We start from the raw sequence: 135,398 nt of genomic DNA, 5'->3' as shown, positions 1-135,398 counted from the left end.
CAAATTTGGGATATCATGGAACAATTCACGAGGGAGTTGTTATTCTGACTCAAAAGTCAGGATCTACTCTCTCCTGGCTCATAGGACATTCTCAGATCTACAGAGATTCAAAGCCTTCACAATCCTGGCCCCTTCTCTAGATCCCAAATGCCTGCAAGGGAGGACAGGTCCCTCTTCAATGGCCTCCCGTGCTCTGTCACCCTGTGGGGGTTGAGGGCTTTGGAGAGTTGGCGGGAGGTGGATGGTGGTCGGACACAGCCTTGGGTCATGTGGGATTTATCATACCCTCCCATACGCCCCTGAAGACCTCATCTAATCTCACCGCTGTCTTCAGCAGGTCATACCTGAGCAATGGCAGGAAACACTTAGAGGCTTAGAGGCCTCGTTTCTTGGGAGAACAACAGGGAGCTTATTAAGAGCTCGCTGTCTCTCAAAGATAAAATGAGAAGGAAAGAGTTAATCTTCTCATTGGAGAGAAGAAGATGGAAACACCCGTCTGTGTCCATCAACAGATGGACAGGCAGACACCATATGATCTGTACCTACAGTGGAGTACTAGTCCGCCATGTAAAGCAATTAAATCTTCATCTGTACACCCAGGGAAAATATCTAGAGAGAATTGCTAATGAAATCACTGCCCAACCACATCAGAGAAGGAATCATAAACATAAAAATATCATTTATTGGCCGGGCGCGGTGGCTCACGCCTGTAATCCTAGCACTTTGGGAGGCCGAGGCGGGCGGATTGCTCAAGGCAAGGAGTTCGAAACCAGCCTGAGCAAGACCCCGTCTCTACCAAAAATAGAAAGAAATTAATTGACCAACTAAAAATATATATACAAAAAATTGGCCGGGCATGGTGGCGCATGCCTGTAGTCCCAGCTACTTGGGGAGGCTGAGGCAGGAGGATCGCTTGAGCCCAGGAGATTGAGGTTGCTGTGAGCGAGGCTGACGCCATGGCACTCACTCTAGCCTGGGCAACAAAGTGAGACTCTGTCTCAAAAAAAAAAAATATATATATATATATATCATTTATTAAGCACTGACTACATGCTTTACATTATGCATATATGAACCTAATTGTGAAGTTAACCCTAAAAGATAAAGAAATTGAGCCTTAAATATTAACACTTTCCCTAAAACCCCACAACCAGTGCATGCAGGAGAGGAGGTTCCAGAACATGTGCTGTTTTCACCGTGTCCCTGTAGTTCCCCCTGAAAAAATATCTTCCCGAGACAGGCCTCTGATAGAAGGAAAGTGACCTAAAGTCTTGGGGTCACAGAATTCTGGTGGTTGGAAAAAGCCAAGTGCAAATGACATCAAGGCAAGTCCTCCTTCCCTCGTGCTTTTGTGAATATCAAGCTTTATTTGCATACTGAACATACTCTATTTAACTTGCATCCTGGCTCCAAAGCTGGGAATGTTCTGAATTACTTTTACCTCCTCAGGTTTTTCCAACCCCACCTCCCTTCAAACACCCTCAGGATGCCGCCATACCAAAGACCCTGTAGATATTAATATGTCCCTCTCCGCTTACTGTCACTGCTGAGTGGAGACAGCTATGTTTTTCAAGCTAGAGGGACCCAGGTTGAAATTTGGCTTCCCTGCACAGCACCTGTGCAATCCGAAGCAATTCACTTCACTTTGCAAACTAAGATTCCATTCCTAACCTGTAAAAGTGGACCTAATTTTCTCCAGCAGTTTTTGTTTGTTTGTTTGTTTATTTTTAAGGATCCAGGTGGTATATCACAAGGGCCGAATACATCCTGTGGTGTTATATGCAACAATTTTAGGTGGAAGGAAGAATTACTAACGCATTGAATCACAGCATAAGTAAGTTATTGCCTTTTATTATCTTCTATAGTGCTTTTGATTATATCAAGAAGAAAGTCTACCTGAAGCTAGTGTCTGAGATATCCCAATTGTGACATCGTGACTAATTGCCTTGATAGCAAAGAAATAGTCGGTTTCAGGCTCGGAGCCTCAACTAGCAGCAGTACCTAGTTAGAATCCTCTAACACTGTTTCCATTTCATTAGATTTGCTTTATAGTTACCTTCTGTTTGACACTGGATTTTTCCTTATGGTACTGCTGTAGAGTTTCTACCCTCAAGACTTTTACTTAAGCAAAAAGGTTGAGTTGATACTGAGAAAAACATTAAGCTGATGAAGTTAGCTGGTAGAGGCATTCAGCAAAAGTCAAGAAATTGAAATGAGAAGAGTAGAAGCCTTCAAAACACTCAGTAAGCCAAAGTTGATGTTATTATTTCTCTTGCTGCCCCCAGTGCAAGCAGCTCAGGATTTCCTACCGTCCCATGGGCAGCTCTGTGAGACTTACTGAAACAGAGGAAGGGCAGTAGCTTAGGGATCATAGTGGCTCTTCAGCCGGTCCAGGGGTCCTTCCTGGGTCATGCAGTCCACGGAAGGGAGAAAAGCTGGCGTTGTCACCGCCGCTGCCCAGCCCCAGGGTGTGGGCAGTAACCGCTGGGCTCTGGTCTTTCAGTTCACTCCTCCCACATCCACACTCAGGAAACCTGATTGCGACAGGTTCCTCAGAAAAGGTCTACAAGAGCTTAATCCACAGGAAATCCTGCCCTGTCTCAGTCAGATCTCAGGCCTCAGGCAGGTGACCCACCAAATGCTTCAGACTTTGGCCTGAAGGGTTCACGCCGAGGTGATGAAAACGCTTCAGTCTTGAGAATACTGGAAATTCCTGGGCAAACATTACAGTTACTAGACATTGGCCAAAGAGTTCTTGCAGTCAGGATTCCATGGCTAAGTAAGACGCACGGATCCCAGATGACTTTGCACCCACAATCTACATCAAGGAGCATAGGACATAAAGAGTAAACTTGTTTTTGCTACTGGTTTGGGTTGCTTTTTTGTTCTTTTTAACTTAAATATATTCACTTGAAATTTTACTTGAAAAGCTAATTTGAAATTATTTTTTTAAATTATGTAAATGTATCTAGTGATTCACCAAGGATACCACTCAACCCAGCTTCCTTTTTGCTTTTAAAATTTTTCCCTTGACAAGGTTAAAGTGTATTTTTTCCACTTTTCCTTGAAGTTGACTACCTTCTTGCCTCAATAGAAAATCCTCAGCTTAAATGTCATATCTTTTCTTGTTAAGGGAGGCAGACAATGGAACAACTCAAATCTATGCACTAATTTATAGATACTGATACTAAAAACTCCAAAATATTTATTTTTGACTGTTTCATAGATATTTTAATGTAGAATCATTCAGTTTGCATGAAACAAAAGAAAGAAATGTGTTTACTATAAATACAGGCTTAAGAAAACTATTGCTTGGAATCATGTCATTTCAGAGAAAAAAATTCCCTGAGTATTTTATAATTTACAAATAGCATATATTAGATCAGACCACAATGGGTTTTCTGTGCTGAAATCAAAGTACCTTCCTATTTAAGTAGAGAAGATCTTACAGGGAAGTGAGAGTGGGGACTTAAATTATAAACTTAAATGATTTTCTGTGAACCTTAGTAAAAACATCAGAATCTTAATGGTAAGTGAATGCATACGCATTCATAGACTGAGCCAAAACTTGTAAAACTTCCACAAAAGTGGAGTTTTCTAATAAATCCTTTTTTTAAATTTCAAAATATTAAGGGATACAAATGTTTTGTGTTACCTGGATTGCTTTTATAATGCTTCAGTCAGGGCTAAAAGTGTACCCATCACCCAGATAGTGTTCATAGTACCCATTAGGTAGGTTTTTTCCACTCCCCTCTTCTTCCCTCTCCCCTGCTTGACTTCCACTGAGTTTTACCTTCCTTAGTGCACATGTGTGCTCATCAATTAATTCCAATTTAATAGTGAGTACATGTGGTGTTTGATTTTCCAGTCTTGAGATACTTCACTTAGAATGGTCTCCAGTTCCACCCAAATTGTTGCAAAGGCATTAATTCATGTTTTTTATGGCTGAGTAGTATTCAATGGTATGATATACTACATTTTATTAATCCAGTCATGAATTAATGGGCACTTGGGTTGATTCCACATCTTTGCAATTGTGAATTATAATGCAACAAACATCCGAGTGCAAGTGTCTTTTTATAAAATGGCCTTTTTCCTTTGGGTGAATAACCCAGTAGTGGGATTGCTGGATCGAATAGTAGGTCTACTTTTAGTTCTTTGAGGAATCTCCATACTGTTTTCCATAGAGGTTATACTAATTTGCAGTGCCATCAACATTCTATCAATGTTCTTTCCTCTCTGCATCCACACCAGCATCTATTGTTTTTGGACTTTTAAATAAAAGCCATTCTAACAGCTGTAAGGTGATATCTCACTGTGGTTTTAATTTGCATTACCCTGATGATTAGTGACATTGAGCATTTTTTCATATGTTTTTCATATGTTCATTGGCAGAGTTTTCTAAGTAAATTCTTTTTTTTTTTTTTTTTTTTGAGACAGAGTCTCGCTTTGTTGCCCAGGCTAGAGTGAGTGCCGTGGCGTCAGCCTAGCTCACAGCAACCTCAAACTCCTGGGCTCGAGTGATCCTTCTGCCTCAGCCTCCCGAGTAGCTGGGACTACAGGCATGCGCCACCATGCCCGGCTAATTTTTTCTATATATATCAGTTGGCCAATTAATTTCTTTCTATTTATAGTAGAGACGGGGTCTCGCTCTTGCTCAGGCTGGTTTCGAACTCCTGACCTTGAGCAATCCGCCCGCCTCGGCCTCCCAAGAGCTAGGATTACAGGCGTGAGCCACAGCGCCCAGCCTCTAAGTAAATTCTTAATAAACACAATGACAAATAAAACTGGAAAGTAAATACTTAACAGATATTAGCATAAAAGCAAGCAATTTTTTCGAACTTTAAAAATCCCCCTCTCAGTAGCTTTTCACATATAAAACATGGCACATGGCATGAAAATGACTTTCACCTTATTAAAGAACAACAAAAAAAGTTGAATACACTACTGACAGGAAAAACCATTGGGCACCAGGACGTGGCTGCTTGCCCCCTCCCCGCTGCTCCGCATCTTGGGCCAGCGCTGCTCGCGTGATCCTGATTGGGTACTTTTTGAATCCTTCTGTTGCTGATTGGATGTTAAAGCTTGTTGCTGATTGGATGTTAGATCTTGTTGCTGATTGGACGCTTTTTGAGTCCTACCAAGGGTATAAAAGCAGGAGGAGCACAAGGAAGGGGGTCAGAAGTCAGAAGTTGGTTGCGTCTGCTGGAAGAGTAAAGACTGTTCTCCGACTCTCTGTGCCACCCGGTTCTTTCCCGGTCAAGAGCTGTAATACTAGCTGTAATGCTAGCTGTAGCACTTGCCTTAACACTTGCTGTAACACTACCACTTGACTCAAAAGAATTTAAGATTCAAAGAATTCAAAGATGTCCTTTTTTAAAAGAACCCAAAATGACAATACTGACAAATCTACAGTGTATTGCAAGAAAAGAATGTAATATAGCAATCATATATAGCACTAAAGTAAGGCTATACTTCTCAGCAAAAAAGGATCCTGAGACGCCAAGAATGAGCTGCAATTTCCTTCCCTCCCCGAGTGCTGTGTGGGTGTGCTTTCTCTTACAATCAGGAATGGGTCAACATGTGCCCAAAACCACTCAGACCCAGGAAGTGCAAAACGGATCTTGCGCTGGGGTTTCTCATACTGTGAGGGTCACCTGGGCTTTTTCTTGCTACATTACCAGCCCCAAGAGCAGAGCCCTCTGGGGGTCTCACAAGACCAAGTGCAAAATTTCCCTCTTCCTGTTAGCAATAAACAATGCTGAAAAGCTGGTACACCCCTCCCAGAGTGCCTGGGACTCATGATTACAAAGTAACTATTAATCAATACGTTTTATTCTGTGACCTGGGGTCAGTCTCATGTGGGTACCCTTGTATGTCAGCAAAGTAGATCAGACCAATTCCTGCTGGAATGAACCCTCACAGCACAGTCCTTGAATAACTGTGCCAAAGTCTTTGGGATTTGCAGTGATTTGTGAGACCATGGTCTGTATCTAAAACCTTTTAGTCTCCTAGAAATTTTGCATGTAAATCATAAGCTCTTAGCCAGTGGGTCTCAAAAATGAGATTATTAGAAAGCCCAAACCTGCACACTTCTATTTCTTTTCCCTCTACATCAGCTTTCTGAGTCACCATCACTGGTGAAAAAAGTACATGGAACTCCCTGGATACATCTTAGAAACAATATGTTGAGTAAATGAAACAAGACACAGGCGGGTGGGGTAGCTCATGCCAGTAATCCTAGCAATCTGGGAGGCTGAGGAGGGAGGATTGTCTGAGCTCAGGAGTTCGAGACCAGCCGGAGCAAGAGTGGGACCCTGTTTCTACTAAAAATAGAAAGAAATTAGCTGGACAACTGAAAATATATAGAAAAAAAATTAGCCGGGCATGGTGGCGCATGCCTGTAGTCCCAGCTACTCAGGAGGCTGAGGCAGGAGGATCTCTTGAGCCCAGGAGTTTGAGGTTGCTGTGAGCTAGGCTGACACCATGGCACTCTAGCCCGGACAACAGAGTGAGACTCTGTCTCAAAAAAAAACCAAGACACAAAGGGTACATGTGGTATAATTACATTCATATAAAGTTCAAGAACAGGCAAAACTCATACACAGTAAAAATCAGAAAACAGGGTTATCTAGGAGGAAGTGGAAATTGACTGGAGAAGGTCACAAGGGAACTTTCTGGAATGTTGGAAATATTCTATATTTTTATCTGGATGGTGGTTATACTAAGGGAGTTACATAGATGATAGATAGATAGATAGATAGATAGATAGATAGATAGATAGATAGATAGATAGATAGAGACATTATAAATGGATACCATACATAGATGATGATGGATAGATGATAGATAATAAGTAGATAAATGGATGGGTGGATGGGTGATGGGTAGATAGATGAGAAAGACAGAGAACATTGCTGAGTTGTGCACTTAAGATTTGTGCATTTCACTCTATATAAATGATACCTCTCATTTAAACCTTAAAAAAATAAGTTTTTGAAAGAAGGAAACAAGATCTCTTCATTGGAGATCTGAGGAAAGGAGCCCCTCTTGCCTTGCCCCCAGTTTCCCGTCCCGTTCCCTTGTCGGAAGCTCCTCCTTCCCAGGGCCTGGGTCTCCTGACTGTGTACACACAGGTTTCCGGAGGCTGCTTTGTCTGGCTGGAAGAGTTCTCACGTAGGGCCCTGGTGTCCAGCCAGTAAGTCACTCCGTGAGCTTCTTCAGCTCTTGGGGCCTGGGGTCTTTCATCTTGGGGAAAAGCAAGGAGACAGCCATCAAGCCCGGGGAGGAGTGTTTGATTGTGACGACTTAACAATCATAATAACGTGGCAGACAGCTGCCCCCACCTGCTGTTCAAGTCCTTGTGCGGTCACCTCCGCTGAGTGCCAGCTGGACCTAGTGACTGTCTTCTAAGGAACAGCACACAGCACAAGCGATGGGCTGTCATGCCCGAGACTGGGTGACAAAGCCTGTGACGCGCGTCTTGCTCACACTCCTCTACTTTCCTCTCGCTCACTCACTCCGATGGCGCCAGCAGCTGTGTTGTGGGCTGTGCCGTGGGGGGGGGGGCATGTGGCAAAGGACTGGCCCACACCTGAGTCACGGCTTAGTCGCCTAAGTCACACCCCGACTTGGGACCCACAGACACTTTGAGATAATAAATGTCATTGCTTTTAAGCAACTTTTGGGATCATTTGTTACACTGTGATGGATAATTCACACAAACAACTAACAGAGTGACTGTTCACACGAAATGTCTAGAATAGGCACATCCAGAGAGACAGAGACTCGTGGTTGCTGGGGTGGGCGGTAAATGGGGAATGACTGTGTAAAGGGTGTGGGGCTTCCTTTGGGGTTGATGAAAATGTTCTGGAACTAGATAATGGTGATCTTGGCACAACATAGTGAATGTACTAAACGTCACTGAATTGTACACATTAAAATAATGAATTTTATGTTATGTGAATCTCACCACAATTAAAAAAAATAGAACTACCAAAAAATGAGTATTGATACTAATAACTACTACCAATGATTTATGCAGGACCTACTGTGTGGTACATTGTGGTAGGCGCTTTTCAGAAGGCTCTTACCATATTTCCACAATAGCACCAAGAAGTACAGATGGACACCCATTGTACGGATGAAGAAGTTGAGGCTCAAGGTGACAAGGTCACTTGCATGAAGTCATACAGAATAGTTGTAATAATAATACCCTCAAGGTACTGAATGTGTATGCCATGCCTGGAATCCTCCTGACCATTTTGTGACTGTTGACTCATTAAGCCAACCCTTTAATCCACTAATCCTTCCCCATATGGAGTAGAAGGTGGTGCTCTGCCCATGTTACAGTTGGAGAAATGTCCTTAGAAAGGAGAAGTCATGGGTTGAAAGTCTCCCTGCCAGAAAAGGCAGAGAAGAGTTCACACCAGATCCTCCCAAAACGTAGAAGTACAGTTGGGTGGATGAAAGCAGAGACCCAAACATTGGCAGAGCTACAGGGGAAGTGACAGAGCCTGGGATGAGGGAAGGCTCTTGCCAACTCGGGCACTCACCGAGGCGGGTGAACAACTCTTCGTGGCTGCCAGTGCATCTGGAGCAGGGATCTTCTACTATGGCCCGTGGGCCACATGTGGCCCGCCAAGGACATTTATCCGGCCCGGCGGGTGTTCTTGCCACAGCTGCCTGTCCTGCTTAGCAGAGACTCATCCCGGGCCCACAGTGCGCATGTGTGGAATGTGCCCACACTCTCCAACGGCCCCCCAACGGTCTGAGGGACAGTGAACTGGCCCCCTGTTTAAAAAGTTTGAGGACCCCTGATCTGGAGGAAGATGATGTGTCATCCCTAGGCTCCAGGGATAAGGTCTACACCTACACATGCCATGCACACACACTCCTATACACATGCATACTCACACCTACGCATGCACATACACACTCATATGTGTATGCCCATGCACACATGCACGGTCACATATACACACATGCATACCTTCATATGAACACACATGTATACTCACAATACATGCATATTCATACACATGTGCACATACATAGTTATGCATATACACGCACACATGCATGGTCACACACATTCATACATGTGCACGCACACATACAAGCATGCACATATATAAACATGTACACATGCATGCATGTGCTGTAGGTGCATGTTCACACGTACACACATACCAACACAACACACATGCATGCTTACAAATACACACACATATTCACATGCACACATACACACAAACAGCATAGATGTATGTGCACACATACATGCAAAATACGCTCAAACACACACTTACCATGCACACACAAACACATATGCGTATGTACCCCCACCACTGTCTTTCCAGCTGATTACCTGTCACCACTTTGTCGGGTTCCTTGGAAGTGTGGGGGCTGAGTGAGAGAAACAGAGTGAAGCATGGGATATAAAGGAAATTAGGGAAAGAAATCAAGATCACTGTGGGTGGGTGGGGGAATGTGAGACAAAGTCATAGCACAAGTCTCTGAGAACCGAAGTCGCTTCACCTACTCCCAGCATGGACACCTGTCCCGGGTCTGCATGCAGTTTGGACGCTCAGGGGAGTCTTGAGAGCCGAGGAGGAGGAGGTGGCTGGGGGCATTGTGGTCCATGAGGAAAGACTCCAGGGAGAGAACACTGAGCGACAAGGAAATGATGGGGAAGAGTTAAGTATTGGCTGATGGGATTCTCTGAGTAGCTCCTACCTTTTAGTCATCTCATCAGCTGCCCCTGGGGATAAAAAAAGGACAAAGAGAAAAGATTAGCCCCACCACACCGGGTGTATTTGAAGATGAGAAAGGCTGAGAGGAGGAAGATTAAGGTGCAGATGACAGTGAGGGTGACCCCTGGTGTGAGGAGGAAAAAGCGAGAGGGACATTTGGTTTCCTGAAACATGTTCTGATGCCCAAACGTGTCTCCCACTGAGTTCCTGCTACGTGCTGGAGATCTCGTTACGTCTGGCTCGTGCTTACAAGTTTCCTGCATGAGAGATCTAATGATACCCATTTTACAGATAAGGAAGCTGAGACTCAAAGGGTTGAAGTAAGATTTCCAAAGTCACCCAATTCATGAGTAAGTAGAGCTGTGACTTTAACCCTAACCAACCTCTAAAGACCTGGCTTTTAACCACGGTCTTCAGGCATCACAAAAACATAGACCAACGTCCTCAAGAACTTTGCACCTCTCTGTTTCACTAGGAAGGCTCATCTCAGGTTTGAATGACTGTAGACCCTGAGAAGTTCTATTCTCTTACCTAGCATCTCTCCTTCTGTCTGAAGAGACTTTGTTCCTTTGGTTTTATGTAGAAGATAGAATTCTTGAGTAAAAAAAAAAATCAAGTTGCAGAATAACAATCACAATCTTATTCTATATTATGCCATTGATGTATACTTTTTAAAACTCTACATACTGTTTAAAAAGGCATACCTATATAGGAAAAGTATAAAAACATGCACAAAAATGGTAACACTAGAAGTTTCTACAGGGAAGAGACAAAATAATAGGAATAGTGTTGGAAGACAAAAGGACTTTCATTTCATCTTTTTTTGTGTGTGAAAAGAAAACAACTTGGAGAGAATTGGACTAAATGTGAACAATGTAATTTTGGCTGGTAGGTGCATGACTCTCTGTTATCTTATTATTTCTATTTTAGGACATTGTTCAAATTTCTCAAAAGAAAGAAAATTCTTGTCAATTTCTTTACTGGTCTGTAGAAGGAAAGTTTTCTGAGTTTTAGTTCTATCTAGCAAGGAGAATGAAATGAAATGGGATACAGAGAAAAAAGACAAGAGACTCCAAAAATGTCTGCTCTCATTTCAAGGATCCCAAGACTCAGGTGTGGGCTGGTGTGATGGTTAGTTTTATGTCAACTTGGTGAGGCTATGGTATACAGCTTCTGTAATGAAACTCCAGTCCAGGTATTGCTGTGAAGGTATTTTTTAGACACAATTTTTAGACATGATTAAGATTTAAATCAGCTAGGCATGGTGGCTCATGCCTGTAATCCTAGCACTCTGGGAGGCTGAGGCAGGAGGATTACTTGAGCTCAGGAGTTTGAGACCAACTGGAGCAAAAGCAAGACCCCATCTCTTCTAAAAATAGAAAGAAATGAGCTGAACAACTAAAAATAGAAAAAATTAGCCAAGCATGGTGGTGCATGCCTGTAGTCCCGGCTACGCAGGAGGCTGTGGCAGAAGAATCGTTCGAGCCCAGGAGTTGGAGGTTGCTGTGAGCTAGGCTGATGCCACGGCACTCTAGCCCGGGCAATACAGTGAGACTCTGCCTCAAAAATAAATAAATAAATAAATAAATAAATAAATAAATAAATAAATAAATAAATAAATAGATAAATAAACCCAGCAATGGTTGGCTGAGTCTCACCGCCCCTTCTCCTTCTCTCGTCTGCTTTTAAGAACCGTTGAGATGGCATGGGGCCCACCCAAGTCATCAGGATAATATCTCTATTTAATGGTCAACTGATTAGCAACCTTAGCTCCATCTGTAAACTTAACCCCCCACACACACACACCATGTAAGGGACTTCTGATACTGTGATACAGTGAGAAATACATATTTGGTCTCCCTTCTTGCTCTAGTCCAGAGCTCTGGAAACCCTTGGACTCCCCCAAGTGGTAAGTGCCTTTGCATGCTAATGAGATGGCTGGGGGCTGGGGGGTCCCGACAGCCGGGATGGGGGCTGGTTGCTGGGGGAACCAACGGTGTGAGCTTTCAGCCCCGCCCCCAGCCTCCAGAGAGGGGAGGGGCTGGAGAGTGAGTCGAACACCACTGGCCAGCGATTAGATCATGGCTTCATGGTGAAGCCTCCATAAAAACCTAAAGGGATGGGGTTCGGTGAACACACGGAGGTGTGGGGAGGGCACGGAAGCTCCTGCTTCTTCCCCAAACCCTGACTTATGTGTCTCTTCTATCTGGCTGTCCCTGAGTTGTGTTCTTGTAAAATAAATCAGTTTTCTAGTAAGGAAACCATTTTCCTGAGTTACGTGAGCCATTCTAGTAAATTATTGAATTGAAAGAGGAGGCCTTGGAACCCCCTATTTATAACCGGCCAGTCACAAGCACAGGTGAACAACCTGGATTTGTGGCTGCCATCTAAAGTGAGGGGGACAGAGGCAGATAGTGTCAGAATTTTGGGACACCCAGCCAGGGTTGGACAGTTGGTCAGTGTCAGAAGTTTCGCGCAACAGTATAGAGAAAACATTTTTTTCTTTATAGGAACATTTCCACAGCTCCTGAAGATTGGGATGTGGACATCCTAATGGTGCTAAGTGTGCCCAGGGTGACTTCTGAACGTGTCAACTCCACAGAGAATGAGGACGCCCACCCTGGCCCCACTGTCGTGGCTCCTGGAGTGTGAGACACACCAGCGATGACAAAAACCATTTGGCTGGGGGAAAAAAAAACTTAGAACTTATTGACACCTATGATTCCTGGTGCTGTTAGGTTCATAAGATATCTAGAGTCACCGGAGTTTATTTTTAATTTTTAAAATCAACTTTATTGGGGTATAATTTACATATGATAAAAGGCACCCATGTTATATGTTTTGTCATGAGTTTTGACAAAAGTATATATACATGCTACCACCCACACAACCAAGAAATAGAATATTTCCATTACATCAAAAAATGCCCTTCTGTTATTCTTTAGTTAACAATCCCCTCCCATTCCATAAGAAACTAATGTTCTTCTGATATTATCAACAAACTTTGCCTTTTCTAGAATTCCATATAAATGGAATCATACTGTATATACTCTTTTGTGCATAGGTTTTCGTAAAGAATAATGATTTTAAGAGTTATTCATGGTGCTGTCAATAACATATCAATTTATTTATTATTATTTTAGTAACAGTCTAAATGCATATGGCACAGTTTATACACCCACCACTCATCTCTTAATGAAAATTTGGGATTGTTTTACCAATTTGGGCTATTACACATAATGCTACTTATACATAACCATTCATATATAAGTCGTTGTGGGACATAGTCTTTTTTATTATTATTATTTTATTGCCCAGGGTAGAGTGCTGTGGCATCAGCCTAGCTCACAGCAACCTCAAACTCCTGGGCTCAAGAGATCCTCTTGCCTCAGCTTCCCGAGGAGCTGGGACTACAGGCATGCGCCACCATGCCCGGCTAATTTTTTTTTTTTAGTTGGCCAATTAATTTCTTTCTATTTATAGTAGAGACAGGGTCTCGCTGTCTTGCCCTGGCTGGTCTCAAACTCCTGACCTTGAGTGATCCTCCAGCCTTGGCCTCCCAGAGTGCTAGGATTACAGGTGTGAGCCACCACGCCTGGCCTGCAGCAGGAGTTTTAAAAATGTTTGTGGAGTAAAGGAATGACCTCAGCTGAAGGATGTCTTATTAGCCAGCTTTGATGAACCCAAAGCAGTAAGCGGTTAGCTGCTTGGGGTGCCTGGGAGGGTGAGAGGGCTCCCCAGAGCCGGTGGTAGGACCCTGCAGGATGAGTAGGAGCTGGGGAAGGGCCGCAGATATAACCGCATGCGCATTCGCATCTGCGGGGGGTGGGGGGGGGTGGGGGGGGTGGGGGGGGTGGAGTGGCATGGAGACCAGGCCAGGTTAAGTTATGGGAAGAGAAGCGGCCCCTAGTCCCGGCGCTGGCCTAGCTCCTTTCTACCCGGCCTGTGCCGCCCTGTGAGACGCAGTCTTGCGTGGAAGATTCTCTTGGGAAAATATTTAAAAATAGAATCTTAGGTTCATAATGTAAGCATATTTTTAATGTTAGAAAAACTGCCAAGCTGGGTGCAGTGGCTCACGCCTGTAATCCTAGCCCCTTGGGAGGTCGAGGCCAGAGGACCACCTGAGATCGGGAGTTCGAGACCAGCCTGAACAATAGCAAAACCCCCATCTCTACAAAAAAAGGAAAAATGAGCCGGGCATGGTGGCGCATGCCTGTAGTCCCAGCTACTCGGGAGGCTGAGGCAGGAGGATCGCTGGAGCCCAGGAGTTTGATGTAGTAGTGAGCTATGATGACCCCACTGCACTGTAGCCCAGGCTACAGGGCGAGACAAGAAAGAAAGAAAGAAAAAGAAAGAAAGAAAGAAAGAAAGAAAGAAAGAAAGAAAGAAAGAAAGAAAGAAAGAAAGAAAGAAAGAAAGAAAGAAAGAAAGAAAGAAAGAAAGAAAGAAAGAAAGAAAGAAAAGAAAGACTACCAAGCTCTCTCAAAGTAACCCCGCATTTACATCCCACCTGTGATTCATGACAATTCCAGGTGACCCACACCTTCAGCGGCAATCGGTCCTGTCACAGAGACCAGCCTTGTTGCCTGATACATTCTCAGTGCTTAGAAGAGTGCCTCGATTTTGTCAAATGATCAATAAATTCTCTCTCTCTCTCTCTCTTTTTTTTGAAACAGGGTCTCACCCAGGCTTGACCTCAAAAATCTAAAATCGGTATTACTTGACAAAGTAAAGCAGATGTTCCCATGTTTTCCATCTGGTAGTTTTACTTAAAAATCTAGATCAAACAGACCCTAAGCAAATACATCCCTGGACATCAGTGTAGGCATTCTAGCTCAATTAGCTTGTAACAGTGGTTCTCCACTGGCGATGATCTGACCCACCAATGGGACATTGGGCAAAATACGGAGACTTTTTTTTTTGAGGCAGAGTCTCACTCTGTTGCCAGGGCTAGAGTGCTGTGGGCCTAGCTCACAGCAACCTCAAACTTCTGGGCTCATGTGATCCTCCTGCCTCAGCCTCCCAAGTAGCTGGGACTACAGGCATGCGCCACCATGCCCGGCTAATTATATATATATATATATATATATATATATATATATATATATATATATATATAATTAGTTGTCCATGCAATTTCTTTCTATTTTTAGTAGAGACAGGGTCTCCCTCTTGCTCAGGCTGGTCTCAAACTCCTGAGCTCAAACAATCCTCCTGGCTCAGCCTCCCAGAGCGCTAGGATTACAGGTGTGAGCCAGGGTGTCTGGCCAGAGACTTTTTTATTATTGTCACAATTAGGTGGAATCCTTCCCACATCTGGTGGGTAGGGTACTACTAAGCATTCTCCAATGCACAGGACAATCCTCCACAACAAAGAATTCTGCAGTGTACAACGTGAGCACTGTCGAGCTTGGAAAGCCCTAGCTTGTGAGACAGGAATAGCGTGAGGTCATTAGTGTGCGGATAAATGACCAGCCCTTCCTGCAAGTGACGGACGGTCTCTGCCAGAAGCTTTCTTGGTCTCCCCTGAAATCATGATCAGGTCTCCTATGATCACGCTGGTGGCTAAGAGATTCGGCAGGAGGGGAGGTTACCCCTGCTCCTCACGCGGTGGCTACACTCGCACGCATGGGTGCTGTTTCCTCTCTACCCACGTGATTACGCAGCGTTTGTGTCTCAGTCGGTAATGAGGAGCCACACTGTCTTTGAGCTTCCCACCCCTAGCCCCTCAAGGCCACCTCACCTTACTGTCTGAGGAGATGAGACATGTTTCAGGGTATCGAAAACAGAAACCAGTTGAACCCAAAGTGGATCCACAGGGTCTGGAAAAGGGGCAAATGCAATTTCAGTAGGACGTGAAGGAAAACCTAAACCTTCTCCGAGGCAGTGCCTCAAAGGAGGCAGAACCTCAAATGGCAAACATAAAGGACAGGCTCGAGGGTTACAGCCCCAGCCCCCAGCCCCTCGGGCAGGCGGGACTGGAGGCCCCAGCTGAGCCACCAGCTTCTCGTGGACCCCGCTGGCCGGACAAGTAGGGTGTCCGAGCTGGGCCTTGGAGCCCGTCCCCAGCTGAGTTGTGTCCCCCACAAAAAAGATACGTTGGAGCTCTAACTCCGGCGCCTCAGAGTGTGACCTTAGAGAGGTAATCAAGTTAAAACAAGGTCGTTAGGGAGGAACCTAATCCAATATAACTGGTGTCCTTATCAAAAAGAGGGACTGGGACAGAGGGAGACACAGGAGGAAAACCCACGAGAAGGGTGCAGTGACGCCGCCACGAGCCGGGACGGAGGTGGGAGCAGACCCCTCCCCCGCACCGGCAGAGGACACTGGCCCTGGACACTGTGGGCTCACGCTTGCAGCTTCCAGAGGTGTGACAGCATAAATTCCTGTCGTTTGACAGGCTTTGTCACAGCAGCCCAGCAAACCACGCCAGACCCAGAGAAAGACAGGAGAGAGACGCAGGAGCCAGCTGGATGCCTTTAAATATTGGTACTGCGGCGTCCCCACCTCCAGACGTTGCCCAGTGCCCCTGCAGGACACTGTCACCCCCGGCTGAGAAGCGCTGGTTCTCAGAAGTCTGGCCAGCCAGAGAGGAGGGAAGTGAAGCCGACGTGGTGACTCAGTGAGCAGCAGCGCATCCTCCGGCTGTATCAGGGACCCCAGCTCTCCCGTCCCGTCTCACCTCTGCATCTCACTCACAAGATATGAGTCCGCAGAGAACCGCTGCGTCACAGACTTTCTGAGATGGAAAGATCGACGTGCCCCTGAGGTGGGTGAGTTTCTGGAGGAATTTCCAGACCTTTATCGAGATAACAATAATAATAATAATAATATACAGCTATATAGCACTTACCATATGCCAAGCCCTGACTGCTGACTTTTTCAGCAAACACGTATGTAACATCCACTGTGTGCCAGGCACTGCACCAATCCCCTGGTCAATGTTAGCCTGCTTAATCTGCGCCCCAGCCCGGTGAAGCAGGTAGTCTTACTACCCCGATACTAGAAATAGAAATAAAAACAACAGACACAGAAAGCAACTTGCTCATATAGCCAGGATCCCTTAAGTGCATTACAAAATTCACTAATTTAAATCCTAGCACTCTGGGAGCCCGAGGCAGGAGGATTGCTTGAGGTCAGGAGTTCGTGACCAGCCCCAGCAAGAGGGAGACCCCGTCTCTACTAAAAAAAAAATAGAAAAATTAGTCAGGCGTGGTGGTGCACACCTATAGTCCCAGCTACTTGGGAGGCTGAGGCAGGAGGATCACTTGAGCTCAGGAGTTTGTGGTTACAATGAGCTGTGATGATGCCATTGCACTCTACCCGTGGCAATGGAGTGAGACTGTCTCAAAAACAATTAATAATAATAATACCTAATATAATCCTCACATCAGCTCCACGATAGACACAAGTATTATCCCCCATTTTACAGATGAGGAAATTGGCTGTAAGCAGTAGAGCAGGGGTTCAGGTCACACGGGCTGCCTCCAAGCTCCTGAGCTCTTTACTGCGACACTACGTTGCCTCTTGGGACAGAAAAGACACTGCGATTAAAAGACTTGCTCCTTCTTGATTGGGCATAATAAAAAAGAGGCAACATTAAATCCGTGTAATTTCTCATCTTAGTGGTAACCCTAAAAATTGAGCCTTAAAGTGGCTCACTGTCTGCAGGTAGAATCAGCACCATGTTAGAATTTACTAGTACATTCTCAATGTTTCCAGAAAAAAAAATAAATAAACAGTCCCGACTTACAATAGTTAGACTTTATGATGGTGCAAAAGCAGTATGCATTCAGTAAAAACTGCACTTCTAGTACCCACACAACCATTCTGTTTTTCACTTTCAGTACAGCATAGAAAAAAATATTCATGAGATATTCAATACTTTATTATACAACAGGCTTTGTGTTAGATTATTTTACCCAACTTTAGTCTAAAGTGAGTGTTCTGTGCACGTTTAAGGTAGGCAAAGCTAAGCTATGATGTTTGGTAGGTTAGGTGTGTAGTAATTCATTTTCAACTAAATGATATTTTCAACTTACTATGGGGTTATTGGGATGTGACCTCATGGTAAGCCAAGAAGCATCTGTATTGCTTTTTATTTTTTGAGACAGAGTCTCACTCTGTTGCCCAGGCTAGAGTGCTGTGGCATCAGCCTAGCTCACAGCAACTTCAATCTCCTGGGCTCAAGGGATTCTTCTGCCTCACCCTCCCAAATAGCTGGGACTACAGGCGTGCACCACCACGCCTGACTAATTTAATTTTTTTAGTAGAGAAGGGGGTCTCACTCTTGCTCAGGCTGGCCTTGAACTCCTGAGTTCAAACGATCTTCCCACCTCAGCCTCCCAGAGTGCTGGGATTACAGGCATGAGCCACCGCGCCCAGCCTATATTGCATTATTTCCCACTATGTACTGATAATTATCTTCTGTTTTTGATGAAAGATACCAGTCTTCCATTTATAGAAGTGTTTTACAGATCTGCCTTTAAAATATAGAAAAATAACAAAAACCTGGGTCAATTTTGAGAGAAATATATCATGTGAGAGAGAACATGGGTGTCACATACATATGGCAAAAAGTTATTGGAAAATTCAAGAATGACTGAATTTTGGAAATCAGATAGGGGAAAATGTGTGTAAAACACCCTACACATTCTTCACACATAATACGTATTCAGGAGATGGAAGTTTCTAATATTTTCTCATTCATCCAAGCTGTTACCTACCCCACAGCCCTCACCAGTTCCAGCTCCCTGCATGGCCTGGCTAACCCCACCACAATGGCCCTGCCCTCCTCCAAGACTTACCAAAGCACAACAGGGGCAGGAATTGGGACATCATGGTGGCCCCTGTAAGGCCCTCCCAAGGACGTTGCTTCAGTGTGCAGGTTTGTGTTCCGTCAGAATGTCCTCTTGACTCAGGGACATGCAATAACAGCTTTGCTCCAGTTTTCTGATTCTCTAAGCTTACCCACAGTTTGGTAGTCGCAGTCAGGAGATGACAACTATGGCAACGCTCTCTCAAGCCACCTCCCACGGGCTTAACTCACAGAGTCCTCCTACAGCACACGGAGAATGCAGACCACCCACTTGGAAGGCATGTCGGTGAATCAGAACGAAGGGTGTGAGAAATTGCTGGTCCAACAAATCCAGTAACGACTGTCCCCATGTGCCAGGAACAGGATGTAGCTGCGTGCGGGCCGATCTCGAATATCTACTATGGATGTCCTCGCAGCTGCCTCTCCTGGCCAACAGGACACGAGCACAGTGATGTGTGAAACGTCTGAGTCCTGCCAGGACAGAGCTGGTAACACATGATGAGAAACTTCAGGACATCAACTACTCGGGAGGCTGAGGCAGGAGGATCGCTGGAGCCCAGGAGTGTGAGTGTGAGGTTGCTGTGAGCTAGGCTGACGCCACGGCACTCTAACCCGCAGAACAGAGTGAGACTCTGTCTCCAAAAAAGAAAAGAAAAGAAAAGAAAATCCTCAAAGAGACAAGAGTATTGCATCCTTTAAAAAGAAGGATAAAAAAGGTCAACATCAACAAAGGTCATCTAGAAAACAACCTCACAGCCAACGTCATACTCAGTGCTGGAAGTCTGAATACTTTTCTCCTAAGACCAGTAACAAGACAAGTGCCATGATCTGAATGTTTATGTCTCCTCCCTGCCAAATTCGTACGCTGAAACCCAACCCCCAAGGTGATGGTATTAGGAGGCCGGCCTTTGGGAAGTGATTAGGGCATGCAGTCGGCTCTCATGGCCCGGATTAGTGCCCTTGTACAAGAGGCCCAGAGAGCTGCCTCGCCCCTCCCACCACGTGAAGGTGCAGTGAGAAAGCGCGTCTATGAAGCAGGAAGCCGGCCCTCACCAGACAGAGAACCTGCCGGTGCCTTGATCTTGGACTCCCCAGCCTCCAGAACCATGAGAACTAAATTTCTGTTGTTTACACGCTCTCTGGTTTATGACATTTTTTTTCTATATATATTAGTTGTCCAATTAATTTCTTTCTATTTATAGTAGAGATGGGGTCTCGCTCTTGCTCAGAGCTGGTTTCGAACTCTTGACCTCGAGCAATCCTCCCGCCTCGGCCTCCCAGAGTGCTAGGATTACAGGCGTGAGCCACCGCGCCCGGCCTACGACATTTTGTTATAGCAGCCTGCTCGGACTAAGGCAATAAGGGTGCCTGCTTCCGCCACTTCTACATTCCAATACAGTACAGAAAGTTCAAGCCAGAGCATGTAGGCAAGGAAGAGAAAGAAAAGGCATCCATTGGAGAGGAAGAAGTAAATTATCTCTGTTTGCTGATGACATGGTCATATATGTAGAAAACCCTAAAGATTTCGTTTAAAAAAGGGATTAAAAGGTTTCTAAGAGATCTAGAATTATATATTATAATAGTAGTTATAAAAGTAATAGGCTGGACGTGGTGGCTCACGCCTGTAATCCTAGCACTCTGGGAGGCCAAGGCAGGCGGCTTGCTCGAGGTCAGGAGTTCGATACCAGCCTGAGCGAGACCCTGCCTCTACTAAAAATAGAAAGAAATTAATTGACCAACTAAAAATATATATACAAAAAATTAGCCGGGCTTGGTGGGGCATGCCTGTAGTCCCAGCTACTCGGGAGGCTGAGGCAGGAGGATCGCTTGAGCCCAGGAGATTGAGGTTGCTGTGAGCTAGGCTGACGCCATGGCACTCACTCTAGCCTGGGCAACAAAGCGAGACTCTGTCTCAAAAAAAAAAAAAGTAATAGTTAACTTTTACTGAGTGATTTCTCTCATGAACTTATTTTTCAGTCTCAAAATATTTAAGTACATATATCTATCTTTACCAGATAAAATCCACTTTTTCAAATAATAAAAGCACCATTGCAGTATCACATCAGGAAAATTAACAGTGCCTCCTTGACACCAGCTAATATCCAGGTCAGGAGCCACATTGTCCTGATTGTCTCAAAAATGTTCTTTTTTCTTTTTTTTTGAGACAGGATCTCACTCTGTTGCCCAGGCTAGAGTGAGTGCCGTGGCATCAACCTAGCTCACAGCAACCTCAAACTCCTGGGCTCAAGCGATCCTCCTGCCTCAGCCTCCCGAGTAGCAGGGACTACAGACATGCACCACCATGTCTGGCTAACTTTTCTCTTTTTTGTGGAGACTAGGCCTTGCTCTTGCTCATGCTGGTCTCCAACTCCTGACCTCAGGGATCCTCCTACCTCTGCATCCCAGAGTGCTGGGATTACAGGTGTGAGCCACCACACTGAACTAAGATTTCTATTTTTCATAGAGACGAGGTTTTGTTCTTGCTTAGGCTAGTCTCAAACTCCTGAACTCAAGCAATCCCCCTGCCTTCCAGAGTACTAGGATTACAGGCATAAACCACCACCCTCAGCCAAAAATCTCCTCTTTATCAATTTTTATTTTTATGGTGATCCAAATAAAGTCTACAAACTGCATCTCATAAATATGCTAATTGAAATAAGACAAAATTCTCAATCTCTTTGTTAAAATAAGAGATCAAGCAAGTCATACATTTTATTTTTGTTGTTGTTTTGGAGATTTTATTTCAAAGTATTAAGGGGCATAGGTTTTAATTTTTTTTTTCCATCATTCATTTGGAAGAAGAGCTAAGTGCCCCCAAGGCTCTTTTCGTCCTGATAGAGCTTACTTGTCTTATTGTTTTAGGAACACGGGAAAATCAACTAGGCAACAAGTTACCAAGGACTAAAAACAATTATAATTACAGATGTTTCTTTGCAAATTATTTTCACAAGATGTAGCAATGATTTTTAAAGGCCTGAGACGCTTACAAGACCCTGTTGTTCCAATAGCAGTTCTGTTATAGATTTATTTCAACAGAGGGGAGAACAATTTAGTAACAGTCATGAATATTCATGTAATTCTCCATATTGTACCAGAAAACAAGATTGATATTCTTGGGAATCTTCTCAAGTCAACACTTTATCAAATCAGTTTCCTTAATTTAGTTTTATGACTCAGAAAAAAACCTTTCTCCTTATGTACTTCAGGAAAAAGAGGACGTCTTGTATATTTCTCCTTGGCATCCCTTTTGCTAACTCCGAAGATGTGCATTTTAAAACTAGGCTCTGGAATTTCATAAGTCAAACAGTAAAAGCCTGTTAAAGTTCCATTTCGCTGGTAGAAATGGAGGAACGACTACTAAACAGGATTTGATTTAGTAACAATGAACCAGAGGTGGTTGCCATTAAGCTTACCCATTGTATGTATGAGGAGACTGAGGCCTACTGTATAATTATGCTTTTTTTTTTTTTTTTTTTGAGACAGTCTCACTTTGTTGCCCAGGCTAGAGTGCCATGGCATCAGCCTAGCTCACAGCAACCTCAAACTCCTGGGCTCAAGCGATCCTCCTGCCTCAGCCTCCCAAGTAGCTGGGACTACAGGCATGCGCCACCATGCCCAGCTTACTTTTTCTCTATATATTAGTTGGCCAATTAATTTGTTTCTATTTATAGTAGAGACAGGGTCTCGCTCTTGCTCATGCTGGTTTCGAACTCTTGACCTTGAGCAATCCGCCCGCCTCGGCCTCCCAGAGTGCTAGGATTATAGGCGTGAGCCACCACGCCTGGCCTAATTATGCTTTATAATTACATATTGTAGTTCTTTTTTAATTTCAGCATATTAATTGGGTACAAATGTTTAGGTTACATATATTGCCTTTGCCCCGCCAGAGTCAGAACGTATTGTATTTCATAAAAGATGAGAAACCTCTGGCTCAGGTGCACTGACCACTGGCACACCAGGCCAGCCTGTGTATACATGCTCCCAGCTTACATACGTAAGAATGGATCTGAAGACAGGACCCGTTATGCTTCCCAAATATCTGATGGGAAGCCCATTTCCTCAGACATGGCCCCCCACAACTGTGCATTGCCCAAGAGTGCTGCTGCCGGAAGGCAGGGCCCTCATTCCTGGGCACCACCAGGGCTCCCGCTGTGTCCTCACCTTCTGTCTGCCACGTGTGTGTCTCTGCTCTTTCTTTTAGCGGGCCCCAACCACCCACGTGTGCTAATCAGGGGTGTGTGTAGGGGTCATAGGAGATAATAATAAAGCCAACGAGTGCTTGGTTGCAATTCAGAGTTAGGAACATCCTCCAAATCACTTCTATTGTTATGGCAGTAAAAAGAGGCGTCTCAAATCTTCTTAATGTCAAGCTACACTGCGGTTTTGTTTAAATAGCTTTTGTTCAAGGCTAGCTCAGTAATATGCTTTTAGATAATTAGGGACTGGGTTTTGGATGACTTTGATAAATGACTGCTCATTTTGTTAGGTGTTTATCACACCTAGCCTCATGGCTATGTTACCAAAATATAAAGTCCTTATAGATGAAATAATATTATGTCTGGGATTTACTTTAAAATATCGCAGCAAAAAAAAATTAAAAATAGACAGGAGGGCATAGGAGTTATATATAGTTACCTGTAGATAATCTACATGATTATCTTAAAACTGTCCTTTTGCTGTTGAGAATAGCAATTTTTAGCTGGGCCCATTGCCACCAAGCAAAATACTATATTCCCCAACCTCACCTGCAGGTAGATGTAGCCGTAGCCTTTACCTAGGACAGTAAGATACCAGCATAAATACTGTGGACAGATTCCAAAAGTACCTTTTTTTTCTTTTTTAATGAGACAGAGTCTTGCTCTGTGGCCCTGACTATAGTGCCATGGCATCATCATAGCTCACAGCAACCTCAAACTCCTGGGCTCAAGCGATCCTCCTGCCTCAGCCTCCCAAGTAGCTGGGACTACAGGCACATGCCACCATGCCTGGCTAATATTTTCTATTTTTAGTTGTTTAGCTGATTTCTTTCTATTTATAGTAGAGATGGGGTCTTGCTTTTGCTCATGCTGGTCTCGAACTCCTGAGCTTAAACGATCCACCCACCTCAGCCTCCCAGAGTGCTAGGATTATAGGTGTGAGCCACCGTGCCCGGCCCTCATCCTATATTTTAAACACTTCTGGGAGATGCCCGTGCGCTGCAAAATTTGAGAGCCACTGGGTTGGAACACACAACTTCCTTCCCATCTCAGGCCCTGCAACATGCCATTTCCTGTTTCTGCAGTTTTTCTCCCATATTTGCCTGGCCGACTTTTACTGTTCCCTCCCTCAGAAACCAGCTTAAGAATCCTTTCTTCAGCAAACACTTCCCTGAATGTTCCCCAATACTTTAAAAGCACTTGCCACAGCTGCCATGAATTAATCAACGGTGTAATTGTGGGGTTTTTAAATGTCTTTTCCTCATATTCTTCACAACAACCAAAATCAAGGGTAACTGTTCTCTCAGAACTATTAATCCATTCTGTAACTGAAATGAAACAAGCCTCTCAAACTCTTGTTCAAGTAAGAAATCTAGCCGAGTTTTAGGCTTTTCATGTTTTTCCCCATCATAAATGTGGCAGAGAATCAACATGGTACTATGGTGTGAATATTTGTTTCCTCGAAAACTCATGTTGAAGTTTAATCCTCAATGTGACGGTATTGAGAGGTGGGGACTTGAAGAAGTGATTGAGTCATGAGAACTCTGCCCTCACGAATGGATTAATCCACAGATTGGTTACATGGGAGTGGGGCTGGTGACTTTATATTAATAATAAGAGGAAGAGGCCGGGCCTGGTGGCTCCCACCTGTAATCCTACCACTCTGGGAGGCCAAGGCGGGAGGATCACTTGAGCTCAAGAGTTTGAGACCAGACTAAGGAAGAGCGAGACCCGAACTCTACTAAACATAGAAAAATTAGCTGAGTGTTGGCGCATGCCTATAGCCCCAGCTACTCGGGAGGCTGAAGCAGGAGGATTGCTTGAGCCCAGGAGTTTGAGGTTGCTGTGAGCTAGGCTGACGCCCCAGCACCCGAGCCCGGGCAACAAGGGAGACTCTTTCTCAAAAAAAAGGAAAAAAAAGAGAAAAGAAGAGGAAGAGAGACCTGAGCCAACACGCTTAGCCCCCTCACCACGTGATGCCCTGTGCCACCTCTCTCTTCAGAGTCCCTACCAGTCGTGGCCTTCTCAGCATCCAAAACTGTAAGAAATAAATTCCTTTTTGTTAAATAAATCACCTAGTTTCAGGCATTCTGTTATAAATAACAGAAAATGGACTGAGACACATGCCAATGATCAGCCTCTGATTGAACAGAACTGACGTAACATTTATTCTGCTGGGGAATTCAGATATCAATGATAACATTGTTACCGGGGCAACAAAATACCAAGTGAAACCACCAATCAGCACCAAGGTTTCTCCTTGAAAATTATTATTGCAATTTTGGCAATAATTCCTAATGTCTTTGGACTCCTACAAGGTTATTTTGTGCAAATTATACTTCAAAGGACAGATTTATAGGACCAGAGAATGGAACGCACTGGCGACTATAATAAATATTCATACATCTCCATACTACACAAGACTGTAAAACACATTTATAGTCTTTCGAATGTTCTCAGTTTATCACCTTATCAAACACATTCTTGAATTAGGTTTATGGCACAGAATAATGTCTCTTTCTCCTCTCTCACCCTCTCTCGTTCCTTCCCTCCCTATAGCTGCAAAGAAGAGAAGACATCTTCTTAATCTCTTTCTTAAACTTAAATTTTGGTTAATTATCAAGACTTGAATTTTTAAGGCTAGACTCTGGAATTGTATTAGTCAGCCTTAAAAGCACAAAGCAGGCCTATAAACTTCAATTTTGCTGTTAGGAAGCAAGAAATGGATTAATAGGACGTTGGTTGATAACAGTGCAATAAGGACACATGGCTCTCGCACTCACACAAGGCAAAGCAAGGCCAGGGTTGACTGACTCAACCACGGAAGACAAAACGGGTCACTTTTAAATTCAGACAGGCTGTTACTTACACAGAGAGCGAAAAGAAGAATAAGGCAAAGGTGCCAGCTCCCTGTGAACCTTGCCCCACAGAAAGGACGACACTGAAAACAAAGCAGCCAAATAAATAGCTGCAGCGAGAGCCGTGGGAACCCCGTTTCGGAGGCACGGAGTCCAGACTGCAGCTAAGCAATTTTATATTCTGCAGCTCTAATCTGCTGGGGCAGGGCATGAAGCCTACCCGTTATCAGAACCCGGGAAGCCATGAGAACCTGTCATGGGAGATGAGGGAGTAATGGAAAAACAGTTTCTCCACCCACGATACTTCTGACACCAGCTGTATGGAGTTTCTTTCCCCCACACCGAGCAATTCCCCAGTTCTCTGCAGACGCTAACTGGGTATTCAAGGATTCAGTTCAATTGTGACACTAACTACCTGGAGTTAGTACAGACCCCATAAGTTATGGGTTCGGTCCCACCTGATGCCCTCACTTCAGGTGCCAGTTGCAAATAGTGGTTCCCAACATCCCTGCACTTCTATCTGGCTTAGCTACAAATTGGGAGTTCACACAACACTCTCCTCTTGTTGGATAAGTTGCTAGGACAGCTCACAAAACCCAGGGAAAAGGCTGGGCGAGGTGGCTCACACCTCTAATCCTAGCACTCTGGGAGGCCGAGGCATGCGGATCACTCAAGCTCAGGAGTTCAAAACCAGCCTGAGCAAGAGGGAAACCTTGTCTCTACTATAAATAGAAAGAAATTAATTGGCCAGCTAAAAATATATATAGAAAAAATTAGCCGGGCATGGTGGCACATGCCTGTAGTCCCAGCTACTCGGGAGGCTGAGGCAGGAGGATCGCTTGAGCTCAGGAGTTTGAGGTTGCTGTGAGCTAGGCTGACACCACGGCACTCACTCTAGCCTAGGCAACAAAGTGAGACTCCGTCTCAAAAAAAAAACAACAAAAAAAAACACCTATAACCTACAGTCCAACAATGCAGGGCTAATCACTAATCAACATTCTCTCTGTAAACCAATGAGATTTCCTGATGAACAACTTTTGTAATCACTCCCTCTCCTGATTTGTCCTTCCTATCTTTAAAAACTTGAACTTCTCTTTTGTTCTCTGGAGCACTCACCAAGGCAACTTGGAAGCGTGGCCCAGGCTGCAGTCCTCACCTTTGGCCCAAATAAACTCTCTATGTTAATTTTGTTATAGCTGCCTGGGCTGATGGAGACGGAGGCACCAAAAGATGATGACATTGACTCCCAGGAGGCGAGCTGGGTGGCTGAATAGGGAGGCTGCAGTGTAGACAGCTGAGGGAGCTCTCAGGCACCCAGACGGACGGACTGACGGAGCAGCCACCATTGCCAGATTGCCAGTCACTGGGCCCAGGGGATAAGAGCGCTGGCGGGGCGGGATGGGCGTGGCGCCTTATGATCATACCCTCCATCCTGGAAATGAGACTCATTGCTGCCCCCCCCCCCCCATTGCTCAGAAGAGACAACAAAGTCTAGCAAGGGAGGCAGGTCCCAACCACGTGCCTGCAGGGAGTTCTGGATTTCAGCGCTGATGGAGGAAAAAGCTATGACCACAAGGTGGCAGTAACACACAGAACGTTTTATCTGCATGTGGCTTTGACAGATTTGCATACAGGGGAAGTCCCTGGAGATGTGCACTCTCCAAAGGCAAAGGCTGGGAAGCTACTGCCCACAGGGCGAGGAGGGCAAGGGAACGGTGAGGGGCATCAGAGAGGGGCTTTCATACCAAGGCAATGTTCAGAGCACAGCAGAGGCTCTGGGTCAGAGAGCTCTGAAAGGCAGCAGATATGTAGAACCCTTTATAACCCCAGGGTTTGGCTTACCTGTGGCAGCAGATACTATGAAAAGCATACAGGCTCTGTCTAAAATCTCACTTATAAGAGCTATATTTAAAACAACTGGATGTATACAATTTTGAGTTTGGCCCTACAGGGTTTTGAGCTAACAGTCTCCACCTGCTACAAAGTACAGGACACAGGGTCAGATAGCCACCTTTGGCTCATTTCTATAATAGTGTCCCAAATGGGAGGATCAGGGGTCCTTGGCAAACGACAGAAATGACCGCCACGTCATCTAAGAAAAGGGCACGTTGATTTTAATGAGACTTGAGAACAGCAATGTTCACAATGTTTTATTTCTATATATTCCCCTAGAGAAAAAAAATAATTAAATAGTTGATTAAGGGAGACGTATGCCTACAAAAGGAATTTGATCTAAGGCTTTTCCAAAAAACCACTAATCGACTTGAATTTCCATGAGGGCCAGAACCATATCTGTTAAATTCTCCTCCAAATAATGCCCAGCACAGATCTTTTTTTTTTTTTTTTGAGACAGAGTCTCACTTTGTTGCCCAGGCTAGAGTGAGTGCCATGGCATCAGCCTAGCTCACAGCAACCTTAACCTCCTGGGCTCAAGCGATCCTCCTGCCTCAGCCTCCTAAGTGGCTGGAACTATAGGCATGCGCCACCATGCCTGGCTAATTTTTTTCTTTATATATTAGTTGGCCAATTAATTTCTTTCTATTTATAGCAGAGACGGGGTCTCGCTCTTGCTCAGGCTGGTTTCGAACTCCTGACCTCGAGCAATCCGCCCACCTCAGCCTCCCAGAGTGCTAGGATTACAGGCATGAGCCACCGCGCCCGGCCCCCAGCACAGATGTTGTTGTAGTTTACGAAGTTCGGCCTAGGTCAGCCCCTGGCTGACATGCCAGCCTTAGCTCTGCCACATGTTCTTTCATGCCCGTACTCTCTGTTTCGGCCACACTGACCCTCTCTTAGTCTCTCATAGTCACCTGCACAGGGTCCTTTCGCACGCTGCTCCCTCTGCCTGGAACGCCCCTCTCGCCCTCCTCATACCGATAACTCCTGCTCAACTTTCAGCTCTCACATCGCTTCCATGCGGGTGGGGTTTACGTCTGCTGTTCCTCCCAATTGTACCCCCGGCATCTAGCACAGTGCCCCCCACATGGTAGACATTGAATAAACATGTGACAAGAGGATGAATGAGAACTGGAGGGAAGCAGGGACAGGGACGAAGGCGGAAGTCCTAAGGGTAAAGATGCCTGGGTTTGTAGGATAAGAGAGGAGATTCAATTGAAGCTACTAATATTCATCTTTCTATTGCTGCCATAATACATTATCACAAACTAAGTGCCTAAAAACCACATAAATCTGGCCGGGTGCGGTGGCTCACGCCTGTAATCCTAGCACTCTGGGAGGCCGAGGCAGGCAGATCTCTCTAGCTCAGGAGTTTGAGACCAGCCTGGGCAAGAGCGAGATCCTGTCTCTACTAAAAATAGAAAGAAATTATCTGGACAACAAAAATATATAGAAAAAAAATTAGCCGGGCATGGTGGCACATGCCTGTAGTGCCAGCTACCCGGGAGGCTGAGGCAGGAGGATCACTTGAGCCCAGGAGATTGAGGTTGCTGTGAGCTAGGCTGATGCCATGGCACTCTAGCCTGGGCAACAAAGTCAGACTCTGTCTAAAAAAAACAAAAAACAAAAAACACACCACATAAATCTGTTATCCTTCAGTTCTGAAAGTCAAAATTCCAAAAGTCAAGGCTATGTTCCTTCTGGAGGCTCTGGCGGAGGATCTAATTCCTTGCCCTTTCCAGCCACTTGCACCTCTTGGCTGGGGGCTTGTACCAAGCTGACTTTGCCTCCACAGTCACATTGCTTACCCTAATTGTGACCCTCCACCTCCCTCTTATAAGGATTCTTGTGGTTACACTAGACCCACCTAAATCATCAAGGGTAGTCTTCCCATGATTCTTGACTTAATCACATCTTTGAAGTCCCTTTTGCTATATAAGGTACCATATTCACAGGTTCCAGAAATTAGGATATCACATGTTTGGGGAATCAGTATTCTGCCTACCATGGAAGGGTAAAACTACGGACCCTGCTTATGTAACCTTCACCGTGGAGAATTCATCCAGTAGGACCACTCGTGTGTCCCGAGACCTGGGTGCCAGGCCCCAGGATGTAGAGAGAAAACAACCTGATCTCTCATGGGAGGAGCCTGTGGTCTAGTCTGGGAGAGAAAGGACCCTAATGCAGTGTGATAAGAACTCCGATTAGGGTATGATAAGGCTTGCTTGACAGATGGGTTAGCCAAGAGTCTGCAGGGAAAACAGGATCTAAAAGGATCTAAGACCCGATGAACAGAGTTAACCAGGCAAGTTAACCTGTCTATACAGGTGTGATACCATGCAGAGATATTCCAGTCTCATGATGAATATCTTGGGAATTCTGAGCATTTATGGGTGACAAATAAAAGAAACTGCCACCATAAACTGCTTTGCGAATGTTAAATGGGATAATGTTCCCCCTTGTCTTCCCTTTAAAAGTGAAAGTTGGGCAGGGAACACGGTGGCTCACACCTGTAATCCCAGCACTCTGGGAGGCTGAGGCGGGAGGATCCCTTGAGATCAGGAGTTCAAGACCAGCCTGAGCAAGAGCAAGACTCCATCTCTTCCGAAAAATAGAAAACTTAGCTGGGCGTGGAGGCCGAGGTAGAAGGATCCCTTGAGCCCAGGAGTGTGAGATTGCAGTGAGCTATGATGACACCACTATACTCTAGCTGGGGTGACAGAGCGAGACCCTTTCTCAAAAAAACCCAGAAACCGAAAACCAAAACAAACAAATAAACCCCCAGCAGTTAAATTAATAAATTCAGGAGAAACTCTGCAGGTCAGCCAGGAGTTGGGGGGGAAGGAGGTAAAACAAGGAGAGAAAACAGTCTGCAAAGTGGAGGGGTTTGCGTTATTTTTACCACAACCGTGAGAGCAGCCAAGAGCACAGTGGCACGCAGAGCAAACGCAGTTATTATTAGGGTGGGGGCCGAAGCTCTACTGGGCACACTCCACTTGCCAGTTGCCCTGGCAACAGGCTCTGACTTTAGCCTAAGGATGGTTCAAGGAGGACAGCTTCATGCAAATAAAGCTGTAATTAGGGATGGAGCTCTATTTGGTCTGACTTTGGTCCACCTTTGGAGAAGAGCTGAGGGAGACTTTGGAAGAGGTTTGCTTGCTGACCAAGAGCAATGTTCATAATAGTTTGAACCACGAAGAGTTGCTTAAAAGTTGAGCTGGAGCACACACGATGGAAAAAAAAGCAAGAACTTCCTTCCAGCCCTGGGAATCTGGTAGGAATCAGTGTTACACGGTAGCCAACATTTATTGAGCATTTTCTATGGGCCAGCCTCCGTTTTAAACACCTTATGTATATTATCCACTTAATCTTACAACAATCCTATGAAGGAGACATTATCAGGGCGCCCATTTTACAGTCAAGGCAACCAAAGCTTGGGGAAGGTCGCTTTCCAAATGTTCCCGGGAGTGAGCGGCAGCGCTGGGATTAGAACCCAGGTCTTCGGCTTAGGAAGCTTAACCACGGACAGTGCCTTCCACTCAGCTGGGTGGCCCTGGGGAAGGCCCTGAAAGAAGCACAGGGCACAGCACAGGCTTGAAGGATGGCTAAGCTGAGCTTAGCCGGCAGGGCTGTGGGACTCCAGGAAGGGACACTCCAACGCGGGGATCCCGGCTTCTCTCCTCTTGCGGGTAGGTGTGCACATCCAGTTTCCCCGGCTCAGGGCCCAGCCCCGCCAGGGGCGCGCTTCTGGCTGCGCCAATCGAACGCGACCAGCGCACCCAGGGAGATGAGGACCAGGCCGGCCAGCCCCAGGCGAACGAGGTTCCCCCGGGTGTAGTCCGAGGAGCCAGAGTCTGCGGGGCGGAGAGGACAGAGAGAGGCCGTCAGCGTCCCGACCTGCAGTCGGAGCCCCGCCACGCGGGTTTCCACCCGCCCCTCCGCCCGGGGGTGGAGTTGGGAACCCGGGTCCCCAGTCTTAAAGTTGAGGGTGAGTTAATGAGGGCTTCAACTCCAGGGTCTGAGGGAGGAGGGACTGGGGGACCCCTGGATCTGAGGGAGGAGGGACTGGGGAACCCCTGGGTCTGAGGGAGGAGGGACTGGGGAACCCCTGGGTCTGAGGGAGGAGGGACTGGGGGACCCCTGGGTCTGAGGGAGGAGGGCTGGGGCTGCACCCCTGGGTCCGAGGGAGGAGGGGCTGGGGGACCCCTGGGTCCGAGGGAGGAGGGGCTGGGGACCCCTGGGTCCGAGGGAGGAGGGGCTGGGGACCCCTGGGTCCGAGGGAGGAGGGGCTGGGGACCCCTGGGTCTGAGGGAGGAGGGGCTGGGGACCCCTAGGTCGGAGGGAGGAGGGACTGGGGAACCCTGGGTCCGAGGGAGGAGGGGATGGGGACCCCTAGGTCGGAGGGAGGAGGGGCTGGGGACCCCTGGGTCTGAGGGAGGAGGGCTGGGGGACCCCTGGGTCCGAGGGAGGAGGGGCTGGGGGACCCCTGGGTCCGAGGGAGGAGGGCTGGGGGACCCCTGGGTCCGAGGGAGGAGGGGCTGGGGCGGGCCGCCGGGCCTCTCACCTTCCGAGCTGATGACCAGCGGCTCACTGCGCTGCGACAGCACGTAGGGGGCGGAGGGCGTGTGGTAGTAGCAGCTGTAGGTGCCCGGGGCGCGGGCGCCGGGCAGCGGGAAGTCGGCCCAGCGCTGCGCGGAGTCGCGGAACTGCAGCGGGGCCGCCACGCCCTCGCGGTACAGCGCGAAGCTCATGCCGCGCACGCGGCCGGCGCAGCGCAGGCTCACGTTGGCGCCGCGCGCCACCACCGGCCCGGGCAGCGCCACCAGCGACGGCCGCGGCAGCTGCTCTGCGGGGGGATGCGGGCCTGAGAGCGGGGCGCCGCGGGCGGGCGCGCCCGGTTCTCTCCCCTCCGCCTCTGCCCGTCACTCGGCACCTCTCCTTGCCCCTCCCCGTCCGCGTGCCGTCTCTGCCTGTGCCTCTCTGTGCCCCTCTCCCGCGTCGGCCCCGCACGCCTTCTCCGCGTCTCTCCCTCCACCCGCAGGTCTCTTTCCCTCCGCTCGGGGCCTCACTAACGTCTCTGCGTCTCTGTCTCCCCGTCCGTGTTTTCGCTCCCCCAGGTCCTCGTTGTGTTTCCGTGCCTCTCCCCGGGTTTCTCAGCGTAAGCGCTGGTGACATTTTGGAGAAGTCTTTGTCGCTCGGGGCCGCTGTCCCCTGCGCCGTAGGGTGTTGAACAGCACAGCCCGGCCCATCCACTAGATGCCAGTAGCACCCCCTCCCTCAGTTGTGACAGCCAAAAATGTCTCTATGTAATGACAGAGATCACCTGGGGGCACAACTACCCCTGGTGGAGAACTACCCGGTTCTTGGGAGCCTCTCCCTACCTCCACGTAGTTTTCCCCCCTCTGCGTCATTGTGCAAGCCTGCCTGTCTCTCTTCGTATCTCTCTCCCTGTATCTCTTCTCTCTTCGTGTGTCTGTGAATCTATCCATCTCTCTACCCAGCTCCGTCTCGCTTTCCCTGTGTCTTTCTGTCCCTTCTCCCCACCTGTCTGTCTCTGTGAATCTGTGTATCTTCAGCTCTGAAGACAGATTTCTCTGTCTCATTGCCTCTCTCTCTCTCCCTCCTCTTCGCTCCCTTATAACATCCCTGTGCTGGGGCTCCTCCCCCACCCCAGGAACTCACCTGTCACCAGCAGTTCCAGCTCATCACTGGGCTGGGACCAGACACCTGGCTTCCAGTCAGGCCTCCGGTAGCTGCAGCAGTAACTGCCTCCTTGGGCCAGAGTCACCTCCTCCAAGAAGAACTCCGCCAGCTCTGAGGACACATCCCTGAAGAGTAGGGGGCCTGTCTCTCCAGGCTTGAAGAGTGCAAACCTCCAGGCAACTTGAGGCGCTCGGCACCTCAAGGTCACATTGACCCCAGGGGTCACAACTGCAGCTGGCTGAACCCCTAGCCATGGCTTGGAGTAGGAAGCTGGGGGGACTGAATAAATGGGGCATCCTGAGTCCTCAGGCTGCCTGGGAGCCCCACAAAATGAAGGAGGAGTTGGGGAAGGAGGAAAATCACCTTGGGCAATTGCTGTCCCTTTTTTGGCCTGAGTTCCCTGTTTGTAAAAACCAGGAGGGACTGGACTACAACCAAGGCTTGTCAAAATTAGCATAAACTTCTGACCTTTACTCCACAGATTTTAAGCACGGTTTCAAAGGGTGGGACCCCAGAACTTTGTAATTTTAAAAAGCTTTCCAGAACGTTGGCAACATATTTAACATTTCAAGAGTTGCCAAAACTTGTTATCTATTGGGGGGAAAAATAATTCTGGAACCCTACCTCACACCATTCCCCCAAACAAATTCCAGATTAATTAAAGACCTACAAATGTTTTGTTTTTTAACTATAGGAAAAATATAGAAACTATAGGAAAATGTATTTATCTTGGGGTAGGGAAGGCTTCTTAAAATATAAAATGAAAAATTTTATGGAAGATTAATTAATTTGACCACTTCAAAATTTTTAAGTTGTGATGCTAAAGGACAAACAAATGAAACTAGGAAAAAATGACAGTACTGGCAGAAATTACTTATTCATAAATCACATAGATTAAGCATATAGAAAGAAATCCTAGAACCTACCCAAGGGAAAGTTGGGCAAAACATGAACAGGCAATTCATAAAAGAGGCAATTCACAATTCTCAAAGAAAAAGCTACTCAATCTTAGTAGTAATCATTTAAAAAAATAACTGAAGCAACACACTACCATATTTTTGTCTATTAGGTTATCAAAAATTAAAAGAATGGTCAGGTTGGTCTGAGTGCAGTGGTGTTTACAACTAATTGATCACAACCAGTTACAGATTCCTTTGTTCCTTCTCCACTCCCACTGAGTCACTTGACCAGCCTTAAAAAATAATAAAAAATTAAAAAATGGTTAATATTCAGTTTGAGTGAATATGTAGTGAAACAGGCAGTCAGAAGCACTTCAAGTTCATGTTTTGAGATGGCAATTTGCCAGTTTCTATCAAGATACACAAAGAACACGACCAAGGACCCAAGAATTCCACCACTTTCCCCTTGACAAATGCACATCCAAGTGCACAGGGAACTAGGACAGGAGTGCTCTTTGCAGCATAGACTGTGAGGGTGAAAACAACCTAAATGTACATAAAGAGGGGGATGGCCAAACAAACTAGAATCCGGCCATACAATGGCAAATGCTAGTCAGTAATTTAAAAAAATAGGTACAGCTAGCTATAGTGACATGGAAATATGTCCAGGAAAAATTGTAAAGTGAAAAACATCAGATGCAGAATGGTGTGAATCATGAAATATCAATTTTGCATTGGAAAGAAAAAAAAGCATATAAATACATATACATATGTGTGTGTGGAAAAAATTTTATAAGGATTCAGAAGATTATTTAAGAAAGATGGGGAAGGGGAAGAAGGAGGCTGTTATATATCCTTTGGTAATGACTGAATTTTTAAAACCATGAATATATATTAGTATATAGTAACTTTATCATTAAAAAAAACTAATTTAAAATAAATGGATAAGGCCAGTCACTGTGGCTCATGCCTGTAATCCCAGCATTTTGGCAGGCTGAGCCAGGAGGAGAGCTTGAGCTAGAACCTTGAGTTTGAGACCAGCCTGGGCAACATAGTGAGACTCCCATCTCTAAAAAAAAAAAAAAAAAATTTTTTTTAAATTAGCCAGGCGTGGTGGCACATGCCTGTAGTCCCAGCTACTCAGGAGGCTGAGGTGGGAGGATCACTTGAGCCAAGGAGTTTGAGGCTGCAGTGAAGTATGATCATGCCACTGCAATCTAGCCTGGGTGACAGTGAGACCCTGTCTCAAAAATTAAATAAAATAAATTGATAGCTAAGGTAGTAATGGCTCCTTGGATAATTCTTATTTGAAGTTGCAGAGGGAGAAGGTTTGAGAGAAAAGAAAGGTCTCAGCCATCAGAAAACCTAGGAAGAAACCCAGCACGATCCCAGGGTGGGGGACCCTACTTTTGTGGAAAGTGGATTCCAAACGGAGGAAGTTGGGAGCTAATTATAATTGCAGGAGATCCTATCTCTTGGTTTTTTTCCACCCTTAGTTCTTATCTCATAGATCCCATCTCTCAAGCCCTGCACTGTGCCAAGCTCTGAGGTGAGGGTTTTACACATGTGATTTTATTAAATCCTCACAACAGCCCATTTTACAGAGAAGGCAATGAAGTCTTAGCAAGCTGTGGTCTCTTCAGGGTCACATTATGAATTAGATAGAGAAACTGAGGTTCTAGCTTAGGTGTCTTTAGCTCCAAAGTTCACAGTCCTCACTACTCACCTATAGTAGTCACTAAAGGGACTGAGGAAGGAAGGGAGGGAGGGAGAAAAGGAGGAAGGAAAAAAATTAAAAAGAAGGGGAGAGAGGGAAAAAAGGAAGGAAGGGAAATAAGGAAATCTGGGGTGGGGTTTGGCACCAAAGTAAAAATCCGAGTAGTTGGAAATGGGGTGTCAGGGATGGTGGGGGATGTTACTCACCAGACGGAGTGATGTCTGCGTGACACAGAGGCCCTGTAGAAGGTTGAGGGCGTTCGTTCTTTTTAAAGCCCTTTGGCTACCAGTCCCATCTCATGGGAAACCCAGGAATCTGAGTCCCCATCTCCCTTTCCTCTGGGAAACAAGAATCCTACCCTTACTTCCTCCTGTCTCAGTAGCCCGAAATCCAGACTTTGTTCCCCACCTACTTAAGAAGCCAGAAGTCTGGACCCAGCCCCCTCTTGCCTCTACACCCAGGAGTTCAGGGCTCCATCTTTCCAGGGGACAATAACCCGAGCTTGCAGTTTCTCCTCCCTGATTCAGGAGGCTGAGCCCCGAGCCCTTCTCTTCCCACGAACTCAGGACTCCTAACTTCCATCCCCCTTTGACGTCAGATTCCAGAAGTCTACGCTTTTGGCTTCAAAATTCTGGCTTTTGCCCCCCTCCTGCCTCAAGAACCATAGAAACCTGTCCCCAACTCCTTCCTCTTCCAGAATCTGTTTTCTCTTGCTTTAGGACCCAGGGGTCTAGGTCCCAGTCCTGTCTCCTTATTTGAACCTAAAATTCCAACCTCTGGGCTAGTGCTGTCTGGTGCCCCTGCAGGGTGTCTGGGTCCCCTAAGCACCTCTCTCTGTACCCTCTAGCCCAGCCAGGGACCCAAGAAGGAAGGGACAGCTCACAGAGGCTCAGCAGCTGGAGGATCAGCACCAGGGCCATTGTGGGGAGATCTCCGCTGGAGCTGGACCTAGAGCAGGGCTCACCATGCCCTCTCCCCTCCCAGGAAATGAGGCAACATCAGAAATCTAGAGCCCTGTTATCGGAAGAAAGGAGCGAGGTGGGGCCCTGGGTGAGTGTGTCATAGTCCTATGGTGCTGTGGAAAAAGTTGGGGGTGGGGGCAGTCATAACCTGTGGTGCACAGTAATTCAACTTAAAAAAAAATTAGCACCTATTATATGCCAGCTCCCTGCTGCGTGATGCTGGTGGCACAGAGAGGACTCATGCCCCGTTACTGCCCTCAAACAGTTACCACTTTGACTGAAAGATCCAGACCAGGTCAGGTCAGATTGGTTTTTTAAAAAGGGGATCTGAGCTATAAGGGCGGTAACATAGGGCACTGTGACAGCCCACAGAAGTCTCCTCACCCATCTGGAATGAGAACTAGCGCTTCCACAACGAGCTAATGCTGACCTCAAATGATAGGTCATTCATTCACCTCTGGGCCTCAGTTTCTTTACGTGTAAAGTGGGATTTCATAAATAAACTATAAAATGGGGACTATTTTATTCTGCCTTAGGAGGGCCGCAGTAGGAGGGCTGGAATTTGCTCCTCCGGAGCAACTGGAGCAACTTCCAGGCTGAGAGAGAAAGGAGAACATGGGTAGATGTGCAAATCAGGCTCCCCGCAAACTGGGACCACCGCCTAATTTCTCGCCATTGCCTCGGACTTCGCTTCTGGGCCAGTGCGCACGCGCAGACTCCAACAGCGGTGGCCTAGCACGCAGGGACCACAGCTCCCAGAGTCCTCCGCGTCCTCCTTCCGTCTCTGCGCTTCTCCTCCAGGGCGCACGAGCGACCCGGGAAGCGGAGGCTCGCGCGCTAGGACCACAGTTCCCAGAGTCCTCCGCGTCCTTCTTCCGTCTCAGCACTTCTACTCCAGGGCGCACGCGCGAGCCGGGAAGCGGAGCTTTGCGCGCAGGGACCACAGCTCCCAGAGTCCTCCGCGTCCTCCTTTCATCTCTGCGCTTCTCCTCCAGGGCGCACGCGCGAGCCGGGAAGCGGAGCTTTGCGCGCAGGGACCACAGTTCCCAGAGTCCTCCGCGTCCTCCTTCCGTCTCTGCGCTTCTCCTCCAGGGCGCACGCGCGACCCGGGAAGCGGAGGCTCACGCGCTAGGACCACAGTTCCCAGAGTCCTCCGCGTCATTCTTCCGTCTCAGCACTTCTATTCCAGGGCGCACGCGCGAGCCAGGAAGCGGAGCTTTGCGCGCAGGGACCACAGTTCCCAGAGTCGTACGCGTCCTTGCTGCTGCCGCGGAGACCAAGATGACCTCAAGTAAGTGCTGGCGTCGCCGGCGCGCGGGGTGCGGGTAGTTCCGGGAACCCCCGGGCAGCCCCCGGGCTAAGGCGGAGTGGAGTACTCGTGGAGGCGGTGGGGTCTGTTCTGGAGGGGGACGCAGAAGTCTCGAGGGGGCTTCTGCAGGGCGAGGGTAGTACGAGAAGGTTAGAGGTCACTGCGGGCAGCCCTTGCACGGGTGAACCTCCCGCCCACCCTCCAGGAATCGCCGCCTTCCTCAAGAATGCTTGGGACAAGGAGCCGGTGCTGGTCGTGTCCTTCGCCGTCGCGGGCCTCGGTGCGTGAGTGTCTCAGGCGCGAATTTGCATTGTCCACCCCGTGCCCCACGAGGTCCCACCACCCCTCACCAACACTCCATCAGCCCCCACTCTCTCTCCGTCTTGTACCCCCCGAGCCTCGTCGCTGCTCTCAACGTTCTGGGCCTCCACCAGTGTGTCCGCACCCCCACGACGTCCCCTCGTCTACCCCCATCCCAAACATAATTTCTCCACCACCACCCACCCCCAGCCTTCCCCGCCCCATACACACCTACCCAAGACGCCCTTAATCCCTCTAAGGGAGAGGTTCTGAATCCTGGTTGTGCATCATAAACACTGAGCACTAAATAAGTAACGTCCACATTTTCTTCCCTGTCATCGTCCCGCACCCCCTAGATATTGAACTGAGTTGTTTGGGTTGGAGGTGGGGCTGGGGAATCTGTACCTTGTGAAAATCCCCCATGGTGCTAATGTGCCTCCTTGATTGAGAACCTTTGCTGTGGAACGTGCTGCTCAAATTTTAACGTGCATTGGAATCCCTTGCGATAAATGATAAAATGTAGGTTCTGATTCTGTAGGTCTGGGTGGGGCCTGGTATTCTGCCAGTACTGCCACTCTGCTGGCCATCCACTGGGTAAGGTTCTAGAACACTTGTCCAGTATGGCAGCCACACCTGGCTACTGAGCACTTGAAGTGGGACCAGTAGGAATTGAGGTAGTACAAGACACTGGATTTCAAAAACTTAATATGACAGAAAGTATGTAAACTATCAAGAATTTTTTGTTGCATATATGTCAAAATGATAATGTTTTGGATATACCAATTTAAATACTTGTTAAAATTAATGTGGCTACTAGAAAATATAAAATTACATATATGGCCCTTATCTTTTTATTGGACAGTGCTAGCCTAGAACATTCCTTTTATTTTATTTATTTATTTAATTTTTTTTGAGACAGAGTCTTGCTTTGTTGCCTGGGCTAGAGTGAGTGCCAGGGCATCAGCCTAGCTCACAGCAACCTCAAACTCCTGGGCTCAAGTGATCCTCCTGCCTCAGCCTCCTGAGTAGCTGGGACTACAGGCATGCGCCACCATGCCCGGCTAATTTTTTCTATATATATTAGTTGGCCAATTAATTTCTTTCTATTTATAGTAGAGACGGGGTCTCGCTCTTGCTCAGGCTCATTTCGAACTCCTGATCTCGAGCAATCCGCCTGCCTCAGCCTCCCAGAGTGCTGGGATTATAGGCGTGAGCCACCACTCCCGGCCAGAACATTCCTTTTATGCACCCTACCCAACCCCCCAGGACTGCCAGCTCCCAACCAAGAGGGACCATAAGGACTGTAACTCATCAAGTGACTGTTGTTTGTGCAGCTTTCTCTCCCCTAGTTTGAAAGTCTTTATTCTTCCGGAATATTCCCAAGACACTCCCCTGGGATGTTCCATGATGATCCTACATTCAGATGCATTCATTCCATGATTGGCATTTGCCCCCTCCTCTCTGCCTATTGGCCAGACGTATCTATATGCTGGGCTCCCGCCCCTTTCTCCACCTACCCCTCCAAAAAAGTTTTAAACGCTTCTACCTATAAATAGGGTTCCCCACAGAGCAAAGGATCCTCGTGGAGGTGCTGGCTCCTCTGCTCCCTCCCCTAATGCACCTGACCTCAGGTTCTGCCCTCCTCTCCCCCAACCCCAGCCACTTTCCCCTGGGCCTCAACCCTGTGTCTCTCCACAGCTGTAATTTTGCCCCCGATCAGCCCCTACATGAAGTACTCTATCATGATCAACAAGGCCACGCCCTACAACTACCCAGGTGAGTAGGGGCCAGGCAAGGCTGGCTGAGATAGGCCTGGATTCTGTGCTGGGGGAGGGGCAGTAATGGGCAGTTCTTTCCTAAGCAGGGATCAGAGATTCAGCGCTGGCATCTGGATCTTTTCCCTATCCAATTTTTTAAATTGAGATACAATTCACATACTATTCTGTTTTTGTGCTTACTCTCCCTCCCTGTCTCTAGGTCTCTCATCTTCCCTGCTTCTCTTTGCATTAGTGATTCTCTGACCTTTACTCTCTTTCTCTCTCATCTCTCCCTGGGGTCCTGTTTCCCTCTCTGTATATAAACTGACAGACCAGCTCTTTCCAGGGCCTTGGAGATCTGCTGGTCTCAGTGCCCACCCTCCTGTCCCACAGTGCCCGTCCGAGATGATGGGAACATGCCTGACGTGCCCAGCCACCCCCAGGACCCCCAGGGCCCAAGCTTGGAGTGGCTGAAGAACCTGTGAGCACCTCCACCTACGGAAGGAGGCTTTTCCTCCCCATGACCCCCAATAAAAATGTGAAAACCTGAGCTGTGTGTGATTAGAGGTGGGAACAGTAGACAGTACCAAGGTGAGTGCTGGGGGCAGTTTATTGGTGGGTCAGTCAAAGGGTGGGCTGGCTAGGGTGGGGTAGGGCAGCAGTTTATCTGGCCCCCGAGAAACCCAACTGGAATCCAGGGCCTCATCTGCTTCGAAGCCAAAATCTTCCTCGACCTTAATCTGGGGGAAATAAGAAATACGGTAAGTAACAAGATAAGGAATAGGCCTCGGAATCTAGAAATTGCTCATCAGCCTTGCCATTCTTGCTTTCCCAGGCCAGGCAACTTCCTCTGTGTACCTCAGAGGCGATCCCAGTATTCCCAAGTCCAAACGTTTTTTGACTTTCCCCTTGCTCACCGCCTTTTCCACGCCATTTTCTCCGATCCTCCTCTACTCCAGCCTTCTCCAGTTATGTTTCTCCCCTTGAGGTCTTCTTTCCCTTTCCAACTTTGCCTCCTTTTCTATCCAAGCCTTTGCCTGACTTTTTCCAACCCTTCTCCTTCCCTGCCCAACCCCAGGACTCCTCCGACCCTTCCTGCTTCACCTCCTTTCTCCAGCTCTCTCTCGCACGTCGGGCCCCTCATGGCACAGCAGCAAAACCCAGGAGAAACCTGGAGCCCTGACGCCGCCTCCGCCCTGGGCGCCCCTCTCCCACCTGCACTGGGGCCAGCTCTGGAGTCAGCGCAGCTCCTGCTCGGCGTCCGTCCCGTGGTGCTCGCCGCCTCTTACGCCCGCTGGGCCCCTCACCGGGGGCCGGGCTGCTGGGTTCTGGGGGTATGGGAGTCCTTCTGGGCGGGGACAGTCCCTCCTTCTCTGGAGGCTCATTCTCAGCATTGCCTGGGGTGGGGGCATCTGTGCCCTGGCTGCCCTCGTCCTGGTGGGTGGAGGGGGAGGCAGGTGACGGTCATGCCTTGGGTTCCTGGTTCCCCCAACCTGCATGGAAAGCCAGCACTCACCTCCAGCACGATGGTAAACTGGCTGGCCCGGTAATCATCCCCGTAGGAGTCCAGCACTCTCATGAGGAACCTGCTCAGAGAAATGGAATAAATTCTCTTCTTCTACCAGCTGGGGAAAAGGGACGGATGACAGAGCTTAGCTCTCACTCCACCTGAAGTCAAAGCTGTCCTCGACCCAGAAGGTTCAGAGCTGTGGAGTCAGTCTGAGAGGCCTGGAAACTGAGCATTTGACCAGCTAGTGGGACCTTGAGCAAGACAAAGTGAACTTTCTGAGCCTTAGTTTCCTGCTCAGTAAATAGACCACCTTGACTGGGCTGGGTGCTACTGTAGTGACATGTCACCTAGATCTGCAGTCCCCAACTCCTGGGCCATGGCCCAGTACTGGACCATGGTCTGTTAGGAACCAGGCTGCATAGCAGGAGGTGAGTGGTGGGCAAGTGAGTGAAGCTTCATCTGTATTTACAGCTGCTTCCCATCACTTGTGTCACTGCCTCCTGTCAGATCAGCAGCGGCATTACATGCTCATAGGAGCTGGAACCCTACTGTAGACTGCGCATGCGAGGGATCTAGGTTGCGGCTCCTTATGAGACTCTAATGCCTGATGATCTGAGGTGAGCTGAGCGGTGATGCTAGCGCTGGGGAGCAGCTGCAAATACAGATTATCATTAGTGCAGAAGTTTGACTGCAAATTATGATTTCTCTTAAGTACTTGACAGGATATTGGCACTTAGTAAGCACTCAAAAGTAAGTTATAATTTTTATTGATAACTAAAAGGTGAGCGCAGAACACTCCTACTGGTGACCTCACCTCTTACTGACACTGCCCTCTCCTCTCCCCCTCTTCCCTGCTTCTAGGTTCTTTTTTCATAAAGTTCTCATTGGTTGAATGCTTCCTCTGTCCCAGAGCCTGGGTGGAGCATTTTACAATCTCTCATGCCACAAATATCTATGGAGCACCTGCCCTGCACCAGACACTGTTCCAGGTGCTGAGGACCCATCAGGGGACAAAACAAGGGTTCCTGTGCTTATGGGACTCAGGGCTGCAGGGGAGACACAGTAAGCAAATCAAGAAAACATAATAGGTCAGAAAGCTGGAAGAAGGCAGAGGGCATCTGGTCTGGAACTTGAAAAGGATGGTGGGGGAGGCCTCACTGAGGGTGAGGGTGTGGCAGAAGGAAGGACACTCTGGCAGGATGCACGGCAATGCAGGTGCCCTGAGAGCAAGGAAGTGGGGTGATGGCCCCTCTGCTGTAGGGCCTTGTCAGCTGCTTACTCAGTCAAGTGGGCGGTACTACAGGGTTCTGAGCAGAGGAAGACTTGGTCTGTGCTACATTTTAGAAGGACTAGTCCCGAATTTCAGATACAACAGGTCTGGGGGCCTGAAAACTTGCATTTGTAGCAAGACCCCAGGTGGCACTGATGTTGCTGGTCCAGGACCCACACTCTGAGAACCATTGGGCTGGGCTCCAGGTACAGAGCTCAGAAAGCATAATTATCCTGACCAATCTGTACTGAATTATTGACACAAGTTTACCACGTGCGGATGTTTGTCAACTCTTTGATGTTTTAACCACAGAAGCCATGGATCCCTTCCATAAACTCTCCTTGATCCTGCTGTAAAATAAAATCTTGGCTAACAGTGCAAATAGGCAAAATAGCAGGGGATGGGGTCACCCAGGCTGTTTTAAGAGGAAACTTGGATAAGGGAGAGACAGGGAAACCAGAGAGAGAGCAGCAATCCAGGTAAGGCTGTGTTCTTTGGCCCAGGTTGGAGGCAGTGGAGGCATGAGAAGACGTGGGGCTCTGGGTATACTGTGAGTGTAGAGTTCCGGTGGATTCCATGTGGAATAGAGAGAAATAAGCAAAGGGTTCCAAGCAATTGCGGGAGGGGTGCATTCACTGATTCAGAGTACATTTGGGGGAAAGATCAGGGTTAGTTTTGGAAGCATAACAGATAACAAGAGTCAGTGTCCCCAGGCAGACGACAAAGGGAATAGAGAGTTCAGAGGAGAGCTGTGGATAGAATACAGAAGTCAGCTGCACTCAGGTGACCTTTAAAACCAGGGACCAGGAGGTTGACCAGCATGGTCCAGTTGAACTTGCGGTGAGGACAGAAGTGTTCCGTGTCTGCTGTCCCGGTTGGCAGCCACTGGCCACCTGTGGCTATTACTGAGCACTTGGCTGTGGCAAGAGTGACACACTGAGCTCTTTATTTCATTTATACTTTTTGGTGGCTACAGAAAACATAAAATGTGGCCAGTGTGACTCTAGGAACTGAATTTTTAGTTGCACTTTGTTTTAACTGATTTCAGTATCAACTGCCACCTGTAGCTAACAGCCCTTGTGTGACAAGAGCCACTTAGGAACTAAATGTTTAATTTCATTTTAGTGAATTAAAATTTAACGATTTAAATTTTTTAATTTCAATTAATTAAATTTAAATGAAAATTTCCACCTGAGGCTGGTGGCTACCATGCTGGGCAGTGTAGGTACAGATAGAAGAGGATCCAAGGCTGAGCCCTGGGGAGCTGCAGGTTTCAGGGTGGGGGAAAGGAGCATGAACTCGCAGAGGCGGCCAAGGAACAGCCCGGGATGCAGGGGAAACCCAGGCTGCTGGGTAAGCAGGACACCGAGAAAAGTGCTCCAAGGAAGAGGGCACATCCACTGGGTCAGATGCACCAAGGCAAGTGAGCTGGGGACTGAGATGAGATCTTCATCTCAGGGACTCAGGGGACTCAGCTTCGTGGAGCCCTTCATCATAAGGCCTGTTCCATTTGCTAGGGTGGGGACACAGCGAGTGGTGAGGTCGGCATCAAATCCAGCCAGGGCAGGCTGCAGGGCTCACCCCTTCTCATTGTGGTGACATGAGGCACATGGTAGGAAGCTCTGATCTAAGCTCACTATCTGTGAGTTACAGTTTAACTCTCCCAGCAGCCTTGTGATACTGGTGTTGCCCTTAGTTGATAGGTAACTGGCTCAGAGGGGACAGTGCTTGCTCAGTGTTGCACAGCAAAGAAAAGGTGCTTACAGGCTGGGTTTGGTGGCACATACCTGTAGTCCTAGCTACACAGGAGGCTGAGGCAGGAGGATCGCTTGAACCCAGGAGTTTGAGACCAGCCCCTAGTCCCAGGGGTCAGCTCTCTCTTCCGAGACCCAATTCCACTCCTCTTCCCTCTTTCCCTCAGACCCCACCCTCATCTCCAGCCTCTCCTCCTTGTGGCCTGTGAGGATCTGGCAGATGGTAAAGATAGGGCGAGATGGCAAGAGGTGGTGGGAACGTTTGGGAGCAGAGGCTCACAGGCCCAGAGTGGGTGTGGAAGAGGTTACCTCCGCTCCTGCTGAAGTCTCCGAGTTATCCTTTGCACTTGGTGGAGCCTGTTCAAGACCCGCTCATTCACCTGCAGGAAGGGGGAAGAAAACAGAAGTCAACTGGATGCCATTCACTCTCCATTCATTTAGTCAACAGATGGTTGACAGTACACCATCTATGTACTAGGCTCTGGGGAAACTGGCCAAGACCATCCCATGGCCTGAAGCCCTACTTCATCTCCTCCTTCCCAACTTCCCATCCCTTCCAGTCATGCTGGCCCCAAGCAGATGCCTGAACCTGAGCACCCTCGGTATGGGGCTTTCTGCATGCCGTCCTCTCTGCTTGAGCCACTCTGCCCTGGTGATTTGTACAGCTTGCTGCCCCACTTCCTAGAGTCTTAGCTGAACTATCACCCGCTCAGAGAATCCACCTGACCTCCTGTTAAGCTGCAATACCCCCTCCCCAATTCCAGAAGCCTACCCACCCATCCACTCTCCACAGCTTTATTTTGCCTTATAATGCTCATCTCATGAGATAGGATACATCCTGTTTGCTTATTTTGCTTATTGTCGCCTCCCCAGGCAGAGCATGAACTCCACAAGGACAGTGACTTGGGCCTGTATCCCCAGTGCCTTGACCAGAGCCTGGCACATAGCTCCTCAATGAGTATTTGAACAAATGATTTTGCACACTAATAAGTGCTTGGGGGACACCAAACAGACAGATATGCTAGAGATTAGGGGAGGAGGTGGCTTCTTTAGATAAAGCCCACAGAGAAGACCTATGATGATGAGAAGGGGACAAATGAGTGACAGCCAGGAGGAAAGCAAGCCATGCTAAGGGAACAGCCCCTGCAGTTTCTGAGGACCCCAGCCTAGACATGAGAAAGATGTGACTCAGCCAAATAGGGAGCCTAGGACAGTGGCTGAAGCCCATGATGCTCCTGGATCAGAAAGACCTGGGTGCAGATCTCAGCTGTGCCACTTCTCAGCTGTGTGCACTTGGGCAAATTACTTAACCTCTCTGAGCTTTGGGTTTCTGCATTTGCAAAATGTGGATAATCCATTCCTAAGGGGGTGGATTTGGAGCATAGGCTTAAATTGAGTCCCTTTGGGCCTGGGTGTCCACCTGTTAAACAGGGTTTGGAATACATCCCCAGGCTTTTGGCCTGCAGCCTCCCCCCTTCCAGAACACTCCAGCGCCACTGTTACAGGTTGAGTTGTGTCCCCCTAAAACATGTGTTGGAGTCCAAACCCCCAGTACCTTAGAGTGGGACCTTATTTGGAGCTAGGGTCTTTACAGAGGTAATCAAGTTAAAATGAGGTCACTGGGGTGGGCCCTGCTCCAATATGACTGATGCCCTTATAAGGGGAAATTGGGACAGACACACACACGGAGAATGCCAGGTGAAGAAGGCAGAGATCAGGGTGAAGATTTACATGCCAAATATGGCCAACATGCCACCAGAAGTCAGGGGACAGGCCTGGAGCACATCCTCTCTCGCAACTCTTAGAAGGAACCAATGCTGCCAACAGCCTTGATCTTGGACTTTCAGCCTCCAGAACTGTGAGACCATAGATTTCTGTTGTTGAGCCACCCAGTCTGTGATACTTTGTTTTGGCAGCCCTGGCACACTGATACAACAATCTCCAGAGAGTCTTTCAAGCATCCAGACCTGATCCATCCCCTGTTCGAAACCCTTCAAGGACTCCCCCTCACTCTCAAGGAAAACAAACAAACAAAAAAATTCAAACTTATTGCCCTGGTGTTCCTGGCCTGCCTGGGCCCTACCTACTGCTCCATCCCTGTTCTCACTAATACAAGCATTCAGCCCAGACAATCTGAGTCTAGGGCAGCAGCCATGGGGATGGGGGGGGGGGGAGGGGAGGAGAAGAAAGATTCAAAGGATATTCAAGAGGCAGAAAGGACTCGACTTGAAGAGTGACTCATGGCAGGGATATAGGAGGTTTGAAGAGCTTGGGCTGTGACCTGTGATCAGTGACGTGCATGAGAGGCACCTGTGAGACATCAGAGAGCTGATCTGGGTAGTCAGGGAAGCTCCAGAGGAGATGGCTCTCCAAGGGCCTGGCAAAGGGCCAGACACGTAATGGATGCTAAATAAATGAATAGTGAATAAATAAAAATGAAAGATTCATTTAGCTAGCCAAGGAGTGCTGGGCATGTGCACAGACTGAGATTGGGAGTGGGTGGTGATTTAGTGCACGGGACTCCAAAACGGGGGAATCCGAACTCACCTACCTGCTCGATCTCCCGGCAGCGTCGACCTAGTGCCTGGTACTTTCTGCGATTTAGTTCCCGCTGGCGCCTCCTCCGACCCCGGGCTGCCTCTTCCTCTTCATCTCGCTCCCGGAGCCCTGAGCTGCCCAAACCACCGGACACAAACTCCACTTCTGTCTCTAGCTCACTCTCCAGGATGTGACCACCAAAAAGGGGAGGCAGCGCCAACTCTGAGCCCGGCGGCGCTGAGAACTCGTCAAAGCCCACAGCTGCCATGGTCCTGAGAGGGAGAAAGGACCCTGGATTCCTGGCCCCGAGACCCTTTCCTCCTCCAGACCCAAGAATCAAAACCCTCAGACCCAGGATCAGGCCTCCAGCCCCTCGTCCTTCAGACCCACGGGTCTAGCCCCCAGTCCTTCTTCCCTCAGACCCAGGGGTTCAGGCTTCCAGCCCCTCCTCCCTCAGACCCAGGATTCCGGGTCCCCAATCCCTCCTATCTCAGATCCTGGAGTCTAGGCCCCCAGCCCTTCCTTCCCAGCCCCCACAAGAGTTCAAGCCCTAACGCCCTCCTCCCAGGATCCAGACCTAAGCCATTCCTCCCCAAGAATTCAGGGGAGTCCAAGCCCTAACCCCTCACTCCGACCCAGGAGTCCATGCTCCAACCTCCTTGTCTGTCAGATCCAGGAGTCCAGACCCCTAGCCTTCTCTTCTCACAGGATGCTCCAGTACAGACCCCAGTCCCTGAAGGGCTCTAAGGCAAAGCAGTTGCATGAACTACAATCCCCATCAGCCCTCAGGGTAAAAGCTCAGATGGTTACGCAGTATACAGTTGCAATGTCTTTTGGGTTTCGCAGTTTTTCACAAAGGCTCAGCCACTTACCCCTCTCTTTGCTCCAGTTCCATCTCTCTCCTGCTTCGGGCGCACCAGGTCTCAGAACTTCCAACCTCTTAAACCTCTAGATTAAGCTGTTCAGAAAACTACCTGTCCCATCAGGCTTCGCGGCCGAGGACGCCGGGACTCAGCGCTAGGCCTCCTGGGAGTTGTAGTTTCCTGTTTCCGCCTTCACTTCCTCCCACCCCACTTCTACCCCAATCCCGGCTTAAAGGCCTTGTTTTCCCTTCTAATGCCGCCACCAGTTGTCTGAGTTGCCACGGTCTTTACGCTTGTCTCAACACCCCGTCGTCCAGCGACTGCGACTCTCCGCTTAGCAGGCTCAGTCCACGGTGGGCAGTGAGTCCGGTAAGTCCCCTCTCCGCTCTCCTGCTTACCGCTTCTCCGTCTAGCGCAGGTTCTAATAAAGTTGTTGTTCGAAACGCGTCCAGGAACGGGAGGAGCGGTGGCCAATCAGAGAGCAGTTTTGTCTCTGTGAGACGCGACTATGAGACGTCATCGGTAAGCGACGACCGCTCTTGGGAAGCTTGTTTTCTAGAAACCGTTGTGCAGGGAGAGAGGAGGTGAGTGTGATGGAGAGGAGGGCAGGCTGGGAGGCCATACCCCTGGGTTTAGGGGAGGAAATTTGTAAGGAGAAAGACGGACCTTCATAGGTTGGTTACCCAAAGGTATTCACATGTTCCTACGGTGGTATGGACCTAGGGATATGGCAGGAGCAAAAATTGTTCCCTGCCTTCTTCGAGCTTTGATTGATGCCTGCGAGGCAGGCCTAATCAAATAAATTAACCTCAAATATGTGAAGTGTCTTAGATAGAGTGGACACACAGGCATGCGGGGCGTGCATCACGAAGCAACCTCCTCAGGCCTGGAGTGGAGTGTGTAGGTCGAGGAGGTGGAATATGAGAGCTGAAGGCTGAGGAGGGGTGGGCTAGTAAAGGGTGTGGAGAAGAACCATTTTAGGCAGAGGAGAAGTGGTTACAGGAACACCTAGGGATGGGAAAAAGTTGGTAAGCCTTAGCAAGGTGATGGTTGGAGGTGTGTGCTGTGTCTTGCCTGGGTAGGAGCTGGAGATACCTCAGTGAACAGAGCACCAAAGTACCTGTCCTTGAGGAGCCTGCATGCTAGTGGGGTTGATGAGGAAGAACCAGGGCCTTTTGGGGAAGAAGGCTCTCCCCGTGAGGGACTTGGTCAGGGCAAGGTTTTAGGGAACCCTGCTATCCCTCCCACAGGCCTTGGGATGTCTCTGGCAGATGAGCTCTTAGCTGACCTAGAAGAGGCAGCAGAAGAGGAGGAAGGAGGAAGCTATGGAGAGGAAGAAGAGGAGCCAGCCATCGAGGATGTGCAGGAGGAGACACAACTGGATCTTTCCGGGGATTCAGTCAAGAGTATCGCCAAGCTATGGGACAGCAAGATGGTAAGAGGTCATGAGGCACACAGGGCTATAAATGGAAGCTCCTAGAAGGACGTGATATGGGCAGCAGGTCTTCTTTTTGAAGTGTCCTGGGTTCTGACTGTACTTTCCTTCCCTTACAGTTTGCTGAGATTATGATGAAGATTGAGGAGTATATCAGCAAGCAAGCCAAAGCTTCAGAAGGTACATTCTACTCTTCCCCTCCCTATCTGTTCTCCTGTGGGGCTCCTTGGTTCTTTTGCTACTTGTGCCTTCCAAAGTTGTATGCAACTCATCTCAGCCTTTTCCAGGGCTCTATTCTTTTTTTCCATCTCAACCCAGACCCCTTCTCCCCTCAAAATATATTGCATTATAAAGCTGACGCTTCTTAAGTCCTTACTCTGTGCTGAGCACTTACTAAATTGTGATAGGATTTATCTCAGGGTTTCCCAAACTTTGGTGATTCACATGACCACTTACAGGGTTTTTGTCACGTTTGTCTGTAAACCACTTATCGTATTTAACATTTTTTGAATCACAAATTTTTTTCCTCAAATTTGCCTAAGAAATAAGTAAATCACTACTGTGAATGGAAAACTGGTATCATTTGGTAAAGACCAAGTAACCATATAAAATGATCACACAATTATTAAAGTATCACCTAACACTTTTCTCACTTCCAGCTTAGGGGTGAGGGAAGAATTGATACCTGAATTGGACTCTGGAGCAGGAATACAAATACCGAGCAAAGAAGGGGTGGAAGGAGCCCAGAGAAAGAAAATGGCATGCCCAGAGCCTCACACAGCAGGAGTGCAAGGGCAGGCTCAGGAATGTGACAAATCCTACAGGGTTCCAAATGCCAGGCTGAAGAAATTCTTGATTCAGAGAGCTGTGAGAACCCACAAAAAGCGATATTTCTTGATATTTAGGCCAGTCCCAGGGATTGAGTCAGATCCGATCACACTTGGTGTCTGGTTGGAGAGTGGACATGAACCATTTCAAAACCTTGTGGCAATCTGTGTGTAACGGAGGTGGCACAAGTGCCATGGGAATGCAGAGGAGGCATCTGACCCTTTCAGAAAGGGAGTGAAGGATTCTTAGTCAACATGTGAGTCTTAAGCACTTATAAAGGCTTTTGAGCATCAGGGTTAAGAACATAGACACTAAGCCAAGTGCAGTGGCTACTTGGGAGGCTGAGGTGGGAGGATTACTTGAGCCCAGGAGTTCAAGACCAGCAACATAGTGAGACTCCATCTCTTAAAAAAGGAACACAGACTCTAAAGCCACTTTACCTGGAGTCAGATCTCAGCTCTGCTATCTACTGGCTTCTGTGACATCAGGCAATGCCCTTCATTTCTTTTTCTGAAAAATTGGTCTAATTTAATGGGTACCCTCCTGGGTGGTTGAGGATGAGTAAGTAAATACCTGTATCACACTTAGAACAGCATCTGACTCAAGGGTAAGTCCTATATGTGTTGACTGCTACTACTACTGATGGTAATACCATCATCATCATCATCATCATCATCATCAATACCCTTATTATTATTAAAGCACAGACATGAGAAAGGAATGTTCCAAGGGGATGAAACAGCATATACAAAGGCCAGGAGGTGTGAACAGCCTCAGGTGGTCAGGGCACTATAATCTGTGCTTTATGGCTGGAGTGTAATAAAACAGGGAGTACAGGGAGAGGCCAGACTGCAGAGCTGGTCAGTCAGCAGATAGCAAGTGAGCAATTCCAGAGTGCTGGGTGCTGTTCTGGGTGCCAGAGCTGGAAACACAGACATAGCACTTATCCTTGCAGCACTTCCAGTCTTTTGGAAGGCCTTGAATGTCAGTCGAGGGAATTTGGTCATTAGCTCTGGGGTGTGGGGAGCGACAGGCAGGTTTAGTTTTAGGGAAGGATGGGGTCAAGTGTAGACTGGCCTGGAGCACAGACGACGGGAAGAAATCAGAGAAAGGAACACGGATCCAGGGGACATTTACAGACATGTCAGCCTGTCCCCTTATTTATGCTCGTGCCCCTCCTTCCTGGCCCCCCTCCAGCAGCATCCTCAGTCTCCCAGCTGCAGGACCCGGGGGGTAGGTCTTTAGACACAGACTCACACATAGGCTGCTTCTCACCCTCACAGTGATGGGACCAGTGGAGGCAGCCCCTGAGTACCGGGTCATCGTGGATGCCAACAACCTAACTGTGGAGATTGAGAACGAGCTGAGTGAGTGCTGGGAGAGGCTGGTGGAGACAGCCCTGAGGGGTGTCCCTCGCGCCCTCCTTCACCTTCCCCACTGGCCTTTCTCAGAGTCCTGCCCCCAAGTCCTCATAATATTATTGTATAAGGTCAAATGCAGGTTTAGCTGCCATCCTGGAGTGGCTTAAATAAGAAAGAAATGCATTTTCCTTTTATGTGGAAGTCTGAATGAGCAGTCTGGGCCTAGTGTAGCAGCTCGACCACTTATAGGGCCCAGGCTCTTTCCATCTTGTTCATCCGCCACCATTTTCATGGTACAAGGTGACTGCCCTACCTCTAGGTATCACCTCCACATTCCCACCAGGGAACATGGCGGGGAGGGAAGAGGAGGGCATGGTTCTTTTCTTGAAGAACATGTTATTTCAGCTCACATCTTGTAGACAGAACTAACTCATGTGGCCACAGCTAGCATTAAGGACAGCCGGGAAACATAGCCTTTATACTGGGTGTCCATGTGCCAGGCTACAATTCGGGGGTTTGTTTACTAAAGGAAGGAGGAGAAATGGATACTGGGGACAACAGCAGAGTCTGCCTCCTGTCTCACTGGACACTCGCCCTTCCTCTCCACCCTAGACATCATCCATAAGTTTATCCGGGATAAGTACTCGAAGAGGTTCCCTGAACTGGAGTCCTTGGTCCCCAACGCACTAGATTACATCCGCACAGTCAAGGTGAGTGGAGAGAATGGTGGGGAGCTCGGCAAGAACTGAGACTTCTCAACCGACCCCACTAGTGTGAAGGGGGAGGCAGGGCCTGTCCTCAGACCCCCACTCCAAGAGCCTCAAGGTCTGGGAATAATGAGGTGTGAACAGAGGCTCAGCTGCTCCTACTTGCTCAGCAAGGGTTGGGGGGAGCCTGGAGAGGGCTTTCTCATGGCTCCCTTCCTCCTCCTCCCCCTGGGCTCCTGAGAGAGGTTCCCTGCTGGCCTGACCTGAACTGCTCCACTGTGGTCGAAGCAGGTGACATTCAGGTGGAAATCTGAAGGCTGACATGGGGGCAGCCATGCAATGATTCAGGGGAAGGAGTCATCTGAGTGCAAAGAGCCTGAGAAGCGAACAAGCTAGGAGGAAGTGAGCAAGTGGAAGGAGGTGAAGTTGAAGAGGTTGGATCACATTGACCCTTTAAGGCTTTGTATCTTACTGGAAAGCAGAGGGAGGATTGAAAAGAGAGGGGCAGGCACAAGTGAAGGCAAGGAGAGGAGGAGGTCCCTGCATGTGTCCAGGAAAACAGGAGATTAGGACGGTGGTCGAGGAGGTCCATGCAGGGAAGCAGGGCTGTCAGACCTGTGCTCTGACTTGGTGTGGGCTGGGAGCTTTATCAGGGCAGCAGGTCTTCCCAGCTGGCCACTCCACTTGGGCTCCATTTCCGAGTCAGCCAGAGCAGAGAAGACAGTGCTCATGCTTTGGGCAGTGAAGTTCTTGGAACGGGTAGGAGACCGGAGAGGACCCAGTGTCCAGACCGTGACTTCCTGGAGACCCAAGTAGGTGCTGGGGCAGGAGAGGTTCTAGAGCCTTCCTGGGTTCCGATGCTTCCCATCCCTTCTGTTCTCACCCCCAGGAGCTGGGCAACAGCCTGGACAAATGCAAAAACAACGAGAACCTGCAGCAGATCCTGACCAACGCCACTATCATGGTCGTCAGTGTCACTGCGTCCACCACCCAGGGGTAGGTACCCCACAGGGGAGGTGCAAGGCCTGCCTCAGGCCTGACAAGGACCAGAATGGGCCGGCTGTGACAGGGGTGGCTGAGAGCTGGAGTTCCCAGCAGCCTCTGCATCCAGGCCCCCGGGCTAGTAGGACTTGGGATCGCCCTGTCTTGAAGCTACAAAAATATGTGCACAGGCATGTGTGCGTACACACACACACACACACACACACACACACACAGGGCACTGAGAGGTGGGGCCGGGCACCAGGCAGACAGGGCCTGTCCACTCCTACAGGCAGCAGCTGTCGGAGGAGGAGCTGGAGCGGCTGGAGGAGGCCTGCGACATGGCCCTCGAGCTGAATGCTTCCAAGCACCGCATCTATGAGTATGTGGAGTCTCGCATGTCCTTCATCGCGCCCAACCTGTCCATCATCATCGGAGCGTCCACGGCCGCCAAGATCATGGGTGAGGCCCCAGGGACGTGTCCCACAGGCTGGGGTCTGCTGATGTGCTGCGTGACCTGGGGGAAGCCATGTCCTTTTTCTCTAACATGGGGAGTTTGGCACCTGGGCCCTAGCACCCTGTCCCTGGAGATCACAGAAGTCAACCAGCCTAGCACAGACACAGACACAGACACAGAGGAAGGGTTAATATCCTCAGTCCCTGAGTCCTCGGCAAGACTGGGGCCTGGCAGGCTGTAAAGGAAGGAGGCAGTGTGGCCACAGGAAAGGTTGATAGATCTGGGTAGCTCCTAGCTCTACCTTGGACCCACAGGGCAGTCTGGGACTAGTAAAATTGGCTCTTTGAGCCTCAGTTTTCTCTGCAAGATGGGGACACTAATCCTGGCAGTGTGTTGGGATTAAATGATGGGTCCCCTCCTTCTCAGGAGCCCTCTTACAGTCTCATAGTGTCCCCTTGGACTCCTCCCCTCCCACCAAAAAAGACTTCCAAGGGGAGTTTGGTAAAGCACCTGTATTAGGCTGCTAGGGCTGCCGTAACAAAGTGCCGCAGACTGGGCACTCAAACATCAGATGCTTATTTTCTCACAATTCAGGAGTCTGGAAGTCTGAGATCAAGCTGGCGGCAGGGTTGGTTTCTCCTGAGGCCTCTAACCTAGGCTCGCAGGTGGCGTCTTCTCCCTGTGTCTTCACATCTGTGTCCTAATCTCTTCACATAAGGACACCAGTCAGATTACATGAGGGCCTGCCCCAAGGACCTCATTTTAACTTAATCACTTCTTTAACCCTTTGCACTCGGATGTCAAGTGTGACTCGACACGGTTATTAGCAAAAGTTATAGAGATTAAAATTACTCTTTGAATGTATCAATAATTTGAAATATAAAAAAATCCAAATAAGTTTGTATGAAAAGAAACTCCAGTTTTTTATTCTACTGCCACACTTTGTAAAATCTGGGGTATTTAAAAAATTAAATCCTGAGTAGAATAAAGGAATCAAGAAAAAAGCAAGTGAGTGCAAAGGGTTAAAGATCCTTTTCCAAATATGGTCACATTCTGAGGTGTGGGGAGTTAGGACTTCAACGTATTAATTTTGAAGGAACAGGTTAGGCCCTAATAGCTGCCTCAAGTAGAAGGTGTGTGCCGAGTTGCAGAATAGAAAGAAATGGTTTTGGGGCAGGATAGACCTGGATGTGGATCCTGGCTCTCTTCCCTCCCCAACTGACCTCACATTCTTGGGCAAGTGATTTCACATGCCTCATTTTCCCTAGTGGTGATTGGGGGGGATGTTCATTTCCTATCGCTGCTGTAACACATTTCAACTTATGTAGAAATAGGTGTAACACATTTCTGCTTATGGAGAAATAGAAATATGTTAGGTGATAACATATTATCCTCTGGTTCTAGAGGTCAGATGTTTAGCACTCACTGTGCTAAAATCAAGGTGTCAGCAGGCTGTGTTTGCTTGTGGAGTTCTAAGGAGAATCTCTTTTCTTGCCTTTTCGTGCTCCTAGAGGTGCCTGCATTCCTTGGCTCATGGCCCCTTCCACCATCTTAAAGTCCTCTCACACATCACTCTGACTCTGGCTCTTCTGCCTCCCACCTCTGAGGACCCCTGTGACTGCCCTGAAGCCACCCAGATAGCCTATGTTGGAAGCTTACTTGAGAAATTTCTTTGTCTGAGACAATTTACCTAATCTTTGGAAGACCCAGCCCAAGGCCTGGCACACAGCCACCCCCCCTCAGTGGCAATGACACTTAACCTGTAGCTCCTTGTCCTCTCCCCTGTGCCAGCCGTAAACAAGCTCGCTGGAAACCCAAAGGTGAACCACATGCAGGGCCTGCTGTTAGGAGCTCCTGGTTTGGTGAAAACGGTTCCAAAACACACAGATGTGATCTCCAGAACGGGGCAGTGTGGCTCAGCACAGACTTTGGGTCAGCTCCCTGTTGGGCCACTTCTTTACTGTGCGCCCTCAAGCATCTTGGCTTCCCTCCCTGAGCCCCCTTCCAATATCCCCCTCAGTGGAATAGACAGGTCAGCCCTTCCTGGCAGGGCCAAGAACCTCACCTAAAGGTGCACAACATGTGGCGAGCCCCCAGTCCAATGCCCCTGACAGTTTCTCCTGACCTCTCCCCTCCCTCCGGCTGCAGGTGTGGCCGGCGGCCTGACCAACCTCTCCAAGATGCCCGCCTGCAACATCATGCTGCTTGGGGCCCAGCGCAAGACGCTGTCCGGCTTTTCGTCTACCTCAGTGCTGCCCCACACCGGCTACATCTACCACAGCGACATCGTGCAGTCGCTGCCCCCGGTGAGCCCAACGCATCGTCCCCCTCAGCCGCCCAGCTCCTGTGGTGGCTTCTGCTGAGCCCCAAACAGCCTGAGCAGGTCACCCCCACCCCTCCCCTGGCACAGGAGCCTGGAGGTCAGGGGAGCATGGGGCATGAGAGCCAGGAGCGGGCAAGCTCTGGGGCTGGGGCTCGGGAAGCACCATTCACCAATCGGGTTACCTCACGCAAGAGGCGTGAGCTCTTTTGTGCCTCAGTCTCCTTTGTAAAACGGGGAGAACGGTATCTGCTACATGAGGTTGACATGAAGGCTCGAAGTATACCAAGCACTTATCCATCATGCCTAGCACATAACAAGGGAAGCAGGGTTAGCGTGCAAGTTCCGGGGGGGTTCCCCAAACCACCCTCAGGTTCAATAACTCACTGGAACGACTCCTAGAACTCACTGAGAGCTGCTGTGCTCGGGGTGGTGGTTTATTACAAGGATAGGGTACAGATTAACATCAGCCAGGAGGAGGGAGACATAGGAAGGGTCCAAGAGAGGTTACCAGTCTCAGAGCTTCCACAATCAGGACACTGTACCCTCCCAGCATTGATGTGTGACAACATGCACAGATCACCAGCCAGGGACGCTCACCTGAGCTTCAGCGTTCAGCGTCCTCACTGGGGCTCAGCTGCATAGACTCGATTGATTTGCACGTGCAGCTGATCTCAGTCTTCGGGTCAACTAACGTCCTGTAGCACAGGCCCCACCCCAAATTGCAGGGTTGGTCTTTTCTGTATGGCCAGCTCCCCCACACTAAACCACATTGTGACCATCTATCTGCCTAGCCCAGGGCCCCAGGCCGACAGACCACCGCCCAGGTGCCCATGGCAGGGGCTACACCTGTTCTTGGGCAAGGTTAAATTCTTTGCCACACATAACTGCTGCTAATTTTATTACTTTTATTGTTATATTCAGTATTATTATTACTAATTCAGTCTCGTGCCTGTGGGTTTTACATGCACCCTTTTGGTGTCTCCTAGAACATGGGCCACCTCCCGTTAGTGGCACAGACCATGGATTTCAGTGACACAAAGATGGATTTTTTTTTTTTTTTTTTTAATAGAGACAAGGTCTTACTCTGTCACCCAGGCCAGAGTGCAGGAGTGCAATCACAGCTCACAGCAACTTCAAACCCCTATGCTCAAGTGATCCTCCTGCCTCAGGCCCCCAAAGAGTTCAGACTACAGGTGTGTACCACCACACCTAGCTATTTTTTTAAATTCTTTTTAGTGGAGATGGGAGGTCCTGCTATGTCACTCAGGCTGGTCTCAAACTCCTGGACTTAGGCAATCCTCCCACCCCAGCCCCGCAAAGTGCTGGGACCACAGGTGTAAGCCACTGAACCCAGCCGATGGATTTTTTATTTTAATCACTATATGCTTATGTGTTTATTATTTAATAATCTCCCATTTAGAGTAGTGAAATTAAGTTGTCAAGTTTGCAGTTTTTAAAAGTAGGTAAAGAGAAAACATTGATCATAATTTATTATTAGAATAAGTGGTTGATGTCTGGGTATGGTGGCTCACATCTGTAATCCCAGCACTTTGGGAGGCCGAGGTGGGAAGATTGCTTGAGTCCAAGAGTTTGAGACCAGCCTCAGCAAGAGCGAGACCCCATCTCTACCAAAAATAGAAAAATTAGCTAGACATGGTGGCAGCTTGGAATAGAAGCCTGGCTCCATCACCTGCCACATCTGTCTCCCTGGCCACATGACTTGGAACCTCCGCTTCCACATCTGTAAAGTGGGGACAGTGATCACACCAGCCTCATGTTTGAATATTTGATGAGATGATCCGAAGGGCTTACTTAGCATGGGCTGAGATCTGTAATGTGCCCTGGGGGCATTCTCATGTTGGTGTTTCCGTGATTGTACCTGTTCTCATCGTCAGCGTGTTTTACAGTCATCCTTATCTGGGCTCTGCAACTAACCAGCCAGCACGGCCTGGGCCAGAGGCTCTGCTCTCCACCATCATCCTTGGCCTTTCTGTGAAATGGGGGATAAGAGTGTGCACCCCCCGAGCCTGTTGGGAGGAGGAGATGAGCCCATGTATGTAAAGCCCCCTTCCTGGGACCCTGGGTAGAGCCAGCCCCTCATGAGAAGTGGCTGGTTTGCCGGGTCCTTACCCCTGTGCATCTGGCTGGCTCACAGACTCCACCCCGTTTTGCATTGCTGCAGGATCTCCGGCGGAAAGCAGCCAGGCTGGTGGCTGCCAAGTGCACGCTGGCAGCCCGCGTGGACAGTTTCCATGAGAGCTCGGAAGGAAAGGTGAGGGGTGGCCGGGAGTCAGTCAGTCCCTGTGAGTCTGGGACTTTCATGGGCAGAGCCATCGCAGGGAACCTAGCCCGAATGCGTGCTGTCCTAACAGGGCAGAGGCGGGGTGCCCGTCTGCATCTCCCCTTCCCCAGCGTGTGGGTTTCCGAGAGCTGCTGTAGCAAGTTAGCACAAACGTAGTGACAGCTCGGGTTTACCATGGTCCTGTAGATCGGAAGTCCAAAATGAGATTCGCTGGTCTTAAGGTCAGGGTGTCACTCCTCCTGGAGGCTCTCAGGCAGAATCTGTTCCCCAGCCTTTTCCAGCTCCGGGAGGCGGCCAGCACTCCCTGGCTCATGGCCCTTCCTCCATCTTTGCAGCCATCCGTGTGGCCTCTCCAGTTGCCTCCCTGACTCTGCCTCTGTCTTCACATCTCCTTCTCTGCCTCTATTTTAAGGACGCATGCAATTATATTGAGCCTACGCTGATCATCTGGAATAATCTCCCCATCTCACAGTCCTTAACCTTTTCACATCTGCAAAGTCCCTTTTTCTGTGTGAGGTGACATTCCCAGGTCCTGGGAATTAGAACATGGACATTCTTTGGGGGGCGGTATTGAGGGGGCATTATTTTGCCTCCACACCAGGATCTATCCCCTCTACCAGCAGGGGATATTATTCAAATAAGTATTCAGTTGACTTCTGTCCTTGGTAGATGGACTCAGGAAAGTAGCCATGTCTTGTGAACTGTTTCCCAAGCGCCCAGCCTGGCACAGCGTTCAGATGTTCAGTCTCTCCTCTCCCTCTCTCCCCATCAGTGCTGGTCTGGGTGCTGGGGACCAGCAGCGCTCACCAGCGTGAGTAGCACAGACGAAAGCCCTGCCGCCATGGTGTGTACGTTCAGGCTGGGGCCATGGTGAGGGGACAGTAAACAAGTGGAATCTGTGGTGTGTCCAGCAGGGCCAAGTAGACGCCGAGAAAGATAAAGGGGATCAGGATGGCAAGGGAGGTCAGGTGCTGATTTAAGTGGGATGTCAGGGAGGGCTCCTCTGAGGAGAAGTTTTAACAGAGACCTGGTTGGAGTTAGGGAATGAGTCTTGTGGATCCTTGGGGAAGAGTATTCCAAGTAGAGGGAATGGTCCCTGCAGAGGCCCTGAGGCTGGAGTGCAGCGAGCCTCGGTGGGGAGAGAGGGGAGGCCCTGGTGGTGTCCAGAGAAGATAATGTGCATCCTGTAGGAGAACTTTTGGGGGCCAAAAGAGAACAAATTAGGGACCGATTTGGGGTTCATTCTTAAGGAAGAGCCTGAGCCTGCTGGGATCTGCGGTGTGGGAGAGAAAGGGGAGTCTTGGGCAGCCGTTTGCTGACACGGAGAGTGAGGGCAGAGGCTGGGGAAAGGAGCGGGAATGCTGCTTGGCCCTTGTACATTTGAGGGGCCTGTTAGTGATCCCCATGTCAAGGAGACAGCTGTTCACAAGGTGCAGAACCCGGAGGAGAGGTCTGAACCTGAAGAGATACAAGTTTGAGGCATCAGGTCGTAGATAGAACTTAGAACACAGAGAGCGGACGAGATACTCCAGGGCTAAGGGGGAAGGAGTGAGCTGAGGGGTGGGCGCTGAGCTTGGGTGGACAAAGGAGGATGATGGACACAGGAGGCCTAGGCGGGTGGCCCACGTCTGTGGCTGCAGGACCTCCCCCTTGCCCCTCCCCAGGTGGGTTATGAACTGAAGGATGAGATCGAGCGCAAATTTGACAAGTGGCAGGAGCCGCCACCCGTGAAGCAGGTGAAGCCGCTGCCTGCGCCCCTGGATGGGCAGCGGAAGAAGCGAGGCGGCCGCAGGTGAGGGACCCTGGGGGTTGGCCGGGGTGAGGGCCAGGAAAGGAAGAGGCCGGGTGCCCTCCCAGCTGACTCCCTGGTGCCCCCTGCCCTCCTGTCCCCAGGTACCGCAAGATGAAGGAGCGGCTGGGGCTGACTGAGATCCGGAAGCAGGCCAACCGCATGAGCTTCGGCGAGGTCAGACCCCCGCCACCCTGCCAGCTCGGGAATGTTGGAGGTCCTCCCACCCTCTCCCCGACTCCCACAGCCCCCAAATCCTGCCCCTTCTGCCTCCTGCCACATTCCCTCTGCATCCTGTGACCCCAGCTCAGATCTGGGGCATTGCCCAGCCTTCTCCCTGGTCCTCCAGCCTCTGCTCTCTCCCCTCCCCATCCATCCATCCCCAAAGTGACCTTTATATCCCTCAGAGGCGGCTGCTCTGGCCTGTTTCTCTAACTCAGAGCCCACAGCTTCCCATCCACCCAGGCTCCTTGGCCAGTCCCGCCTTGCTGCATGGCCAGTCTCATGTTATCCAAGCATCATCCTGTTGGTCCTACAAGAACTAGCTCAGATCCACCTCATTGGTGAAACAGGTCCCAGTTCTTGATATCCCTCAACACATATGCAAAGGAGGAAATGGGCCTCTCAGCTTTGAGCCCAGAGACCCAACTCTTCAGGGGTCCCCAGCATCACCACCATGCTGGGTGGGCCCTTAGGCCCCAGCCAGCCTGAGTGGGTACCTGTGTGGGTGGCCGTGAAACCAGTTAACCAGTGGCTGCTAGGCTTGCAGCTGGTTGAGTGGGTGCCCAAGTGGCTGGTGGGTCCCAGCAGTGTAACTGCAGGACGCCTCTCCTCCCCCCAGATCGAGGAGGACGCCTACCAAGAGGACCTGGGCTTCAGCCTGGGCCACCTGGGCAAGTCAGGCAGTGGGCGTGTGCGGCAGACACAGGTGAACGAGGCCACCAAGGCCAGGATCTCTAAGACACTGCAGGTATGAGCCAGGACTGGGGGCCTGATGGACACAAGGACCAGGTAAGCCCAGGTCACAGCCTCCCTGTCCCCTCCCACAGCGGACCCTGCAGAAGCAGAGTGTGGTGTACGGCGGGAAGTCCACCATCCGCGACCGCTCCTCAGGAACGGCCTCCAGCGTGGCCTTCACCCCGCTCCAGGTACGGTATGGCTGGGCCTTGCTGGGGTCTGGCTCTGCTCCCTGGCCCTCCAGGTGGCCCTGTCAAAGCACCCTCCCCTCTTCCTGTGAAGCAGGCCCATGGTAAATGGCCCCTCAGAGTTGTCGAGGAGGTGGTGTCGACAAGGCACAGTAAGGGCTGAGGCAGCTCCTGGCACAGGCTAGCAGTGACAAGAGCAGCAGCAGTCATGAGCGTGGGCTGGCTTGAGAATCAGGAATCCAGTGACTCTGTGTGTGACCTTGAGCAGGTTACAACCCCTTTCAGCCTCTAGGTCCTCGTGTTCAAAATGGCCAGAGTGGCTGGAGTGACCTCGGGGCCCCACCAGAGCAAGCTCCCAGTTAGATGGGCTTGGACATCACACTGGGCCCAGGCCCCTGCCCAGCCAGCGGTGAGCGGCCTGGAGCATGGCAGTCACCACACCTGTGTGCGCCTCAGTTTACTCATCCGCAGGATAGGGCGAGTCTACACCGTGATGGTGTGAGGCATCAGTGAGCTCATTCAGTCAGTCAGCAAGTATCTGTTGAGCACCTACTGAGTGCTAAGCGCTGCTCTAGGCTCTGGGGATAAAGCATAAACAAAAGACAAGTCTTACCCTCGCAGAGCGCGTGGGTAGCAGGGTACAGACACAGACAGATAAGTAGAATGTCCTGTGTAGCAGAAGGCACTGAGTGCCAGGGAGGAACGGGAGGGAGGGGCAGGGGAGGTGGGGTTTCTGAGCAGCCAGGGAGGGTCTCCGTGAGGTCAGGATTACTGCCTTGGGAATGTTTAGAGCGGTGCCAGCCACGTGTCAGCAACCAGCCCCAGTTAGGATTGTCGGTTATCGGTCTTGGTATGATTTGTGCTGGGACCTCAGGCCAGCCACTGCCCTCTGGGACGAAGTTTCCTTACCCAGAAACTGGGGAGGATTGTCTGTTCTCAAACATTAGTGTTTTTAGCATCACCTGGGAACTTGTAAAAATCCAGCTGCCCTGGTCCCCTTCTCCACCGCCCCCCACCCGGACCCATTGAGTCAGAATCTCCCAAGGCAGGGGAGACTCAGAACAGGCAGACTATCCCCATGTCCCCCTGAAGCCTGAGGACCATCAGGAAGGGGCTGTCTTCCCACCCGATCCATCACCCCCCTCCCCCACCCCGCAGGGCCTGGAGATTGTGAACCCACAAGCAGCAGAGAAGAAGGTAGCTGAGGCCAACCAGAAGTACTTCTCCAGCATGGCTGAATTCCTCAAGGTCAAGGGCGAGAAGAGCGGCATCATGTCCACCTGAGTGTCTGTGTGTGCTCAGGGTGGGTACCCACTAAAGGGACACTGAGGCCTAGTCCTTGTGAAGGGATTGGGCTTGGGGCTGGGAGGTTCTGGCAGGAGAACCTGCCCCGCTGTCTGCCCCAGTGCTGGGACCATCCAGGCAGGCCTCCCCCAGCACCAAGATCACTACCCCATTTTGGGGGCAGAGGAAGTTTTCATCATGCCTTGTGATGCTTTTTTTTGGAAAGAATACAATTAAAATGATTTTTTTGGGGGGAAAGGAGATGCTTTTTTTGGGAAAGAATACAATTAAAATCACATTCTTAAGATCTGTCCTTGGGGAGTGGTCATTTTCAAGCACTCGGGGCAGCTGGAGGAATCAAAGCTATGGGTTTTTGGGAAAAAAGCTTGCAGTTCTGATCCAGTTATTATCTGAACCCAGACCTTGCCCCATCACTTCCTTGTCATGGGACCCCAGGAAGAGGAAAATCCTCTCCCACCCCCTTGGAGAACATCAGTCACTTTGATACCCAAGTGATGTGGCCACTAAAAGCCCCAGCTCTCATTGCAGGCTGATCTGAATTGTTTGGTACCTCAGGCAAGTGGCCTCACCTTTCCAGTCTTCCATACCTACACCAGGAGCTCGCTGTAGGGGTCTAATGACTGGGTCCTGTTGTTTTTTTAAGCCAATGTTTGTTGGGGTTTGTGCCAAGCCCTGACAAGGGTGGATCAGGAAGGCTTCACTAATTGCTGTAACAGTTCCTGCCAGGTGGGCAAAAGGAGCACATTTCCCACCCACCCCCTGCCCTCCAGGAACTGTCTTAGGAATTGGGGCTCAGCCAGGGCTGTCTTCACTTGGGCTGGGGGGGAATGTGGCCTGCAGTGGGGGGTTGGAGGTGGGTGGGGAGGGAGGTATTCCAGGTGAGGGAAGTGTGTGAGCAGTCCCAGCAGGGTGGCATGAAACCATGGCTTCCCTGGAAAGGTTAAGGAAGAACAACTCCAGAGCTCCCATTCACTCTGCTCTGGGGCTGGGCTTTACAGAGATACTAAGGAGGGGGCCTAGTCACCTGATCTGCTAGGTTAGGTCAGGGCTCCTCTTAGTTACCCAAGAGAGATACTATGAAGACAAGCAGCAGCAGTGGTGGGAGGATCATGCCTGCAGTCTCCATCTTTCCCTCTCTCCCTCCCTTCAGCTCATGCTTTCTACCTGGGTCTTTCTGGCTTCCTGAGTCCTGTCCGTGAGATCCTGCTCTTTGTTGCCCTCTCTGGGCCTCCCCCATCACCACTCTGTCTCTGGATCCCAGTCCCTCCTTAAATCCTATCTCTGGACCTCAGCTGCAATCTCTGAATCTCTTTCCTCCCTCAGGTTAAAAAGTTTACACACCCAGGAGGTTCCTCTTAATGGCCAAACTACCCCAGGATGCCTGTTTCTCCAGTTTTGTCCCTGAGGCTTTAGGTCAGCCTTGTTTGAAAACGACCATCTTTGCTGATCTCTGCATACTAGCCTGCCAGGGAGGACCCTTTGTCCACAACTCTGTTCAGAATCCCCCATCACTTCTGGCCAAACTGTATCTGGCATCTGCCAGTGGGTAGTAGGGTGGGGAGACATGAGGATGTGAATTTCAAGAAAGGAATCTAAGGCACCTGACCTTACAGTTCTACCTACTCTTAGAGATTCTCAAAATTTAATATGCTTCCAAATTACCTGGAGGGCTTGTTGAACATAGTTGCTGGGTTCAGAGTTTATGTTTCAGTTAGTCCAGGGTGGGGCCCAAAAATGTGCATTTCAAACAAGTTCCCAAGTGATGGTTTATGCTCATCCAAAAGCACACTTGGAGAATCCACTGCTCTCGAAAAGTCTGTAAGTGGCTGTTAGATAAGCTCTGCACATTGGAATCATCTCAGGAATTTTAAAAATTACTCATATCAGGCTCCTGCCCTTGGAAATTGACTTAGCTGGTCTAGTGCAAGGCTAGGTATCTGAATTTTTTTTTAAGTTCACTCAGTGTGGTTTTTTGTTTATTTTTTTGAGGCAGATTCTCACTCTGTTGCCCCGAATAGAGTGCCCTGGTGTCAGCCTAGCTCATAGCAACCTCAAACTCCTTGGCTCAAGCAATCCTTCTGCCTCAGGCTCCCGAGTAGCTGGGACTACAGGCATGTGCCACCATGCCCGGCTAATTTTTTCTATATATATTTTTAGCTGGCCAATTAATTTCTTTCTATTTTTAGTAAAGACAGGGGTCTCACTCTTGCTTAGGCTGGTTTCAAACTTCTGACCTTGAGCAATCCACCCGCTTCAGCTTCCCAGAGTTCTAGGATTACAGGCATGAGCCACTCGCCTGGCCTGTTTGTTTTTTATTTCAGAATATTATGGCGGTACAATCGTTAAGGATGTTTGTTTGTTTTGAGACAGGGTCTCCCTCTGTTGCCCAGGCTGGAGTACAATGGCATACTCATAGCAGCTCACTGCAGCCTTGAACTCCTGGGGTCAAGCAATCCTCTTGCCTCAGCCTCCAAAGTAGCTGGGACTACAGGCATGCGCCAACATGCCCGGCTAATTTTTTCTATTTTTGGTCAAGATGGGGGCGGGGGAGTCTCACTATGTTGCTCAGGCTGGTCTCGAACTCCTGGCCTCAAGCAAGCCTCCTGCCTCAGCCTCCCAAAGTGCTAGGATAACAGGTGTGAGCCACTGAGCCTGGCCTCCCTAGGTGTTTCTAATTACAGCCAAGTTTGAGAATCACTAATTTGGATACTTGCTGCTCAAAGTGTGAACTGTGAACCATCAGCATCACCTGAGAGCTCCTTAGAAAAGCACAATCTGAAAACTCAATCAGAATCTGCATTTTAACAAATCTGAGAAGTTTGTGAAGCCTTGCTCCATCCAGGGACCTCACTTGGAATAGCAAAGCTCTAGATCGATAACTCTCAAATGCTAAGGAATGCCAAGAATCACCAGAGTTTAAAAATACAGATCCCTAGGCTTCCCTCCTGTAGGTCTGTGTGCAGGCCAAAGACTATACATTTTTACAAGCATCCCTCCCTCTCTCACCTCGAGCGATTCTGACGCGGGTGGTGCTGAACGGAAGGGTTCCGTGTATGTTTACTTTTCCCCTGGATTTATTTTACTTTACTCCACCTAGAGAGGAAGAGGGGGTGGTATCTGGCTTTCTATCTCCATTGTATGACCCTGGGCAAATGCCTACCAGTTCCTGAAAGCCACAAGTCATTCCTCACATTCCTTCATCTATTCATTCAGCAAATTGGTTACTGATTGCTTCCTGCTTGCTAAGTGTCCGGACTCAAAATCCAGGTGGGGAGCACCCAAATAATTACAAAAATAACGGTACACGTGCAAAAAATCCCAACAAACAAGGCTCACATGAGCACCCAGCACGAGTGGTCAGGAAAGTTTTCTCCTCAAGAAAAGACAACAGAGCTGAGATCTGAAACGAGCAGGCATTACCGAGGCAACCGTGGGAGGAGAAAGCCAATCTCATCTCTACCTTCTGCAGCGTCCTCAAAACACTCAGGAAACGGAGCTGCAAAGAACGGCTGCCCCACCATCTGGTCATATACCCAGTCAGAGCAGGACAAAAACTCTATGCCTCGCGCTTCCAATCAATTTTGCTGTGCATGGTGCCAGGGACTCAGAGGCACTGTCTCTGCTTCCTTCCTTCCTTCCTTCTTTCATTCAGCAAATCATGCATTTCAGAAATGTGCCAACACAGAGGCACTTGGAGGAAAATAATGCGACTGAGAGACGGGGACCAACCTGTCTGCCCCGGACGCAAGGGACGTGGAAGGATGCGCCAAGTCCCACACCTGCTAGCTACACCCTCTTTCACACGCTTCCCGAGCAGGTGCCGCCCACTCGCTACACTATTGGCCAAACCCGCACGGAGGCTAACAGCCGGAGACAACGAAGAGAAAGGGGTGGACTTTCTTGTCCAGCTCCTCCCCGTTGGCCCCGTGGCTGCTTTGATTGGTAGATGGCTTCGACCCGGCCCCCGCTTTGAAGGCACCTGTCTGTCTCCCATTAGGTACGCGGCCTCTAATGCCCACTCTCCATGCCTTCCTCCGCCTTCCCCACCCACTTCCAGGACCAACCAATGGCTTCAGGGCAGAATATACTCCCCAAACCAATTAAAAAAGGCTCTAAACTTGACGGACGACTTCCCGCCCCTGATCGGTCTAGCTCCTCCCCTTGACCAATTGGTTTAGGAGAGGGGGGCGGGTATATCCAATCAGCATGACACAGGCCTCTTGATTGACGCAGGAGTCCTCGCGCTGGCGTGTTGTGCCCTGAGGCGGGAGGAGGAGGAGGAGCAGAGAGGAACATCTGAGCCAATCGTAGCAGGCTGCGCGGGAGACCAATCGAACGCCGCGCCTTGAAAAGATTGTCCAATCCGCAAGAAGGGGCCGGTCGCATCCCTACCAGGAGCCAATAGGGTGCCTCTGAGGGTCAAGAGCGACGTGCAGCAGGAGCAATGACAGGCCTATATTCGGGGCTCGGGGCCGACCCGCGCCAGAGACGAGAAGAGAGGAGGGGAGGCCTCCTCCGCCGCCATCTTGGACCGGGCCCGGTCAGCTTCCGCGGAGCCATCGGCAGACGCCGCGGCCTCCCTTGAGCCCCGACCCCCGTCGTCAGAACAACCCCGGGCCCACTTCCCCCACCCCACTTCCGCTTCGCGCCGCTATCGCGATAGCGCCCGGGCCCGGGGCGCGAGAAAAAGGCGGCGGGCGCTCGCCTCCCCCGCCTGTCGCGATACGCTCCTCAGCGGCGGCGCCAGCTCCTGTGGTGAGAGCGTCAGGCTCGACTGGGCCGGACCCCTTCCCCTCCTCTCCCCCGGCGCCATCGGCCGCCTTCCCCGCCGCTTCCCGCCTGGGGGACACCTCCGTCTGTCGCGACACGGCCTCCCCTCGCCCGCCCCCTGCCGCCGCCTCTGCAGCGCGGGGCGCAGCCCCCTCCCTCTCGCCCTCTCTCTCCTCCTCCTCCTTCACACCCCTCAGCGCCGTCCGGGGGTCTTTCCGCGACCCGACCCCTCGCCCCGCCCGCCGCTGCCTCCCCTCGTGGCATCGCGTCGGGCCCTGGGGTAGGGGTGTGAGGGTGCGAACCCTCCGTGAGCGAGGTGCCCGCCCCTCTCCGCGTCGGTATTGGTTCTTGGCTGGAAGGATGGAGGCGCCCCAGGTCCCCGGTGCCCGCCCTCTCGGCTTTAGGCCCTTGTGTTGTGGGCAGCCTCCGCGCCGAGGCTTCCCCCTTCACAGTGGTGTCAGGGGGTGCAAGGCCCCCTCCAGGACAAGGGCTCTGTTGGGCGTGGGGAGTCACCCTTCAGGGCCCCCGTCTCCGCATCCCTCCTCACCGTTGGTAGCATCTCTTCTGTTTGGAGCATAACCCCTTGCATCTAAGGTTCCAGCTTCCTCTCCGTATCTTATGGGGGAGCCTCTTTGGAGATCGAGTAGAGTATAAACTCCCCAAAAATGGAAATGCCAGCTCCTTTAGTTAGAGCCTCAGCCAAAGTTTCTACTTTAGTATGCACCTCTTCTCTTTCATGGTGAAAAGTACCCCAGACGACTAAAGCTTCTACAGCCCGCAGCACAGGGAGCCTTCCTTTTAGGGGAGCATGACTTCCCCTCACTGTGATTCAGGACTGCCGTCAATGTTGCCCACTTCTGGGCCTGAGCCCTTCTACCCCTTTGGTCTTGGTGTCTGCCTCTGGCTTTGTAGATGTGAGCTCCCCCTGGGTCCAAACTGTCTGTCTCTCTGGGTGTGGGCTTCCTTGTGATGTCATGTCGTGGGCTGTTTAGCTCCTTTGGGTCTCAGGTACCCATCTTCTCTTGGTGAAACCTCCTAAGCTCCCACTCTGTCCATGTTGTTAGGGAGCTCCCATGGTAGGCAGCTAAAGTCCCCCTTTTTCTAAGTAGTACCTGTGTCTCAGTGCAGGGGCTGTCACCTCTCCCAGGATTACCCTTCTGCCCTTTTGGTAAGGGTTTTTGAACACCTTTCCCTACTTCTTTCACCACATGAGCTGTCGCCTGCCTCAGTGTGAGGCTTCTAGCTCTAGCCACACCAGTTATCTTTGGTGTATCATCTCTCCAGGGGCCAAGAACCCACTCCCCTTGGTATTCATATTCATGTCAGATCCCTCACTGTGGATATGTAATCTTACCATCACCAAAAGAACCCACTGAGTGTTAGCAGTTGTAGAACAAGGGTTCACACCTACCCACTTCCCACCCTGCTGGTACCCATTAGGAGTATAAGGCTTCTTAAACCTGAGGTTCTTGTACTGTGAGGTGTGGGCTTTTCTCTCTGGGATTTGCTTTCTCTAGGGTAAGGAATTTTTCTTGGTCTTGCCTCCCCCAGGGATAAGGTTCCTGCCTGCCTTGGTATTGGTATTAGTCCTTATGCATTTGAGGTGTCCGTGGTCTGTGTGTGTCCCCATTATGAGGGTAAACACCCTTTTTAGATGTAGGTGCCCTCAGCTAATGCTACCAATCTCTCTCATGATTTCACACTCTATGGGACAAAGGCAAAGGTTCCTTTCTGTGGGGATTTAAGGCACCTGAGACTTGAGGGAGCGAGACCCTGGTGTAGTCACCTTCTCTGGGATTAAAGGTTCCTCTGGTGTTCCAAGGTGGGGATTCCCAGTTCTCCACCCTTGGTATTGGGCCTCTCAATGGGGAGATAACTATCTATACCCCAGGACTTAACACATCCACCTTCCAGAGCCTCTGTGTGGCTGAGTCAGCAGCCTCCCCTGGATTGAGGATCACCCTCCAACATACTTCCTAGAGCTCCAGGCCATTGAGGCGGAAGCTCTCTTAGATCAAAGGCACCTCAGACATGGTACCAGACCTCTGTGGGCATGTGATAGCCCCCAGTATTAGGGACTGCTTGTGTTAGCTCCCCAGGACTTGAGCCTTCTACCCTCTCCTGCCCTTCTCAAGTCTTTTTGTGTGGTGGTGCCCTCTCCCCTGAGGTGAAGCTGGGGGGCACTTTGTTATTGGCTTTGGCCCATCATTTTAGGTGTTGGTTCCTGTGGGTCTGGTGTACTGCTCAGCCTACCCACGCCTTTTAGCTCCTTCCTTGCGTGGATTTGCTTTCCTCTTGGACAAAGGATCCTCTTAGGTAAGTCTCCTCCTGGGCCAAGGTTCCCAGATTCCTTCGTGTTGTTTGAGACCCCTTTCTTGTTAGAGTGCAAGTTCTCCTTGCCTAACGTATCCACCTGCCTCAGAGTGGGCCTTGCAATAATTACATACCCGTGGAGGATCTTGGTGGGACACCCTCCTCCCCCAGAGCAGATGTGGCTCTGTGGTGGCATCTCTGCTTCAAGACTCAAGCTCTAGCTTCCTTTTTCTCTGGTCCTGTGCTGGGGTGATCTGAGGTACAGACACCCTCTTGATAGGGGGTTTTCTTCAGGGAGGGGTGTTGTCTCCACTGTGGGCTAAGGCTCCAGCCTCTCTAGGGGACGAGTACCTTGGGCTTATGGAACTTGTCCATTCTCTGCAGAGGGGCTCTCTCCCCAAATCAGGTGTTATCCCTCTGGGTCTCAGCTGTTGCCCACTTTGATGTCGGACTGTTCTATCTGAAACATCACCTCTCTGTGTTAGGGCTCTTCTTCCCCTGGCACCTTGCTTCTGACTCGTTCAGGATTTCCTTCTCTTGCTGCCACAGTATAGTCTCCCCTCTGTGGGAGTATCACTGCCTCCCCTGCACTGGGGTCCCAACCCTTTCAGTGTGGGGACTTGGGGAGGGGATCACCTCCCTGTGGTCTTGAGTGCCTTGTTAAGGGGTGTAAACCATGAGACATCTCCCTCTGGGCTGGGATACCTGCCATGACCCTCTGTTGGGCTTGTGGGGCAGAGAGAGGGAGCATAAGCTCTTGTTTAACATTCCCATCCCCCGTATGCAGTAAGAGGCTTTTCTGTGGTGGGATGTTGGAGCTAAGACTTTGGTCAGGATCTCTGCACATCTCTGTGTTGTTGTGCAAGGTCCCTGGATAAAAGTTACTTGTCCCCCCTCAGTTTGAGTTCCCTCTGTGGCACTATCTCCTGAGTCCTTTTGTCTAGTTGCTTTGCCTTGGAGACTATGGCATGTTAGGTGACCCTGGACTGAGGATCCTGCTATTCTTTTGGTTGAGTCTTTTACTGAGGAGATTTAAGCTGACTGAAGTCTACGGTAGCACTTTTCCCTACTACCACTCAGAATGGGTCCCTATGGGGTAGGGGAAAAAACTCCCTGGGTTTAAGTTACCAGCCCTATCCTTCATTGGCCTTTTGTTCTAAAGCTTGTTATATGGTTGCTGCTAGCCACATATAGTGATGAGTAACTAGTTAAAAATGAAAATCAGTTCCTCGGTTGTACTTGTCACATTTCAAGTATTCAGTGGCCAATAGATAGTGCAAATATAGAACATTTCCAACATTGCAAAGTTCTGTTAGTTAGGACTGTTCTCTAGTTGGGACTGTTTCCCTTCCTTGTGGGTAAGGACCCTCTTGGTATGACTTCCCTCTGGGTTGAGGCACTTAGTCCTCAGCGTGGCTGTTTCTGTCTTTACAGTTAAGGGCTGCTCTGGGGTACCCCTGCCCTGTGCCAGTAGAGTGGGAGCACCCCCTGGATCTCAGGGAGCCATGGTTTTCAGTATAGGCCCCCTATCTGCTAGGAAGGAAATCTCTGCTGTTGGCTTAGAAGTCCTGTTATCATAACCCAAGGTTCTCTGGTCTTGGTGTCAGGCCCTAAGATGTGGCTTCTTCCTAAACTAAAGCTCCTGGTAACTCCCCTCTGATCTCATCCCTCTGGGTTGCACATAACTTCCTTTAGGGTAAAGATGCCCCTATCTTTTAAGTTTTGGGTGCCTGCCCTGGTGGTGTATGTTTCCCTGAGTCTAAGTTACCAATACATTTGATATGGGATTCCTTTGTGTGTGCAGATCGGCTCCCTCACAGCTAAGGTACCTTTTCACCCTCTTTGTAAGATTTCTATCTTTTCCCAGCTTTCTCTTGGTACTGCCTTCTGCCCCCAAATCTGTAACTCTTGTTGGTATCAGCCTCTTGGGGTTAGGAGTATTATCTCCTTTGGATTAAGGTTTCTGCTCTGGAATAAATTTCTTGGCGGTGCAAGGCCCTCTTCTGCTTGGCATGTATGAGTAGGTTCAGCTCTTCATAGTTTTAGGTATCTTTCATTGTTCCCCACCCCCAACCTCCCTTCCCTCACCTACAGACCACGCACATGTACACATATATCAGGCCCTTCTCTGTGAGATGGCAGTTCTGTTTGTCTCCTAACTTGTCCAAGAGGTGACCTCTCCAAGGGACCTCTGTGCCCAGCCCTTGTGTGTAGAAGGTGTGATCTCCAATGCTGATGCCTTTGTCCCAGCAGTCAGTTATGGGCTGCATGACTTCGTCCTGCTCTGAAAAATCCTTTTGAGTGTCATCTGAGGAGAAGGTGCTCAGTGCTCTAGGAATTTTCCACTTCCTGGGTCAGAGACATACAAAAAATATATATATAGCTTTCCTTGTTTCAGCGGACTTTCAGAGTTTCCCTGTCAGCCAGACCTTACACAGGGCAATCAAGGGAGCATAAGGGGAATTGGGTCTGGTCTTTATCATCAGATAGTAAAGACTTCTTCCCTTTATCATCCACCTGGCTTGCTATTTCTGACCACATCTATGTTTCTGGGCTTGGACCAACCAGGGAATAGATGTTAATTCCTTCTCATTCTCTCCTAGCAGCGTCCGTCTCCAAGAGAGTATGAAGAGAGTGCGTCTGTAGGGCAGGGAAGATGGCGGACAAGCGCAAACTCCAAGGTACTCCACTAACGGCCCACTGCACGTATGACCACATGCTCTCTCTTCTGGGAACTCTTTGGTGCCTGATGCCTTGGCAGGATTCTAACTGTGTTCTTCTTCCCTGGCCAGGTGAGATTGATCGCTGCCTCAAGAAGGTGTCCGAGGGTGTGGAGCAGTTTGAAGATATTTGGCAGAAGGTACAGGGGCAGGTCCCTGAAAATCTAGGTCTCCCAGGAGAGCATAGGCAGAGGTTCAGGATCTCTGGGTATTGACCTGAGTGAGGGCCTGCATATCCACCTGCTGAGGGGCGGGGAGGGGGGCATCCCAGAGTCCCTGGCACAGGGAGGAGAGAGACTGCATCTGCACTGCTGGTCCAGCCATTGGTGGACTGGGCTGGCAACTTGCACACTGACTCCTGAATTCTCTCCATCCCTCAGCTCCACAATGCAGCCAACGCGAACCAGAAAGAAAAGTATGAGGCTGACCTAAAGAAGGAGATTAAGAAGCTACAAGTGAGGGGGCTAGGGGCCTGGACTCTCGTGTCCTGAGGGTGGAGGGAACTGGGAGAGTGGACTGCTGGGTCCCAGGGAGAAGGAGCTGGGGACCGCAGTTCCTGGGTCCTGATATCTGACCTTCTTGCTTTTCCCATCTGCAGCGGCTGAGGGACCAGATCAAGACATGGGTAGCGTCCAACGAGATCAAGGACAAGAGGCAGCTTATTGACAACCGCAAGCTCATTGAGACGGTAGGAGCCTGGAGCTGGGTGTCTGGGTCCCTGAGAGGTGGGGAGGTGACCAGATTCCTGGGACCCCAGGGGGCAGAGGTAGAACAGCCACCAGGGATTCCCCAAGAGGAATAAGGTCTGTGCGCCTAAAGGAAGGGGGAGGCAGTGGGCTCAGAGTCCAGAAGATGAGGTCATGAGGCTCAGGTTGAGTGGCTGCTGGCCCTTAGTCAGCTCCTTTCCCACCTTCGAGAGCCCCCCTGCCAACTGCACTCTCTACAGCAAATGGAACGGTTCAAAGTTGTGGAACGAGAGACTAAGACCAAAGCTTATAGCAAGGAGGGCCTGGGTCTGGCCCAGAAGGTGGACCCTGCCCAGAAGGAAAAGGAAGAGGTTGGCCAGTGGCTCACGGTGAGTTGGGGTAGAGAAGAGGAGGTGAACTTGGGGGGCCCTGAGCCCTGAGCGTACACGCGAACTCTGGTTGACAGCCTTCCTCTTTCCTCCTTCTCCCCCCAGAATACTATCGACACCCTAAACATGCAGGTGGACCAGTTTGAGAGTGAAGTGGAGTCACTGTCGGTGCAGACACGCAAGAAGAAGGGCGACAAGGATGTGAGTGTGGGGCGGCCTGAAGCCCACAGGATGGGGATGGGAATGGGCTGGTGAATGGGAGACCCAGTCATTTAGGCTCGTGGGCTACGGGGTCTGATTCCTAAGGTAGACAGGGCCAACAGCTGAGATTAGGGATTTGCAGCTGAGTTAGGTGGTACGGAGAGAGGAGGTAAGACGGAATCTCACCCTGGGTGTCTGGGTAGACAGTGAGGCCTCAGAGAAGAGGCACAATTTGGAGAAAATGAGCTCAGGTTCAGCTTGGGCTGCACAGTGAGTGCGAGACCTGAAGGACACCCAGGGTAGGAGGCCTCATAGCACCCAGAGAGCCCCAAATTCTAGTGAGGAGCCAGTGGGAAGAGATAAAACAGGACACCTAAACCAGTGAGTTTGGCCTGAAGGAAAAGAGTGGTCTGGGACAAAGCCAGATGCTGAGATCCGAGATTCCAAAAATTCAGGATTATAGGGTGTGAGCTCAAAGGGATACAAACTGTATCTACTTGTTGCCACAGGAAATATGGGGAAAAGAGAGCCAGGTCCTTAGAGAAGCTGGGGGTGGGGGAAGGTTGGGAAGTGAGAGGTGTGCCAGAGTTGGGCATCAAGTCTGAGGGCTTTGGGAACCAGGGGCGTGGAGCCAGGGAGACGATGGGTCCTTTATTAGAGCAGGGATTTGGAACTGAGGCTAAGAAGTCAAATCCTGAAAGGAATTGGGGCCTCTGGGGGGCAGGTGCTAGGCTTAAGAATCTGGGCTCCTGTAGGGTTGGGAGTGGGGGCTAGTGATGACAGATATCATCATGATTCTAAACAGCAAGCCTGGAGGTTATCATTAATACTGTTGGAACAAGACGTGGAGGGGCAGTGGGGGATCTATATCCCAGAAGGTGGTAGGAGCTGGTGGGCACAGTGGAGAGATTTGAGCCGTCAGGTGAGGTACTATTAGGGGCCAGGTTGTGGGGTTCTTTTAGGGACCACTGGGTCTTTTAGAGGTTTCCAGATATTCCTGGAGCCAGAAAGGGTGTATTAAGGGAACAGTGGGATTCCCAAGATGGCAGAAGCCTAAAATTGGTCCCCACAGGGATCAGAGGGTGGACAGACCTCATATTGCCCTACCCTGGAAGGGGCTGGAGTGGAGCCTCTGGGTCTCCACAGGGGTCAGGGACTGAGGATGGGTTCTGTGGGGACAGGAGGGGACAGGCAGGTGCTCAGCAGCCCCTGAGCCTGGCCCTGGGCTCGCCAGCAGAAGCAGGACCGGATTGAGGGCTTGAAGCGGCACATCGAGAAGCACCGGTACCACGTGCGGATGCTAGAGACCATCCTGCGCATGCTGGACAATGACTCCATCCTCGTTGACGCCATCCGCAAGATCAAGGACGATGTTGAGTACTATGTCGACTCATCCCAGGACCCTGACTTCGAGGAGAATGAGTTTCTCTATGACGACCTGGACCTAGAGGACATTCGTGAGGCCCCGGGGCTGGCCATGATGCAGTGGGTTGGGGCCAGGAGGGGGTTTCCCTGCTAGCTAAACATGCCCCTCCCCTTTCCCCCACAGCACAGGCGCTGGTCGCCACCTCCCCCCCCAGCCACAGCCACATGGAGGATGAGATCTTCAACCAGTCCAGCAGCACACCCACCTCGACCACCTCCAGCTCTCCCATCCCGCCCAGCCCAGCCAACTGTACCACGGTGAGGCCCAACATGGCACTAGTAACTTATTTCCAGGGGGGCAGGAGTCAAGGTGACACGCCTGGGTCTCTCAGAAGTGGCTGTGGGAGAGTAATTGAGGAAGCAAGGATCTAGGTATCCAGGGTCTAGGCTCTTGGGGTGGCTCAGATCCTACATCTGGGTCCATAGCGGTTAGTACAGAGCTGATGGGGTGGACCCTGAATCCCTGGTCATTTTATTCTAGGTTTGAGTGTGGGAGGTGGGAGGGGCCGGTGCATGGGGTGCCTGAGGAGGCTGGGGAGCTGGCTGGGATCCAAGGGTTAGATTCCCTAAGGAGAGAGTGGGTTCCTGGATCCTTAAGAGGCTGGAGGGTGAATGTTGGTTCCCAGAAGACAAGGACATTGAGGAGCCTGAATTTAGGTGGTTTTCTCCAGGGAGGTCAAGGGCAGGCATTTGAAGGGTGCAAGGTTAGTCAGCTGGGCCCAGTCCCTGGGGTGTTCGAAGATTGGCTTCTGTTGGGGGTCCTAGAGTCACACAGGTTTCTGACTCTGCCTCCCCTACCTCAGGAAAACTCCGAAGATGATAAGAAGAGAGGACGCTCAACAGATAGCGAAGTCAGCCAGGTGGGTCTGAGCTTGTGTTGATGGGCATGTCACTTGCTTATTCATTGGTTTCCAAAGGCTTATTGAGGCCTGAGGGCTGGCCATAGTGCTGGACTTGGGGGCATAGGTGGATCAGAAATCAGTGCTGTCCTGAGGGCAGGTGGGCAGGGCAGGCACACAGGTGGCTGATGCTGTGGTCAAGGGGGTAGCACAGGCCACAAGCCTGACCTGGCGGCCAGCAAATGCTCCTTTAGGATGGCACGTGCCCTGGGCTTCAGAGGAATGCCCGAGTCTGCTTGGCAGGGAGGGACGGCAGCAGATAACTTGGGAGAGTTGTGACAGAAAACTTGGGAATGTTGAGAGATGAAGCAGCCAGGCAGGTCTGTGGGGCCTGGGGTCCCAGTGTGAGCACAGGGCCTGAGGTGGTCAGGCTGAGGGGCTTAGGCTTTGTGGACCAGCTCTGAAGGGAACAAGCATGCCTAAGAAGTGATGGGGCCTTCCCTGGCTAATGTACATTGCAAGTTTCTGAGAGTAGAAGGTGACATGCAGCGTTTCTCAGAATTTTTCCCCCCAGTGACCCCTGTTAACCTTATTAGCATCTCCCCCAAGATAGAAGCACACTTTCAGAAACACTGCTGCAGAGGAATAACGTCAGTTGGACAGAATGGGCCCAAAGGGGAGACCTTGAGTAGGCATTGATGGGGCTGGTGTGGGGACCCAGGAGCAGCAAGAGGGGTGGTAGGGGCAGGCGGTGGTGAGGAGAGAAGCTGAGTCAGTGACTCCCAGGGGGCTGGCCTGGCTCAGTCACCTTCCCAGGCCCCCACTGCCAAGCACTGATCCCAGGAAACAGTGAGTGGGCAGTCCCTTTTGGCGTTTGCTGAGTGCAGGTGCCTGTAGGGTAGTCAGGGGAAGTCCAGAAGGCAGTTAGGTACAGCTGCCCGAGTTGTTTGTCAGCAGCTTGGCTGGAGTGGGGGTGCTGTGGAACGTGTTTGCTGGCCCTGCAAGTGGCTTCTGTGACCCTTTAAGTGGTACTCAGAATTACTGTCCAATTTACACCCGTTTTTCCTTCTGCTCTTGGATGTTAGGCTGCCCCAGCTAATCTCATATCGAGGACATTTAGGTGTTTCCCACTAGTTCCCTGTTGTCTGGCACATGGGTCTTTGAGTGGCAACCCATGTTGTGTGTCAGATCCCTGTGGGGCATCCATGGGGAGGTGTCGGGGCAGGACTTGGGAAGCTGGGCAGGAGTGTTTTAAGCATGAAGGTGATTGAAGCCATGGGGGTGAGTCACGTCACTTGGGTCCCCAGGAGGGCGGGAGCAGCTGGAGACAGACCAGAGAGGAGGCAGGTGGGACAACAATGGAGCCTGAGCCTGGGGGGAGTGGGCACCAGCCCGGCCCACTGGGTGCTGACCTTCTGCTGTTTCCCACCCGCAGTCTCCAGCCAAAAATGGCTCCAAGCCTGTCCACAGCAACCAGCACTCTCAGTCCCCAGCTGTGCAGCCCACCTACCCCTCCGGCCCCCCGCCTGCTGCCTCTGCCTTGAATACCACCCCTGGCAACAATGGGGCCCCTGCCCCAGCAGCACCCCCAAGTGCCCTGGGCCCCAAGGCCAGTCCAGCTCCCAGCCACAACTCGGGTACCCCTGCCCCCTACGCCCAGGCTGTGGCACCCCCGGCCCCCAGCGGGCCCAACACCACCCAGCCCCGGCCCCCCAGTGTCCAGCCTAGTGGGGGAGGCAGCGGAGGTGGTGGAGGCAGCGGAGGAAGCAGCAGCAGTAGCAACAGCAGTGCCGGCGGAGGTGCTGGCAAGCAGAATGGCGCCACCAGTAAGTGGAGAGCTGGCGGGGTAGGCTGCAGGGCTGCGGTGGGGCTGGGTAGCAGCTGGCAGCCTCTTTCCATCTGCTCTTCATTCCCCCTCCTAGGTTACAGCTCAGTTGTGGCAGACAGCCCGGCAGAGGTGGCTCTGAACAGCAGTGGGGGCAACAACGCCAACAACCAGGCTCTGGGACCCCCTTCCGGCCCTCACAACCCACCTCCCAGCACCTCGTGAGTGTCTGGGCCTTTGGCAGGGTTGGGGGCAGCAGCCTCGTGGCACAAAGAGGCACTAGGCCTCCCCTGTCACCACAGGGCATGGGAATTGGGCCCTGCTCTTGCTAGTTAGAATGTCCAGTGAGCTGTCTTCCACCTTGGTTAGGTGTTGTGTCCCCACTTCTTTCCAGCTGGGACATTGTATATTTTGGCTTCCCCACTTTGCCCTTTAGAATGCTCCAAAATATATCTTCATCTAATTGGGATTTTTCTCGGGAGCCCCACCAACCACCCCTCCACATTTCTGTTACCTGCCTGAGGCCACCTGACTCCTGCTGGAGGGGTCAGTATTCTGCTTTTCAAAATGAAATATCCTGAAGTCCTCCTTCCTCTCTTTAGCTGCTCTTCCAGATCTTAGGTCAAACCATTTCACTGGGTCCACCTGTTTGCCAGAGGAATGGCCCAGGAGAGAACTTAATCTTCCACATGGGTAATCCTAGCACTCTGGGAGGCCGAGGCGGGTGGATTGCTCAAGGTCAGGAGTTCGAAATCAGCCTTAGCAAGAGCAAGACCCCGTCTCTACTATAAATGAAAAGAAATGAATTGGCCAACTAGTATATATAGAAAAAATTAGCCAGGCATGGTGGCGCATGCCTGTAGTCCCAGCTACTCAGGAGGCTGAGGCAGGAGGATCGCTTGAGCCCAGGAGTTTGAGGTTGCTGTGAGCTAGGCTGACGCCACGGCACTCACTCTAGCCTGGGCAACAAAGCGAGACTGTCTCAAAAAAAAAAAAAAAAAGTTCCACATGGGCTGAGTGCAAGGCCTGCTTCCCTGGCCCCTTGCTCCAGCTCCAGCTGAGCTGCCCTAGAGGGGCATCTGCCCTATGTCCACCTGCCCAAGGCAGCTTGTTTTGTGATTGGGACAGTCACTCCCATACCTTCCTCCTCCATGGGCTGTTCCAGAAGGCCATCCCCCCCTTTATCCGTTTTTTAGCCTGTGCCCTTCTATTGGAGCACCCTGAGCATCTCATTCCCACCTCCAGATAGCTCTACTTCACTGATGAGAAATAATTCCAAGATTAGGTTCTACCTTTACCCAAAAGAGCCACTTTTCTCTCCCATCTGTCTGCCCTCAGCCCACCCCTCTTAGATCCCATCTTGTGTGGGTTCTCCCCTCTTCACTCAGTCTCAGGGACCTTGCTCTGAGCCCCCTCCCCTTCTCTATCCTCTCTCTTCAGAAAGGAACCCGGTGCAGCAGCTCCAACTGGGGCTGGGGGTGTGGCCCCAGGCTCAGGGAACAACTCAGGGGGACCCAGCCTCCTCGTGCCGCTGCCTGTGAATCCCCCCAGCTCCCCAACACCCAGCTTCAGCGAGGCCAAGGCAGCCGGTGCCCTGCTCAACGGACCTCCGCAGTTCAGCACTGCCCCGGAGATCAAGGTGGGCTCCTTGAACATCCCCAGTGGGCCCAGAGCCTCTGACCTGGCTCTGTTGTCTTTGCTCTAGATGTTTCTGTCTCCTTTCCTCCAGGTCTCTGACGAACCACCCTCACTCTCTCGGGATCTCGGTTTTTTTTGGCTTTCTGTCCTCTTTTGGCACCTACCTGTTCTTTCTCCAGGGCTTTCTGTACCACCTGTACCCTCACTTTGGTCTCTGGGCACTCTCATACTTCCCACTGAGCTGTCTCTGAGACTCTGTCTCTGTTTCTTGGGGTTTCTTTCCTTCCCCTTGGTTGTACTTGCCCTCTCTGGGTTTCTGTCTCCATCTTTCCTCCAGGCCTCAGTCTTTAGCTCCATTTCTCCTCACAAGACACACTGGTGCTTTCTGTTTCATGTGATGACTCAATACCTTCTTTCCCTTCTAACAAACCATTTTGGTCAAGAGAACGCTTGTTGGCTGGGCGTGGTGGCTCACACCTGTAATCCTAGCACTCTGGGAAGCCAAGGCAGAAGGATTGTTTGAGCTTAAGGAGTTCGAGGTTGCCGTGAGCTATGATGATGCCACTGCACACTCTACCCAGGGTGACAGAGCAAGTCTCTGTCTCAGAAAAAAAGAAGGAAAAGAAAATACTTATTGAAATCTGCCGTGGGCCAAGCTTTGTGCCAGGCAAATGCAGCCTGGTTCCTGCCTTTAGGAAGCTTCCTGGCTAGTGGAGGGAGCGGTTTCTGATGGGGCAGCCACGGAGGAGGGAACTGTGGGCATTTATCTGACCTGCCCTGGGAGACAGGCTGAGGGGTGATGTTTAAGCTGAGACATCAGCCAGGGTGAGGGGTGGAGTCAGGGTGCTGATGCTGCAGGAGGAGCTCTGGGAAGGGCGCTGGTCTGCTTTGGTAGGTAGGAGGCTGGGCAGCATTCAGCAGAGGGAAGATAGAGGTGTCCCTTCTGCAGAGGGAAGGACACTGGCTGTAGGGCTGTGATTGATGTGGAAGGACAGGGCAGTGGGGTCCTGATTACCAAGGGACTGACATGGCAGAAGCAGGAGCTTGGAGTTGGCTTGCAGAGCCAGTGTGTTGTATAGGTTCCACGGGGAAGCTGTGTGAATTTTGCCCAGACTGTCCAAATCCTGGCATTATCCTTTCTGTGTCCTACTTTCTTCATCTGGAAAATGGAAATAATTGTGATTGTACCCACCATATAGTATTCTTGGAACAGTTTCTGGCCCAGAGGAAGCATTCAAATTTCAGAGATACTATGGACAGGAAATTTGTGGTGTATGTATTTTTCTGGAAAAAAAACCCAGCAGCTTTGAGATTCTCAAAAGGGGTGCATGCCTTTTTTTTTTTTTTGGAGATGGGGTCTTGGCTACGCTATGCTATGCAGGCTGGACACAACTCTCACCTTTAAAAACAAAAATGAATCACTGAGGTGGGTGGTGGCGAGCCTTAGCAAGGTTTTTGAGTGGAAAAGGGACAACTTAAGACTTCATTGGAAAGGTCCCCCAGGGCTGGTGAGGACAGAATAGGGGGAGGTGGTGTGAAAGTCTGGGCAGGAGAGCACAGGCCTGGGCTATGTGGAGCAGGTGGCACAGGGACGCGATCCATTGGGGGGATTTGGAAGTGAGATGGATGCACCTTGGTGGCTGAAGGGTTGCAGGGAGTAGCGCACAGGGCTGGGGTCAGGGACAACTGCTCGGCCAGGCGTGCTGGCTCACGCCTGTAATCCTAGCACTCTGGGAGGCCAAGACGGGCGGATCATTTGACCTCACGAGTTTGAGACCAGCCTAAGCAACAGCGAGACCCCATCTCTACTAAAAATATAGAAAGAAATTAGCCGGGTGTGGTGGTGCATACCTGTAGTCCCAGCTACTCGGGAGGCTGAGGCAGGAGGATTGCTTGAGCCCAGGAGTTTGAGGTTGCTGTGAGCTAGGCTGACGCCACGGCACTCTAGCCCGAGCAACAGAGTGAGATTCTATCTCAGAAAAAAAAAGGGACAACTGCTCAAGCTAGGGTGGATGGAGGGAGCCAGCCCTGACTACAGTGAATATAAATCTGTGGTGACCCCAGGAACAAAGGGTGCTATGGGTTGGGGGTCTGGAGGCCCAACCTGCTTCTGTTACCACAGAGGAGACTCAACTGCAGAGGGGCAGGTCCCAGTCACCCACACCACTCGGGAAGAGAGATGAGGATGAGACCTCCTGCCTCCTTAAGATGCCACATGGTAGGGAAGCCGAGGAGGTGCTCTTCTAGCGTAGAGGTGTCCTAAGAAGAGGAGCATGTGCTAGTGCGTGTCCTGTGACAAAAATGGTCGCATACTATGTATTCCGCAGGTTGTGTTTTTTTTCCTCTATAGTATGTCATGAACTAACATTTCCAAAGTCACCGCACAGCAGAGAGTCCCACGTACTAGACAGTCCTCTGTTGATGGATGCTTTGGTGGTTTCCAGTTTCTTCTTTGCAGCTCTGATACTTTTGCAGGTCATGGGTAGATCTTGAGGAATAATTGACTCTCCACGGCCCTCCCAGCAGAGCAGCCAAGCGTCTAGGGCCCTGTCACGCCTTGCTTGCTCACCTTAGCCCTGTTCTCTGCCCCAGGCCCTTAGGCCAGGCCCTTCATTTCCTCCCCAGGCCCCCGAGCCTCTGAGCTCCTTGAAGTCCATGGCAGAGCGGGCAGCCATCAGCTCTGGCATTGAGGACCCTGTGCCAACGCTGCATCTGACTGAGCGAGGTGAGGGTCCCAGGGTGGTGGGGAAGGCCGAAGAGGAGGGGCTGGCCCCTGTCCGATCCTCACCACCGAGAGGGCCCGGCCCTGCTGCTCCCCACAGACATCATCCTGAGCAGCACGTCAGCACCTCCAGCCTCCGCCCAGCCGCCCCTGCAGCTGTCAGAGGTGAACATACCGCTGTCACTGGGTGTGTGTCCCCTGGGCCCTGTACCTCTCACCAAGGAGCAGCTCTACCAGCAGGCCATGGAAGAGGCCGCCTGGCACCACATGCCCCACCCCTCTGACTCCGAGCGGATACGGTGAGGGGCCGCAGCAAAGGAGGATGTGGGCCAGAACTCCCAAGTCTGAGGGAGAGTGTCTGAATACCCTCTTGAGATCAGGGCAGGAGCTAGTAGGCAGCTGGCACTGACCCTCTTCTTGCTCCTACAGGCAGTACCTCCCCCGGAACCCCTGTCCGACGCCCCCCTACCACCACCAGATGCCGCCCCCACACTCGGACACCGTGGAGTTCTACCAGCGCCTGTCAACTGAGACACTCTTCTTCATCTTCTACTATCTGGAGGTACAGCAGGGCCCCCGGGGCAGCCTCGGGCCCCCCGGCTTCGCCGCCACCGCCGCTGTCCCCCCTCGGGCTGGAGGGGTGAGGTGGGTGCCCCACTGCGGCCACTGGGACCGCACCCTCTCCCTATCCCTAGTCCTGGGCCCCCCCCAAACCAATCTATTCCCACTTCCAGCCCAGAGGTATTAGAACTGCTTGGGTTGAGGGCAAGGCTGGTCCACTGAGGCAAGCGTCAGCCTGCTTCCCTTTGCTCTCCGGCAAGGCCCAGCTCCCTTCCCTGCTCCATTCGCCGGGTTCCTTCAGTCTAGGCCATCCCTCCACTCTGCCCATTGGCAGGGAACTGCCAATCTTCTGACCCCAGTGAGTCATGGATAAGCACCCACATCCCCACTTGAGAAATCTGTATTGCCTCCTTTCTCAGCTCTCATCACACATTAGTTTCTCTTCCTTTTCAAAGCTTCTCTGAAAGCAATTTTCACCTCCTGTCTCATTTTCCTTCTCCTGAGCAGCATTGGTATGTTCTGTGCCCCCAGCCCCGTCTCCAAGTGGACTTTCCAGCCCGACTGTGGTCTGTGGCGGGGGCCCCGGTTCAGCCCTAATGCCCTGCCCTGTCCCCCAGTTCCCTACCTGGTTTGGGGGTCCCCTGATGCCCCTCTCCACCTTTCCCCCACCAGGGCACTAAGGCACAGTACCTGGCAGCCAAGGCCCTGAAAAAGCAATCATGGCGATTCCATACCAAGTACATGATGTGGTTCCAGAGGCACGAGGAGCCCAAGACCATCACGGATGAGTTCGAGCAGGTGAGGGCCCCTGCCCCCTCTGGTCCCAGTGGTAGGGTCGGGGTAGAGACCCTGAAGCCCCTGCGGGCCTCTGTTCCCTTTACCTCCACCCTTCAGCTGGCTTAGTACCTCAGGCTGTTGACTCTGCCCAGGATACTTCCTTATCTTCCACTTGGCTCCTAGTCCTCCTTTAGGTCTTAGCCCAAATGTCCCTTCCTTGGAGAAGCCTGTTTGGACCCACCCAGTCTGGTGCCCCAACCTCACGATGCTCAGCACTCTCAGTTGAGTGTCAGATTTCCTCACTGGCTTCTCTCTTGGCGCCAAGCTGTGGGCTCTATTGCACAGGGACCTTGATGGCCCGCCCCTTCACCTCCATGTCCCAGCCCGCAGCAGAGCAGGGGCTTAGCAGATTTTCAGTGGGAAAGCTCTGTTTTTAAAAGGCCTTCACATGTTCTAATAATTGATTGGACACTCCCACTTCTTGCAAATACTCTGGAGCCAGCCTAGCTGGGTTTGAGCCCAGCTTTAGCTGGGTGACCTGGGGCAAGTTACTTGAACTTCTTTGTCTCAATTTTCCTATCTGTAAAAATGGGGGTAAAAGGACCTACTTTATGCAGTTGTTATGAAGATTAAATGAGTTAATAACATGTAAGTACTTAATGGTGCCTGCTACATAGTAAGCGTCATGGATTTATGTTTTCTTTTTTCAAATTACTTCTAGTTGGTGTGTTCCACAGTGACTTTTTCCCACTAAATATTTCCCTGATGCCAAGCCCCCTCATGGGATGGAGTATTATAAGGTCCTTATCCTCAGAGAACTCAGTCCCCTCCCCCAGTTCTCCCAGGCTGCCGTTCTTTGAAGCATTTCAGACTCATTCAGAACCCAGCTCCTCTCCCACTGTGTCCTCAGACATTAACTACAGACTTCTCCGATCACATCCTGATTTGGCCCAAAACCATCCTCTAATTATACATTACAGGGCATCTAGTCATTCAGAAATTCCCACATCACTACTGTCACCAATAAAATGTCCCTGCAGAGTGCTTGGATTTAGACTCTGAGCCTGTTCCATTCTCTAGGATGAGGGTGTCGGTACCCGTTGCCTCAAGGTTTTTGTGAAGACTAAATGCTAGGCCATGCGTCCTGTACTCGGCACGAGAGCATCCTGTGCTCAAAAGCTGCAGCCATCGAGGAAGCAGTGGAATGCTTTGCAGACACACCTGGCCTTGGGCATAACCTCTCTGCGGCTCCCTCCATTTCCTCCTCTAAAGTGGGCATGATGACGTTTGCTACCTGAGAAGAGCTTTGTGAGGGTGGCATGAGAACGTGTGTGTGTAGGGCAGTCAGCCCAGTGCCTGGCACATCTAAGAACTGCCCCCTTTGTCTGTTGGTCCGGCCCAGATCCCAGACCACCTCCTCGTCCACTCACTGACCGCCTTCTCCCCCGGCCAGGGCACCTACATCTACTTTGACTACGAGAAGTGGGGCCAGCGGAAGAAGGAAGGCTTCACCTTTGAGTACCGCTACCTGGAGGACCGGGACCTCCAGTGACACCGGCCCCTCCTTCCACCCAATCCCTCCCCCCGCATGCTGATCCCCCTGCCCAGGTGAGGGCCCTGCCCTGGAAGACTGGGGGAGGCCCCAAGCCATGGGGCATCCCCCTCTCCCGGGAAGTAGGGAGGGGGCTGGGAGGCTTTCTCTTCCTCTCAGCCCCGCCCGGGGGGCCCGGGGGCGAGGGCTGCCCCCTCCTCCCCTCCCCAGTGAGGGACATTTTTTGGTAAACCTATTTTCATTTTGGAAAATATTTATGAATAAATAGTTTTATATGACGGCTGGCAGCAGCGGCCTCTCCTGTACCCCCTCAGGAGTCAGTGAGCAAGGTGGGGGTCCTGTCGTCGGGGGCGCCGGGCCAGCTGGGGGTTGAACTGGGAGTTGTATCGCCGCAGGCGGTCATCTGTCTCTTCCATCTCCGGCTGACCCTCTCGTGGTGCCCGGCCTTGGACCCGGGCCAGCAAGGCTTCTGCCCGAGCCCTCTCAGCTGCTTCCCTCTGGAGACGTTCAGCTCGAAGCCGGTCCAGGGATGGGGTTCTGTGGGGAATGGAGTCAGGTTAGAAAGCTGGTGGTTCCTAGGAGGCCCCTCCCCTAGCCTCTTCTGTAGAGAGAGCTGCCACCTGGAACCCCTTGCCTGTTCCCAGCCTGAGCTTTTGAGGCCTGCTGGAAGGAAGCCATCTGGTGCTGGGATGCCGTGGGCAAGCATCTGGGCCTTCCCTCCTGTGGGCTCTGTCTGCCCCAGTCTTTACAATCAGGTGCCCCTTGAGATCAAGAAAGTATACTCAGCAACTCTTTGGCCCTCTCAGGGCCTGAGTTTCTCCTCCTATAGAAAAAAGGAGCCCGTCATTGGTGTACCCCTGCTACACTCAGGATCATAGCACCCTAGGGACATAGACCTTTTACTGTCTAACCCCAGTGGTTTTCAAACTCTTTGGTCTTAGGACACCTTTATACTCTTAAAATTGAGGACCCTGAAGAGCTTTTGTTTAAATAGGTTGTATCTATTAACATATAGCAAATTAGAAAAGAAAACTGAGGAGTCTTGGAAACGAGTGTCTGTGCCATTAGCCTTGAGAACAGTGGTGTCTTCACACATCAAATCACCTCTGGAACCTGCACTGCATACTTGAGAATGAGCGTGAAAAAAGGCAAATGGTGTTATGAAAATAGGCTCAACTCTGTAGACCTTGTTCTCTACCCACCCAGACCCTGGCTGAGTCCCCGCCTGTCCCGACCAGAGCTGCTATGATGCCCTGGAGGTCTGGGCCTTGGTCTGTTCTGGGGCTGGGTCTTCCTTCTTACTCCTTGGGCCGCTGTTTCTCAGACCCTTCCTTCTTGTCCTTTCTGCTGTGAATGCCTTCATCACCACTGTGCCTTCTCTTCTTCCCCAGATGCTTCTGCATCTCCCGCAGAGGGTCCAGGCGGCTCTTGATCTTCTCATCTGGGCCTGGGCCAGGTGAGGGGTCTCCTCTTGTTGGGGGGAGCTGGTACCAAGGGGGCTGCGTCTGGGCCTCTGCTGCACTCTGGCCCAGGTACGTCAGGATGCCCAGAGCTTTCTCTTGCCTTTCCTGAGGGGGCCAGAAAGTACAAGAGACAGTATATAGTCACTTAGTGTACCAACTGTGTCTCCTTTCAGAATCCCTGGATGTGATAACAGGGAAACCTGGGGTGCTCTGACCTGAGAGCCTCTGGTCCTGGGGAGGTAAAACCAGTCATGCAATAAATTGGCAGCAAAGGCCTGTCAAAAACCAACTATGCCAGATGCTGGGGGGGGGGGGAGCAGCAGACCCAGGGCAGGCTGAGCTCCTGCCCTCGGGACAATTGCAGGTGCAGTAACAGAAAGCACAGGAAAGGGAGGATGAGGTGGAGCTACTTCAGAGTTCAAAGGCAGGTACTTTTGGGCAGATACTTGAAGAAAATCCTGAAGCAAGCAAGCCAAGCAGAGGAGTGATTGCGGAGGTTGGGCAGTACAGAGTTTGATGGGAAATCCCAGAACGAGTGAGTGACACTGATTTACATTTTACCAAGCTCCTTAACACTTCTCAAATCCCTGTAGGGTTTTGACATTAGGTTGGAGACCCCTCCAGTTTGAAGACCTGAAAGGTTTACCTAAGCAGTCCACAGCTGGGGGCCTCCAGCTTCCACTTCCAAGCCCTGTGGCCGCCCAGATGGCAGTAACCAACACTTGAATGTTCCACTTTGGTACTGTTCCAAATTCTCTATGTCCCTATACTCCTTAGTCTTACCTCCATGGCTAAAGTGCTCTCATCCCCAGCTCTATTCATGACTCCTCTGATGAAGTGGATGACACCAACTTACTTTCTCTTGTTGCTTTTCTTCCTCGTACTCTTTATTGCCTCTGGTCACCCCTTTCCCTTCCTCCAGCAGCTCCCGAAACAGGTCCACAGGGCCAGAACTTGGGGCTCCTGCTTCGAGCTCAGGCAGCGAGTTCTGATGTCTGGCTTTCTTCCGTAGGAATTCTGTGCGGGCCTGAGGGGAATGGAAATTATAGTCAGGACATACAGAACCTAGAGGTGAATCAAGGAACTGTGAGTTGGCTGGGCGAGATGTCTCTCGCCTGTAATCCTAGCACTCTGGGAGGCCAAGGCGGGCGGATTGCTTGAGGTCAGGAGTTCGAAACCAGCCTGAGCAAGAGCACGACCCCATCTCTACTATAAATAGAAAGACATTAATTGGCCAACTAATAGACATAGAAAAAAAAAATTAGCTGGGCATGGTAGCACATGTCTGTAGTACCAGCTACTGGGAGGCTGAGGCAGGAGGATCACTTGAGCCCGGGAGTTTGAGGTTGCTGTGAGCTAGGCTGATGCCATGGCACTCACTCTAGCCTGGGCAACAAAGCAAGACTCTGTCTCAAAAAAAAAAAAAAAAAAAAAAAAGGAACTGTGAGTCTGGTGCTGACCACAGACAATGGCAGCCCATGGTGCTGGGGGCTGTAAGAATGGGAGCATGGGCACTGTGGGATCCCAGAAGTGTCACCTGTCCTAACCTGAGATGAGAATGGGCACATGAAGCACCACCTGGGTTTTGTAAACTGCCTTTCAAATAGTAAACAGTGGGTCATCAAGGCTGGTTGGGAGATCACTGGCATAAACCAGAGGGGATCCCAACCTCAAGTGACACAAGTAAGACAGCTGTAAAGGCAGTTAAATTATGCATTGGACCAAGCAAGCATCTGGATTCCAGGCACGGCTCCCAAGTCACCACCCCAAGTCGATTAGCAATTTCTACTGGTAAAAGTGAATTTTAAAAGCCTAGACTAAGCCGGGCGCGGTGGCTCACGCCTGTAATCCTAACACTCTGGGAGGCTGAGGCAGGCAGATTGCTCAAGGTCAGGAGTTTGAAACCAGCCTGAGTGAGACCCGTCTCTACTAAAAATAGAAAGAAATCAATTGACCAACTAAAAAAAAAATATATATATATATATATATATATATATATACAAAAAATTAGCTGGGCATGGTGATGCACGCCTGTAGTCCCAGCTACTCGGGAGGCTGAGGCAGGAGGATTGCTTGAGCCCAGGAGATTGAGATTACTGTGAGCTAGGCTGACGCCACAGCACTCACTCTAGCCTGAGCAACAAAGTGAGACTCGCGTCTCAAAAAAAAAAAAAAAAAAGCCTAGACTACCTCTCAGCCACTGTTGAGGATCAGACTAAGGGACTGAAAGGTTTTAACCAGATTAAGGCGCTAGGCAGAAATTCTCTGGTCTTTGTGTGTTTCTGGGGGTCAGTGCAGGGAAAGAGCTCCCCCAATAGTGTGGAACTTGGCTTGTCCCACTGATTTTCTCCCATGCCCTTTCTCACTTCTCTGTGCAATGGAGATGACAGCGCGCCTCCAAGAACGAATGGTCTTTATGAGCGATTTAGCAAGTCAGGCGCTCTGCATGGAGTGAGCATATAGTAGGTGCTCAATAAATAGATTTTGCAAGCAAACTAAAAAGTGATCATTGCCTTGAACCGTCCAAGGGTCAATTTATTAATTTACGAATATTAAGCTGCTCCTCTGTGCCAAGCACTGCTCTGATCACTTGAAGTACATCACTGGGGGAAATCAGGGCAAGGGTGAGATCAAGGGAAGTTTCCTGGAGGTGGGCACAGGGCTAGCAAACAAACGTCCCCCAAAATAGGGTCAGCACCTAGCACCACACGGGGCGCACTGTGCCTGCTCACGACTCCACTCCCGATTTCTGACCGTGGCGCCTGCGCGCTTGGCTCGGGAGCTCCTCCCGGCCGGACACGCAGCTTACCTCTTGCTGAGCGAGCAGCTTCCTCCGCTCACGCTCCTTCTCCTCCTCCCGGGCCTGGGCCTCATCACGCCGCACGCGGGCGACATTGTCCTTGTTCCGGACATGCCAACTTTTCTTGGGCAAAATATTCATGGCGCCGTAGCTGTCCACGGACTGGCACACCCGCCTCCTAGCACTTCCGATTGGCGAAAGGATGCTCCCTCCGCGTTTTCTCTGCCTCGGCCACAGATTGGCCCCCGACCAGTGGCACGCCCCCCTGGGTCTATAGCGACAGGCGATTGGCTGAAATGCGCGAACCCCGGACGTGCTGCGCGAGGTGTCGCCTAGCGACCGCCTCTCATCAGAGTTCTGAGGCAATCACAAGTGGTCCTGCCCCTGACGCTACCAGATGCGGCTGCCGATTGGCTGGCACGCCCGTCAAGTCTTCTCGCGGAAGCGCGCTCCAGCTCCGTGCCGACGCACTTGCGGACGCGTTTGACTGGCTCGTGCCCTGCTGACGCCCTGCCCCCGCCTTCAGGACGCAGATTTCAAAGAGCGCTCGGCGACCTCGGCTGTGTTTATTGATACAAGAAAGGGGTTCACTAGAGTCGGGGACTGGGCGGCGAGGGGCCTTCTCCAATTCTAGTTTACGCATGAAGTAACCGAGGGTTACAAAGGGTCTGGAGGCAGGTCTGGGGTCTGAAAGTGGAACGCGATCCTGAGCCAGGCTGGGGAGGTCAAAGAGCCCCGTTGGTCGAGCTCAGCGCCACAGCACGCTGTGCCAGGAAAACTTTATTCTGTGCCTCCTGAGGTAAAGAGAGGTGGAGGTGAGAAAGACCTTCTCTTCCCCCCGTGCCCCTTTCCACCTCCACCGGGACTCTTTTCAGGGACCCGGCCTGGCTCACCGTCTCTATCTGACGTCTGAGCTCAGAAATGAGGCGTCCATAGGAGTTGGCCAGAGCCACAGTGTACGCCATCAGGATGCTAGAGGAGAAGGAATGGAGGCAACTCTGAAATACTCTTCAGTTATCTTCAAGGTATGGCTCCTTAGAAACCAGGACCCCTAAGACCCCTCCTTCAGACTCAAGGAGTTCAGTACCCCAGCACACTCCTCCCTCCTTCAGATTCAGGAGTCCTAATTCCCGCCCTCTTCCTCCTTTGGACCTAGCACTCCAGAGCCCCAGCCGTCCTCCTCTCTGAGACCCAGGAGATCAGGCCCCAAGTCCCCTCCTCGCTTGGACACAGGTGGTGGGGACCCCAGGTCACATACATTAAAACTCACACCGGAAGTTTGGGCTACCTCACCTGGAGATCAGCAGAAGAGGCACAGCAAAAGCCTGGGTTCCCAGGAAGAAGAGAAAGTTCTGGACGGTCTGAGGGAGGCTGGAAATAGACTCTGGGATCTGGGCCCAGATGGATGGCTGTCCCCGGAATGGACCACACGGCTTAGAAGGTGGGATCCTGAAGTCAGAGACAGGCTGAGCTCAAGGAAGGCCAGGAATCTTAACACCGAAGGAGGGCAGAGGGAGGGAGAGAGGCAGGAGCCGCTCACACTTACAGGAAGATGCTATAAAGCACGGGAACCGCAGAGACGGCCAGACCCAAAAGAAGGACCAAGGGGAAAAAGAAATTCACTGTGGAGGCCCGGAAGGTGCGGGAGGCCGGGGAGCAGATGGAGAAGAGGGTGAGCTGGTGGGGGAAGGCAAGGAAAAAGGGGAACTGAGACAAAAGAATCTGAGCCTCTCCTTTTTCCCGATCCAGGAGTCTGGGCCCCCTCCTCATTCAGGACCCAGGAGACTACTAAGTCCCCCATCCCTCAGATCTAAAAGTTGAGATAACCTAGAACCCTTCTCCCAGATTCAGAAGTCTGACCTCCAGTCCCCTCCTTTCTTAGGACCTAGCAGTCTGGGCCCCCAGCATCCTCCTTCCCCACGATCTAGGAGTCCAGTCCCCAGTACCTCCTGCTTCAGACCAAGGGTCCTCCCTATCCCTCACCTTCTTCAAGAAGAAAAGCAGCAGGAACTTGGCTGTGTTGAGCAGGGGCAGTAAAGGGCAGAAGAAACTGCCCACCCAGACCACTGTCTGTGAGTAGATGAGCCCCAGCACCTCGTCGGGTACCTGGAACTCCAGGGTCCCCGCCAGACGACCCAGCGCCCCAGGACAGAGACCACACAGAAGCCTGAAGGGCGGAGCCGGGCCGAGTCAGGGGCGAGCCGGCAGTTTCCCCGCCTTGTCCCGCCCACCAATCGGAAGGGAGACTATCTGAGACGGGGCGGGGCTTTCAAGATTCCACGTGGAGGTGGAGGGGGTGCGTCCAGAGAGCGGGGCCTGAGAACTGGAGGATGCCTGCGGCAGGGGAGGGGTCAGAGGGAAGTAACCACCTAAAACGGGTTGGAGGCGGAGTCCGCAGACTTAGGGCAAGGAAAGGGAGCAATCAGGGGCTGCAGTAGCAAAAAGGGTCGGGGTAAAAGGAAGAGAATGGCTGGAAGGGTGGGGCCTGTTCCAGGAGGGGCGGGGCCACGTCGAGGGGCGGGGCTCTCACTTTCGAGGAAACTGGATAAGTAACATGACTGCCAAGCTAGTCAGCAGATCAAAAAGCAGAAGCTTGTACATCTCCTGGCCAAGCCGAGTCTCCCAGCACTGAAGAAGGAAGAAGAAGGTTAGAAAGACCTCAGGACCCAGGAACCTGGAGGTTCAAGCGTCCGAGTCTCCAATTCACAAGCCTATGGAATTCCATCAACACTTCTTCTGAGGGCCCTTGTTTTTTCAAGCATTCATACCTCTAGGAGAGTATTCCAACACTCCTAGCTCCTCCTTCCTCCTAAACCAGGCGTCTGGACCCACACAGGCACATCTTCCCATCAGAGACACAGGATTTGGAGCCCCATATCGTCCCACCTAAGAACTCGGAGTTCCATCCCCTCCCACTCACCGGAAGCTCTTTGTAATTGTAGCCACAAGTTTTGCACTCCTCAGCCTCCGCGTCGCCCCCACAAGTGATCTGATTCCAGAGAGAGAAGAGCAGGACCACCAGGGAGGCGAGGCGGAGAAACACAGTCCTGGCAAGGGGAAGGCGAGGGAAGAGAATCAGCACTGACCAGTACCCACCACTTGTCAGTTCCCTCCTCAGTGGAACGCACTCACGATTCTGCACATTTCACAGACGAAGAAACTGAGGCTCAGTGACAGAGTCAGGATTTGAATCCAGATCTTCCTAGGTCCCATTTCCGCGGGATTTCCACGTCTTATTTACCAGAACCAACGTTCCTGGGGCGACTCCTCCCTCCCCACCCCGCATCAACCCCAGCCCACCCCGTGAGGCTGGAACCTGAGCAGGATAAAAACGATCTGGCGGCTCCGAGTGTAGCCCTCCAGTGGGGCAATGAGGGCGAACACGGGCGGCAGCACGAAGTTGACCCCGGAGATGAAGATGGACGGAAGGTAATTCATCACCAGCTGTAACAGTGGCATCTGCTGGACAAAGGGCGTCCCCTGGGAGGGAGGATGAACCAAGAGAAGAGGCTCTGGGATCCTGGAGGCAGGAGCCCGAAGTCCGGAGTCTAACATACTTCCCACACTTCCTCTCTGGCATCCTAGGAATCCTAGACTTCCATCTCCTCCCTCCCCCCTTGGAAATGTAGTTTCCAAGGCCCCCAGACCCTCCTCTCCCAAGACCCTCCGCACCTGCAGCTCCACGGTGTACCCCGTGGCCCAGTAGATGCCATAGAAGGCTGCCCCCAGGAGCGCGACCACCAGCAGGTTGACCAGCACCCGCACCAACCAAACCCTGACGTGCTGGGCCAGCGTCCGCCCCGCAGCCCGGCGCCGCACCACTGCTTCCTCCAGCTCCACCTGAAGCGGGGAGAGATGTCCACTGGGGCTCCATTCCTCGAGGCCCGGGCCCCTCCAGAGCTCCTCCTCAACTTAAACCGACGTAGCACTCGCTCCACCCGCTAACGACCTCTGCAGTGCCTGTTCCACGCTCTGCAGGGCCCTGGAGAGACCCGGCCCCCTTGCCGCCACGCCCACGGCTACAAGCCCCACCCCCTCCCCGGCCAATTCCAGCACTCCACCTCCGTGGCTCCGCCCAGCATTCCAAGACCCGCCCCTTTCCAGCCAGGTCCCTTGACCCAGCTCTACTTGGCGCGAGGCCTGGAGTTCCAGCTGGGCTACACCAAGTCCCGCTCCTTTGTGGCCACGCCCACCGCTTAACTTTGAACTAAGGTGCCTTAGGCCCCGCCCCTTTCTTGCTGCTTACTTTTTCCTGCGTCCTTGGACCCCAGGCATCCCTATTACGGCCTCTTCTCGACCCTCCCATTCCCCAACATCCGCCTCCCCTAGGAGGAAGCTCCGCCCAGCGTCTGTCCCGAATCCCGGCCGCTGAGCCAGGCCCTGTGTGGTATCCCAGCCTGGTCCTGTCTGGCCCCTGTCCAGCTGTAGCCCCCGCCCCACAAGCGGACCTGCAGCTCATACAGGAGGATGCGCTGGCGCAGTCGCACGTGGTTGTCCCCGCAGAGGCCAAAGTCCCAGGCTGAGAACACCCGGTGGCTGTAGCTGGTCAGAGCCCCCGACTCGGCCAACAGTGTCTGCTTCAGCCCGGACACTGAGCTGAGAGAGGGGAGACCCGGGAGACTGGGTGTACGGAAGGACAGCCATGAGCGGGGAGGCGGGAGACACCCCTCTTATGGACACAGGAGGAAAATGAGCCCTAAGACTTTTGGCATTTGGTGAGCCGCCACCTGATGGAGGATTCAAAGAGGCGGTGACGCACAGTCATTGGGGGCAAAGGCCAGGAGAGATTCACAGACAGACGGATAGAGCGGATGTCCCAAACAGAAACCTAGGAGGTGGGGACAGAGCTCCAGAGAGAAGGGGGTAGGAACCCAGAGTGACAGGGACAAGGCCCTGGGGAGACACAGAGACCCCAAAAGGAGATTCAGAGAAGGAGAGACAAAGGCTCAGTGAGAAAGGAGAAAATAATTCTAGAAGGGGGGGGGTCAAAGAGTCAGAGTGAAGGACAGATATTCAGAGAAGGTGGTCAAGGGAGAAAGACCCAGAAAGAGGAGGACAGAGACCCAGGAAGGAGACAGAGACCCAAAGAGGGGGGCAAAAACCCAGGGAAGGGACACAGGACCAGAGAAAGGGGCAGAAACAGTAAGAACTGGACAAAGAGACCATGTCCACCCTCACCACCCTGGCCCTAAGTCCCCATCATTGCTCAAGACAATAACTACAGAAGACTCCTGTGTCTCCTTACTTACTTCCTGTGCCCTCTTAGAGTCTATTCTCTGTTCTTGAGCCAATGGGGCCGCCTTGTGGCCTTGTGGTGCAGATAACATGGTATGCTCCTGTTTAAAGTCTATTCTACAGCTTCTCCCTGCTCTTAAAGTCTACGCTTCTTGCTGGCATAACCAGCCAGGGCCTGCCTACTCCTTGAAGCTCAAATCATGCCCCTTCTACTCATACTGGCCTTTTATTTCTCAGAACACCCCAAACCTCTTTTCCACCACAGGGCCACTTGCGGTTCCCTCTGCCTGGAATACTGGTGTCCTGGCTGTTCAACTGCCTGGCTCCTTCTCATCTTTCTGGTCTCCATCTATAGGTTCCCTACTCAGAGGGGCCTTCACTGACTACTCCATCTAATGAAGGTCCCCACTCATTATTCCATATCACAGGGGTTGGCAAACTATAGCACATGGCGCTAATCCAGCCCAACACCTGCATTTGTAAGCTTTGAGAGAGAGGGAGAGAGAGTAGTAGTAGTGTTCTAATTCTTGATATGGGTGTGAATGTACCAAGCTCTACCCTTTTATTTGTATACTTCTTCTGGATGTGTGTGACACTTTTTAAAATTAAAACTAAATCCAAAATTGACCACTTGTTCCCTGTTTGATTCTATCACCCAGTCCAAACCACCGTAGTCTCTCACCTGAATTACTGCAATAGCCTCCTAACTATTCTACCTGCTACTGCCTTGCTCATGCCTTCGATTCATTTCCTCCCTCCCTCTCGTTTCTTCTCTCCCTCCTCTTCTTCACTATCTCTTTTCCCTCCCCTTCTCTCTTCCTCAAACCCATAGAGGGATCCTTTTATAACCTAAATCAGGTCAGGGTGATCTTTTGTTCAAGAACCTGCAATGGCTCCCATCTCAGAAAGAAGCCAAATTCTTTTTTTTTTTTTTTTGAGACAGAGTCTCGCTTTGTTGCCCAGGCTAGAGTGAGTGCCCTGGCGTCAGCCTAGCTCACAGCAACCTCAAACTCCTGGGCTCGAGTGATCCTTCTGCCTCAGCCTCCCGGGTAGCTGGGACTACAGGCATGCGCCACCATGCCCGGCTAATTTTTTTTTATATATATATCAGTTGGCCAATTAATTTCTTTCTATTTATAGTAGAGACGGGGTCTTGCTCTTGCTCAGGCTGGTTTCGAACTCCTGACCTTGAGCAATCCGCCCGCCTCGGCCTCCCAAGAGCTAGGATTACAGGCGTGAGCCACAGCGCCCGGCCGAAGCCAAATTCTTTACATTGGCTGACAAGGCCTTACATGATGTGGCCCCATTTTCCATTTCCTACTGCTCTCTCCCTCTCCTTTCCCCCTCCACTCCATCCCCACAAGCTTTCTTATGCTCCCTCAAACACACCAGGCTTGCTCCTGCTTTGCTCTGGCTGTACCCTCTGCCTCCTCCAATGGGTACCCCAGTACTCTGGGGAATGAGCTTTTCCCAGGTATTTGCTTGGCTGAACTTCTCACCTTCCCAATGTCTTTGCTTAAATATCATGTTCTCAGTGAGCTTCCTGGACCACCTGTTAATAGAGCAGCCTGCCCCAGGCATCTCTGCCAGCCTCCCTCACCCAGAGCCCCTAAGCCCCCAGCAGCTTAGAATTATCGCCTGCAAGCACCACCGAGACAAGATTCTGTTTTGTTGTCTGTTTTTCCCATCTGTTTTGCCCACTGCCTTATCCCAACTGCTTAGAACAATGCCCAGCACACAGTAGGTGCTCAATAATTATGTCACATGAATGAAAGAATCAGCCCTATTTGTTTCCTATGTAGCACTTTCTCCCCATCAGAAAGAAAACGTGCAACGAATGTGCATGCATGCGTGCTTGCTTAATATCTTACGTTTCCCGCTAGACTCTAAGCTACAGGAGTGAGAAAAACTTCCCGTCTTGTATCCCTGGCCTTCAGCAAGGATTTTAAAAATGGATTTCAATTCAAACGGAGGAAAGGGCCATAGAGCAAGACTCAAGATTCTCGGGGAAGGGGCTTCTACCACTACCACTCTCTCCACCCCCACCCCATCCAGGGGGTCGGGGGTGTGGGGTGTCACTGACCGATGCAGGATGAGCAGGAGGGAGATGAGACCACTGGCAAAGACTGAGCACAGGTAGGTGACTGCCAGGCGTGGGCGGGGCGGGTAGAAGCCATAGAAGAGAGGGGACCATTCTAAGTAACCCTGAGGAAGGAAAGGCGGAGCAGGGGTCACCGTGGCCCTGGCAGGAGGCCGGGTTCAGGTGCAGGTCAGTAAGGGCAGCAGGGCGCAAAGTCGGGGGCGGGGTGTGGGGGGACGGGGATCTCCCGGGGAACCAGAGACCTACTTCTCCCGAGAGCAAGTTGAAGAGCTGGGTGGGGAAGGTGACCAGGCCCTGTTGGTAGGGGTTATAGGAGCCGCAGGGCGAAGAGGTTCCAGGATCGGGAGGGCCTGGGGGAGCCCCTTCCAACCAGGTGGGCAGCAGCATCATGCAGGCCGTAAGCACAGAAGCCAGCACGTTGAGAAGGAGCAGGAAGCGCAGCAGGGAGAAGTAGGACTCGGTGCCGGCGCCAAACTGGCCTGCAGGGGGCAGCAGAGAGAGAGGCCTCGGCTCCTTCCCGAGTGTGGCCCCCAGCCCCGCCCTCCCCGGCCGGGGGACTCCTGACCACAGACCCAGGGGTCCTGACCCCCAGCCCCTCCTCAGACCTAGGAGTCAGACCCCCAAACCCTCCTCCCTCTCAGGCCCACCCCAAGGCACGGGCCCCAACCCCACCGCACCCCCGATCTTCTTCAGGGTCCATCCCCAGGGCTGCAGGGTGCGCAGGCCTCCCCTCATCTTCTCCTTGGATCTCTGAAGCACCTGGGCCCATTGGGCTGCTCTAGATCCCGAGCCATAGGCCACTTGGTCCCTGGCGTGGCGCTGCCTGGGGGGTGGGGGAGACAGAGTCAGAGACAAAATGAAGGGCTTAGCAGCCCCAAGCTGGGAACCACCCAAATGGAGAAACAACTCAACCGCAGAATGAGAAATAAACTGGTCTATTCATAACATAGAATACTCTGTAGCAATAAAACAGAAATAAACCTAATGCTACGCAGGACACAAAAGAATAAAGACTGCATGATTCTATTTACACCAATTCCAGAACAAGCACAGTGACACATTGCTCTTGAGGAATGCACACACAGGTGGCAATGCTATCAGAAAAGCTAGGAAGCAATCTCACATTCAGCAAAGGGGCTACCTTTGAGGGAGAAAGGGGACCTCAGAGGAGGGGCAGGTGGGGTGCTGCCTCGCTGTGTCCCTTGCTTGTCCTGGCTGCAGTTTACCTGGGCTCTCACTCTATAAATATCCTTGATATCTGTGGGGCATTGGTTCCAGGACTCCCTGCGGATACTAAAATCCGTGGATGCCCAAATCCCTTATATAAAATGGCCGAGTATTTGCATATAATCTATACACATGATTATATGAAATGTAAATGATATGCAAATGGCTGTTATGCTGTATCGTTTTAAAATTTGTTGTTGCTTTTTTTTTTTTTGAGACAGAGTCTTGCTTTGTTGCCCAGGCTAGAGTGAGTGCCCTGGCGTCAGCCTAGCTCACAGCAACCTCAATCTCCTGGATTCAAGCTATCCTCCTGTCCCGAGTAGCTGGGACTACAGGCATGCACCACCATGCCCGGCTAATTTTTTCTATATATATTAGTTGGCCAATTAATTTCTTTCTATTTATAGTAGAGACGGGGTCTCACTCTTCTTCAGGCTGGTTTCGAACTCCTGACCTCGAGCAATCCACCCACCTCGGCCTCCCAGAGTGCTAGGATTACAGGCGTGAGCCACCTCGCCTGGCCAGATTGTATTCTTTTTTTTAATCTGTACGTAGTGTTTTATGCACTTTCTATAGGCAAATATCCTGACAAAGTAAAAAAGAAAAAGCGGAAAAAGAAATCGAGGGAAGGAGGGAGAAAGGAAGGAAGCCCGGGGCCAGATTCAGGGACTGCCAGAGCCGCCACCCAGGGCCTCACTCTCAGAAGGGCCTGGCGCTGGGATTAAGGCTCTGCTGTTGCCATCTTCAAATGCATAATCAGTTCTGAAGGAGGGCACCCGCACTTTCATTCTTCACTGGGCCTACAAAGTATGAGGAAGGGGAGAGGAAAGAAAGAAGTAAAAGAGAGACAGGTTTGAAGAGGAGGAAGCAGAGATAAAGGCAAAGCAGAAAGGAAATAATAACAGATTTCAAACACACTTGGAAACAGTGAGAGGCAGAGACAGGCTTGGAGGGAGAGGAGAGAGTCCCAGAGCCACAGAAAGACAAGACTCACTTGAAGGGAGAGATGTAGGGACAAGCAACAGAGGAAAAAAGAAACCAAGAGAGGCAGCTCTGAGAGGGGACAGAGGGAGAAGCAGACCAGGGCGCGAGGCCTGGGAGAGATGGCCCACGGCTCAGGGTAGCGAGGGCCAGAGGGCGGTTGGGTCCTCACCTGTGTGCCCGTCTGGCCTGCATGGGCCAGGGCAGTTCCCGGGAAGAGTGAGGTTCTTGCAGCTCCTTTTGGGCGGCTTCTGTGAAGGCCTGCATGCTCCTTCCTCCATCCTCCTCCTCCTCCTCCAGCACCCCCCAAGGCAGCACCCCGGGGCCTCGGTACCGAAGGGTAGCTGCACTGGGGAGCTCGTTGAGAACGGAGGACAGCGATGGGCCTGGCAGGAAGGCAGAGGGCTGGGAACACCCAGGAGTCCAGCCCCCAGGCCTTCCTACCTCAAAGCAGGCGTCTGGGCCCCCTGCTCCTCTTCTATCAGGCCCAGGAGTTAAGAATTCCCAGCCTCTACTTCCCCTGGACCCAGGAGTCCAGACCCCTAGACCCCCTCCCCAAGGACCCAAGTGTGGACCTTCGAGGGCCCTCCTACACCAGGGCGGAAAAGTCTAGGATTTAACTTCCTTTTCTCTCTTATTGAGGAGTTTGGGAACCCAGCCCCTCCCATTCCTGAGACACCCAGGGCCTAGCCCCCAGGCCTCTCCTCTCAGGCTAGAGTCTGGTTCTCCATGCTCCTCCTCAGACCCAGAGTCCCGGCTCCTAGTTCCCTTTTCCGTAAACTCAGCAACAAAACCCTGCCCCCTTCAGCCCTCAGAGCTGGGCGTCCAGGCCTCCCCTCTCCTCCCCAGGGCTTCCACGCAGCCTGAAGGTTGGCTGGGTCTGAACTTCCCTGTTCCCCCACCTCCTCTGGCCTCCCGGGGGGCTGGCCACCCCCCAGAGGAGTCCCAGGCTTCCCAGGTCTGGCTTTCTTCCATGGCCCCAGGCGCGGCTCTGTCTCTGATGGCCGCCTGGGCAGGGCCTGCCCCAGGTAAGGGAGGGGCCTGGGGCAGGTCTGTACCTGGCCACCAGGTGGCCTGGAGAGAATAAGGTACACGTCCCATAAATTGTCAGGGCGGTTGCCGGAAAACGTCTCCTGGGAACTGGAGTCCAGGTGGTGTCCTGAGCCAGTGTGGCTCCCGGGCTGGGGCAGGAGCACATCCCAATGGGACTCAGTGGCCTAAGTGCCTCCCGTTGGCTTCTCACCCACAGACACAGGTGTCCTTGTGCAACACTTTATTGGGAAAGATTTACACATTCTGACCTGCCTTAGGCCAAGGGATGACAGAGGGTGACAGGAACACTGGGGCCCTGAGGTGGCTCAGACAGCAGCGGCCTGCTCATCTGTACCTCAGTTTCCCCTTTATGAAATGGGAAGGTTATGTTCCTTTCCCAGCCTGAAATACTGGTTTGATGAGTTAAAAGTAGAGTGAAATACACAAGAAAGAGGTTCCCTTCTTTGGACTGTGGATCCAAAGAAAGGGAATTTGCCCAAGAAACCACATTGTCCGTCAGTCCCTGCTGCTCTGGGCAAGTGCAGTGCTCTCTGGACACCCGGAAGCTGGAGCAGGGACAGGGCAAGACTCCTGTCTGGACAATACCTTGATTTTATAGGAGGGAAAGCGGCTGCCAGAGGTCCCAGGGCACAGGGCCAGGAGACAGGGGATTTAGCTGACGAAAGGGAATCCTCTCCAGGACCTGAACCAGATTAAGGGCTCTTTCTGGGAAAGGACACAGCAGCCTGGTTCACAGAATTCCCAGGCAAAAGCTTGGTGGCTGGAAAAGCTGGCAGAGGGAGCCTGGTGGCAGCTTACTCCTCCCGGAGCTTTTCTGGGGCAAGGCTGGTGGCCTGGGACGCTGTCTTCCGCCGGCTGGGGCTGCCCCCGCCCAAAGCCAGCCCCAGCCCCAGGACTGCCAGAGCCAGGAGGTGGATGCAGAAGTAGATGGAGGCCCAGTACCGAAGAGTGTCACCCATGGACAGGAGCACAAAGCCCATGCACATGTAGTCATAGGCGCGCATCTTCAGGAACCAGTGCACCCAGTCCCAGGCCTTCTGGCCCCCAGGGCTCAGCCGCCCCCGCAGGGCTGACTCCAACCGGCCCTCCGCGGCCAGGCACAGCGGGATGGTCAGGAAGCTCAGGTAGTAGCCGGGGTGGAGGCCGTGCCAGTAGGCGCTCAGCAGCATGGTCCAGGCGCTCCTGGGAGAGGGGGCTGGGAGTCAGGATCCCGGAGTACAAGTCCCCACTGCCCCCACCCCTCCTCCCTCGCACCCAGGGGTCCTCTTTCCTAGCTCCAGAAAGCAAAGGAGGCTTTGGGCCTCTGTTTCCTTCAGGGACCCAGCAGGTCCGAACTCGCATCCAGACCCCAGCAATCCTAACCAATGCCCTCTCCTTTAAAGATCTAACATCTTGGCCAGGCGCGGTGGTGTGCACCTGTAGTCCCCGCTACTCAGGAGGCTGAGGCAGGAGGATCACTTCAGCCAAGGAGTTTGAGGTTGCTGAGAGCTAGGCTGACGCCACTGCACTCTAGCCTGGGCGACAGAGTGAGACTCTGTCTCAGGAAAGAAAAAAAAAAGATCTAACATTTTATGTTCCATTGCCTCAGGGTCAAGAGGTCCAATTCCTTAGCCCTGTGGTTCTCAAAGTATGGTCCTGGGTCCCGCATCAGCATCACCTGCAGACTTGTGGGAACTATGAATTCTTGGTCCCCACTTCAACCCTGGGGGTAGGGCCCACAGGAAACCTTCCATGTAACAGTCCTGCACACTAATGTTTGAGAACCGCTGGCCTGTGAATATCCAGAAAGTCCCTGGTGTGTGGTCCTCCCTTATTCTGGGGCCCAGGAGTTGTTCCTCTCCCCTCAAGGCCCAGAGCCATTTTTCCTCACTTTTTTTTTTTTTTTTTCCAGACTGAGTGTCACTCTGTTGCCTGGGCGTCAGCCTAGCTCACAGCAACCTTAAACTCCTGGGCTCAAGCGATCCTCCTGCCTCAGCCTCCCGGGTAGCTGGGACTACAGGCATGTGCCACCATGCCCAGCTAATTTTTTCTATATATTTTTAATTGACCAATTCATTTCTTTCTATTTTTAGTAGAGACGGGGGCTTGCTCTTGCTCAGGCTGGTCTCGAACCCCTGAGCTCAAGCAATCCTCCTGCTTCGGCCTCCCAAAGTACTAGGATTACAGGTGTGAGCCACCGGGCCCAGCCTGTCTTTCCTCACTCTTGAAGACCCAGAAAGCCAATGGGCCCTGCCTCTCTCAGCAAACCAGGAGTCCCCAGCTGCTCAGTTCTCTGTAAAACCCAGGTCCTGCCTTCCTTTGAGAGCTCAGGATTTTGGAAGCCTGTCTGCCTACCTTCTTCAGGGACCAGGAGTCTCTGTTCCTCCTTTTCAGGAACCCAGCTCATCCCCTCCCACCACCACTTTCCCTCAGGACCCCAGAACCCGAGTTCCTGGCCTCTTCTTCCTTTAGGGATCCAGGAGCACAATTCCTGACTCACGTAGACTCAGAAATCTCCAGCCACGGTCCTCGCCTCCTTTGTGGACTCAGAGGTTTGGTCCCCTCCCCTTTTGGACCCAGAAGTCTAATTCCTTAGCCCAGAAGACTCACAGACTCAGGCTCTGATCCTTCTTCCATAAAGGACACAGAAATCATTCTCCAATTGTGTATCTAGCAGCGGCTTTGCCGTGGACTGCGACCTTAGGGGGTTCTTTCCTGCCTGTGAGCACTGACTTGTCCCTCTGGCACACTTGGGTGCTTGAAGTACAAAAATAACCCAGTGATAGAATAGTGCTGACTGTCCTATCTATGGGGTGTAAGGCAAACAGAAAGGGTGAATCCTGTGCATCCTAGAATGTTTAGAATCCTCCATGGGCTCCACGCACAAGATGCCAGTAGCATCTCCCATTCATGACAAAAAATGTCTCTAGGCATTGCCACATGTCCCCTGGAGGTGCAGCACAAATGCCCCTAAGTTGACAACCACTGGTCTGAGCACTGGTGTGCCCTGGGCTTTGACCTACCCTCAGGCCTAGAGCTTTAAGTATCACCTATACCGAATGCCGCTCAAGTGTCCACTTCTAACACCAACCTTTCCCGTAAGTGCCAGAAGCACGTAATTAACTGCCTATCCAATAACCTGCGCTGGAAATCTAATAGTCACCTCAGAGTTAATGAAGCTAAACCCAAGTCTCGCTTCCTCATCCTACCCGTTCCCTAAACTTACTCCTACCGGGTCTTCCCCTTCTCAGGAGATGGCTCTCCCATGCCCTTAGTCACCGACACCCACGCCAGGGAGGAGGGTGTCATTTCTTCTTTCGCATGCCCCACATCCAGTCCACACAAGCCCTGACTCTTCCTTTCAAATTCGTCTATTTCTGGACCACTGTTCCCGACTGCAGGACTCCATCACCTCTCACCTGGACAGCCCAAGGCCTCCGAATTTGTCTCCTAGGTTTACCTCCTATTCCCCTTCTCACCTCTGTTCCGTTCTCCACACAAGGCCAGAGTGGATCTTTAAATGATCAATCAGGTCACGAACCCAGGTAGTCTAGCTCCAGAGCTGTCACCATAAACTCTTCATTATAAAGATGTCTTATGACATATCCTCACTTCATCTGGTGCCTCGGGAAAGTCTGAGTGACACTCAGTAAGTTATTTAACCTCTCTGAGGCTCAATCTCCTCACTTTTGGCGTGGGGATGGGAAGAGTCCCTACTTCTAAAGGCAGTAAAGATAACAATGTCTGGTACAGAGTCTGCACTCAAAAAATAAGAATGAAAAATAATAAAAGCTAATATATAGCAAGTACTCTTCTATCAGGGCTCACACTACGTACATTCCACACTTTATCTTGTTTAATCCTCCTATGTAACTATGAAACAGGTAATAAATAGCATTATCTCCATTTAACAGTTGAGGAAACCAAGAGGTAAAGTAACTCATCAAGATTTCTCAGTAACCCACAGGACCAAGATTCCAGAAAGTATGGCTACCTGGACTCAGTTGAGGCTGACTTTACAGTAGTAAAAACTAAGGCCGAGAGAGGAAAACAATTTACCCCCATGTAATGTCTTTAACTGGGGGCTGGGCAAAAATAGGCTCAATAAACTACAGCTCCCATGAGCCTTAGGAGCAGAAGCCCAGCCAGAGAAGCTACAGGCTGCCCCTGAGGGCTGCTGGGAGTTGCAGTTCTGGGCTGTCCTCCAAGGCAGGGCAAAGTGCACTCACCTTAGGACATAGGAACGGAAAGGTGCGTTCTTGTAGATGTACTGCGCCAGCCACCACTGCACTGTCATGTTCCAGTACCGCATGCCATCCCGCACCCGCACGCAGAAATCTGTGCTGTAGCAGTCGATGTTGCGGATGGTCTCATAGTCGTACTCCAGGGAAGCCGCCTTCTCGGGACTGGGGGAGTGGAGGATGAGGGTGGGGGACAGACATGCAGCTCAGCCCGGCCCTGTCCCCATGCCTGCTACTGTCCCAGCCCCGGATGCTAAGCAGGGTATTCTGGCCAGGCAATGGCGCTCTGGCTGTCAAGACTTGCTAGGGCCACAGGGGAGGATAACCCAGAGGGAGCCCTTGGTGGAGGAAAGTGGGTGAGTCAGGGGGCACAGTTCACCAAAAATGGGGTTCTTTCTCTTGGTAATGGGGCCTGCCACAGCCACAAAAAGCGTTGAGGGGCTTGAGGGGCAATGCTTGCTAAGCTATAAGTCCGTTAGCAACCAAGCTCAAACTATTCAGAGAAACCTCCAAGGATGGTCCCTTCTAAATTGTTGGACACTGAGGTTGCTAGGGAAGTATCATCCCTAACAACAAGGTGGGTCATGGTTGCTAGGGAGATGTTCTAGGCCCAAGTAAGGTCTCAATGATCTCTGTTGCTAAGGAAAAGGCATTCCTTAGCAATAAGGCCTACGATGTTTAGACAGGTTTCCAGAAAGGGCCTTTTTTTCCTGGTCCCTGTGATTGTTGGAGAAGTGTCACCTCTAGCAATACAGTGGCTCCCAGGTCATGAGTGCCAGTAGCCCCAGCAGTGGGGAATGTCTCCGGCCCACACAAACCCTTGGTGGCCTCTGATGATAGGAGGGAAACTATCCTTTAGAGAGCGGGGGCAGCTAGATTTAGAAAAGCCTTCAATTCCTGCTTGGCTTTTCAGGGGATGTTCTGTCTCTAGCAGCTGGAGGTCAACCCATGGTTATCAGGGCAGTGATCATAAATTTACATGGGGGTATCATGATCCCCACAACAAAATGGCAGTTTGTAACTGCTAGGGGATGGCACAACCCTAGCAAGTAGTTCATAATTCTCATGAAAGGGCTGCTCCTCCAGCCCCAGCCCCAGCCGGAGCCCGAGCCCCAGGTGGAAGGCTCAGTATGGTCACCAGTCCATTCCCAGTTGCTAGGGCTCCCAGCTCTGTATCAGCAACAGAGAGCTGATACTTCCTCAGCAAGAGAAGAGTCCATAGTTACTAGCAGTGTGACTACCTAGCACTAAAGGTGCTGGGGTCAGGGGAGGATCACTGGCAATAGGGTTAATTCATAGTTGCCAGGAGGAAGGTCAGCTTCCTTAGCAACAGTAGGATATTACCTGCAGTTGCTAGGCATGGTGTCCCCACTGGGCTAGCACAGGGCTGCTACATGAAGACATCTCATCAGGGTGCTGTTTCCATAGCAACAAAGAGTAAGACTTCTGGCAAGAAGCCAATCATTGTTGCTAGGGACCTGGGTTCCCTAGCAAAGAGGGGCAGTTCAGTTGCTAGGGAACTGTGTCCTAGCAACACAGGGTGACCCACCACTACCAAAGGATGGCATTCTGAGCAACCAGGAACAATCCAGCTCTTGGGGTGACACTTCCACGACAACAGAGGGGCAGCACATGGTTGCTAGGATACCACCTTCCTTTTCTTAGGGATGGAGGGCAATTCACCATACTGAAAGGTGACAAGCGCTAGCAACAGGGGTACTGTTTCCCTACAGATAGGGGAAGGCAGGCCATGGTTACCAAGGAGCAAGGCTCCGAGGCTCCGCTAACAACAGGTGGTGGCCCTGCCTCTGTTCCCGCTCTCCTCCCTGCTAGGGGCAGAGCCAGCCCTTGGTGGTGGGGCCAGCTGGGTCTTGGGAAGCCTCCCTCCCGCCGCCTGACCTGCTGGGGGGTGGGCATTGGAGGGTGGGGCCGCCCCCGGCCCGGGCTTTGGCGGCCACGGGGTAGGCCCCAAAGCCGGCGGCAATGCAGCCGCACTCTGCGGCAATCCATGCCACGTAGAAGCGCATGCGGAAGGCGAAGAAGACGGGGATCATGTAGAAGAGGCGGGCGGGCAGCGGGCGGGCGTAGAAGGCGTCCTCGCGCACGGCCTCCAGCGGGAAGAGGTGGGAGGACAGCAGGAACAGCAGGCCGAAGAGCGGGGCCGGCCAGGCGCGCCGCAGCAGGGGCCGCAGGCTGGGCACTGCCCCGGGGAAGGGCTGTTCCAGCCAGTCCAGGTAGGTGCGGTAGCGGAAGAACGGGCCTGTAGGGGTGGGGAGGCAGGGCAGGAGGTCAGACCGGGCAGGTGGGCAGAGCTCAAGCCTGGAGGAGGAAGAGGAGCAGAGGAGGGCCAGAGACGGGATGAGGAGACCAAGATTGGAGGGGACAGAGACCCAGAGAGTTGGGAACTCGGAACCAGAGATATGGGAGGACAAGGGACTTGGAGAGAAAGAGTCAGACAGAAAATTACATAGAGAGGGACAAAGAAAATGCGGAAGACTAAGACAGTCAGATGGGGACAGACAGATAAGACCCACAGACGTGAAGGTGACCTGGATGTAAACAAGTCAGGGAAAGTAGAGCAGTGATTTTGCAGAGGGAGTGGGTGAGAAGAAACCAGAGGGCAGCAGGGTCTGCAGGCGCCAAGGAGGACTTGGGGTTTTGTTCCAAGTGCACCAGGAAGCCACTGCAGGCTTCTCCAACAGGCAGTGCTAGGATATGATGTACCTTTTCACAGGTCCCTCTGGCTGCTGAGTGGGGGGCCTGGACTTGAGAGGTACAAAAATGGAAAAGAGGAGCAGATCCAGTGTTGGCCTGGCCTAGCGGGGAGCAGTGGCACTGACAGAAGGGATTGGTGCTAAAACTCTTGTATGTTCATAAAAGACCACATGTTGCATGATTCCATCTATAAGACATGTCTGAGACAGGCAAATCTGCAGAGACAGAAAGTCAATTAGTGGTTTCCCAGGATGGACGGAGGTTTGGGGGACTCTGGTTGTTGGGTTTCTTTTTGGGGTGATGAAATTGTTCTGCAAACAGCTACGTAGTGGTGATGGTTGCACAACTTTGTGGATATGTTACAAACCAGTGAGTCCTATGCTTTAAGTGGATGAATATGTAAATTAGAGCTCCCTAAAGCTATTATGAAAAAGAAAACCTGAGCTGGGAGTGAGCACATGCTTGTAGTCCCAGCTACTCAGGAGGCTGAGGAGAGATGATTGCTTGAGCCCAGGAATTCAGGAGCAGTTTGGGCAACACAATGAGACCCCATTTCAAATATAATCAAGAAATAAAGAAAACGAAAACTTTCTATGAGGTAAACGTTAATGAAAAATATTGTCTTAAACTAAAAGTGGATCCTAAGCTGTATTTGTTCTCTGGGCAGCAAAAACATTAGGTTTACATAGGCCTGTCTCCTAGATCTCTTCCGTGTGCTCCAATAAGCTACAAGGGGAAAAAATCATTTAGGCTGCGAACAGTCGCTCTCTATGCTGCCGAAGCTCTGGCCCAGCAGGAGGGTCAGATGTAGACCCAGACACAGGCGCTCACCCTCGGGCAGTAGATGGGAGGTAGCAGGGCAGGGTGCAAACACAGAACAGACACAAAACTCAGGGCAGGGGGGGGGACAGAGGGCGACAGAGACTTGGAGAGGCAGAGCTGGTGGGGCAGGCCCACTCACCTGTCATGATTCCCACGTAACAGTAGCTATAGCTGAGCGTCTCCATCAAGGAGGGGACGTCCGGCAGCAGTCCCAGGGTGGGCCCCTTGCTGAAGCCTGAGGCCATTTCCTTCCTCTGGGCCAGGTGTAGGTCCTGCACTTCACTGGCCAGGCTCACCAGCTGGGAGGAAGGGGGTGGGCGGAGGATCATCCAGACCCTGGGCTCTTCCTCACACTGGTCTCCCTTAAGCTCCCACCCTCCGCATCTAAGATCCTGGGCACCTGCAGCTCTGAGCCGTGTGGGTGTCATGCCTCTAGCTGGGGAGTGCTCCCCAGGGCTCAGTCCTGGGCCCTCCTCTCCTTTCCCTGTTCCATTCTTACGTGTTCTTATGTAACCTCATAGCTTTAGAAACTGTCCCATGCTGATGACTCCCAAACTCTACCCTGGCCTGGACCTCTCTCCCCCGCCCAGGCCTATTGCCATTCATACTTGGATGTCTCGGGGCACCTCAGATTTAACACACCCAAAATGGAACACAACAGTACCCACTCCCCAAAGTGCATATTCTTCTAGTTTCTCCCCTCAAAGAAAAGGCCACCACCATCCAATCAATCACTCAGGCCAAAAACCTCCCTCACTCCCCAAATCCAATCCCTTTTCTTTAGTCTGTTCCCTTCTTTCCACCTCCACTACGAGCCCTGAGTGTGTCTACCTGTCCCTCTGGGTCCTCTCTACTCTCTTTCCCACCTGGACCCCAGGCTGCCCTGGATGGGTTCAGTCAATATAGAGCCCTCGCTGGGGATGGAGGAGGGCAGGAGAGTGAGGGCAGGGTTTTCATTCCCTTGTGAGATGGCTTTGGGGTGGCCATCACCTTTGATAGGTTGTTTCAAGGTGACTGGTTCTACACAGCCCTGTTTCCTTCCAGGTTCCTCTTCTCTTTCCCCCGGACCCAGGGTTGGTAACCCTGCTGCTGCTAGTCCAGGGTTCTTGCACTAACCCTTCTTGCTACTCTACATTCTGCTCACACTGTGGCAAACAAACGCTCCTTGAATCATCCTAAATGTGGCGCTTCCTGTTGGAACTCCGACCTACCTGATATCAAGCTGCCACCATTTGTCACCTGGTCTTGGATAAAGGGATCCACCTCATCCCACCTTGCCCTGTTCCGCTTCAGTTCTCCTCACTATCCAGAATGAATCTTTTTAAACATGTAAAACTGACCACATCACCTCTTTTGGCAACAAACCCAGAAAAACCTCTCTTCTAGTGAATCTTGGTTCCCCACAGGAAGAAGTCCAAACTTCTCCCTGTGGTCAGCCAGGACCCTGTGGTTTGGGCTCTTTGCTCTCTGCAGAAAGCCCATGTGGCAGGCACGGCCTGTGGCACTCAGCCTGCTCCCTTCCACACATGCTAGTCCCTACATCCCTGAGACGTTATTGCTCTAACCTGTACCTCAGCCAACCTACTCCTGTCCCCCTTGAGCTGAGAACAAAGAGTGCTGGAGAGGCCTGGCTCACTGCAGTTCCCTGAGGAGTTGCTGGAGCCCAGCACACAGTAGGAATTCATGACTTTGTAGCTCTGGGGAGGGGCCTGGGAGTCTGTTTACACCCATCTTCCCAGGTGATTAGGAGCCAGATGTAGGTGTCCTACTTTTGTGCCCTTAACCAAGTACTTTATCCCCAGAGCTGGTTTTCCTTCTGTGCAAACTGGCTGGCTACAGAGACACAAGGAGAGCATGTTGGTAAAGCACCCAGCTCAGCCTCTGGCACACTGCAAACAGCAAATGGCATCTACTGTTGTTACTTGGGCTATTTCTTCACCCCAGAAAGAAATGACAGGTGAGCACCTGCCCAGGGGCAAGTGAGTGGTAAACCCTATTCCCAGGACAGGGGGAGAGGTGAAGTCCTACCCCCAGGGCATATGGGAGATAAAACTAACCCCCCCCCCCAGCACCTGGGAGGAAGAGGTGAAGTAGGGGATGTGGTTAACTGGTCCACAGGGAGGCTGTATGGGAGAAGCAAGCCCCGAGTCTGACCTTCAGTGTCAGCAGCAGCTGGACGGCATTGGTGAAGGGCGTGGGAGTGGGCAGGCCCAGCAGGCTGAGGGCTCGGAAGAACAGGAGATAGGAGAAGGTCCAGGCTAGAGCCAGGGCGTGGCAGGAGCTGGGCAAAGGCAAGAGGCACGCGGTGCTGGAAGCAGAGGCCTCAGCCCTGGCTTCCCCCTTCCCCAGAGCCTAGCCACAAATCCTCCCCCATCTCTCCCCTTCAGAGACAGAAATGGGAGGGCACAGAGAGGACTGAAGTGTGGGAGGTAGGGACTGAAGCCTATGATTGAAACAGCTGAGAAGAGGCAAAGCCACATAGAAACACATAGCAACAGGGAAGAGAAGAGAATGAGGAGGGGTTAAGAGAAACTTCACAGTAAAAACCCGTCAATCCTCCACTATTTTTTTTTTTTTCTCAAGATGCAGAGCTCAAGATGAGAGTGAGGGATATGAATGAGCATGAATGGTGGCAGGGCCAGCAGACAAATACCATCCTCCTCTCTCCATGACATGAACGTAGAGGACTGGGACAAACACGCAGGGACAAGATGCAGAACGAGGCAGGGGAGGAAGGAAAACAGATGAAACGAATGACACAGAGAAACAAACTGATAAACCAGAGACTCCCAGAGACTGAAGCAGAAGCTGAAAAATACCCAAAGAGGAAACAGGTTGCTTCTTCCTCTCCCCCTACTCCCCCTCTCCTCCCTCCACCACGTCCTCACCAGGGCTGGGCCTGAATGAGGGCCCAGGTCCCCAGGATGGTGACCAGGGAATGCAAAGTGTGGGGGCCGCAGGTGAACAAGGTGAGCCCCAGGCCCACAGCTGCTGCCCCCCATCTCTTCAGCCCAGGTCCTGCAGGAAGAAGGGACAGCATAAGCCTGGAATCTTCCAAAGGGGCCCCCGCCCACGCTCCCACCCCCTTATTTTCCACTGGGGAGGGAACCTGACTCACCGGCCTTCTTAAAGAGGAAGCCGATGGGGATGGAGATAAGAAGAACCACTAGATATGTCCATTCTTCAGGCGACATGGTCTGGGGGAGGGGCAGAGGTGCGTAGTGAGAACCCAGGGATCCAGGCCTCCTGCCTCCTACCGATTCAGGATCACAGCCCCCTAAACTCCAGGTTTTGAGGATTCTGTAGTCCCTAGGAATCCGGACCTCCAGTCCCTTCCTCCTTCCAGAATAGAGGAATCCATTCGTAGTCCCTCTCCTTAGAGAATCCAGGCAGAGGCCTCTCTAGCCCTCTTCTCCTTTGAGAACCCAGGAAGCCAGATCTCCCAGCCCCCAGACCCCTCCTTTGCGGACGCAGAAATCAAAGCTACTCCCCCGGCCCCCGTTGAGGACCCAGATATCAACACACACCTTCTCTGAGAACCCAGAAACAAGCCCCCTCCTGGACCCTTCCTCTCTGCGAGCCCAGGAATCCAGGTCTTCCAGCTCCCTCCTCTTCGAGGATCCAGGAACCTAGACCCCCTCTGGTGATCCCCTTGCCCCTTCCTCTTTTAGAACCAGGTATCCTGACCCCTTAGCCCTCCGAGAGCACTCAGAGGAGCTCGGGCCTCCAGCCTCCCGCTCTTTCGGGGCTCCAGACCCGTCTCTTACTTAGAACCTGGAGGGCAGACCCCCGCCCTCGTCTTCTCAGGACCCGGCCCGGCCCCAGCCGGCTGCGCGCACCGCAGCGCGGACCCGATCCCGCCCCCGGCAAAGCCACAGGCGGTTACGCCACTCAGATCGTCCGGCCGCGCCGCCGGGGCCATCCCCGCACCCCGTCAGCCCTCCGCCCGCAGCGACCCGCCACTGACCCGCCTCGTCCCCCGGGCGCCCCCACCCCGGCCCACCTGAGACGCCGCCGGGCGGCAGGCGGCAGAGCAGTCCCAGCCCGCGGGCCGCCGCGGCTCCGACCACGCCTCCCCCGCCCAGCTCGCCCCCGCGCCGCCTGCTCTTTCGCTGGGCCGGCCGGGCCGTGCCGATCCGGCCGGGAGGCGGCCACTGGCAGGCTCCGGGCCGGGTAGGGAAGGAGCCCAGGAGCGGGCGCCGGAGAGCACGAGGCGGCGCCTGGACCCAGGCCGGGATCTACCCAGCCGGGGTTCTGAGCCGCGAGTACGTGAGGGGGCGGGGCTTCGGGCTCGGCAGGAGGAGGGGCCAGAAGCTTTGGGCCGGGAGGGGAACTGCACAGGCCCGGGAGAGGAGGCGGGGCCTGGAGCAGAGCGTTCGGGATGAGGCGGGACCTCCGTTCGGGTTCTTTCGGGCACAATCGGGAGCCTGCGCTCACCGCTTGGAGGCGGGGCCACAGGCTCCGACTTACTTCAGAGATAGTCGAGTACTTAAGGTCACTGTTAGGGTGTGGGTGGGGCCACAAGCTTCGGTTTCCTTCGGAGATAGTCGTGTATAAATGACGCTAGTATGATAGACAAAGCCATCAGCATCGCCAGATATTGAGCCTGCTTTTCGTGGGGCGGGCGGGGGAAGGCGGGGCCACAGACTCGGGCAACTCGAAGGAGGAGGTGATCACTAAGGGGCGGGGCGAAAGCGGGCTGACCTAAAGAAGGCGGGCCGGGGGCGGGGCCAGGTAATGAGCCTCAAGATCCCAAGTTCAGGAGCAGAAGCGGCGCAGGTAGGCGCGCTACGGCGGGCGGGGCCGAGGCGTCCCACTGCGCGGGGCGTGAGGGAGGAGGCGCTACGCCCCTGCAAGGGCGTATCCCAGACTTCCCGCCACGCTGAGGTGGCGGGATGACGAAGTCAACTCTGGGGGTCTGCAAGTCGCGGGGTGGAGGAAGCAGCGGGTGGCTCCGCCTCGACTGTGAGTTGGTGTTTACGAGGTGCCTGGCTGGTTCTGTCGGAGGACTGTGGGACATTCTGAAGGGAGGCAGGGACGCGGACTGAGCGCTCCCAAGTAGGGTGAGCCCACCCCAGCGGAGAACAGACGGCGGGTGCCCAGGGGGCGGGGCCTCCGGCTTGGGGTTCGGTTGTGGGGCGGGAACTCCCAACTGGGGCGCGCTGCGGACCGGAGGGGCGTGGCCACAGGCTGCGGGATTGCCGGGAGCCGACGATGCCCGAACCCTGAGCCGCCTGCGCTCGCCCGGGAGGGGCGGGGCTTCGAATTCGGCTGAGCCGAGAACGCCCGAACGGCGAACCGTCTGCACTCGGGAGGGGCGGGGCTCCGTACTGCGGGATTCTCTCTCTGAACGAGAGAGAGAACCAGGCCCGAACGCTGAACCTCGGTGGTGTGGGAAGGGGAGGAGCCAAGCTCCGAGTGTCCGAAAGAGGGTGTGGCTGGCCAGCGCCTTGGCCTCCAGAACTCCCGACCTTTGGCGGGAACACCCGAAGCGAGGCGACACTGTGCAACAGGCCGGTGCCAAAATGGACCTTTGTAAGGGGCATGGCGCCGCGCTTGCGGAAGTTTCTTTCTGACCCTCATAGGCGCGATGGCAGGTAGGGCCGTGTTGGTACAGAGTGCGATGCCGACCGGGGGTCCAATGGCTGAACGGGGCTCGGTAGCTCCGCGAGAGGCGGGACCCGGTCTCCCGCGGCCCCGGGCCTGGTGGCTTCGTCCGGGGGCGGAGCTTGTCGCTCAGGGGGCGGGGCTTCCCGGGGACCCCGGAGGCGGTGGGAGCGCTGGGGCCGCAGGCTGCGCGCAGCTGTTTCGGTGACCGCTTTGCCCCCTGGCTCCCGCAGGATGCTGGTGGTGGAAGTGGCAAACGGCCGCTCCCTGGTGTGGGGGGCCGAGGCGGTGCAGGCTCTTCGGGAGCGCCTGGGAGTGGGGGGCCGCACGGTGGGCGCCCTGCCCCGCGGGCCCCGCCAGAACTCGCGCCTGGGCCTCCCGCTGCTGCTGATGCCTGAAGAGGCGCGGCTTTTGGCCGAGATTGGTGCGGTGACTCTGGTCAGCGTCCCGCGCCCGGATCCCCGCCACCACAGCCTGGTAAGGTGGCGGGGGAGATCGAACTCCTGGGTCCTGTGGGAGCAGGGGCTGGGAGCCTGGGACTTCGCGTGCCCGAGGTGGGAGGGGTCCGGGACTCAGGATTCCCGGTTTCCTAGGGAACCATAAGCTTGGGTCCTGAAGTTGCAGCTGAATTTACTTCTCAGGCTCTGGCATCCTTTAAGCGCCAGCAAGAGCAAAGCTTCCAGGAGCAAAGTGCCTTGGCAGCTGAGGCACGTGAGACCCGTCGTCAGGAGCTCCTGGAGAAGATTACAGAGGGCCAGGCTGCCAAGAAGCAGAAGCTAGAGCAGGATTCAGGGACCAGCGGGAGCCAGGAGGCCGGTGGGAGCCAAGCTGCCGAAGAGAGTGAGACCAGTGATGGCCAGACTTCTGGAGAGCAGGAGGAAGCAGGTGAGGGTAGGAGTTGGAGTCCAGGGACTAGGGGAAGGTGGGAAGAGATCTTTTGGGAATTTTGGTGAAAATCTAGGGCCTGGGCCTCCCGGGGGGTGGAAAGACCTTACCCTTTTTATTTACCAAACTCTTCTCTGCACCTTCCCCAGCCCCCTCCTCTTCCCAACCGGGATCTTCAAATGGGGTGACCCCCTTGCCCAGATCTGCTCTACTTGTCCAGCTGGCCACTGCCAGGCCTCGACCTGTTAAGGCTAGGCCCCTGGACTGGCGTGTCCAGTCCAAAGACTGGCCCCATGCTGGCCGCCCTGCTCACGAGCTGCGCTATAGCATCTACAGAGACCTGTGGGAGCGAGGCTTCTTCCTCAGTGCGGCTGGCAAATTCGGGGGTGACTTCTTGGTCTATCCTGGTGAGTTTGCATTGGGGACTATTGGTTGCTGTGCCTTTCCTCACAAACCCCAACGTATTCTGCATTTTTTTTTTTTTTTGGTGTCACTTTCCCTTAGCCTCTGAGATCCATAGAAGGACAAGAAACATTTGGGAGCCCCTGAGCTCATTTGGAGAGCAGTTTAGTAACTTTTATTTAACACTTCCTTTGATCCAAAGGTTCACTTAGAAATAGTTAGACATGTGTACAAACCTACAGGAATATTCATTGCCAAATTTCCACAGTATTGAAATAGAAAAATTGGTAAACAGCCAAAATAATTCTTAATACATGAGCAGTTAGATGTCAGAGAAACATAGCATTAGTTACCAGATCGATGTAGGTCTATGTATGTTTATAAAAAATATGACCAAAGGGGGAAAAAAGAAAAAGTGTTGGACAATGTGTATAGTAAGAAGTAAATTATATTTTTGTATGGATATGCAGATATATGCATATTTATTAATAATTAGCTTTCAAAATTGTGGCTGTAGTGAAAGAATGGGAGAAGATGCAAATTAATACAGCTGTTACGGAAAATGATACGGAGGTTCCTCAAAAAATTAAAAATAGGCAGATGTAGTGGCTCACACTTGTAATCCCAGCACTTTGGGAGGCCAAGGTGGGAGGATTGCTTGAGGCCAGGAGTTTGAGACCAGCCTGGGCAACATAGACCCTGTCTCTACAAGAAGTAAAAGAAATTAGCTGGGCATGGTAGTGCAGGCCTGTAGTCCCAGCTACTCAAGAGGCTGAGGCAGAAGGATCACTTGAGCTCAGGAATTTGAGTCTGTGGTAAGCTGGGATCATGCCACTACACTCCAGCCTGGGTGATGGAGTAAGACCCTGTCTGGGGGGAAAAAATTAAAAATAGAGCTACCATATGATCTAGCAATCCCACGTCTGGGTATATATTCAAAGGAAATGAAATCAGAGATATCTGAACTCCCATGTTCATTACAGTGTTAATCACAATAGCCAAGATATGGAATCAATCTAAGTGTCCATACTGTCTTCCATAATGAGTGTACTAATTTTTATATCTTTTCCTATTCTTTCTTTAGAGGCATAATTCACAGTTTTTAAGGCTAATTAAATATCTATGTATTTGCATGTTCATATAAAAATATTTACTTATTGTATATGTTTTCTACCACCTGTTCTTTTTTCCCCCTTGGTCATATTTTGATGGATGAATGGATAAAGAAAATGTGATACATATACACAGTGGAATACTTTCAACCTTAAAGAAGGAAATATTATCATTTGCAATGACATAGTTGATCCTGGAAGACATTGTATACTATTAAGTGAAATAAGCCAGGCATGGAAAGACAAATACCACATGATCTAACTTATATGTGGAATCTAAAAAAGTCAAACTCATAGAAGCAGAGAGTAGAATGATGGTTACCAGGGGCTGGAGCTTGGAGGGAGGATTGGGGAGTTGTTGATCAAAGGATACAACATTTTGGTTAGATAGGAGAAATAAGTTTAAGAGAGACATGGTGACTAGAGTTAATAACAACATATTTATACTTAGAAATTGCTAAGAGTAAATTTTAAGAGTTCTCATCACAAAAAATAAGTATATGAGGTAATACATGTGTTAATTAGCTTGATTTAACTATTTTGCTATGATACTTTTTGTTTGTTTGTTTTTTTCTTTTTTGAGACAGAGTCTTGCTCTGTTGCCCAGGCTAGAGTGCCGTGGTGTCAGCCTAGCTCACAGCAACCTCATACTCTTGGGCTCAAGGCATCCTTCTGCCTCAGCCTACCTAGTAGCTGGGACTGCTGGCACGTGCCACCACGCCTAGCTAATTTTTTCTATTTTTAGTTGCTCAGTTAAGTTTTTTTTCTATTTTTAGTAGAGACGGGGGTCTTGCTCTTCCTTAGTCTGGTCTCGAACTCCTGACCTCAAGTCATCCTCCTGCCTTGGCCTCTCAGAATCCTAGGATTACAGGCATGAACCACTTGACCTGGCCATGATACATATTTTAAAACATGTTGTATGTGATAAATATTTACAGTGTTTATTTGCTAGTTTAAAAAGAGAATGAAAAGAACTTTAAATAAAACGGAGTACTAAGTAAATTAAGAGAATCCTGTCAAGCAAGTAGAAAAAGACAAACACTAGCCCAGTACAATGGGTATTATCTTTGGGAGGGAATTTGCATTAGGAATAGGTAAAAAGGACTTTTGTTGAATCACATAAATTTTGAATTTTTACTAGGAGTGTAACTAAAAGGTTAAAAAAATGTATACAAAATTACCTTTCTTGTTCCCCCTAAATGTGGAAAGATGGAACCACCTATTAAGTAGTAAGATTTTAGGTATGCACTAAGGACTCTCTCCTAAATCTTATGCAGATGAGCAGAGAGCCATGGTCTGTTTAATCTCAGGAAGATTTAGAAACATCAGAGAGATTCAAACCTTTGCCCTTTTAGATTTACATGACCTGTTACTTAACCTTCAGTCTTCTCTATCATGCTCTACTCTGGTTCCCAGGCTACTTCATCAGATTCATCTAATCCAGGGGCAAACTACAGCCCCAGGTCAAATCTGGCCCACCCACCAACTGGTTTTGTAACTGAAGTTTCATTGGAACACAGCCCTGCTTGTTCATTTACATATAGCTGTGGCTGCTAACCACTACAGTGGCAGAGTTGAGTATTTGCAACATGGCCCACAAAACTGAAAATATTTATTATCTGGCCCTTTTTGTAAAAAAAAAAATTTTGATCCTTCATTCCATCTATTTATTGCTCTATCCTATTGTAAAATCTGTTCTTATTCCTTATAGTCCATTAGTCAGTTCTCAGTGGATGTTTACATGATACCCTCTTGAGTTCCTCATGGCTTTGACTGATTTTGTGATCCTGGTTCTTAGGCCACGACAATGACATATTCTGTTATTTATTTGTTTTTATTTGTTTTTATTTTTTATTTTTTTGAGACAGAGTCTCCCTTTGTTGCCCAGGCTAGAGTGAGTGCCGTGGTGTCAGCCTAGCTCACAGCAACCTGAAACTCCTGGGCTCAAGCAATCCTACTGCCTCAGCCTCCCGAGTAGCTGGGACTACAGGCATGCGCCACCATGCCCGGCTAATTTTTTCTATATATATTAGTTAGCCAATTAATTTCTTTCTATTTATTCTTAGAATAAATAGATATGTTTATTAGATATATATTAGATATATTTATTAGATATAATAGATATATCTATTATCTTAGAAAGATAATAGATAAATAGATTAAATTAATTTCTTTCTATTTATAGTAGAGATTAATTTCTTTCTATTTATAGTCTCGCTCTTGCTCAGGCTGGTTTCGAACTCCTGACCTCGAGCAATCCACCTGCCTCGGCCTCCCGGATTGCTAAGATTACAGGCATGAGCCACCATGCCTGGCCTATTTATTTGTTTTTAAAATGAGATTATGCTGAACAGGTGTGAAGGCTTGCTCCTCCCCTCCCATATTTCCCCCCTCAACGTGTCATTTAATCTAAGTTGTATAGCATTCAGTCTTACGGATGTACCATAAAGTTAACCAGTCTGTGGTTTCGTTGTCTCCATTTGTTTACAATTATAAATGATAACAAAGCAAGCATCTTTGTAGGTATATTTCAGTGCCAGTATACTAGAAGTAGAATAGCTGGATCCAAGGGTATCTGTTTTAAAGTATCCATGGTGATTGCTAAAATGATCTCACGTCTCCTGATGGAAGTTCCAATGCCTTCCAGCCCTCTGCCGACGGGAACTGCTACAGTGTCTCTCTCCCTCACTCAGGTGACCCGCTCCGCTTCCACGCCCACTACATCGCTCAGTGCTGGGCTCCTGAGGACCCGATCCCACTCCAGGACCTGGTCTCTGCTGGCCGCCTTGGAACGAGCGTCAGAAAGACCCTGCTCCTCTGTTCCCCACAGCCTGATGGTAAGGTGGTCTACACCTCGCTGCAGTGGGCCAGCCTGCAGTGAACTCCAGAGACCTGGGGGATATGGCTGTGTCTGCAATAATAGTCTTTCTAGATGTTCCCAAGCTCATCTCCGCGTGGGAGGCTAGAACACCTTCTTACCTCTCTCTACGGTTAGTTTTTGATATCCAGGTTTTTGAACACTACATCCTTTTTATGTTCCTCCCTGTTTCAAAGCATTTACTGGCTTTGTTGTTTTTGTAGTTACCTATTTCCACACTGTGAGCTTCTTGAGAATGAGGACTGGGTTTGATTCATTGCTGTTTTCTACAGGGCTTAGGTCCCAGGAGATTTCAATAAACTTGTTGAGTAAATGTTGACTGTGTGATTTAAATTCTTAACGACAATCTTGGGAAGGGTGGATGTTTTCATCTGCATGTACAGATGAGAAAAAGGCATAGAAGGATGGGAAATGACTTGCCCACAGTCAGCTAGTAAGTAGCAGGGCTAGGCCTTACAACCTGTTTTCTGACTCTTAAGTCTGAGCTCTTCCCACTGCACTAAACTTCCTTTTGAAAAGATTTCTACATTTCAGATGCATATAGAGGTTATAAATAAAAATATATCAATGAAGGAAAGGAAGAAGTAAGTGTTGTAATTTTCAGGACAGGAGTTCAGAGCATGGGGAGAGTGTTAGGAAGGATACTGGGGGCTTCTGGAATACATTGTTCTTTTTCATGGCCTGGGTATGGTGGAGGATTTTTGTTTTTCAGAGACAGTGTCTTGCTGTGTTGCCCAGGCTGGTCTTGAACTCCTGGCCTCAAGCAATCCTTCCACCTTGGCCTCCCAAAGTACTGAGATTACAGGTGTGAGCTACTGCACCTGGCTGAGAAACTTTTTGATACTGTATATTTATATTTTAGACTCTGTTTTTGTATATGTTATAATCCACAATTTTTACAAAAAAATTCCATGCATTTAAAAAGCAAACCATTTACCCACCTTTTTGCTTAAGAAATTACTAGAACAAAGAAACAATGGTGACATAGCACACCTTATATTTTCCTGGTTAGAGCCGGAACCCATACTATTAAGTGAACTTTCCCAAGAATGGAAAAACAAGCACCACATATACTCACCAGCAAATTGGTATTAACTGAACAGCACCTAAGAGGTCACATAGGTACTACAGTAATAGGGTATTGGGCAGGTGGGTGAGGGGAGGGGGGGCGGGTATATACATATATAATGAGTGAGATGTGCACCATCTGGGGCATGGTCATGATGGAGACTCAGACTTGTGGGGGGAGGGGGGGAAATGGGCATTTATTGAAACCTTAAAATCTGTACCCCCATAATATGCCGAAATTAAAAAAAAAAATTACTAGAACATTACCAGTGTTCCAATATTTACACATTTATCTTAACAATATATAGTTTTGTTTTGGGACATATATTTCATTAATGTAATACATTCACACAGTAAAAATTCTGGGGCTGAAAGTCTCTATTTCTTTGTTTTTTTTTGAGACAGAGTCTTGCTCTGTTGCCCAGGCTAGAGTGCCGTGGCATCAGCCTAGCTCACAGCAACCTCAAACTCCTGGGCTCAAGCGATCCTACTGCCTCAGCCTCCCGAGTAGCTGGGACTACAGGCATGCGCCACCATGCCCGACTAAATTTTTTTTTTAAACATACATATTTTTAGTTGTCCAGCTAATTTCTATTTTTTTTTTTTTTTTCAGTAGAGATGGGGGTCTCGCTCTTGTTCTGGCTGGTCTTGAACTGAGCTCAAACGATCTGCCCACCTTGGCCTCCTAGAGTGCTATTATAGGCATGACCTACCACGCCCAGCCTCTATTTCTTCAGTTTCTTCCCTTCAATTTCTTTTTTCTTTCTTAGTAAATAATCCTATAGGTACTACATTCAGGACACTGTAGATCCAGGATTTGGCCACTGCCCTCCGCCTTCACTGCCATCATCTTGTAAAATCCATTACGTCACTCATGTGGATGATCTCGAGAGCTTCCTATCTCATCTTCCTTCCATCCTTGCCCCTCTATTGTCAGTTTTCAACAGAGCAGTCAGCATCATCAGGTGGAAAGATAAAGCCAGACCCAGTCATTTCTCTGTCTAAAACTCTCCCTTAATTTCCCATCTCAGAGTGAAAGCCCAAGGCCAGGCGTTGCAGGTTCCTTGTTAACTCTGACCCCTCCCCTCTCTTCCTTGCTGGGCTCCCGCCATGCTCCCATTTCATTGTCTTTGCCCGATGGCCACAGGACTTGTCCCTAACTGCTGGCTCGTCTTTCCTTCAACGTCTCCTCCTCAGTGAGGCCTCCCAGGATCATCCCACCTTAAAATTTGACACTCCTCCCACATGCCCCCTTGATGTATTGGCCTTATCACTTACCACTAACATGCTATATATATATCTTATTTATTTATTCTGTTTATTGTTTAGCTAGAATGTAAGCTCTATGATGGCAAAGAAGAAATTTTTAACTGCTTTATTGACGTACAATTTGCATACTATAAAATTCACTGTATTTAAGTGCCCGATTGACTGATTTTTAGTAGATTGTAGGGTTGCACAACCATCGCCATGGTTCAATTTTTTAGAACATTTCTGTCATGCCAAAAAGATCTCTCATGCCTCATTTCAGTCACTCCCTGTTCCCACCCCCAGGCGATCACTAATCTACTTTCTGTCTCTGTAGATCTGCTCTTGCTGGACATTTCATATGAATGGAGCCATACATACGTGGTCCTTTGCATCTGGCTTTTTTTACTTAATACGTGATGTTTTCAAAGTCCACCGATGTTGTAGCATTTGTGAGTGCTGTATTTCCTTTTATTGCTGAATATTCCATTGTATGGACCATACCACATTTTATTTGTCCATCCACCAATTGATTGATTTATGTTCATTTCCAGTTTAGGACAAGGTTTTCTTTTTTTTTTCTTTTGTTCCCTTGTTCATGCAGTATCCCCAGTTCCAAGAAGAGTTCCTGGCACACAGTAAGCATTCAATACATTCTTCCTGAATGATTGAATGGTTTAAACTATAATTTTTTGATCAAGGCTGAGTAAGAAAATTTGGAACTTGTAATTTCTCTTTCCATAGCACTTTCTAAGCATATTTTAAATATACATACATGATCCATTTATTAACGCAAATTGTAGCACACCGTACACATTACTGCAACTTGCTCTTTTGATACATACAGGCTTATCTCATTTTTGCTAACAGCTACACAGTTCTGCATTATAAGGGTGGGACATAATTATATTTTCTTACACTTGTACAGAAGGAAAGGAATCTGCCGCCCCAAGCATGTCCGGCTGGTTCTTGGCGGCCCACAGATTCTCACTAAGGCTTTCCACCACATTAAGTTGACCTCCTTTGAGACAGGAAGTACTGGAGGGCTCCAGGCTGAGTTGAAATCGAAGGAGGGAGCATGAGGGGTTTGTGGAAAGGGGACCAGTCCCATGTGATTGGACCGTGCTGCTTCTGAAGAGGATCAGGGTGAGACCAGATCGCCATCATCGTTGTATATATAGCTGAACCTTCCAAGAACATGAATCTGAACTATATGCAGATTTTCTTTTGCCTCTGTCACCCCTGAGAGAGCAAGACCTATCCCTCCTCTTCCTCCTCATCCTACTTAACATGAAGATGCCAAGGATATACAAGAGGAATTTTCCATTAAAAAAGTGACAAAGATGATGATCCACTTGCACTTAATGCACAGTGAATAATATTTTCTCTTATCATTTCCTTAATAACATTTTCTTTTCTCCAGCTTTCGTTGTTGTAAGAATACATTATATTGTACATAGAACAGTATTAATTCACTGTTTATGTTATCAGTAAGGCTTCCTTTCAAAAATAGACTATTAGTAGTTAAGTTTTGGGGGTGTTAAAAGTTATATGTGGATTTTCAACTGTGCCCTGTCTGGAAATCCAAAGGAAACCTCAGGATATAAACTGCTGTTTTTGGTAAAAGAAGCATAAAGCCTTTTTATCATTGGATCTCAAGTTGGGGGGGGAAGAGTCACTTCTTAAAGAGGTCCTCCCTGGCAATCCTATCTGAAGTACCGTCTTCCCTCCATCATTATCCCTGTTTTCACAGCACTACACTCTGAAATTGTATACATCGTTTGTTTTTTCTGTTCCCCTAAGACTCTAAGCTCCATGGGTAGAGGGGCTGTTTATTTACTTTTATAAGCCATTGCGTAGAACAGTTTATTGTGCTGCTCAAAAATTATTTGTTGCATAAATGAATTAATGAGACCCGAACTGCAATTTCGAGTAATCCTTGCTTTCTGCATCCACGCCTGAGACAGATTTGTAGCCAGTGTTCAAAAGGGCAGTTTTTGGTTATGTTTCAGGTTGACATTATTCTGAATATGACGGTTGTATTATACATGGAATTAACGGGGTATCTGGTTTGGAGGGAACTTTGAGTTCCTGAAGCTCCAACTCTCAGGGAGAAAGCGGAGGTCTACAGAGAATGGAGATAACTATTCCAATGTTATACCGCGACTCAGAAGCAGGAGTGGCACCCTGAACTCTTAAACCCTAAGCTAGTTTACATGACTTGTTAGGGAGAAGAAAGATTCTCCCCACTTCTCAGCTCCTCGCGTTCCAACTCCCACCCTGGTAGAAACCTAGTCCTCCTAGCTTAACACTCCGCTCTAGCCCAGCTTTTCGCCTTGACTGCTTTTCCTCCCACCAACGCCTTTTCTGATTGGCGCAGGCGTGCGCCGTGCGCGATGACGTCACGAAGCGCCGACTTATTATAAAGGCTCCGGCTGGGCGCGTGCCCTCCTCTTTCTCAGTTACCGGGGCTTGCGCTTAGGTAAGGTTAGGTGACGTGTTTTCTGGTCTGAGTTTTGGTTGTATGCTCGTGCGGGCCCTCTGAGCTTTCATGAGTACACTAAAGAAGCTAGGGGCGAAAGGAGGGTGGTTGGACAGGAGTGCAACACGGTTGTGCGGAGGGATACTGGTTATAAAAGCTTCAGCGGCGGTTCTCGCGAGATCGACTCTGGGCGCCACGGGGTTTTAGTGGTGTGTGAGACTGCGCAGTCGCCGCCAGGACTCCTCACGCTCAGCTTTTCCTCCCGCGCAGGCGCAGACGCGCAAGCGGAGCCAGCATGCCTGTGGCCCGGAGCTGGGTTTGTCGCAAAACTTATGTGACCCCGCGGAGACCCTTCGAAAAATCCCGCCTCGACCAAGAGCTGAAGCTGATCGGTGAGTGGCCAAGGCGAGGTTTGGCTTCCCGGGTTAGGGGAAGGCCACCACGTGGGTCGGGGCGCCCACGTGTTCGTTCTAGTCTTCTCCCCAAACTTAGCATTGTTCGTGCTTCAGAGAGATTTTCTGTATCCCGAAGCTGGCAATCCAGTTGTATTAGTCCGTGGGACTGAGCCTGTCAACCCCCTTCTCACCATATGCAGGCGAGTATGGGCTCCGGAACAAACGTGAGGTCTGGAGGGTTAAATTTACCCTGGCCAAGATCCGCAAGGCCGCCCGGGAGCTACTAACGCTTGACGAGAAGGACCCACGACGTCTGTTTGAGGGTGTGTATTGAATCCACTGGGAGGGGTTGGGGTGCCGGATTGTGAGGTTTTTCTCCCTTCTAGGACCTCCATTCTAGTAGTTAGAGTTATGACATTGAACAAATGGAGCCAACCTTTTAACTGAGGTATATTAATAGGAATTGCACAGTAGGAAAAGTGGATCTGGATCAAAATTCTTGCCCTGTTCTGAGGTGTGTGACTTTTTTTTTTTACCCAGGTGTTGGACCTTCAATTTAGTAATAACAGGTCAAGTACACTTAGGAACCTGGTTGTAGCTGTATGTGCTGTAGCCAAACAATTCTGCGCGTTGGCCCAGTGAAGCCCATGGAACAGTTTCCAGTGGTAGGACATGCTCTTGTTAAAGATGTAGGAAACTTTATCAGTGTGCAGTTCAAGTACTGTGATGAGAACAGATCAAAAAGTGGGATTTCTGGAGTAAGTGATGGTGATAGCAGGGGGAGGGCTTGGGTGTGTACATGTATTTGTGCTAATAGGCTAGTCAAGGACATTCAGGTGACATTTAGCAAAGGCCTGGACAGGAGAGAATGTGCATATCTCAGGGAAGAGTATTTTAGGAGGGGGTAGATGTCTTTTTTGTTTCAGTAGATTTAGGGGTTACAAGTATTCATCCTTCCCACCCCCTCCTTAAAACTATCTTTTCAGAGTTCTTTTTTAAGGTCTTAAATTCCTACCTCAAGATGGGGTGTTAATGGAGTGCTTTCCAGAGCGCAGAAGTGATCAAGAAGAGTGACATGTTAATACATTTTGAGACACTACTTTTTAACCTATGCTTAGATAACCATGATTTAGGGTAAAAAGCAGGCCGGTCTGGGAATCAAGAGGTCTAGTTTTCTTCATCAACTGGCTTTTCTCTAAATTTTCAACCAAGATTACTAGTATTGTTTTTTCCCAGTTAAAAGCATATAGAATGGAGCGGCCTCTACACCTGAGCTCTGATATGTTAGGCATGAGAATGAGAAAGTCCTGGAGCTTGTTTAACCACATATTTATCACATTGTGTCCCAGGCTTGCAGATGTTTACACGTTTTCATTCCTTTTGTTTAGGTCATAGACCAGGGGTCTTCAAACTACAGCCCGAGGGCCATGTGTGGCCCTCTGAGGACGTTTATCTGGCCTGCGGGGTGTTTTTGCTGCCGCTGCCTGTCCTGCTTAGCAGCCGACTTGTAGTCCCAGGCCCATAGTGTGCATGTATGGAATGTGTGCCGCACTCTCCAACTGTCTGAGGGACAGTGCACTGGCCCCCTGTTTAAAAAGTTTGAGGACCCCTGTCATAGACTCTTTCGAAAGTCTCTTGAAAGCTCTGGAATCCCCTCCCTGATGGGGACAGATATTGGATAGGAGTTTATCCCAGATTCTCGTGGGGAGTAGGCCCCAGCTGATTCTGGTTTTAGGGGGGACTTCCTGAGCTTGTTCAGGTCCACAGTGATAGTTAGGTGATAGAGTCATGAGAATGAGCTGCAGGAGGTGTCCTGAGTTATTTGTGGTTTTCCAGGGTAGACATGAAAGTTGCCAAGGGGAAGGCAGTTCCTCAGGTAGGATACTTTCTCGTAAATGAAGCCAGCTTGTCAAGAATACGAAGGAGGAACTGAGAGGTGTGCCTCTACAGTTTATGTTGTCAGCACCATTGCTTTGATGTTCTTTGGGATAGCCCTGCCTTGATTCAGAGTCAGCCTTTCTCACTAAGGTGTGTGACAGGCAAGAAGGTTCTCTCAGTATCTCTGTTAAAAAGAAAGATTGAACAGGAGCCAACCTTTGGCTGGCAGTTCATTCAGTGTTTGTCAGTGTGCAACTGAAAGCAACCATCTTCATGCCTGATAAGGTTTTGCCTGTGTTGAAGTGGCTGATCTTTTCCTGTTCTTTTTCAGGAGGTAGATGGTTTAGTAGTAAATATGAAATACAGTTTTTTATGATGGCTTTATTTTGCTCAAAGGACTCAAATGATATTGAACTTTAGAAATTATAAAGTTCTGTTCTGACGTAAAGACAAAAAGACATGCAGTATCTAAACAGGTGGAGGATCCCAAACTCATTTTAATTTCCTTTTGGCTATATTTTTGTATTAACAGCTGAATATCTGATGTTCAGCATTAAAGGAGAATAAAAGCTGTATTGTGATTTAGGATGCTGGGAAAGGGGTACAGCATGTGTCTCCATTTTGAGTCTGCTTAGGAAGACTTTTGAGTTTTCACAAAGTCAGCTAGTTTTCCTTCTTTCCTTGGAGGGTAGCAGTGCTGGGAATATTAGAAGTGCCTGATAAATGTTGGGCTGTTGTTGATGAAGCTTGCTTGAGTTGTATTTTGCTATAATAGTAAGAGACACTTTAAGAAGTGAAAGTAGTCCTTTTTAAGAAAAAAACTTTTAGGCTTTTACCCCATTGTCTTGGAACAAATTTCCTGTAAGCCGTGTGGTGAGAAAGCACCTAGTGATCACCAGGGACAGTCCAGAATAGTGGCCAGGAGACTTGGCCTTGGACAGACGATGGCAAGTAGCAGGGTCTCCTGAGCCTGGTTTTGGAAGAAAGGTGGTAGTTGGCATGCGTTGGATGATTTTTGCTGTGCTTTGCTAGATTACACAAACACTTTTTTCAGTGGGAAATTTCACAAAATAGAATAGTAAAATTAATGACACATGCTCACCTGGAACATGCCCAGTCTTAGATATTTCCTTCTCAGCTCTAACAGATTGGTGCTGATGTTGTTCCTTTATTATAGATAATAGACATGTTTTAACCACTGCTTGTTATGGTAGCAGTAGCTTAATAGCAGCAGCACTTAGTCTTTTCAGATTGAGTCCTTGTAAGGGGATTATCTCATTTACTCTGGATAAGAATGTGGAGTGAGAGAGATGTACTCTTTTTTGAGGGTGTGAACACTATGTATTTACATGCCCTCCTTGGCTACCTGCAGGCTATCATGGCTGTTTTTCCATAGTACCCTGTCTTAGGGTGGTTTTGGGATTGCATGAGTCACAGTGACCAGTACATTGAGTCTCAATAGCCCTTACTTGCTATACCCGAGTCCTACCACCATGACATGGAGCTACTAAGAGGTGGAGCCAGGATTTGAACCCAAGAAGTCTGAAGTCAGTCAGACCCTGAATCACTGCCCCTTCTGCTCTTAACAGGGAATGCCCTGTTGCGGCGACTTGTCCGCATTGGGGTGCTGGACGAGGGCAAGATGAAGCTGGATTACATCCTGGGCCTGAAGATCGAGGACTTCTTAGAGAGGCGCCTGCAGACCCAGGTCTTTAAGCTGGGCCTGGCCAAGTCCATCCACCACGCTCGTGTGCTCATCCGCCAGCGTCATATCAGGTACCACCTCTGGTGGCCCCCGAATCTTCTCCCCCAATCCCCTCGGATAGTTGCCCTCACTAAGCCTGCTGTCCTGTCTCCTGTGCAGCCCTTGGAGGTGACAGGTGTGAGCTCACCTTGAGGGTACAGATTCACCCCCTGCAAACAGCTCATGCGGGAGTTGGGGGCAGACTCATCTCCCCATAGCCCAGCGCAAGGGTCACTGCGGCTTGAGCCGTACACCTTGTGAAGGCCTCTGCCAGGCATGTGGGCAGCTGGACAGGTAACAGCTCTGGGCCTCCTCAGTGGAGGGGAGAACTGGGCCTGTCTCGACTGGGTGGGTGGGTTCAGCTGTCCACTGTGCTCGCTTGGGAAGTCCCTTGCAGGCCCTCATCACGGTTGCATTCTTCCACTTTGTTGGTGTTAACTTGGTGAATTCACTATAGTCCTGGCCTGGTTCTCTGGTGCCAGGGACTGTAGGAGGCCTCCATCTGGCTGAGGTGAGGCAGATGCAGGGAAAATGCGAGTCAGGGCAAATGGGTCTCTATCTGGGTAGATTTGCCACTCTGTAAATTGAGCACCGTTGGGGGAAGATGCTGTGCAGTAAGCAGGCAAGATGTTTGCATGCAGAATATCTGCCTCGGCCCTTCCCTAACCCTGTGAGCATGGGCAGGAGCCCTACTCGGGTTTCTGTGATTTAGTAGAGCTAGCCTCAGGCTGCTGGCACGTGGACAATGAGGCTGCATGTGGTAATAAACAACACAGTTCAGAGTGTCTGAAATGCAGATCTTGTCCTTACACTACCATGGCATTTGCTTTCTGGTCTTGTGTGGGATATGTTGAATTTCTCTTCCTTGTTTAAAATATGGATGAGAAACTCCATAAAAGCATGATGTGGTGTTTGGATAATGCCCTAAAGCTTCCCCCACATGAGTTCCAGAGAATCAGGCGGGCCCTGAGTGCCCTTGTGGCATTGCTTTCAGCATCTCCATAACTGTGGCACCAATCTTGTCAACCGCAAAGGACAACCAGGAGGAGAGTGGTGTCATTTTTTGGGCCGGGGTCCTCTTTCAGCTCATCCCCTTCACCTGCCCTTCCCTCTTCAGGGTTCGCAAGCAGGTGGTGAACATCCCATCCTTCATTGTCCGCCTGGACTCCCAGAAGCACATTGACTTCTCCCTCCGCTCTCCGTATGGCGGTGGCCGCCCGGGCCGTGTGAAGAGGAAGAACGCCAAGAAGGGTCAGGGTGGGGCTGGAGCCGGAGATGATGAGGAGGAGGATTAAGCCCACCGATCCCCTCCTGGGTTGGTGGATTGTCTAGTTTTCCAGTCAGATAATAAAATAAGATCAACACTTCATTTTTAGTGTTTATTGGTGTGTTTCTTCTCCTCCCTGACTCTGGCCATCTCTCCCCTGCTCAACACAACAGCCTTCTGGGAGGAAGCTTAGGCTGGGTCCTAGACAAAGCTACCTTAGAGCTAGGCTGTTGCCTAATGTATAGGGAGGGGCCTGGCTAGTTAGACCTGTCACATGCTTGGGAGTGCCTCCCAGATGTCGGTCCTTGACCTCTTAGGCTGCAATAAGGGACAAAACATTTTCTTCGTAAGAGGTGGATTTTGCCCAGGCTGGAGTGCAGTGGCGTGGTCATAGCTTACTGCAGCCTCGAACTCCTGAGCTCAAGGGATCCTTTCGCCGCCCAGTTGCTGGGATTACTGGCTCATGCCTGGCTCAAAACATAATCTTTACCAACCACTTTCATTATAGGGGAGGAGACTAACAGCTTTCTGGGAAATATTGAGGGGAAGAAAATGGAAATTCTGAGAAGCCAGCCATGTGCATATGAGGATGAGAAGGTGTCATTTCCAGGCAAGGGAAGTAACAAGTGGAGGTTGGGACCTTTGACCTTGATCTTGGCAAGAGGTAGGGGCTGATCTCTGAAACAGCCCAGCTTCCCGGGATTGTTGGTGAAGATGAGCCATATTAGTGAAACTCTGCTCTCCTCCCCCCACTTTGGAAGTTTCTGTAGTCAGAGGAGAGGCAGGCTTCCCTTTTCTCTGCCTTGAGAAGTTGCCACAGGCAGGAAGGAAGGGGCTTGGTCTCTGAGGAAGGTGACAAACATTTGAAATTGAGCAACATGCTGTAGTTGTTTGGGTCCCTGTCTTGGGCTATTGGGCTTTGAGGTAAACACATTTATGCCAGCTTCAATGCAGGGACAAAGCTCTGGGTCCTCTGACACTGCTAAATCACTGTGAAACCTGCCAAGGAATCTCTTAAGTCCATGCAGCTTACTTGGTCTAAGTGGTCAGCTGTCCCCCTAAGGTGTCGCCGGGGTAATGATGGTGGTCCAGGCTCCATGGGCCAGCACCTGTGCCTTCCAGGGTCCTTGCCGTTGCATTCCTTCGGGTGAGGGGTCTGGGTGTCCTAGGTTAGTAGGTGGCTGAGGAGTGTAGTCACTGGACTCGGGGCTCCCTGTCTTGGGAGGAGGAGGGTGCAGTTGTCTCCCATTCGAGGATCAAGCTGTCCAGCTGGATGTAGCTCATGTCCGGGGGTCTTCAGATGCAGCAGCCTGGAGTGAGGGGAGAGTGGGAGGAAGAGGGAAGGACACGACACTCTCCCTGGGGGTCTTCATCCTCCTGGCTCTGCTGTCGAGAGACGGGGTGGTCTCCTTGATTCCACTCACCCTTAAGTCAATGTATTTTGGGAGTCAGGGAGGGGGCATGTGAGGTTGAAATGCCTGTGAGGTGGACATAGGCAGCTGGCATGTGGATGGCCGGAGCGAGTCTGGTGCCGGGGAGGGGTCAGGACTGGAAATAGTTGGCCTGTGAAAACAGACCCCACAGCAAGGGAGTTGGGTCCTGTGGCTAGTGGGGGCCACCATTGCTGGTGTCACGCTGCAAGGCGTGTAGGCGGTCTCCCACAATCCTGGAACTCGGGGAAGCGTGATATACGGGAAGCCAGGGCTGAGCTAGACTATAGGACACCTTTCTGTGGATTTTAAAAGGTGCCTCAGGACTAAATGACCAGGAAAATAGGGGTTAAAGGTTCTGTGGAGGATTACCTCAAGGAAAAATTGACCTTATGTATGAGATCAAACAGTGCCCTGAAAAAGACACTAGACCCAATCATTTTCAATGGGAGTTTGGGAATCTTAATTCAAGGCATAGATATTATGGAGAAAATTAGAGAGAAACTTAAAGTAAGCATGCTTTAGATCCTCAGGGTAGCATCTATGATTTAAGGGGAATTATTTAGAAAAAGGGTAAGTGTTATGGAAATTTTGTAGAGAGTAATTGAATGAAAAGACTGGAAAACTCATTTCATAATAGATGAGAGATAACTGATGAGAAAATCAGGAAATTGGAAAATGAAATTTAGGAAATACCTCAGAATGTAGCAAAGACCATCATAAAAATAGGTACCATAATGGATACCGCCAGAGACATTGAGCATAGAATAATCAGGTACCAAAATACACCTATTATGAGTTTTAAGAGGAGGCAAATGAGAAAATGATAGACTGGCAGTAATCAGATACGATGTCGGGAGGTTTCCTAGAAATGAAATAAGACAAATAAGAAAATAACAGCATAGCCTTTGAAGACTGAACTGATGCTGAAAATACATCCCTTGGAAAGGAAGTTGGAACTTTTAGTCAAAACCTAACCAGAGAGGAGATGGAGCAGAGCAGGGGAGTAGTAGGTCACCGAAAATGGCAGATTCAGTTTTGTCTCTCCCCAAAAGGAATGAATGAGCTGGCAAAAACTGTCAGAATCGACTTTTGAAGAACTCTGGAATCTAGTCAAAAAAAAAAAAAAAAAAAAAAAAAAAAGAAGAAGAAACAAGCTGCTGCTTTTGGTCAGAGAGCAGCTAGGCATTTTAAATAGCTTGCCAGCCATCCCCCAAACCACAGATCAGCAGCTGTGGGCAGCAGCTGAAACTTCCGGGGCAGATTTGTTAGTGCCAGAGGGAGCAATATGGACCTTATTTTCCAAGAACAGTGGTTGTGAATCTCGACCTGTCTGGAAAGCTCTCTTAGTGACTGGTGCAAAGGCTTAATTTTGTTTCGCCTTACTCATAGGATTCCCAAGACTGCAGTAGCTTCTGGGAGTCTCTAACCAAAAGTATTTAAAGGCACAGCTATTGGAATTTGGTAGCTTTGGGACAAGAGACACCACTTGGGACAAGCAATAGCTAGACCAAGAATCATGGGAAGGAAGAACTTGGGTAAGGAAATATATGGGAAATAGGGTTTAAAATTTTTTTAAAAATTATTTACTTAGGCCGGGCGCGGTGGCTCACGCCTGTAATCCTAGCACTCTGGGAGGCCGAGGCGGGTGGATTGCTCAAGGTCAGGAGTTCGAGACCAGCCTGAGCAAGAGCAAGACCCCGTCTCTACTATAAATAGAAAGAAATTAATTGGCCAACTAAAAAAATATATATATACAAAAAATTAGCCGGGCGTGGTGGCACATGCCTGTAGTCCCAGCTACTTGGGAGGCTGAGGCAGGAGGATTGCTTGAGCCCAGGAGTTTGAGGTTGCTGTGAGCTATGGCGACACCACTGCACTCTAGCCAGGGTGACAAAACAAGACTGTCTCAAAGAAAAAAAAAATGTTTTTTAAGTGACTTTTTAAGCTTCCCATTGCTGCTGTGACAAATTACCACAAACTTAGTGGCTTAAAAAAGCAGAAGCTGATGTTGCAGCAGGACAGTAATGATGACACTGAAGATGTTTCACTGATGCAGAAGAGGAGACAACTAACAGACCAAAAAAATCCAAAATCAAACATCCAGTGGCATCATTTTTCCATTTATTCTTTCGAGTCAGTGCAATTATCGTCTATCTTCTATGTGAATTGCTCAGCAGCAGCTTTATTGCCTGTATGGTGACAATTATCTTGTTGTCATGTGACTTTTGGGCAGTGAAGAGTGTCACAGGTAGACTAATGGTTGGCTTACGTTGGTGGAATCATATTGATGAAGATGGAAAGAGCCATTGGGTGTTGGAGTCCAGGAAGGCGTCCCCTCAAGAAAATAAAACTGTTTCAGAGGCTGAATCAAGAATCTTCTGGCCGGGCGCGGTGGCTCACGCCTGTAATCCTAGCACTCTGGGAGGCCGAGGCGGGCGGATTGCTTGAGGTCAAGAGTTCGAAACCAGCCTGAGGAAGAGTGAGACCCCCGTCTCTACTATAAATAGAAAGAAATTAATTGGACAACTAATATATGTATAGAAAAAATTAACCGGGCATGGTGGCGCATGCCTGTAGTCCCAGCTACTCAGGAGGCTGAGGCAGCAGGATGGCTTGAGCCCAGGAGTTTGAGGTTGCTGTGAGCTAGGCTGACGCCATGGCACTCACTCTAGCCTGGGGAAACAGTGAGACTCTGTCTCAAAAAAAAAAGAATCTTTTGGTTAGGACATATTGCCTGTCCAGTGCTGTGGGTGATATTTGCTTTTAGTGCCCTCTTCTCCTTCAGAGTAAAGTGGCTCGCGGTGGCTATCATGGGTGTGGTGCTCCAAGGTGCCAATCTAATAATATATATATATATATATATAAAAATTAGCCGGGCATGGTGGTGCATTCCTGTAGTCCCAGCTACTCGGGAGGTTGAGGCAGGAGGATCACTTGAGCCCAGAGAGGTTGCTGTGAGCTAGGCTGATGCCACGGCATTCTAGCCTGGGCAATAAGAGTGAGACTGTCTCAAAAAACAAACAGACAAATAACAAAAAACAGAAGCTGGGCACAGTGGTATGCACCTATATAGTCCCACCTGCTCAGAAGGCTGATGGAGGAGGATTGCTTGAGCCCAGGAGTTCCAAGCTATAGTGAACTATGACTGTGCCTGTGAATAGCCACTGCACTCCAGCCTGGGCAACATAGCGAGATCCCATCTCTAACAAAATAAATAAATAGAAAACCCACATGAGTTTATTATCTTACAATTCTGGAGGTGAGAAGTCCAAAATCAGTCTCACTGGGCTAAAATCAAGAATTGGGAGGCCGGGTGCGGTGGCTCATGCCTGTAATCCTAGCACTCTGGGAGGCCGAGGCGGGTGGATTGCTCAAGGTCAGGAGTTCAAAACCAGCCTGAGCAAGGGCGAGACCCTGTCTCTACTAAAAATAGAAAGAAATTAATTGGACAACTAAAAATATATAGATAAAAGAAAAAAATTAGCCAGGTATGGTGGCACATGCCTGTAGTCCCAGCTACTCGGGAGGCTGAGGCAGGAGGATCGCTTGAGCCCAGGAGTTTGAGGTTGCTGTTGAGTTAAGCTGATGCCACAGCACTCTAGTCCGGGCAACAAAGTGAGACTCTGTCTCAAAAAAAAAAAAAAAGAATTGGGAGACATCTGTCTATTCCATCTTGGTCTAAAACCTGAAGTCTGAAATGCAATTGATTTTTTTTTTTTTTTTTTTTTTTTTTTTTTTTTTTTTTTTTTTAGACAGAGTCTCGCTTTGTTGCCCAGGCTAGAGTGAGTGCCATGGCGTCAGCCTAGCTCACAGCAACCTCAAACTCCTGGGCTCCAGTGATCCTTCTGCCTCAGCCTCCCGGGTAGCTGGGACTACAGGCATGCACCACCATGCCCGGCTAATTTTTTATATATATATCAGTTGGCCAATTAATTTCTTTCTATTTATAGTAGAGACGGAGTCTCGCTCTTGCTCAGGCTGGTTTTGAACTCCTGACCTTGAGCAATCCGCCCGCCTCGGCCTCCCAAGAGCTAGGATTACAGGCGTGAGCCACAGCGCCCGGCCTGCAATTGATTTTTATATACTGATTCTATCCCAGTGATATTGGAAAATTCCTCTTAAATTTGAGTAATACATCTTTATATTATTTAAGATTTTCTGTGCATACAATTGTGGAATCTGGGAGGAATATAATATTATTCTCATCCATTTCAATGCTTATCACATTTGTTTTATTTAATTGGTTGATACCTCCAGTGCCCTGCTGAGTAAGAAGCCATCACGAACATACTCCAGTCATTCCCAGTGATAGGGGGAAAGACTCCAGGTTCTCACCTTTAAAAAGGATGTCTGGTGTAGATTTTTAAACATATGCCTATATATTATAGAAAATGCTCTTTCCTTTCTGATGGGTTTTTATTTTCATTATGAATTATTGGCATATTTGATCAAAAACTTTTGTCTACCTCTAGTGAGATGATAATTTTTATGTATTCTGTTCACGTACTGAATTATATTGATTGATTTGAATTTTGGGCTACTTTTGTCATCAGTAAAACAAAACAAACCACTGTGGTTGTGATGTATTGTCCTTTGTGTATGTTGCGGAATCTTGTTTGTGAATACTTGTTTGAAGATTTACATCTGAGTTCATGTGAGAGATCTTCCTGTGACTGTCCCGTTTTGTGTCAGGCTTTAGTATCAATTTTTTCCTGTCTTGATAAAATGTGTTGGGGTATATTTCCTCTTTTTCTATTCTCAGAGACAGTTTTTATAAATATGTGTGTGTGTGTGTGTGTGTGTGTGTGTGGGGTTTCGTAAGTGTCTAAGTGTTTGGAAGAAATCACCAACAAAGCTTCCTCAACTGGGATTTATGCTGGGGAAAAATGTTTGATCACAGAGGTCAATGCATTTAATATATGTAAGATGATTCAGATTTTCTATTTATTCTTTTTCGTTGTTTTTTTTTTTGAGACAGAGTCTGGCTTTTTGCCTAGGCTAGAGTGAGTGCCATGGCGTCAGCCTGGCTCACAGCAACCTCAAACTCCTGGGCTCAAGCAATCCTCCTGCCTCAGCCTCCCGAGTTGCTGGGACTACAGGCATGCACCACCATGCCCGGCCAATTTTTTATATATATATATTAGTTGGCTAATTAATTTCTTTCTATTTTTATAGTAGAGACGGGGTCTCGCTCAGGCTGGTTTTGAACTCCTGACCTTGAGCAAT

General features: G+C 50.5%; 11 protein-coding genes across 23 annotated transcripts in view; 5 read left to right on the top strand and 6 right to left on the bottom strand.

Annotated features, from left to right (window-relative positions):
* The window catches only part of TARM1 (T cell-interacting, activating receptor on myeloid cells 1), a 16,145-nt gene extending 13,658 nt beyond the window's left edge, over positions 1-2,487 (bottom strand). For all 4 annotated transcript variants that reach the window (XM_075999068.1, XM_075999064.1, XM_075999067.1 and 1 more), the window contains exon 1: positions 2,339-2,487. In XM_075999068.1, coding sequence (XP_075855183.1) covers positions 2,339-2,372 — 34 coding nt within the window. In that variant the 5' untranslated portion in view covers positions 2,373-2,487. The remainder of the gene's footprint in view (positions 1-2,338) is intronic.
* Positions 2,488-30,810: 28,323 nt separating this feature from the next.
* OSCAR (osteoclast associated Ig-like receptor) lies at positions 30,811-36,849 on the bottom strand. Its single transcript, XM_012770833.2, has 5 exons — positions 36,726-36,849; positions 36,049-36,081; positions 33,206-33,505; positions 32,088-32,369; positions 30,811-31,377 (listed from the first exon to the last, which is right to left on the bottom strand). The coding sequence occupies exons 1-5, from the start codon at positions 36,760-36,762 to the stop codon at positions 31,241-31,243; spliced, it is 789 nt and encodes a 262-aa protein (XP_012626287.1). The 5' UTR covers positions 36,763-36,849; the 3' UTR covers positions 30,811-31,240.
* Positions 36,850-37,949: 1,100 nt separating this feature from the next.
* On the top strand, positions 37,950-40,720 carry NDUFA3 (NADH:ubiquinone oxidoreductase subunit A3). Its single transcript, XM_012770838.2, has 4 exons — positions 37,950-38,095; positions 38,319-38,393; positions 40,112-40,189; positions 40,564-40,720. Exons 1-4 carry the CDS (start codon positions 38,086-38,088, stop codon positions 40,653-40,655), a joined length of 255 nt encoding a protein of 84 aa, XP_012626292.1. The 5' UTR covers positions 37,950-38,085; the 3' UTR covers positions 40,656-40,720.
* A 42-nt stretch (positions 40,721-40,762) lies between these two features.
* TFPT (TCF3 fusion partner) lies at positions 40,763-48,542 on the bottom strand. Its single transcript, XM_012770835.2, has 6 exons — positions 48,115-48,542; positions 47,256-47,514; positions 45,014-45,084; positions 41,687-41,756; positions 41,386-41,604; positions 40,763-40,910 (listed from the first exon to the last, which is right to left on the bottom strand). Exons 1-6 carry the CDS (start codon positions 48,135-48,137, stop codon positions 40,791-40,793), a joined length of 762 nt encoding a protein of 253 aa, XP_012626289.1. The 5' UTR covers positions 48,138-48,542; the 3' UTR covers positions 40,763-40,790.
* A 32-nt stretch (positions 48,543-48,574) lies between these two features.
* Positions 48,575-63,030, top strand: PRPF31 (pre-mRNA processing factor 31). 2 transcript variants are annotated; one of them, XM_012770822.3, is made up of 14 exons: positions 48,575-48,627; positions 49,356-49,540; positions 49,660-49,720; positions 51,652-51,735; positions 52,342-52,439; positions 53,326-53,432; positions 53,710-53,879; positions 56,023-56,180; positions 58,380-58,469; positions 60,164-60,291; positions 60,393-60,465; positions 61,130-61,258; positions 61,338-61,436; positions 62,592-63,030. In XM_012770822.3, exons 2-14 carry the CDS (start codon positions 49,364-49,366, stop codon positions 62,715-62,717), a joined length of 1,500 nt encoding a protein of 499 aa, XP_012626276.1. In that variant the 5' UTR covers positions 48,575-48,627; positions 49,356-49,363; the 3' UTR covers positions 62,718-63,030. The 2 variants fall into 2 exon arrangements, with proteins under 2 accessions (XP_012626276.1, XP_012626275.1); XM_012770821.3 differs by having other exon boundaries at positions 48,610-48,689.
* Positions 63,031-67,208: 4,178 nt separating this feature from the next.
* Positions 67,209-85,434, top strand: CNOT3 (CCR4-NOT transcription complex subunit 3). Of its 5 annotated transcripts, none has more exons than XM_012770817.2 (18): positions 67,209-67,493; positions 72,428-72,502; positions 72,614-72,681; positions 72,922-72,996; positions 73,140-73,229; positions 73,488-73,616; positions 73,722-73,817; positions 75,055-75,274; positions 75,367-75,500; positions 76,046-76,102; positions 77,517-77,907; positions 78,004-78,127; positions 79,347-79,545; positions 82,170-82,269; positions 82,367-82,565; positions 82,696-82,828; positions 83,500-83,625; positions 85,058-85,434. In XM_012770817.2, exons 2-18 carry the CDS (start codon positions 72,478-72,480, stop codon positions 85,154-85,156), a joined length of 2,265 nt encoding a protein of 754 aa, XP_012626271.2. In that variant the 5' UTR covers positions 67,209-67,493; positions 72,428-72,477; the 3' UTR covers positions 85,157-85,434. The 5 variants fall into 5 exon arrangements, with proteins under 5 accessions (XP_012626271.2, XP_012626268.2, XP_075855106.1 ...); XM_012770814.2 differs by having other exon boundaries at positions 75,052-75,274; XM_075998991.1 differs by having other exon boundaries at positions 75,052-75,274; positions 85,007-85,434.
* LENG1 (leukocyte receptor cluster member 1) lies at positions 85,392-89,830 on the bottom strand. The gene is made up of 4 exons (XM_075999010.1): positions 89,429-89,830; positions 87,476-87,646; positions 86,459-86,724; positions 85,392-85,693 (listed from the first exon to the last, which is right to left on the bottom strand). Exons 1-4 carry the CDS (start codon positions 89,558-89,560, stop codon positions 85,474-85,476), a joined length of 789 nt encoding a protein of 262 aa, XP_075855125.1. The 5' UTR covers positions 89,561-89,830; the 3' UTR covers positions 85,392-85,473.
* Positions 89,831-89,966: 136 nt separating this feature from the next.
* Positions 89,967-99,997, bottom strand: TMC4 (transmembrane channel like 4). Its single transcript, XM_012770819.3, has 15 exons — positions 99,866-99,997; positions 99,136-99,349; positions 97,433-97,578; positions 97,002-97,234; positions 96,738-96,859; positions 93,868-94,015; positions 93,092-93,259; positions 92,736-92,899; positions 92,340-92,466; positions 91,950-92,047; positions 91,403-91,586; positions 90,966-91,096; positions 90,713-90,868; positions 90,313-90,391; positions 89,967-90,213 (listed from the first exon to the last, which is right to left on the bottom strand). The coding sequence occupies exons 1-15, from the start codon at positions 99,936-99,938 to the stop codon at positions 90,145-90,147; spliced, it is 2,112 nt and encodes a 703-aa protein (XP_012626273.1). The 5' UTR covers positions 99,939-99,997; the 3' UTR covers positions 89,967-90,144.
* Positions 99,998-100,221: 224 nt separating this feature from the next.
* Positions 100,222-112,059, bottom strand: MBOAT7 (membrane bound acylglycerophosphatidylinositol O-acyltransferase MBOAT7). 2 transcript variants are annotated; one of them, XM_012770825.3, is made up of 8 exons: positions 111,777-112,059; positions 110,892-110,970; positions 110,662-110,791; positions 109,928-110,054; positions 107,913-108,072; positions 106,136-106,496; positions 104,225-104,401; positions 100,222-101,198 (listed from the first exon to the last, which is right to left on the bottom strand). In XM_012770825.3, exons 2-8 carry the CDS (start codon positions 110,965-110,967, stop codon positions 100,811-100,813), a joined length of 1,419 nt encoding a protein of 472 aa, XP_012626279.1. In that variant the 5' UTR covers positions 110,968-110,970; positions 111,777-112,059; the 3' UTR covers positions 100,222-100,810. The 2 variants fall into 2 exon arrangements, with proteins under 2 accessions (XP_012626279.1, XP_075855120.1); XM_075999005.1 differs by lacking the exon at positions 111,777-112,059 and adding an exon at positions 111,301-111,433.
* A 394-nt stretch (positions 112,060-112,453) lies between these two features.
* TSEN34 (tRNA splicing endonuclease subunit 34) lies at positions 112,454-118,970 on the top strand. 4 transcript variants are annotated; one of them, XM_012770830.3, is made up of 5 exons: positions 112,454-112,552; positions 113,614-113,857; positions 114,022-114,265; positions 114,415-114,672; positions 118,473-118,970. In XM_012770830.3, the coding sequence occupies exons 2-5, from the start codon at positions 113,615-113,617 to the stop codon at positions 118,658-118,660; spliced, it is 933 nt and encodes a 310-aa protein (XP_012626284.1). In that variant the 5' UTR covers positions 112,454-112,552; position 113,614; the 3' UTR covers positions 118,661-118,970. The 4 variants fall into 4 exon arrangements, with proteins under 4 accessions (XP_012626284.1, XP_012626285.1, XP_012626283.1 ...); XM_012770831.2 differs by lacking the exon at positions 112,454-112,552 and adding an exon at positions 112,590-112,738; XM_012770829.3 differs by lacking the exon at positions 112,454-112,552 and adding an exon at positions 112,590-112,836.
* A 4,374-nt stretch (positions 118,971-123,344) lies between these two features.
* RPS9 (ribosomal protein S9) lies at positions 123,345-128,841 on the top strand. The gene is made up of 5 exons (XM_012770837.3): positions 123,345-123,455; positions 123,726-123,847; positions 124,051-124,173; positions 127,318-127,504; positions 128,590-128,841. The coding sequence occupies exons 2-5, from the start codon at positions 123,751-123,753 to the stop codon at positions 128,765-128,767; spliced, it is 585 nt and encodes a 194-aa protein (XP_012626291.1). The 5' UTR covers positions 123,345-123,455; positions 123,726-123,750; the 3' UTR covers positions 128,768-128,841.
* The last annotated feature ends 6,557 nt before the right edge of the window (positions 128,842-135,398 follow it).

This window comes from Microcebus murinus, chromosome 32, assembly GCF_040939455.1.
Source record: "Microcebus murinus isolate Inina chromosome 32, M.murinus_Inina_mat1.0, whole genome shotgun sequence".
NCBI lineage: Eukaryota > Metazoa > Chordata > Mammalia > Primates > Cheirogaleidae > Microcebus > Microcebus murinus.
The sequence above is the reverse complement of the archived record's forward strand: the minus strand, read 5'-3'. Positions and strand labels throughout refer to the sequence as shown.

What these genes read in the sequence shown, in the direction of transcription:
- TMC4 (XM_012770819.3), bottom strand. Translation starts at nt 99,938, where the DNA reads ATGGAAGAAAGCCAGACCTGGGAAGCCTGGGACTCCTCTGGGGGGTGG. An exon ending in TGCTTTTCTTCTTGAAGAAG is followed by an intron (nt 91,097 to 91,402) that starts GTGAGGGATAGG and finishes TTCCCCCACCAG; the next exon opens with CTCACCCTCTTCTCCATCTG. An exon ending in TCAGACGTCAGATAGAGACG is followed by an intron (nt 90,214 to 90,312) that starts GTGAGCCAGGCC and finishes TCTTTACCTCAG; the next exon opens with GAGGCACAGAATAAAGTTTT.
- LENG1 (XM_075999010.1), bottom strand. Translation starts at nt 89,560, where the DNA reads ATGAATATTTTGCCCAAGAAAAGTTGGCATGTCCGGAACAAGGACAAT. An exon ending in AGCTGCTCGCTCAGCAAGAG is followed by an intron (nt 87,647 to 89,428) that starts GTAAGCTGCGTG and finishes CATTCCCCTCAG; the next exon opens with GCCCGCACAGAATTCCTACG. An exon ending in AAGAAAAGCAACAAGAGAAA is followed by an intron (nt 86,725 to 87,475) that starts GTAAGTTGGTGT and finishes TGGCCCCCTCAG; the next exon opens with GAAAGGCAAGAGAAAGCTCT.
- NDUFA3 (XM_012770838.2), top strand. An exon ending in CTTCGCCGTCGCGGGCCTCG is followed by an intron (nt 38,394 to 40,111) that starts GTGCGTGAGTGT and finishes GTCTCTCCACAG; the next exon opens with CTGTAATTTTGCCCCCGATC. An exon ending in CACGCCCTACAACTACCCAG is followed by an intron (nt 40,190 to 40,563) that starts GTGAGTAGGGGC and finishes CCTGTCCCACAG; the next exon opens with TGCCCGTCCGAGATGATGGG.
- TFPT (XM_012770835.2), bottom strand. Translation starts at nt 48,137, where the DNA reads ATGGAACTGGAGCAAAGAGAGGG. An exon ending in GAACTGGAGCAAAGAGAGGG is followed by an intron (nt 47,515 to 48,114) that starts GTAAGTGGCTGA and finishes TCTCCCTCTCAG; the next exon opens with GACCATGGCAGCTGTGGGCT. An exon ending in AGTTTACCATCGTGCTGGAG is followed by an intron (nt 41,605 to 41,686) that starts GTGAGTGCTGGC and finishes TCCACCCACCAG; the next exon opens with GACGAGGGCAGCCAGGGCAC.
- RPS9 (XM_012770837.3), top strand. Translation starts at nt 123,751, where the DNA reads ATGCCTGTGGCCCGGAGCTGGGTTTGTCGCAAAACTTATGTGACCCCG. An exon ending in CCAAGAGCTGAAGCTGATCG is followed by an intron (nt 123,848 to 124,050) that starts GTGAGTGGCCAA and finishes CACCATATGCAG; the next exon opens with GCGAGTATGGGCTCCGGAAC. An exon ending in CCCACGACGTCTGTTTGAGG is followed by an intron (nt 124,174 to 127,317) that starts GTGTGTATTGAA and finishes TGCTCTTAACAG; the next exon opens with GGAATGCCCTGTTGCGGCGA.
- OSCAR (XM_012770833.2), bottom strand. Translation starts at nt 36,762, where the DNA reads ATGGCCCTGGTGCTGATCCTCCAGCTGCTGAGCCTCT. An exon ending in CGCAGACATCACTCCGTCTG is followed by an intron (nt 33,506 to 36,048) that starts GTGAGTAACATC and finishes CCATTTATTCAG; the next exon opens with TCCCCCCAGCTTCCTACTCC. An exon ending in GCTGGTCATCAGCTCGGAAG is followed by an intron (nt 31,378 to 32,087) that starts GTGAGAGGCCCG and finishes TCCGCCCCGCAG; the next exon opens with ACTCTGGCTCCTCGGACTAC.
- PRPF31 (XM_012770822.3), top strand. Translation starts at nt 49,364, where the DNA reads ATGTCTCTGGCAGATGAGCTCTTAGCTGACCTAGAAGAGGCAGCAGAA. An exon ending in ATGAGAGCTCGGAAGGAAAG is followed by an intron (nt 58,470 to 60,163) that starts GTGAGGGGTGGC and finishes GCCCCTCCCCAG; the next exon opens with GTGGGTTATGAACTGAAGGA. An exon ending in AAGAAGCGAGGCGGCCGCAG is followed by an intron (nt 60,292 to 60,392) that starts GTGAGGGACCCT and finishes TCCTGTCCCCAG; the next exon opens with GTACCGCAAGATGAAGGAGC.
- CNOT3 (XM_075998991.1), top strand. Translation starts at nt 72,478, where the DNA reads ATGGCGGACAAGCGCAAACTCCAAG. An exon ending in AGAAGAAGGGCGACAAGGAT is followed by an intron (nt 73,818 to 75,051) that starts GTGAGTGTGGGG and finishes TGGGCTCGCCAG; the next exon opens with CAGAAGCAGGACCGGATTGA. An exon ending in TCACGGATGAGTTCGAGCAG is followed by an intron (nt 83,626 to 85,006) that starts GTGAGGGCCCCT and finishes GGTCCGGCCCAG; the next exon opens with ATCCCAGACCACCTCCTCGT.
- TSEN34 (XM_012770828.3), top strand. Translation starts at nt 113,318, where the DNA reads ATGGCGCCGCGCTTGCGGAAGTTTCTTTCTGACCCTCATAGGCGCGAT. An exon ending in TGGAGAGCAGGAGGAAGCAG is followed by an intron (nt 114,266 to 114,414) that starts GTGAGGGTAGGA and finishes CACCTTCCCCAG; the next exon opens with CCCCCTCCTCTTCCCAACCG. An exon ending in TGACTTCTTGGTCTATCCTG is followed by an intron (nt 114,673 to 118,472) that starts GTGAGTTTGCAT and finishes TCCCTCACTCAG; the next exon opens with GTGACCCGCTCCGCTTCCAC.
- MBOAT7 (XM_012770825.3), bottom strand. Translation starts at nt 110,967, where the DNA reads ATGTCGCCTGAAGAATGGACATATCTAGTGGTTCTTCTTATCTCCATC. An exon ending in TTACGTGGGAATCATGACAG is followed by an intron (nt 106,497 to 107,912) that starts GTGAGTGGGCCT and finishes CCACCCCTACAG; the next exon opens with GCCCGTTCTTCCGCTACCGC. An exon ending in CAATGCCCACCCCCCAGCAG is followed by an intron (nt 104,402 to 106,135) that starts GTCAGGCGGCGG and finishes CCACTCCCCCAG; the next exon opens with TCCCGAGAAGGCGGCTTCCC.